This window comes from Sturnira hondurensis, unplaced genomic scaffold (assembly GCF_014824575.4).
Source record: "Sturnira hondurensis isolate 20B ecotype Veracruz unplaced genomic scaffold, ASM1482457v3 Scaffold0025376, whole genome shotgun sequence".
Classification (NCBI taxonomy): Eukaryota; Metazoa; Chordata; class Mammalia; order Chiroptera; family Phyllostomidae; genus Sturnira; species Sturnira hondurensis.
Window position 1 is genome coordinate 125,983 of NW_028098007.1, and position 142,880 is coordinate 268,862.

The 142,880-nt window shown below is 43.8% G+C and overlaps 4 protein-coding genes across 13 annotated transcripts in view; 3 read left to right on the forward strand and 1 right to left on the reverse strand.

The window, feature by feature from the left end:
• Positions 1 to 9,772: 9,772 nt before the first annotated feature.
• Positions 9,773 to 45,780, forward strand: EFCAB14 (EF-hand calcium binding domain 14). Of its 4 annotated transcripts, XM_037039541.1 has the most exons (11): positions 9,773 to 10,903; positions 12,360 to 12,508; positions 18,428 to 18,573; positions 26,307 to 26,405; positions 31,909 to 32,019; positions 33,257 to 33,358; positions 34,388 to 34,579; positions 36,815 to 36,901; positions 39,064 to 39,175; positions 41,922 to 42,047; positions 43,970 to 45,780. In XM_037039541.1, exons 1-11 carry the CDS (start codon positions 10,722 to 10,724, stop codon positions 44,143 to 44,145), a joined length of 1,482 nt encoding a protein of 493 aa, XP_036895436.1. In that variant the 5' UTR covers positions 9,773 to 10,721; the 3' UTR covers positions 44,146 to 45,780. The 4 variants fall into 4 exon arrangements, with proteins under 4 accessions (XP_036895436.1, XP_036895438.1, XP_036895439.1 ...); XM_037039542.1 differs by lacking the exon at positions 34,388 to 34,579 and having other exon boundaries at positions 9,776 to 10,903; XM_037039543.1 differs by lacking the exons at positions 34,388 to 34,579; positions 36,815 to 36,901 and having other exon boundaries at positions 9,775 to 10,903.
• Positions 45,781 to 52,265: 6,485 nt separating this feature from the next.
• On the reverse strand, positions 52,266 to 53,508 carry TEX38 (testis expressed 38). The gene is made up of 2 exons (XM_037039531.1): positions 53,472 to 53,508; positions 52,266 to 52,867 (listed from the first exon to the last, which is right to left on the reverse strand). Exons 1-2 carry the CDS (start codon positions 53,506 to 53,508, stop codon positions 52,266 to 52,268), a joined length of 639 nt encoding a protein of 212 aa, XP_036895426.1.
• A 4,071-nt stretch (positions 53,509 to 57,579) lies between these two features.
• On the forward strand, positions 57,580 to 84,058 carry ATPAF1 (ATP synthase mitochondrial F1 complex assembly factor 1). The gene is made up of 9 exons (XM_037039476.1): positions 57,580 to 57,977; positions 59,905 to 60,013; positions 64,163 to 64,213; positions 64,794 to 64,856; positions 69,516 to 69,566; positions 70,873 to 70,920; positions 73,236 to 73,331; positions 75,370 to 75,477; positions 81,187 to 84,058. The coding sequence occupies exons 1-9, from the start codon at positions 57,646 to 57,648 to the stop codon at positions 81,379 to 81,381; spliced, it is 1,053 nt and encodes a 350-aa protein (XP_036895371.1). The 5' UTR covers positions 57,580 to 57,645; the 3' UTR covers positions 81,382 to 84,058.
• Positions 84,059 to 99,520: 15,462 nt separating this feature from the next.
• The window catches only part of MOB3C (MOB kinase activator 3C), a 57,589-nt gene continuing 14,229 nt past the window's right edge, over positions 99,521 to 142,880 (forward strand). For 3 of the 7 annotated variants that reach the window (XM_037039546.1, XM_037039547.1, XM_037039549.1), the window contains exons 1-8: positions 99,521 to 99,786; positions 103,100 to 103,568; positions 129,569 to 129,670; positions 132,384 to 132,481; positions 135,224 to 135,303; positions 136,860 to 136,933; positions 139,187 to 139,291; positions 142,688 to 142,743. In XM_037039546.1, the coding sequence (XP_036895441.1) occupies positions 103,151 to 103,568; positions 129,569 to 129,670; positions 132,384 to 132,481; positions 135,224 to 135,303; positions 136,860 to 136,933; positions 139,187 to 139,291; positions 142,688 to 142,743 (933 nt within the window). In that variant the 5' untranslated portion in view covers positions 99,521 to 99,786; positions 103,100 to 103,150. Of the gene's footprint in view, positions 99,787 to 103,099; positions 103,569 to 105,651; positions 105,855 to 106,179; positions 108,200 to 129,568; positions 129,671 to 132,383; positions 132,482 to 135,223; positions 135,304 to 136,859; positions 136,934 to 139,186; positions 139,292 to 142,687; positions 142,744 to 142,880 lie in introns of those variants that run through there. The other 4 variants (XM_037039548.1, XM_037039550.1, XM_037039551.1 and 1 more) reach the window with 3 other exon arrangements.

Below are 142,880 nucleotides of genomic sequence, written 5' to 3' on the forward strand. Positions count from 1 at the left end.
GGAGGGTGAGAATAGTGGGGGAAATATAGAATCCAAAGAACTTGAGACACGTGGTTATAAACTAAGGGGGGGGGAGAATGGTGGGGGAGGGAGGGTGCGGGTGGAGGGGGATGAAGGGGGAGAATAGAACAACTGTAGTGGTATAATCAATAAAATATATTTAAAAAATATATATATATATGTCGTGTGTGTGAGAGTGTGTTTGAGGAGACACAGGAGGCATATACAAGAATATTTTTAACAGTACTGTTTATAATAGAAAAATAATGGAAATAACTCTAACGCCATTGACAGGAAAATGGATAAAGAAATTGTGACATATTTGCACAAAAATTATTTTATGTATAGCAGCAAAACTGAACTACAGCCCATGTTACAATTTGGATAAAACTTGGTAACACTGATATTGAATGAATTAAGCAAATAAATCAGAAGATTGCATACGGCATGATACTCTTTATAAATTTCAAAAGTGTTCAACCACGATATATGTGTGTGTCAAAAATCAAAGAAATAACAAATACAAATTTCAAGATGGTGTTTACTGAGGATGGAAAAGGGAGTGGATACTTCGAAGTATCCAGTTTGTTGTCCTGGCTGGTGTGGCTCAGTGGATTGAGCACCGGCCTGAGAACCAAAGGATCACTGGCACAATTCCCAGTCTAGGGCACATGCCTGGGTTGTGTACTAGGTCCCCATTAGAAGATGTACAAGAGGCAACCACACACTGATGTTTTGCTCCCTCTCTTTCTCCCTTTTTTCTCCCTCTGTCCAAAAATAAATTAATTAAAAATCTTTTTTAAAAAAGTAATTTTTGTTGAAGTTACTTCTTGGGTTAGGTTGCAAGTTTGTGTGTGTGTGTGTGAGAGAGAGAGAGAGAGAGAAGGAAGAGAGGGAGGGAGACAGGGAGGAAGGAAGAAGGGAGGGAAGAAGGAAGGAGAAGGGAGAAGGAGAGAGAGCAAAAGAAGATTGTGTAAGGACTAATGATGACAGTGCCATGAGCCAAGATTACAGATAATCCAATTTTGTGCAACTAGTGTTAATTAAGAAGAGGAAGAGGAGGAGGAAGAGCCACCTAAGCAACACAGGAGAGATAAGGGAAGGCTTTCCAGAATCAAGGACACCTAAGCTGAGCATTGAAGAGCACCCAGGATTTATCCAGGTAAAAGAGGCATAAAAGGGCTTTTCAGAAAAAGTCAAAATCAAGGCCAGAAAGTTTGGGCATACAGGTTGTGAGGGTAACCACTGAGCAGAAAGGGAACTGGGTCATTATGAGAAATACGACTAAGGAAATATGCAGATCCTGAGCCACATTCAACAGCCCAACCATGGGGTAGGGTGGGGAATAGGAAAGTGGCTAGGGCAGGTTCTCCCATTTCTCATTCTGTCTGGAGAGCAAGACTCCATTGGAGCAACTACGACATCGTGGATCTGAACAAAAGTGGAACAAGACATACTGTCTAAACCATCCTTTATCAGAACCCCAAGGTCTCTGATTCAAGATATAGAAAAAATGCTCTGGTAGACTGTGGGGACCACATGGAGTTTAGGGACAGGTGAGTCCCTAAGACCAGGGAGGAGGTGAAAGCAATCATATGGTCATCCTCTCCAGCTACATCAGGGCTGATAGTCTCCTGATCTTCAGGTTCCCTGTCCTTCGGTTCCTGAAGCCTGGAGTGTCAAAGTCTTGTTCTTCAGGGATTTGTCTGCCAAAAATTCCAAATGAGTCTTCCTGTCTTGGCCTGAACCCTGAGGAGAAATGAATTAATGAGGCCTCTGTCCATGGTGCTGCTTTGTAGGTCCCTCCCTCCTCCTCTGGAAGGTGCACCAGCACTCTCATCTCGGCTCTCAGGACCGGCCACGTCAACAAGCCCAACATCATTCCACATGTGGGCATGCACAAGTGGGGACTGTATTGGGTGTTGTAGTTTGTGAAAGTTCCACTGCGGACAGTTTAAATTTTGTGTCCTTTCTTAAAGAATAGTGAAGTTTGTTTTGTTCAGACAGGCAGTTAAGTTACTTATGGTTCAGTGTTATCCATTTTTAAGCTTTATGAAGGTAGCTTTAGAGTAGCCTTTACTCTAAGGCTACTTTAGCCCCACTACTATGACCCCTTTGAGGTCTCTATGAATACCCCAGGTACTAAACAAGTCCTCTCACTCTAGCCAGTTGGAGCATGAATATGAATGTTTGCCAGCAAGGTCTAAGCTCTGGAAATTATAGCTCCCTGGTAGTAATTATTCACCCATGTTCATAGAGTTTTACCATGCACATACACAATTTAGTATTTCTTTTCTTTAATAAATCTTTATTTATTGATTTGAGAGAGAAATCGACTTGTTGTTCCACCTATTTATGCATTCATTGGTTGCTTCTTGTACATGCCCTGACTGGGGATCAAACCCTGAACGTTGGTGCCTCGGAACAATGCTACCAACAAACTGAGCTACAAACTGGGTGCTCTTCAATGCTCAGCTTAAGGGCAGCTTAAGAGGTAAAAGAGGCATATAAGAGGCAGAGCCACAACTTAATACTTGGACAAAGACTCAAGGGAGACCCCCATACAGATTTATGGAGCTCTTTTCTCAGTGGCTCCTTCCTCTCTGGTGCTCTTCCTTGCAAATTCTATGTGGCAGCCTTTTCAAATTTCAATATCTCTCTCCTCAACACAAAAATACCCCTGTTCTCTTGAATTTCTCCTCTCTGCCCTTCCAGAAAGTGCCTTCAGGCCTAAACCCAGGGTAATCATCAGGTTCCCCTTGTCTTCCTTCTCTCAGGAATCACAGTCCTATGTTAACTGTTGCCCAATGTCTGAACAGCTGTGTCATCTATTTGTCCAGTTTTCTAGTTATTTATGTAGGAAAAGAATTCCAGTACAACTCAGTAATGTCCAGAATCTGAAGTTCCTCTCCCTTGGGTCTGTACTCAAATGTCCCTTCAGAAATTGCGATCACTCAAACAACACTGTCTCCTTTCCTGCCTCAGTTTTCTCCTTAGCACTCACCATCCAACACTGTATATAGTTACCCATCTTATTTATGAATTGTCCCTTTATTAGAATGTAAGCTCCATGCAAGCGGGGATTTTGTGTATTTTTTTTCCCTGTTATAGCTCTAGCACAAAGATTAGGGCTTGGATTACATCAAGTACCCAATAAACATATGATAAAAGGATAGATGTATAAAGAGATGGATTGATGGGAGGAAACTTACCTCCTGTCAAAAACTTTTCCTGATGCCATTTCCAACCCCTTTTGCATCTTGTATCTTGTACCATAGTGCTGATTACATCTTTATTGTTTATGTGTTTTCTCTCTCTCTCTCTCTCTCTCTCTCTCTCACACACACACACACACACACACACACACACACCAGAAGCTCTTAAACAGCAGGAATATGGGAATATGATCTTGTCTATCTATGTGTCCCCACTTCCCAACACAGGGCTGGACGCAAGAGACCTTGTTTGTGTGAATAGAAATTATTCCTATCTAAGATGTGCAGTTGTCCAGGAAACCAGCAGAGGGCAGCACAAGTTCATATATATTTTTATTCCTCCCCTAGTGCAATTTCTCAGAAAAGTAGGGACTGGTATCAGATGGAGCTGGAGCTACAGTCCTAGGCTAATTTAAACACTCAAAGACAGTTTCCTCAGAAAGAACTCAGGAGGTCCAGGCAGCCTCCTCTATTCCTGCTCAACCGCCAAGGCCTTGCTGACTCATCATCTCCCACCATTTACTCTATCCCCAAACACCCAGCCATGATGGAGGAAGCAGACACACACACACAAACACACATACAGAGTCCTTCTTCAGTTAAAAGAGACTTCCCCTCACGATGCCATCAGCCTTCTTTCCCAGCCTGTGCTGTTTAAGTTGCTGGCTCAAATAAGAGGTGTGTCCTGGCTAACCTACCTAACCCAGTGCACTTAACAATTTCGTTAAAGCGCTCTAATGCCCACCATTCAAATGTAATCCTTGCCACAAGCAGTGCCAGGAGGTGGGCATTGTTAGTTCCAGTTTGCAGAAGAGGAAACAGGATCCGAGAGGAAAAGGAACTTGTCTAAGGCCACACAGTTAGTAGGTGGAAAGACTGAGACCTGAACCCAGATGTGCTGGTCGTGGGGCTTCTTCTATGGCCAGTCCCAGCTCTGCCTCCAGCTCAGGCCCCAAGAGAAGAAGGTAGGTGGACTGAAGGCCGTGATTCAGGTTCTTTCCTCCCAGGAACTCCAGACTTGTTTTCTTATTTCTTCCAGCATAAACCTATTCTGTGGCCCTGACTGGGGTGGCTCCGTGAGTTGGGCATTATTCCGCAGACCACAAGCTTGCCAATTTGATTCCCCATTGGGGCACATGCCCAGGTCCCCAGATGGGGGCCTACAAGAGGCAACCAATTGATGTTTCTCTCACACATTGATGTTTCTCTCCTCTCTTTCTCCCTCTCTTCCCCTCTCTAAAAATAAATAAATAAAACCTTTTAAACCTATCTCACGACAGTTACTCCCAGGGACCATTGTCTGATTCCTGGGAGTTCTTGCAGGGCAGAGCCTGGATATTATTAGTGTGTCCCATGGCCTCACATGCAGTAGGGGCTCTCTCGGGGCAGGAACATTGTTGGGTGGGTGGGTAGGTGGGTGGGTGGGTGGAGAGATGGAAGAACAGAGTCCCCAAGATGAAGAACAATGCCTGGGAACTCTTCAGAGTTTTCTCTACTATTTATTTCTATAAGATAATTCAGCAAAGAGTCCCTGAGGTCCCCCCAGCACTGAGCCCTGTTCTGAGTGCTAATAGGTGGAAAAACTGAAGCTACTACAACACAGCTGAGGCACAAAAGCTTACAGCAACTCAGAGGAGGCTGTGCCTGGAGAATCCCAGCAGGCTGGCCCTGGCCCCTGCCCACAATAATGCTGGGAACCAGTTGCTACTTCCGGCTGCCTGGGACCCACCGGGGAAGAAACCATTGTTTAGCTTGGAGCTTGGCCTTTTCCTACCACCCAATCCTTCCCCTTCTCATTGTCCTTGTCCTCTCATCACGGTACAGGATGCAGCTGCCAGCACAACAGCAAAAAGGATGGGGAAGGGGCCAGGGGAAGCAGATGAGGCCATCTCAGGAGAAGGAAGACGCTTCAGCTGCAGACAAAGGCACAAACAGCCGGCACCATGTCAGAATGGTGTGGAGCACTGGGTGCAGAACTCAGGCTTCAGAGGCAGACAAATCCCGATTCAAGCTCCAGCATCTGCCACTGATGTCCTCTGTGATCCCTGGGCATCAACTTCCTTCTCAGTTCAGCAGAGATGAAACACTTGCCTAGGGAGAACTAGCTTATTGAGGTATTAACACCAAAATACCTGATACCTAAGTATTTTTAAATGTTCATTTCTGTTCTCCTCCCCCTTTTAACCATAGCAAAACACCAGGAAACATTATTGCAAAGAGCGTTCTTAGAGTAGGTGGAAGAAGAATTTTCTATTAGGTAAATAATGATACATCATCAAAATCACATTTAATAAGTCTGTAACAACCCTCCTTTAATGATTAATCACATTAACGGAACAGCTGACATGTATTGCGCACTTACTATGAGTCAGGCACACTACTTCTTCACAGCTACTCTGAGCTGGGTGCCATCAGGGCCAGCTTCTCGGGTGTGTGACCAGTGCAGCTGCACAGAGCCTCCTTCTCAGAAGGGTGCCCCCACTTGGGGTTTAATGTTCTGTGGTTGCCATCTTGAAATTGTTAATAATTTTATTTTTGAATTTGTGTTTTTTAAAAGAAGTCTGATGAACATCGGAGCCCTGCAGCCTCAGCTCACATGTAGTCCTACCTCTCATCACCTCCCCGCCATCCCTTCCCACAAATGGGTTCTCAGCTGCCTATTACCCTGACCTTCCTCTGTCCTGGGCAGGGGCCTGGGTGCAGGGAAGGTTAACCTGGGGATTCGTGCCACATCAGAGGCAGAGTCCTATGGCCCTGTGTTCAGCCCCATGCCCAAGGGAGCACAACATTCAACAGTAATGAACAGCATGACAAGCTGAGCAAGAAATAACAAAAGAAAGAAAACAATTTTTTCCTGCTTTTTAACAAAAGGACTTGCATGTTCACCTGCTTTGGGCCCCACAAATCAGGTAGCTAGTCCTGGGTACTATTAAGAGCCCTGGAACTAATTTCTAACTATGAGCCTGAACAGGTCTGCCCCCACTCCGTGCCTTGGTTGTCTGTGGAGTCTTCCAAACTAGCACAGGCTCTCAAGATTTGGCTTTGCCACTTACCCAGGATGGCATTTTACACACAGGGGAGCCACCTTTGCTCATTTTCCCCATAGAGCTGCTAGGAGGATGCAGCAGGCATCACTCCCCATCCTGCCGCAAGTCACTTTGTGGCATATAAAGCATTATCATGTCATTTCCTCCCCCAAAAAGCTCTGAAAAGAAGGCTGGGCAAGGAATATTCTTATTCCCATTTTACAGACAGGAAAGTTAAGCTCTGGAACTACAAAGTGACCTACCCAAGCTCACACTGCACCTCAGCCAAGCAGGGCTCCACAGACACAGGGTCATATAATGAACATCCCCAAATGAAAAGATGGATCACATCCTTGGGGAGTCCTGGTGTAAGAGGGCACTGGGGCTTTTCAGTGCACGAGCCCTCACCCTGAGAGGGTTGGCTTTACCTCTGGTCTTTCGGGTTCCAGGTCTGAGGGAGGAGACCATAGAGGTGCCAAGAGCCTCTGAAAGAAGAAAAACACCTGGCCAGCAGCTTTCAAAGGGTGACTCATTATCCTATGGGATGTTTACCTAGCACAGGAGGGGTGTTATATATAGGTCCATAGACAAACAGGCAGACAGACAAACCAAACAAAAGATCCAGCAGAAGCATCCCCTTAGCTCTCTACTCCTCCAGTCTCCCCACCCATGACCAGCCCACTCACCAGTCCTGGGGGAGGTCTCCACCCACAGAGAGGGCACAGCCTGGCTGACCAGAAGCCATTGCAATTGGGTGATACATCTGTGACCTTACCTCACTCCTGTGGGTTGCTCAGCCCATGGTTCCCCTGTTGTGGCTAGTAAGAGAGAGGAATTAATTTAAAGTTTTTATTTAATGTTGATTAAGTTAAATGTATTAAACTGTCATACATTGCTAGTGGCTACTGGGCTCCATGGCCCCAGAAACAAAATAAGACAATAAAAGCAATAACTTGGCACTATAATTTGGGGCTTCAAAAGCACTTTCACAGGCATCTTCTCATTTGTCTGTCCTCATTTTTCAGAGGAGAAAACTGGAGCTCAGAGAATTTAAATGGCTTCCATGCTAACAAAGATAGTAAGGATTAGAACCGTGATTTTATCTCAGATCTCTTGATTCCAAAACTCCACTCCTATTATCTCTGTCCACTTATGTAAGCATCATAGATTTATCGGATAGTTGTTATTAGGTGCCTGCCTCTGAGCTAGACAGGGAAAGACAAACAAGACAGGCCCCGGCTTTGGGTGTGTCTCCCTGACCAAAGACAGCACAATTGCCACAGTAAGAATGACAATGTAATTGCCCCAATACAAATTAAGTGACTTTCTTCCATGTAGCTCAAAGCACTCTGTTTTAAACGCCATGTATATGTGATAACTCTCATGTTTATTTTTTTTCTAATTTAAAGGCAAAGTTTATTTATTTGTTTTTAAAATTATTTTATTGTTCTTTAATTACAGCTGTCTGCATTTCCTCCCACCACTCCCCCTCACCCCAGCCAAACCCATTTCCCTCCCTTGCTTTCATCTCCCCTCTGGGTTTTGTCCACGTGTCCTTTATAGTTATTCCTGAAAAACCTTTCCCCCGTTATCCCTTCCCACCTCCCCTCTGGTTACTGTCAGATTGTTCTTAATTTCAATGTCTCTGGTTATTTAAATAGATTTAAAAAACAAAATTATATGCTCTCTACAAGAGGTGCACTTTAAAGATATAACTTGGCTGAAAGTAAATGGGTGGACAAAGATATGTCATTCAGCCACTAGTTGTGAGAAGGCTGGATTCGCTCTATCATGAGGAAAAGTGGACTTTAAGATAAATTGATAATGAGGGGCATTTCATAATGATAAAGGAATTTATTAGGAAGACATAATAATAAATGTATATGACTAGTAATAACAGATCTTCAAAATACAAAAAGCAAAAAATATTTTTGAAATAAATACCAAGGAGTATGGTTGCTGGGTCATATGGTAAATATATGTTTAGCTCTTTAAGAAACTGACAAACTTTTTCTGGACTGACTGTAGCATTTTACATTCTTATTAGTAATTTATGAGAGATCCAATTCATCTCTACCTTCATCAGCATTTGATAGTTTCATTATTTTTATTTTAGCTATTCTAATAGATGTGTAGTGATATCTTATTATGGGTTTTTTTCCAATTTTTTTATTTAATTATTTTTCAAGTACAGTTTTCTATTACTCCCATCTCATCCCACCCCCGTGCTCCCCCCTCCCTCCCATTTCCACCCTTCTCAGTTGTTGTCCATGTATCCTTTATATATGTTCCTCTGATAACTCTCATGTTTATATCTCAGGTCCCTATCTCTGCCCAAAACTCCAAATGGAGGTACCAAACAGCCATTTAAATACTGAATTGGCTTCTCAAGCTTGCCCCACACCTTCTCCCCACCATCTCAGTAACTGGCAATTCCCTTCTTCCAGTTGCTCCACCCCAAATCTCTGGAGTCCTCCATTACCCCTTCTTCTTTCATACCCTTCATCTAATCTGTCAGTAAATATCATTAGCTCTACCTTCAAGCGCATCCAGAATGCTCACCATCTCCATTACTGCCACCCTAGTCTATCATCATCTCTATCTGGACTGGTTTCCTGGTTTCCTTTGTCCCTCTCTTCCTTCCAATTCTCTTTTCCACACAGTAGCCAGAGTGATCTTTTTTAAAATTTAAGCCAGAGTATGCCTCCTCTTAGCTTAAAGCACTAATGGTTTCCCAAAGACTTCACCACCGTCCATAAGGCCCCTCACACTCTGGCCCCTGATGATTGTCTGATCTTATTTCCCGCCTGTCTCCTCTTCGCTCTTCAGGCCCAGCCACGCCAGGTCTTCTAACACAGTCCTTCCTGATGACCATTGCACAACTCGCTCCCTCTCTTCCTCCCAGTCTCTAACCAAATGACCCCCATCACAGAAGCACTGCCCATCCCCTCATGTTTCAATGTTTTCATAACACTTATCACCTCCTGACATTTAATGTATGTGTCTGTTGTTGCTCTCCTCCCCCTAGAATGTTAGCTTGGTGGATAAAATACAGGACACCAGTTAAATTTAAATTTCAGATTTAAAAAAAACACACCAATTTTTCAGTATGAAGATGTCCCAGAAGCTGCCTAGGATATAAGGGTACTTACACTAACGAGCTATTCGTTTTACTGAGTGTCCCGTATTTATTTTTATTTGCTAAATCTTGTATCCCTACCCATGAAGGTAGGGGCAAGTAGTTATTTTATTCATTGCCGTATCTCCAGCGCCAGAACTGCTACTAACACATAGTAAGCTCTCACATATTTATGGAATGAATAACTGTTCAACCGGCTCAGGAATCTTCAACACGCCTAAACTTTTTAATAAACAGCCTGCGAGTCAGATGGGGCGGAGCCTCTAGGCCCAGCCCCCGACACGGCCCAGGGCCCTTTAACGCCCCTCCCACAGTCACCGTGAGCACCCCGGGTGTGGCGTCACCAGGCAGGTGGCCAATGGAAACGCGGCTTACTGGCAGGCGGTGCCGGGCGGTTGCTGCCAAAGAGGAAGTGAGCTGGGGCGGTAGCGATGGCCCGGGGCTGGAACTCCGGGCCACCTCCGCCTCCGCCAGCGCGTCGGGAGCAGCCGCGGCCGCGGCCGCAGCCGAAGAGGGGGCTGGAGTCGCGGCTGGAGTGGAGGAGGTGCAAGTGAGTTGCCGAGAGTCACCGGTGCCGGAACACCTCAAACTCTGGGCGGGAGTTCAGGTGGACTGATCCCGCTGTCGCTACTCCGCACCGGCGCTCCCTCCCAGGCCTAGACAGCAGGGCTGGGGTCTCCCCGGGCGCTGGACTGGCTCCTCTCAGCCGAGCCCTCCACGCCTGTCTTGGACTTTCTGCAAACTCAGGACGGAAGCTGGAGGACAGTGAGCACCCCCGATCCGGGCATTTTCTTGTCGCCCAGGCTGTGTCCTAGTTGTAGGAACTGGGTGCCTCCTGCTGCCACCTCTCCAGTTAGGAAGGCACTAGCGCCTTCCCCCTGTCTTGTTCTGCGCCCCTCCCTTTCCTCCCATTCGAGAACAAATTTGCTTTCTCTCTCCATTGGGAATACTGTCTCGGAAGTCTAAAGCACCTGTCATTAGCAGAGCTGAGAATCAGTCGTTCTTGACTTGGCTTTTTATCCCTTTTGGGAGATAAAAGTTGTCTCCTTAACACCCTCGTAACTGACACTTCACACCCAGGGCCTTATTCATTTGGATCACCAGCTGTCTGGCCATATCTGTGTGACTTCCCCCCACCTATCTGAATTCCAGTTTCCCCTGGGCTCCAATCTCCAGCTTCCAGTAGATCTGGTCAGTCCCACCCCTGGGTGGGAGTGACCAGGGGGCTCTGGCCCAGGATCCTCCACCCTGGAAGGCGGCTCCAAGGTAGCAAGAGAATTAGGCGTCGGGTACGAACCTGGCAGCTCAGGGGTGGGTGCCCCACTCACCCCACACAAGAAGATGAAAAAGCGAAAAGAGCTCAATGCATTGATTGGCTTATCTGGAGATGGCCGGAGAAAGAAGCCCAAGAAAGGCTCAGGCCACCGCCTGCTTCGCACTGAGCCTCCTGACTCTGATTCTGAGTCCAGCTCGGAGGAGGAAGAGGAATTCGGTATCATTGGAAATCGCTCTCACTTTGGAAAGTGAGTGATGCAGTGGTGAGGGTTGGGATGGGAAAAGACATCTTGCACTACCAATGAGGCAAATGGAAGAGAAGAAGGGAGTTCTTACAAACAAAAAAGGGTATAGTCCTTGGAAGGCAAAGAGGGAAAAAAGTTTTTAGGGAGGAGATGAGCTCAGGTCCTGAATGAAGGATAAGTTAGAAATCTAAGTGTACAAAAAAAAAAAAGAGTTCTGAGTCTACAGTAGAAGTGTGAACATGGGGAATATGCCAAGAACCCAGAGAGACCAAGTTGGGAGTAGCTAAGAATAGGAGCAGAGAAGCTTTTAGAACTAGCCTTTTTTTCTTAATTGAAGGAGAGGCAAGGACCTTAAGAGTGCACGTTATTTATTTGTTGCACTCTTGATGAGTCTGAATCTTAGTGGTGAGAGAATATGGTGAGGGACATACTGTAGAAGCTATGATACTTGAGAGTAATTGAGCTTGGAAGACAAAAAGAAGAGATGACTCTTCCAAACCACGTTTAGATGCCACTATACAAATCCAGTAGTGATCATTGGGAATTAGAACCCAGGGTTGGGAAGAGGCTGGAGGGAACCTTGACGATGCCTTGCACCCTCTCAGGAAGTACATTAAAAGAAGAGTATTCTACTGAAGATGTGGAAGCAAGGCACAGGCAGAAGGTTGTGGTGCTAAAAGAGATTTGTTTGTTTGTTTCTTTAGAGAGTCTTTGTCCTTTTGTTAAAGGAAAGATTTGGCTTCTAATGAGCTTTGCCAGATTATATAGTTAAGGACAAAATCCTAGGTTTGGGTTGTAAAGATCTGATGAAGCGAAATAGTACAACTAGAATAGTTATCCTGTCGGGTTAGTTTAGATCTTCAGTGTTGGTTGAAGTCTGGTGTGAAATCTACTCCCTTTCCATGCTTCCTTTCTTCTGAGCCAATAAGCTAGAGTGTACCAGGTATCTACTTAAACCTACAGTTCCTATTTCTTTCATTCCCTTCACAGTAAAACTTGCTCAAAAGTTTATGAAGTTTTAATAAACTGAAGCAGGATCCCCAGAAGTGAGCATATATTTGACAGAGACAGATAGGTAAATTACTCTGCAGTGATGAAGTTGCAGAGAAGCTCTGGTCATCACACCTTCCTAACCTGAGGTTGTTCCAAAGACCTGAATCAGTGGTAATGGCAGTGAGCTGCAGTTCCCATAGGTGCTTCCTCTGGCCACAGGAAGTCCGTCTATTTCATGTGAAGTTTGAAACTTTTGAACTGAATAGATGAATTCTTCATAGGTCCTATTATTTAGTTATTTTCAACTTGCCATTCAGATATAAATGTATTACCCTATATTTCCTGGGATATCAACTGGTTACTCATTTAAAAAGACAGTTGCCAAGCAACACACATATGCTATTTCTAATAAAGCTGTGCTCATAATCACTTTTGTACTCCTGGTTGAATTTGTTCTTGTGATCAGGGGAGACTATTTACGATGCTGCAAGATCTGTTATCCCCTCTGTGCTTTTGTCATCCTTGCCGCCTGTGTCGTGGCCTGCGTTGGCTTGGTGTGGATGCAAGTTGCTCTGAAGGAGGATCTGGATGCCCTCAAGGAAAAATTTAGAACAAGTAAGTGGTCACATATTTCAGAGTATAATCTTCCATTCTTTTTCAGGGTCTAGGACAAAGTGGACTATATTGAATTAAGAGTTTTGCCTAGTGGTGAACGTACATTTTTTCAGCATTTTAAAATACTCTTTCTTGGCTGTCAGCTTGAATACAGTAATAGTTATTTGTTTTAAGCACAAACAAAAAAAGAAAAAATGCTTATGCACCATCAGGACAAATAGTATTTGAAAAATGGCATTATAGTCAACACTTAGGGTAGTCAACCCAGAAGGGAAGTGCTAAGGTCCAGGAGTCGAACCTTGGTTAACCTCTACCTCTTTCCACTTTATACTTCCTCAAGTACAAAGTGACAGCAGTAACACTGGGCTACTTCCTTTTGCCTCACAGGGCCATTTGAGAAAGAACATGGGAATCTCCTAAAATTTTTCTCCTTAAAAACTGTATAGGAACATAGGAATGGGCAGTAATAATAATAATAATAATAGCCAGCATTTATGAAGTGCTTACTGTGTGCCAAGTCACAAAAAATGTCTTATGAGTGAGTTTTAAAGTTTAAGTTAATGAGTTTTATATGTTCTAAATTGTAAAGTTGTACTTTGCACATCCAAAGTACTTGTTCTAAAAGGTGTGTTTTCGTGATAGTTTCTACCAGGTTTAACCGAAACATCTTCCTTTAGCAACACTGCGATCTTCGGTTCTAGGTGTCAAGAGTTAATTTTCTAAGCTAAGGAACCAGTTCCAAGCAAATCACAAGTACCCTAACCTTGGCGGCATGAGCACACCAGGAAACTAACCACCAGGTTTTCTCCAGGTCATAAGGAAACCTGTCCCCAGAACTGAAATTAGAATTGTTCTCTTCCCATCGTAAGCCTTGGAAGATCACAACATCCTAGCTTTCCTTCAGTCCAGATTTTCTTTGCTGCCTGCAGTTATTCAAGTTCTGAACGTAATCCAGGGACAGCTAATCCTTAGTGTGTTGATGACATTTCTAGTGATGTTGCTTGGGAGAAAAAATGTTGAAATATTAACTTTGATTTTCTTGAGTTCCTGATTCAGGGAATGGACTTGGTAAGTCCTAATTCTCTGCCAGAATCATCCTGACCTATATGTTTTATCAACTGGTAGAATCAGAGTAAGAAAGAATGAGATCTGTATTCTAGTTATTGTCCCTTCTTAATGTTTGTCCTTAGTAGTATTGCAAGGTGTTTCAAGGCCAGTGTTTTCTTTGCAGGTAGTGATCATAACTTGGAAGAGAGGTTCTCAGAAACAACGTTTAAGTGTAAATAACCACGGAAGACACCTGCCTATGCCATCATCTCTCCTACACTGGCTTCCTGGGTTAGGCTAGAGCTTGTTTTGATCACATACAGCAATTATTTATTTATACATTTCAAAACATTGCTCAATTCTGCCTCTCAGATTCCTTTCTGTGACTCCTGTGTGTTTACAGGACACCCATGTAGTTTAACCTTAGCTTTTCAGCGAATTTCTTTGTCTAGAAATATATATTTTAAATGTATACATGTAGTAGACCAGGCAAATGAGTCAACACACATTTATTGAACACTTGTTAATACCTATTCCTAGAAATGCCATATTCAAGACATTCCAGGCATTGTACCTGGAGCTATGAAACCTGCATTCCCCTTTGACCAGTCAGCCAGCTGAGTGAAGCACATTTAGAAAGGTCAGTTCAGCTGCTTTGTTGGCTTTGGTTCGCTGCAGCAGAGATGCCAGCACCTGTGGTGGCTAAAGCAGTACGCCCTGAGGGGTTTGGAGTGCGGCCTGACACATGTTGTCAGTCCATGGGCTGAACCAGTGTGGACCACATGCCCAAGAGTTTTCCGTGAAAACCATTACCTTGACTAAATGAGGTCAATCTTGTAAAGCTTAAATAATCTTTCTTTGAATTATGCTTCTGCTTTAAATATATTTCAACAAGTTAATTTTTACTTCTTGTTTTTCAAGTCAGTGGAAGTCACTGACTCAAATAAGACCATCTGCTGATCTAGCTTTAATACTTTTTTGAAAAATTCAGAGCCCATTGTTCTTTATTTCAGTAAATTTTCTAAGACACTTGTGAGGAAAGGAGGTAGGGCTGCTGAAGGAGGTGAAGCAGAAAGCAAAAGCAGATAGGCTTGTATTTTTGCCTTGTGTTCAGGGAGTAACTTGATCCTTAAGCTAAAAGTACTGGCTGGCCTTGAAACGTAGCTCAGTATTCTTTTCCAGAACCAGGTACTTCAAAAGACCTCCGTGGTTATTCTAAGTACGATTCTATTCTCCACCCTCCCACTTTTTCACTCAGCTATGAAACAGTGGTGTGACAGAAAAGTTGAAAAAGAAGAAAAGTATGAATAAATTAAGCATCTCTTTTATGGTCATACAGGCTGAGTAGCAGTTAGGTCATACAGTACAGAACTTAAAAATGGTCTTGTACTAATGAGGGTATTAGGATGCCAGTGTTTCTGATAGCTGGAGTGTGCCAGGAAGAGCACTGGTCCTAGGAGCAAAAGGTTTGACTGTTGAAGCCCGGCTTACTCATTACTAGCTGGGAAACTTGGACAGGTCGCTTATTCTTTCTCAGCCTTCACTTTCCCATCCATAAAACATAAAGATGTGTTTGTGCTTCCAAAGCACTTTGGGCATTTCTCCATCATGGTGTCTATCACACTGTATAGTAACTCTGCAACAGTGCCTTGCTCCCTGCTCAATGGAGAGCTTCAGGGTCTTTTTATGAACTAGTGCTCAGTGCAAAGCTGGGCACATGGTAAGGGACTCAATAACAAGTTTAATAGTTACATAAAAGTTTATTGCAAACTATAAAGACACAAAATATTGCTTTTGGCTCTATATGTTCTATATGAAGGGTTTATGCAGAAATCTTCATTTCCTGATCTTGAAGATCAAGAAAAGAGCTAAGTTTGAGTATTAATATATTAAATTTTTTAAAAAGATTTTATTCATTTATATTCATTATTTCACTGGATAGGCTTTAGAGGGGAAGGGAAGGAGAGAAGGAGAGAAATATCAATGTATGGTTGCTTCTCACGTGTCCCCCACTGGAAACTGGCCTGCAACCAAGGCATGTGCCCTGACTGGGAATCGAACTGCGATCCCTTAGCTCGCAGGCCCGCGCTCAATCCACTAGCCAGGGCTTAATATACTAAATTTTAAATGAGTTGCTTTCCATGTTGAAAGAACATGTGTAAGTCATCATAAGTTGTTGGTTTGCTACATTTCCTCTCATTTATGTAGTTGGAGTCCCCTCACTTGGCTTGTCTCTCCAGAAAGGCCCCAAATCAGATAGTGAATATGATCCCTTCTTCGCTCAGATAGTCCTCAGGATCCTGAGTGTTTTCAGGGATTGTTAGCTTTATAAGTTTATTAGTTAATAATCATAACCCAAATTGTTTATGGGTTTCCTCTTCCATTTCTACCTTCTGCTTAATTTGTATGCCCTGCCAGAAAGAGAGAGACTTCCTGCCCCTCCCTTCACACACATGCACACAATCAATATCTATCTATCTATCTATCTATCTATCTATCTATCTCTCTCTCTCTCTCTCTCTCTCGGGATGTTTGACCACCTGGGAGTGGCAGACCTGTAGGATGAGTTTCTTTGCAATCTGAAATTGTAAAAGAAATTCACTGAAATACTAAGTGTTTCATGAATTTGGAATGGTAAAATGTTCTTATTGTATGAGGTGGATGTAGTCCTACAAACTAGGTATAAATCAAATGTTATGTTAAAGGTACTTAGGGAAGCCCTGGCCAGGTGGCTCAGTTGGTAGGAGCATTGTCCTGTGCATCAAAACTTTGTGGGTTCCATCCCTGGTCAGGTTCAATTCCCTGGTCAGTGTATGGGAGGCTACCAATGGATGTTTCTCATCCATTGAAATATTGGCATCAATATTTCTTCTCCTCCTCTTCTCTCTCTCTAAAATCAATAAACATGCCCTAGCTGGTGTGGCTCAATGGATTAAGTGCAGGCCTACAAACCAAAGGGTCATCAGTTCGATCCCCAGGTAGGGCACATGCCTGGGTTGCAGGCCAGGTCCTGCTCAGGGGGTGCTCAAGAGGCAACCACACACTGATGTTTCTTTCCCTCTCATTCTCCTTCCCTCCCCCTCTCAAAAAATAAATAAAATCTTTTAAAAAATTAAGAAACATATCCTCAAGTGAGGGGTTTTTTAGAAGTACTGTGTTTATAAAGAAATTCTTCGGTGTTTATTTTTGAGAAATGGATAAAAACAATTTCTTTTAATAACTCTGAATTTTCAGATAATGGGCTCTGTTGTAGTAGCAATACCACCATATCACTTGCCTCCTACTCCCCCAATTTTTCTCTCCTTGTTGGTCATCCTTTATGATTTTAATTGAGGTTATTGAGTTTTCTTTGTTTAACTTAATAGGCTAACATTATCTCCATTTCATATCCTACCATTATTTCACTGGATAGGCTTTTGAGTTCTCCTGGATACCTGGCACTGTGGTGGGCCCTGGGATGCGTAACAGATAAGATTTGTCCTCTATCATCTTGTAGCTGTCAGTCTGGTGGAGGACACAGACAAGTACATAGTTACAACACAGTATGTTGAGTGCTTGGTCAAGTTAGGAGTAGTAGAGAAGTGGCAGTGGTCCAAGGTGGAGATCCAGCTATTTGTGCTGAATCTTGAAATGATTTAACTAGGGTGGCAGAAATGAAGAAGGGGTAAGCTAAGGGCATCTAGGCAGAAAAGATAGAGCATACAGGGTCACCAAGGCTTAAAGAGGTGGATGTGCCAGGAAAATGTGCTTGGCTAGAAAGTGGATTGAAGAGGCAGGTAAAGTGATGAGAAATGTGGTTAAGAGGTAAGCAAAGGCCAGAGTTATTCAGTCAATAATGCTGAGTGCCTACCATGTGCAAGGTGTATTCTAAGTGCTGACCATGCAGAAATGAACAAAAACGTCTTGGCGCTTAGATTTTAGTAAATTGTCTTGACATCTGTCCTGTGTGCCAGTTTTTGGTTTTAAAGAAAGTGTATAATAACTAATCTAGCACTATTTTAAAAAATGGCGTAGGACCAGCCATTATTACTTTCCATGAAAAGGGAAATCAGTTTTTAATGTAAGAAGAGAAAGCACTGTTTCAGGCCTCTTGCCTTCTGGCTAGCAAATCTCTAAACCATTCAGATCTGTTTCCCGAAGGAAAGCCAAATATCATCTTCTACTTAACCTAACATGTTTCTTTATCTTCTTTTACTTTGAGCTTTTGGGTTGATTTAAGAAAACACTCTGCTGTTTATGAAAAAGGTTTAAAATCTTAGTCCTTGTAACAGTCCTTGAAAGCAGGTAAGAACCCATCTTGCATTTGTCCAATCCAAGGTGGAGAAAAGTAGACTTATGCACTTAGAGATAGAACTTATGATGTCACCTGGGGCATTAACAGTAAGGCTTATAAATACTCATTGACTACTCAAAAGCTCCTTTATTGAGCTGGTCAATACTTAACATGTATGTATCACTTACTATATACCATTCTTTCACTTCTAAAATCCTGTAGAGTATATTTTATCTCTGTATTACAGATGAGGAAACCGAACTCAAAAAAGTTGAGTAATTTTCTCAAGATCACAATAAGTTACAGAGTTGGGATTCAAGTCCAACTCTTACTGCTGATGTTCATCGTTATCATTTTTAACCACCTGACTTTTAAAGTTGTCTTGCCAGTAATGAAATAGCCCCAGTTAACAGGGAGCTTTAGTGTTAACGATACACATTTACGTAAAGGAAAGAACATGTAATTGATAGATATAAATTTAGTCATTATCCCCCCTGAGTTAATGTTTGTTACTTTCCTACTGTATAATCATTTTTTTCTTCTTGGAGCCATGAGGGAATGTTATGGCTATTTATGATTGTTCTTATTTTTGCTTTTAGTGGAATCTAATCAGAAAAGTTCATTCCAAGAAATTCCCAAACTTAATGAAGAACTACTCAGCAAACAAAAACAACTTGAGAAGATCGAATCCGGAGAGCTGGGCTTGAACAAAGTCTGGATAAACATCACAGACATGAACAAGCAGGTAACAAATGTGCGATTTTTATTTCCATGTAAGCTATGAATATTTAGTTTTGTTTATTTGGACTGAATTTGTAGATATAGGGAACTCCAAATTGTTTTACTTTTTGCAATGGTTTTTCCATATTGTGATTCCAACACATTAAATTCAAGTAAAATAGGTAATAGTTATGCATTTACCAAATAATTAGAATGTTAAACCTTTCTGCAAAGAATAGTTTTACAAAGTAGAGCAGTTTAGAGGGAGTTGGAAATTCTTCTTGAGTCAGCTGTCCTAAGAAGCAGTATAGTATCAAATTTTTTTTAAAAATGCCATCTAACCACCAGTAAAGAAAAGGGTAGCCTATTGGTTGAGATAATGAGAGCTTATTTTGTTTAGTAGAGGTTGCAGACTTACACAGTTTTGAAGTATGGTGCCATACACTATACTACCAATCTGGAACCCACCCACAGCTAGTGATACTGGTTCTGGCATAGCATAGGAGGACGTGGCAGAGCTGGTTAAATCCCTTGGCGGAGCAAGCAAGCCTCAGGGAAACACTTTTCCAGTCCTTAAAAGGATTTTGATCAAGCATCTTGCAGGTATATAAGTTGCCACTAGATTACTAATTCCCCTGTCCTCAGTTTTTGCAGTTTAATTAGGCAAGATGTGCATTGAAAGGAAAACTCCAGGACCAAATGAATGGTACACCAATGAAGAGCTTCAAAATGGATATGCCATCCTTGTTGGGTCTAAGAGAATATTCTGTTCTTCAGAATGAAGTCACAAAGTTCAGAATCAGCCAGTGGCAAGGAGCACTGCACTGGGATAAAGGGCCTATGGGTATTTCTGAAGCTGCCCACCTTTTAGCAGTGGTGCAGGAGTGGGGCAACTCATCACAGAATGCCAGAGAGCTATGGCTAGGGGCTGCGGTTTTACCACTTTTGCCTGGAACCCACATAGGAAATGTTTTACATCATTCTGCAATAAATAAATACATACATATATGTAACTGAAATGAGTTTCTGAAAACATTAGCTTATCCTTAAAATTATGATGCCTTGTGATATTTTATTTTTCTCTTCAGTTCTATTTCATTGTTAAAAATTATTTGTGAAGTAATCCATCAGTTATAGTATTTAATCATTACCATTTATCTTTGGACTCTCGGGACTTAAGAAAAAGCAAGTACTCAACTCCTTTTTTTTTTTGCAAAAAGAATAGGATAAACTGTGGCATTGTATTCACAGAGCAAATGAGCAGTTTGGCCACAGATTACATCAAGTGAAAATCGACCATGGTGAAGCTCTGAGAGATGATTAGCATCTCTCACTGGGGCAAATGGGAGATTCCATTTAGGGGGTCGTGGAGTTTACAGTTCTGAGCGAGAATGAGATCTTTAGGGTGAGGAACAAGCAATGTCAGCTATTTCCCATCTTGTAGGTCAGCACACGAGAAGAGTCAAAGGGGAAGACTGTACTTGATGTGTGAGGACACAAGGGCTTCCAAACCTTTTCTACATTTTTTTGGTTTCTCAGTTCTCTTTAATTCAGAATCTAGAAACGAAATGATCATTTCATTCCTGTCCTGGCTGTTATTTTCAGTGCAAAAAGTACCTGGGAAGGAAGGTACACAGTAAAGTCTGCTTCAGTCCTAGGGCTTCATGTACAAACTAGGAGGGGTTGAACTGAAACCCTTTCCATCTTAGCTTCAGTAGCTCTTCAGAGATGAAGAGACTGACTGATGAAACCCACCTGAGGCAGAGAAATTCTCTGCCAGCCTGGGCGCAGAAGGGCAGTTGGTGGTGACAGAGCTTTACGATAGTCCAAAGGGAGCGTATCATTGTCTGAGTGATTTTCTAAAATTGTTACACATCCCTGGTGGAGAGGCATTTGTCCCAAACCAGAAGAGGTGTAAAAGCAAAATTAATATAACTATATTTCTGTATCTAAGGGTAATTCTGTCAATTAAGATACTTTTAGTTGGCAACATTTTTTAAAGCAAAGTGGCTTAAACAACAACACAAAAAAATTTATTAAATCACTTTACAAGGACTGCCCTTATCACAATATGAGTTGAAGTTAATGCAGCCTTGAATAAAAGAAGACTTTAGTCTAAAATAAGTTAAAATCAGTTTTTACATTGAAAAATCTTTGAACTAGTGTTAAAATCCCATTTGCTTTCCTGTTTTAATTTATGAAAACTCTGATTTTATACCCATGCCCATTCTCAGACAGTTTCGGTAGTCTCCTCTCCCTTTTTTGAAGACTGTTAATCAACAAATGTTTAATGATCTGCTTTTATGGAGTCAGGCCTTGGATTCCCATGCTCAAGGCTCTTGAGCAGTCAAATGGGGGAGAAAGGAAAGGAAATAGTTGTAAAACAGCCTGATAAGCAATAAGAAGCCAGTCTACAGAAGCCGGTGGGGGCATTTTTTAGGTATGTGTCTAACCCAGACTGGCTGGGATAAAGCGAGGCTTCTCAGATATCTTGAGCTGAGTGCTGAAGGGCAAATAGGAGTTGGCCAAATGAATTCTGCAGAAAGAGAGAGGGTATCTTCATTAACGTGCTTGATCCGCGTCATTTGCAGATTCCATATTTGCAAATTCACCTACTAGCTAAAATTTGTTTGTAGCCCCCAAATTTGTACTTGTAGTGCTTTCAGTGACAGACATACAGTGGGGGAAAATTTGAGTCATCCGATGGGAACATTTTTAGTTGAGGTCAAACAAGGCCATACTCTGCTCATACTGTAAACAAGTTTTTTTTTCATGATATATTTAGTGCCATGGTTTTTTCACTTTCGTACTTTTTTTTGGTGAGTCCACTGTGTAAAATGCACACCTACCATAGTGTTGAAGTCTGTCTAGTATTGCCAAGTGCAAGAAAGTGTGTTATCCCTTACAGTGAAAATACATGTGCTAGATAAGCTTCATTTGGGCACAAGTTCAACAATATACACCAAATAAGATGTCTTTAAAAAGAAACACACATAAAACAAAGTTATGTATCACACTGATCAGTTGACAAAAATGTTGTGACCTGGGGCTCTCAGGACCTTAACTCTGTACTTACCTTAGGAGCAGTGGTCAGTAATCATTGATTCAGTGTTTGCTGTGAATTTCTAGAATGCTGATTTTCAACCATTTTCATCTCAAATTCTGCGACACACCAAAATATATATATTTTCTGCCAATCTGACAAAAGAAACAGGTATAATTTTTATTATTCACACCAGGTGGCCATTGTTGTGTTGGCTGTTGTCATTTACTTACTTGACAATCTAAGGGATGGAGGTCAGTGCCCCTGACTAAATAGTCAGGTGTTGCGTGTTTTAAAAATTCTTGCAGAGCACCAATTGAATATCGCTGTTCTAGAACGTAACTACTGTGACTAATGAGAATTGACTATATGTGTAGAAATACAGATGAATGAAAAACATAATGTGTTCGGGGAATTTTCATATGTCATTATAGTGTAGTTTAGTGGAAAGAGGCCAGAGGTAAGGATATGTCAGCAGGAGTCATCAAGGACCTCAAGTATGTCATCTTCTCTAGTATGCTATATATCATTCTTTCTTTCTTTCTTTCTTTCTTTCTTTCTTTTTTTTTTTTGACAGTTGGTCCAGATACCTTATTGTGTGATACAGTAGCCCCACCCCTTATCCAAGGGGGAGTATGTGCCAAGGCCTCCAGTGGATGCCTGAAACCGCAGATAATGCAAAACATATATACACTATGTCTGTACAAATGTGTCCATGATAAAATTTCATTTATAAATTAGGCATAGAAAGAGATTAACAACAATAACAATAAAATAGAACAATTATAACAATATACTGTAATAAAAGTTATATGACTGTAGTGTCTCTCTCTCTCTTCAGTCGTTTTTATATTTTTCAGTTCATACCTATTCCTGAATCTGTATAACCATCTCTTACTTGCAGGAAATGGCTGGGGGTCACTCCTTTTGGGGAAATCTTATTGAAGGCTTCGCACAGGCTCCATGCTTTCTGGCGCACCACATTGCTATCAGTCAGGACGTGTTTTCTGTTCATGTCTTTCACCCACAAACTTAATGCCTTGTTCATCCTAACTAAGTACTAACCACGCACTTTGGCCGTGGCTTTTTCAGTTTGAGGTGTGAGAGCAAAATGAGCACAAATTTTCTTTCTCTTTCAGCATTTCAAAGATAGAAGATTCGTTCTTACTATAGCAGTCTCAGCATGTGATTTGTTTTCTTTCTTTATTAAGTGGAAAACATTTACCTTTTCACTTAAAGGAAGCACTTATAGCTTCTCTTTGGCATATCTAAATTGCCAGCATCACTGCACTTGGAGTTTGGGGCCATTATTAAGTACAATAAATGTTGCTTGAACACAAGCACTGTGGTACCATGGCAGTCATCTGATAACAGGGACAGCTGCTAAGTGACTAGTGGGTGGGCGTCATATACCTCATGGATTCACCAGACGAAAGGGTGACTCATGTCTTGACAGGATGGATTGGAATAGCAGGAGATTCTATTACACTGCTCAGAAGGGTGCTCAATTTAAAACTTACTTCTGGAATTTTTCGTTTAATATTTTTGGACCACAGTTGACCACAGGTAACTGAAACCACAGAGGGTGAAATAGTATAATGGAAGACTACTGTATTTGTATACGCATCTAATTACACTATGAGGCGGTACTCGGTACTCTGTGCTTTAAGCATGATGATAATGATGGCAATTAAGATGATAACTGCCATTCATTAAATGCCATCTTTGTGCAGGCCCCTTTTATAGACACTACATATGAGACCTCCCGTTTGCATTTATAGACCTATGAAATAGGAGGTGGCATCTCCATTTTACTGATAAGGAAACTGAGATTCAAAGAGGTTAAGTAGTTTGCCCAAGGTGACACGGCTGTGTAAGTCCCAGGAGCCTGTTTTCCCCCAGTTTTTCTTCCTGCCTTTGTCTCTGTTTCCTCTGTGAAATGCAAGTCGGTGCTCAGTAGGTGAGGTGGAAAGGACGCGATGTCAAGTCCCTACTAGAATCCATAGTGATTGAGCATTGGTGGTTGTCTGTTTCAGTAACTTTTTTGCTTACTATTTAAAGAACACTCAATATTAACCCCAAAGCAAAAAAAAAAAAAGCAGCATTTCAGATTTCATAGTATAAAATGGTCTGCAGGAGATATTTTTAATTTTGCTCATGAAAAGTCATGTAATATGCATAAAAGTCATGACTCATCTTCTGGCTGAAATATGGTGGGGTTTTTTAATGGATTCTACTTACTTAATTTGACTTTTAGACTCTGGATTATAGTGTGTGACTTTCAGAGATAAGTCCTATAATGCTTGAATCCAATCCGACATTCTAGAATGTGTCCATCAGTCCCAGAGGTAATTGGAAAGTGCCCCTGCTCTCTCCAATTCTAGTGGCACATGTGATTTTGCTACAGTTGTCCATAGATTTTTGGAATTATTCCACTCTTCAGAAAGGAATGCTGAGAGATGGAATCCAGCTATGCAGTTTATGGGAACGTAGCTAAGTCCTAGTGGCCAGTGTGTGATCCAAGTCTTGAACTGATGTTTGGTAATTAGAGAGTGGATGGTCAGCTCTCCAGAGCATACCTTCAGTGAGGCAGCTGACATCCAGGCCTAGGGAGTTAGGGGCGTGGGGAGAAGTGGAATGGCACCTCACCTTATCCTGCTGGCATTGGCTTTCAGCTGCTCCTCTGGTTGGGGGGGAAATGATAGCTGCCAGCGAGCCACACTAGTCATCTGTGAGGCATCACTATTCTTGAGGAACTTAATCAAATAATTGCACAAATAAATAACTCATCACTTTGAAATATGTCATGTAGAAAAAGTCTTCTGGGACCTATTCATGCTGTTGCTCCCTACCTATTACCAGATGCCATGCTCACCCTTATAACCTAGAAAGAATACCTGTTTCGTTTTTGTATATAAAACTCTTACCCATCTAATCTGAGTCCTACTTCAGCAAAGCCTGTGCAGTTCAGCCTGCACTGATATTCTTTCCTCAGAACTTTATTGTTTCTTTAGTGTTACCTCCCTACCTTTAGCCCTCTGCCCCCCGCCTCCATCTCCCCCTCCACTCCCCCTCCCCCTGCCTCACTCGCTATGTGCTCCTGCCACCAGCCTTCTTTGTGTTCTTCAGAGACGCCAAGCTCTTTTCTGCTCTGGGGCCTTTAACCCAGCAATTCCCTCTGCCTTCAAATGTATTTCATTCAGTTTTTTCTGATTAATACCTTCTTCTCATTTAGATCTGTTTAAATTTCATCTCTTTATAGAGGCTTTCTCTCACCATCCAATCCAAAATAGCTACCCAGTCACTCATCAGGTTACCTTATTATAATTTTCTTCTAACATCCCACTAGCTGATACTATATTAAACTGTCTTCTTGTACTAAAATGTAAATTCCACAAGATCACTGACACCTGTGTTCCATCCCTGATATAAAACAGGGCTCAATAAATATTTATTACAGTAATGAGTGAAAACTGTTTTGACACCAAACAGTTTTCTCTTCAAGGAAAAGAGGAAGAAGAGAACCCAAGTTCCCAGGCTCCTCACCAGACTCTTGTTCAGAACACACTGCTGCTTACTCCCAGAGCTCTGCTTAAATTTTTTGCATAGTACTTATTATCTGATACTTATTTTTCTCTCACCTTCTACTATAATATAAGCCCCCTGAAAGCAAAACCTCAAGGTCTTGTTTGCCAGCATCCCCACAGTGCCGGCAGCGGCACCCAGCATAGAGAAGATGCCAAACAATCTATCGAAGGAAAGAATAGGGGATCAGGTCTACTTTGTCTTATGTAACAAAAACCCAGAAACTTTAGTGATTGCCCTCTGAATATAATTTCTATTGGTTAGATCTATGTCTTCACACTAGCAAATGGGACAGGAGAGCAGTACAGAAGCAGGAATCTGTGGAGAATGTTTTGAGCCACATTGCAAGGCTCAAAATTTTTATCTCTATAGCCTGAAACTGACTATTACACAGATTCCCCTACCCCTCATCCAAGGGAAAAGTCCAGCAGTTTAGAATTCTATCCCGAAATAGCAGGAGAAAGACACATTTTATTTTGATTCAATTCCTATTTTAATATATTCAGTGCATCAGTCAGTGAGTCAGTGAGTATCGAGCCTCTTCAGGGTGCAGAGTAATGCTTTGATTGAGCTATTGAGTTTGAAATATTAATCCCATTGTTAAACCAAAACTCAAGCCCCCAAGTAGTGGGTTCAAATTGTAAGGGTACTGTTCCTGTAGACTGTATTTTGTGATGATGGGCTTTTATGTGCCCACTTGGGCAGGAACAAAAGTTCAGTAAATGACAGAGGTGTTATTTTTTACCACAATGAAATCCTTCAGCAGTCTTTGATCATTAGCTTTCTTTCTGTCCAGTTGTCGAATGATTGTTTTGTAATCACTGTGGTAATCATCTTTGGAGTAATTTAAGATTTTTGGATCTTGTAGCTGCCAGGAGTAGGGCAAAGAATACTAATTGCCCTTCCCTCGTTGGCACTAGTGTTTAAATTTGGGAAGGGGAAGAAGGGGCATTATTGCCGCCTCCCAGATCTGCAGTCTATTCAAGGTAGGAGCTGACCAGGGTATGTTGTCTGGGTCACAGAAACACATAAAATTCAAGGGTGCCTTCACATCAGCATCAAATGGAGCCTGTAAAAGAAACACAGTGCAAATTCTGTTGTCATTTTTTGTTACTCTTTTTTCCCCCTAGATTTCTCTGTTGAATTCTGCAGTAAACCACCTCAAAGCCAGTGTTAAGTCAGCGGCAGACTTAATTAGCCTGCCTGCCACTGTAGAAGGACTTCAGAAGGTAAGTGCTATGTGTGGACACTGAAATTAACCTACTGCTGTAATTCTGCCTTCTTAGAAGTCTTCTTTGAAAGCCTGGCATTTGAAATCACCTGCTCTGGGAGGGCGGTAATAGAGCCTATCACTGTGTTGCAAAGATTTCAGAACATCTCTGTTTTGGTCCCATTAGTAGGGCCTTTGCTTTGCAGCAGGTGACTCGCTCTGGCTTATGTGGTTTGCACCTTTTTATTTGGCTCTCCAGGTCCCAGGATCGCTCTGCTGGGACTCTTGTCAATATACGTGGGTTGGCTTTTCATCATTTGCCTTTTCAATTCATCGTCCACGTCTTCATGAAAGCAGACCAGTTATACATGAGAGTTGCTCTAAATTACTATTAATTTCTAAATTACTATTTATTTTATTTTTTAAAGAGGTAATTTGAAGAAATGCAAAAGTTTTTTTTTTAAGATGTTATTTATTTATCTTTAGAGGGGAAGGGAAGGAGAGAAGTATCAATGTATGGTTGCCTCTCATGAGTCCTCTTCTGGGAACTGGCCTACAACCCAGGCATGTGCCCTGACTGGGAATCGAACCACGATCATGTGGTTCGCAGGCCCACCCTCAATCCACTGAGCTACACCAGCCAGGGCTAGAAATGCAAAAGTTTTAAATTCAGGATATGATAAGGGTTGGCAAGGATGTGGAGCAAAGGAACTTTCTAACATTCCTGCTGGGAATATAAATTGGTAAAAAGCATTTTGGAAAATAATATGTATTATTTTGTGAAGATAAAGGTTCACGTCCTCTAAGCCGTTCACTCTAGCAGTACACCCTAGGCTCTAGAGCCCAGGCAAATGACAGTTTGGAATTTCTGCTTATTTGATCCTGGGATCCGGGCCTAGAGCAGGAGGCAGTGACCAAGCAGATGGATGGGTTACACATAGGGAGCTTTAGAGCTGCGTGGGGAGGGGGAGTAGAAAGAAGGAGGAGCCTACTTTGAACATAAGCAACACCACCCCCGGCAGCAGGAAATGGAAGAACGGATTCTGGAGCAAGGAAATCAAATCTAGAGTCCTTAACTTTTGAAAGTTAGTGCATGATAACTTTGATTTGGTTACATGCCAGGCTCCATAAATATGAATATAAATTATCCCCACAAAGGAGAACTTCCTAAGAACAGAAACAAAACTTTCTATTTTATAGACACACCACCTGTGTGCTCAGTCTTCATAGTTTGCTATTTGTCCAATATGGTCACCTCCTTATAATAACTTTATTTTTTAAGGAGGGGGATTATTTCATTTTGTTTTTGTTTTTTGTTATTAACAGGCTTAATTCACTTTACTTTTCTTGTCTAAAATTACATGGTGGCCCCAGCCAGAGCCTGTGTCTTCTGCACAGAAGCCCTGGTGTGGGTCTTTACAAGATGGTCAGTGAGTTCCTGATGGGGAGACTTAGTGAATGGTCTCTGTCCTGAGGTCAGGGTGAGAGAGCTGCAGGTCTTAGCAATGGCACCTTAGAGAGGTGGCCTTGGTGAAGTTGCCCAGGGTGGCAGTGTAGCCCCTGGCTGAGGTGTAGCAATCGTCCATACCAGCCATCAGCAGTGGCTTCTTGGGCATTGGGGCTGGGAAGGGAGTTGTTAAAACCACTTCAATAAGTAGTAGTTGTTTCATGTAAAGAATACCTGTTCATTATAGGAAAATTAGAAAATATAGGTAAATAGACTGATAAGCCTCCACATTACTACACAGAGATAACTAATAATAATTTTGAGGTGTATCTTCTTCAAGATTGTTTTCCCCATGATTATAACTTTAAATTAAAAAGTAGGGACAACTTTGATGGGGCCAAATGCTTCTTGCCACTATTCCCAAGTATTCAGTGGGGGAAAGGTGGGCCTCTGTCGGTGGTAGCCTTTAGCACAGAAGCAACTCTGGCAGTCCTGCATTAGTAAAGGAAACTGGTTTATTCTTGCATCCATTAATTCAATAAACATTTGTGGAGCTTCTTCCAGTGTGTGCCAGGCACTTTGCAGATGCTGAGAAAACCAAACAAGAGCTTACTATCTTTTTGCATTGTGATGGGATCATACATCCAGTCAGCCAGTGAGGATTCTCTAACAGGAAGTGTCTTTGAATGCCTGTAGCTTCTGTAGCAACAGAGCTTGCTTAGATAACATCCCAGCTTGGAAACCTCTACGCAGTGTGTTGCAAATCTGTGTATTTGTAATGTTGGACACTACTTGATTACAAATGGCTCAGTTTTGAGTGGTAGTCCATCTCAAATACCTAACCTTAGTACAGTCAGATAATTTTTTTTAAATGTTGAAAATATCATCTCTTGTTCTCTTGGATTCTTGGCTATCAGTGTAATATAAAAGTCCTTGGTTAAAAATACTAATGTGACATCACAAAATTTTCAGTCTATCTTAATGAAAGGCTAGCACCCCCTAAATAGTAGCATTCTTTTGGAGTTTCCTTAGGACAGGCCTTTTGACTTCTGAGTTATGTTCCCAAGTCCCCAGTCTACTTGGGCTCCTTAGGTGGGCCTAACGAAAGCAAAGTAAGCTAATATCTAATGCTCCTCAGTAATTACTGATGGGACACTGAAGGAGAAAAAAGAACAAATGCTGCCAGATGGATTTTTTTTCTTTGTCTCTGCGATGCTGGTTTTCCCTAAGCCAAAAGTGGTTCCATCCATTTTCACTCAAAAGCTATCATTCAGACTTCCACCAAGATGGAGGCATAGGTGGAAACACTGTGCCTTCTCCCACAACCAAGTTTGAATACAACAAAGGTTTGGAGAACAAAGACACACCCAAAGACCAGAAAATTGAATTATACGGAAGTCCGACAATGACGAACCATTCAACGGGGACGGTAAGAGGGGCGGAGCCAGCAGTGGAGCTGGGTCGGGCAGGACAGATCCCCCGACCTAGGTGTGCAAGTGGCCCGGGCCCAGTCAGGGTGTGGGGCAGACTGACCTCGGTCGCACATTCCTGCACAGTGAGACAGACCACGCAGGCCCCAGGGGGCGAGGGCTGATGGCGGTGGCACACTCGAGTGCAGTGGGACGAAACGCGTGGGCCCAGTGACAGTGGCAGCTGCGGCACCTGTGGCTGCAGCGGCAGGAGGCGGCAGACGGGACGCCATTGTTCCTCTTTGACCCCACCCCCACATACAGTGTCACAACCCAGGACTGAGTTGCCCTGCTCTGGTGAACACCTAGGGATCCAATCCTGCTACGTAACAGGCACGAACAGCCCGAAAGGTGGCACAAGAAGAACTCAAAGTCCCAGAGTCAATAACTCTCAGCGACCGAGAAATTGCCAGCCTCTCAGAAGCACAATTCAAGACACTGTTTATCAGGATGCTCACAGAACTGGTTGATTATAGTCACAAATTAGAGGAACATATGAAGGCTAAACTAATTGAAATGAAGGGAGATGTCCAGGAAACCAATAGCGATGGAAAGGAAACTGGGGCTCAAATCAATGGAATGGACCAGAAGGAAGAACGAAACATCCCATCAGAAAGGAATGAAGAAATGAGAATTCAAAAAAATGAGGAGAGGCTTAGGAACCTCCAGGACATCTTTAAACGTTCCAACATCCGGATTATAGGGGTACCAGAAGGGGGAAAGAAACAGCCACGAGTGGAAAACTTATTTGAACAAATAATAAAGGAGAACTTCCCCAGTCTGGCAAAGGAAATAGACTTCCAGGAAATCCAGGAAGCTCAGAGAGTCCCAAAGAAGTTGGACCCAAGAAGGAACACACCAAGGCACATCATAATTACATTAGCCAAGACTAAAATGAAGGAGAGAATCCTAGAAGCAGCAAGGGATAAGGGGACAGTCACCTACAAAGGAGTACCCATCAGACTGTCAGCGGATTTCTCAAAAGAGACCTTACAGGCAAGAAGGGGCTGGAAAGAAGTATTCCAAGTCATGAAATCCAAAGACCTACAGCCAAGATTGCTTTATCCAGCAAAACTTTCATTTAGAATGGAAGGACAGATAAAGTGCTTCTCAGATAAGGTCAAGTTCAAGGAGTTCATCATCACCAAGCCCTTATTATATGAAATGCTAAAGGGACTTATATAAGAAAAAGAAGATGAAAAATATTAACAGTGAAAGGACAGCAAACTCACAGTTATTAACAACCACACCTAAAACAAAAGCAAACCAAGAGGACAGCTAGATCAGGAGTGGAACCATAGAAATGAAGAACACATGGAGGGTTAGCAATAGGGGGGTGGGAGGAGGAGAAGGGGAGAAGGCACAGAAAATAGCATAGATGGTAGGTAGAAAATAGATAGTGGGAGGGCAAAAATAGTAGGGGAAATAGAGAATCTAAAGAACTTGAGACACGTGATTATAAACTAAGGGGGGGAGAATGGTGGGGGAGGGAGTGTGCGGGTAGAGGGGAATGAAGGGGGAGAATAGAACAACTGTAATGGTATAATCAATAAAATTTTTTTTTTAAAAAAAAAAGCTATCGTTCACTCCGAACCTCGTGGCGGTCTAGTGTCAGCTCTGGCTCACTGCCCACTTACAGCAGGACTTGGTAGAGACAGTTTGTGGGAGAACCTTATCTGTGTGGTTTTTCAGGAAAAATTTGGTTTTCCTCTAGGAAAAGTCCTTTAAATTGGGGAAATTGCTGATACATCTATTCTTGTATTCCTGTTAATTGTGTCAGTATAAGCTACTGAAGTTCACAGTGTGAAGATATTTGAAATGCTTAAAACCACTGATCTCCATTCACCAGTGTTTAATGTAAAATGAAATCAGTGATATATACACTCACACTAGAATGGCTAAAATTGAAAAGACTGTAGGTACTGGTATGAGGATATGGAGTAACTGGAATGCTTACACACTGCTAGTGGGAATATAAAATGGTATAATCATTTTAGAACACAGTTTGGCAGTTTTTTTTAAAGTTGAGCATATACCTACCGTATGATTCGCCATTCCGTTTCTAGGTATTGTGATGATAAGAAAGCACATGGCGAAGGAAAATGAAAGCATATGCCCACAAAAAGATGTGTGTGTGAATGTTTATTACAGCTTTATTTGTAGAAGTCAAATACTGAAAACTACCTAAATGCCCATCAACAGGTGAATAAACTGCAGTGTATCCAGACAATGGAATGATGTGGATAAATTTCAAAATAATTATACTGAATGAAAGAAACCATATAAACAAAAGTACATAGTCACTCACTGCTTCTGTTTGTATGAAATTCTAGAAAATGCAAACTGATACATAGTGACAGAAAGTGTGTCAGTGGTTGCCTGGGGACAGGGGTAGAAGAATCACAAAGGGACATAGGACACTTGGGTGTGATGGACGTGTAGTGTCTTGATTATTGTAATTGTTTCCCAGGTGTATATATGTCAAAACTTATAGAGGTATACATTTTGAACAGTGCATTTTGTTGTATATCGGTTATATCTTAATAAAGCTATTAAAGTTTTTTTAAAAGGAAAACACACTAACCTTACTACATGTTTCTGTTCAGAACGTAGCTTCCATTGGCAATACTTTAAACAGTGTCCATCTTGCCATGGAGGCAATGCAGAAAACTGTGGACGAACACAAGAAAGCCATGGAATTACTACAGAGTAATATGGTAAGGAAATCTACAAATGCTGCAGAAAGTCATCATGCTCCTGCCTACCCTTTTGTGTGTAATACTTGTGATGCCCACTTTCATTCTTCTAAACAGACCCTACTATGCACCTTTTTAAAAGATGAAATCAATTATTTTTGTTTGTTTGTTTTTTAAGATTTTATTTATTTTTAGAAGGGAAGGAAGGGAGAAAGAGAGAGAGAAACATCATTGTGTGGTTGCCTCTCACATGCCCTCTACTGGGGACCTGGCCTACAACCCAGGCATGTGCTCTGGGAATCGAACCAGCAGCCCTTTGCTTTGCAGGCATGCACTCAATCCACTGAGCCTCACCAGCCAGGGCTCAACAATGTTTATTGTTACTTTTAGAATCTGTAAAGCAAGCAGTTAAGGTGAATAGAATTAAGAGCTGAGTCTTTTGCAAATGACCCAGAGGAGATACAGAAATAAGGTACCTAAGGATAGAATGGGTAGGAAGAAAAATGGAAAAGAAAGAAAAGAAAGTGGGGAATTGTCTCAGTTGTTTATTGCTATATAACAAATTACCCCACAACTTAGTAGCTTAAAACAGTGCATTCATTTCTCACTGTTCTGTGGGTCCAGAATTTGGCAGGGCTCTTAGCCTCAGGAATGATGAGAGGCCAAGTGAAGGGGGCTCTAGAGGAAGAAAGATCATCTTGGTCAAGCTTCCAGTGGAATACGGCCATATGTGTGACCTCAGCTTACACTATGTGAAACAGAACACCCCCAACCCCACTGAGCCTCGTCAAGCCACTGAATCCTAAGAAATAATAAATCATTGTTGTTTTAAGTCACAAAGTTTGGGATAATTTGTTATGCAGTAACAGATAACTGAGACAGAAACAAATCCCTGCCATGCTCAGGGTTTGTTTTCAAATATCTCTCAATGCTGTACCGAGTAAGCTGTCTGCAGTCATTCAGAGCCCTGAATTCATCTCCTAGGGTACTTGGCTCCATTCCGGATTGATGGAGGGTGAAAAGAATAGCACAGCCTCTGCTGTCATGCTGGAGAGATGAGTTATATGTACTTGAAATTGGGACTATTCAAGATGTACAAAAGTTCCTTAGCTTGTCTTCTCATTCATAGATCTGCCCCCATGTTGATTCATCAGTGCATGCCCCTGTGAGAAGCTGGACTGTTCTGGGACCATCCCAGATGGTTAAGAGGACTTAGTAATTACTTATTGTCTATACTAACCTCCATTCCTGTTAACAGAATCAGCGCACCTTGGAGACCAGGGGAAGCAACCAGATTATTCCATCACCTTCAGCTCCATTAGAACTTGACAATAAAACCCACAGTGAGAATTTGAAACAGGTATTTTTTTGTCTCTGGCTTATCTCCCTGTGGCCATGATGGACTGGAGGCAGCCTGAAGTTTGTGCTTCGTGTCCTGTGCCTCATCGGGCGCCCTATGCACATATTCGCCTGCCTGAGAGCTGAGCAGAGTGAAATGTGTGATGCTGTCTTAGGGATCCAAGGTGCTCTCCTGTCTCTTGTTTGGCAACTTGCTCTTTTCCCTGCATGTTGCTCAGTGGAGTAAATTCCTTTTCACACCAGAGTATCTTGAAATTCTTGATGAAAAATAACAATCTGGGCAAGTCAAAGATGGATGGATAGCAGATTAATTCAGAGTGATGGCTGTTTTGAGCCACAGTAAATTCTAAGAATGTTAGAAAGCTTATCCTAGAAAATCAAGATTCTCTAAAGACTAAAGACAGGTAATAGGAGATTGAGTTCAAAAATCACATTGAAGAGAATAAAGGAATCTTCATGAAGAAGAATTCCTGTCCTTAGTTTAATGCCCTTTAAAACCTATAGTCATCATTTCTATTTAAGTAGTCATCAGTAAGTAAAGGATGCCGATAAAAATAATTGAATCCTCTACTAAATAATTCATTACTTGTTATGGTTTTGCTACATGAGCCAATTCAGTAATTGGCATTGTTCCTAAGGTAGTTTTGTTCTGACAAATTAGGTTAATAGACATTTCAGTTAGTAACCCAGCAAGCTTTCTTAGCCAGCAGGTAAGGTAAACATTGGGAAATCAATTCCCAAGCTCTCAGCTTCCTGGGACCAGACAGTGAATCATGTAGGCAGTCCTCTTCCCTCATCACCTCCCCCTCCCCCTGCCCCATCTAGCTGAGGACAGACAATTCCAGAGGGAGTAAACTGGGAGCGACGTGCAGTAGAGGGTCAAAGCAGAGACAGAGGATCAATGGTCTAAACCAAGAAAAGGAGTTTACTTCAGTAACTTGACATATTAATGGTTGTTCAGTGCTGCTGGTCTGCTTGTCTAGCATACATCTTTAGCTGGATTGTACAATTTGATTTATTTCCACTCTAGGATATCCTGTACCTTCACAACTCTTTAGAGGAGGTAAACAGTGCCCTGGTGGGGTACCAGAGACAGAATGATCTTAAACTCGAGGGCATGAATGAGACAGTCAGTAATCTTACCCAGAGAGTCAACTTGGTAGAAAGAGATCTGGTTGCTATGAGCAAGGTAGAAAAGCAAACAAACCTGTCCTTCAGCATGGTAAGCCTTTTCAGATCTTTTTTGATGTGTTCTGTGTTTCACAATGTCTTTTGTCTGTGCATGGATGGCATTCACCACCTTTTCAAATGGTCGTCTGGCATATTTGAGAGGCTACCAATTGTATTGTACTTAATCCTTGTCTGCTCTAACCCTTACCTAGTTCTTTGATATGAATGGCGCAGGTGGTGTTGGTCCTGATTTGGAAGGGAGATGGAGGAGAGGTTCAGTTGCTTGCCCAGGCCTCACCACAAGTCATTGGCAGACATGGCAAGCGCGCTATTATGTTACCAGTGACCCATCTGGTAGGGAAGCTCTGGCACATATTTCCAAGTGAGGTCTTGTTGATCTTTTCTGAGTTATTCAGGATGGGAACAATGACAATGACAATAAAGAATCTTTTGCTATTTCATTAAGCTAGAACTTGGCTTTCAGATTTGTCCTGCTTTGTCTATGTATTAAGAGGATACTTTTGCATATAAAGTAAGGAAAGCCATTTAAAACAGGTCAGATCTAACCAACTCCTCAACTTAAGAGATCATTGAGTCCAGCCTCTCATTTTGTATCTGAGGAAACTGAATGACTCTAAGTCACCAATGCTGGCAGATTGTGTGCTTTACTGGTTTTCATGTTATTTTATGTTTCTGTAATCACCTTTCTCATATACCTTGTGCTAGGATCCATGCGGATTTTTCTAAATTAATTATCAGAGAGAGAGGAAGGGAGGGAGTAAGAGGGAGAGAAACAACAATGTGAGAGAAAAACATCAATCAGTTACCTCTCCTGAACGCCCCAACCAGGGACTAAAGCCACAACCTAGGCATGGGGGATTTGCTTTGTGGGACAACACCCAACCGAGTGAGCCACACTGGTCAGGGCTGGATTATTTTTAATAGTTGCGAACCTCACTCTTAAAGATTTCAAGCAGTGCCCTGAATGGTGCTCAGCGGATTGAGCACTGGCCTGAGAATCAAAAGGTCACTAGTTCAATTCCTGGTCAGGGCACATGCTTGGGTTGCAGGCCAGGTCCCCAGTTGGGGACGTGTGAGAGACAACTAACTGATCATTGTTACCTCTCCACATTTTCCCCCTCTCTTTGTCACTCCCCCTCTCTCTAAAAGTAAATATTTTTTTAAAAAGATTTCATACAGCAAAGACAGACATACATTAAGAAATGGAAACAAGATACAGGAAATTATACTGTGAATTCAAGTAACCACCAGAGCTGGAAACAAGCCCACAAGTAAAGTCTAACTCTGGCATGTAGAAAGCACTGTCTGAACTGGCTCTGCTGCAGTGGAGCCTTGGCAAGTTGCCTTGACTTGGCTTTGAGGAAGGAGTAAGACCTGTTCCCTCTACTGCTTCACTGGAGTGTGTAATTGACTAGAAAGCTGAGAAGATTAAAGGAACTTACTTTAAAAACCCTGTTTGAACTCTGCTACACTAAGTAGGGGCCTGGAATTTTGGGTGATTTGATGAGTATTAGAGCTCAAAGGTTTTTGAGGCTTATTGTAAAAATCTACCATTCCAAACTTCCCCTCCTATTTCTCTCCTCCCCACTTAATTTTTCTCCAGAAGAGGAAATTGTTCATAGTATCATCTGTCTTACTATTTCTTCCATACCCAGCATGACTCTAAGTTAAAGTTCTCTCTCTTTTTATACTTCAAAGTTTTAACGTTTGTGAATGAAACAACTAGACTAAGCATCATTTTCACCTTTCTCTTATTTCTGTCTGATTTATTTCACTTAGCATAATACCTTTTAGGTCAGCAGTTTTCAACTTTTTTCATCTTATGGCACACATAAACTAATTACTAAAATTTGGCAGCACGCAAAAAATATTTTTGCCAATCTAACAAAAAATAGGTATAACTTTGATTGATTTACAAAAGAATAATAAAAATAACCCTTTTTGCTCCAAAGTGACATTTTAAAAAATCTAATGCCTATACTTTTTTAATTTTCATTGTATTTTCCCCTTATCATTTAGCCCTCATATACTCCCCTCCCCCAGCAGTCACCACACTGTCGTCCATGTCCATGAATGCTTTTCCCTTTGTGCCTTTCCTTAGGGGCCTTTCTCCCTCTCCTCTCTCATTCTCCTTCTGGTATTTCTGTTGAAAGTGCCCTGATAGCTTTTAAATAAGTTTGACCAAATGGCTTAAAAAGTGCTAGATGTTGTTTAAGTTTTAATGTTTGCCTTTAATCTTCTCTTGTGCTTTTTTTCACCCTTTAAGATACATGATAAAACTGCCACTCTGAAAAGAGAGTCTTTGCACCAGGTGACCAGCAGAACAGATACAGTAAAAACCCAAAGTATGAAGGTAAATAACAGGAAGCTTACTGTGAAGTAAAAATAAATGCTTCAGCATCCTGTGCTTTTTGAACTACTGCTTCTTTATCAAAAGGAGCACTGTGGTCTCATGTGCTAAAACATCAAGACAACGTAATTAGTAAATTAGTATATTGAATAAGTGAATACTTGATCAAGCACCTACCTGGTGCCCATACACTTTGCTAGGAGCTGGTGTGACCACAGTGAGCACGATAGACATGTGACCCCTATTCTGGTGGAGCTTTCAAAGTCCATCAGTGAGAAAATCATTAACATATGATTGAACACATAATTAATCAAGAGTGTGATAAATGCTAGAGAGGAAGAGTATAGAGTATGATAAGGGCATTAGCAGAGATCAGGAAGGCTTCCCTAAAGAAACAACTTTTAAACTAAGACAGGAAGTTATGTGTAGTAATGATGGGGAACAGTGGCTTAGATAATCTAAAAGTGGTGTCTAATCTAAAAAGTATTTTTTATTTTTAAATTTTAGTTTCAGAACTTATATAGTCCATTTAAGCCTCAGCCTATTCCCTCCACCTAGTACCCTTCTCTTTTGTTGTTCATCCCAGACATATTATCAGTGTAAGCAATCTGTGATATATACTCTGATATCCCAGGAGAGAAAGTTTGTTTGCAGCATTCTCTGCAATACTATAAGACCTGGGCTAAGCTAAAGGAAAATTCAGGAGGATGGTGCCTGAGTGGCTAAAGTACCATTTCAGATGCATATTACATTTGACAAATTCAGAGGATATGAGGTTCAGAGAAAATGAACTTAGAAATGAACCATAGTACAAGCAGTTTTCATTGTAATGCTTTCCACCTATATTTTTCTTTCTCAACCGTTTTTGTAAAATCACATATATTAAAATGTTAATGCTTTATATGCTAGACTTTTATTGTATTTTCTAACTGATGCAAAGAAAATTTTTTTAGAAAAACCTCAGAATGACAAGAAAAATTTAAGAGCCAGATGTAAGTGTTGAACACAAAAAGTACCTACTATTGGAAAAGCTACTATTGGAAAGTAGTAGTGATTTCAGTAACAGCTCAGTTTTTTTTACAGTAAATATCAGATTAAAATACAACTAGTACATGTTTTTGCCTGAATTTCTTGGCTTTACTTCCAGATACTTTGTGCTTTTTAATTGCCATCTCAGTGTATTAGTCCTTTTGTGCTGCCTAACCTAAGCATCCTTAACCAGATCTAATTTCTCCTTAGCATAAATTCTTCAAGCATTGAGGACCTAGTTTTATTTACATATGTCTATATATTAGGTCCCTAAGTAAACCAAGAGTGATCTATTATACAGTAACTATTAGGGTAGAAATAAAGACAGGAGAGAAATAAGTATGTATTGAATAAAAGAAACATGTAACGAGTTGATATTCTAATTAAACAAAGGATTAAGACCTTTCACTTTAGTCTAAGCAATTAGAAACTGGACTTACAGAAACCAGACTTCTCTCTTTTTATAATTAAGTGTATTTTTATATGTCACTCTAGGTCAGTCTGGGGATGAGGCAGACTATCAAGTATAAATCTTTTTTTAAAGGTGTCAGTAAGACTTTGAGATATTACAGCTTCTTCATGTTCCGAGCAGTTCCTGCCACCAGTTGAATCATCACCATGTGGGGAGAGAAGGAAGATCAGGGAATAATTGTGGTTTGGTTGTTTTGTCTTGTTTGTTAACATGTAAGAGTATAAAACTCTACCTAAAGTGGTCTAGTCACAAGGTGAAGTAAAATGTTCAGGAAAATTATTTCATTAGTGTGCAATTGTTCCTAGAAACCAATATCCTACTCATTTAGGAAATAGGTGTCACAGAGGCACCTGGGCAAGGGTACATTTCCTTTACTGCTGACACAGGCATGCCAGGCCCCATCAGCCAAATGTTCACAGTGAAGCAGATCATCTGTAGCATAATGTTTCCCTAATGGTCTAGGCTCAAATCCAGCTAGGTCCTCATCAGCACTGAGTACTGAAGATATCTCTATTATCTGTTGATTCATTCCTTCATTGCCTGTACTTATACAGAACGTATTGGAGGTCAAGCACTACATGCCAAATAGGCTCTGGGAATATAATAAAGAATCAGACGAAGACTTACTTCCACCTTAAACCTCTGTGATCTTTGTTTTGGGCAGAAAGAAGATAGTTCAGATTCTCAGGTATCCAAGCTAAGAGAAAAACTACAGCTGATCAGCGCTCTCACCAACAAACCTGAAAGCAACAGGCCTCCAGAGACCACCCATGAAGGTGAGATATTCAGGGCTGGCTTCTGAATATTTCACGCAGGCTTGAGCAGCTTGCCTCCCACATGGAGTGGAAAGGTGTTCCAGCAGGACTGATCGAACTGAGTGAATGATGCCTCAGCGCACCGAGATGAAGCTGATACACTTTGCTTTCATTTAGAAAAAGCCCATTTGGTACATGATTTGTACTTCAGTCTATTAAGGGAAGAAGGGGTAATGTTTAGCTGGAAATAGACTTCTCCATGCTGTCTGCATCCAATTATAGGCAGAAAAACATCACTGTCGTAGCTTGTATTAAACCAACTAAATGTTTACAGAAGTCTTTTCATTTATTTAAGTGCATAAAATTTACTTAAAAATAAATATTAGTCCTTCTGAAAAACCGTTAACAAATAATGCTTGGATCACTGGGTTGGAAAGGCCCTTGGCTTTAGGTAAGGACATACGTAGTTAATATTGACCAATATATTAACTTCCACTGGTTTAACCTCTAGGAGGATATAACAAAGGCATTGGACTGTGTTGGCTTTGACCCCTATCCCCCCAAAAAGTATTTTTTACTTTTGAGAAAGCAGTACAAACTCTCTTATTTTATCTTGGGTGGAAGACAGACTGCAGTGGGAGGCCTTGCCCTGATGCTGTGTTACACAGTTGGGGGGCATCACTCTTTTAACACCAGCTGGCGGGCGGCACCTACGCCAGGTCAGGCTTAAGCACAGTTCCTAGCACTGCTGTTAGCATCCAGCTTGAACTCTTAACATCTAAACATGCATAATGCTTACTGGTACTAGAAGATCTTCCAGTGGGACCGCAGCTTCAAACTTTATATCAAAAAAGAAAGCAAGAAACCAACCAACCAACTTTAATGTTATATAATACTGATTTATCTTCACTTAACGCATAGAACATACTAATCCATGCCTTTAACTTCATTTAGTCACTGTGCTACTTCGTTCTCATTTCCTTATTTTTCAATTACCGTTGACATTCAGTGTCATTTTATATTTGTTTCAAGTGTACAGCATAGTGGTTAGTCAGCCATATAATATACAAAGTGATCCCCCCCCAATATTTCCAGTACCTACCTGGCACTATACGTAGTTATTACAATATTACCCACTATATTCCCTATGCTGTACTTCACGTTCCTGGGACTATTTCGTGGCTACCAGTGTGTGCTTCTCAATCCCTTCACCTTTTTCACACAGCTCCCCTCTGGTAGCCATCATTTTGTTCTCTGTATCTATGAGTCTGTTTCTGTTTTGTTTGTTCATTAGATTCCACACGTAAGTAAAATAACATATATATATGTCTTTTTTTCTGTCTGATTTATTTCACTTAGCATAATACCCCTCAGGTCAGCAGTTTTCAACCTTTTTCATCTTACGGCACACAAACTAATTACTAAAATTTGGCAGCACGCAAAAAATATTTTTTGCCAGTCTGACAAAAAATAGGTATAATTTTGATTGATTTACAAAAGAAGAAGAATAATAATCTACTCTTTCTGCTCCAAAGTGACATTTTAAAAAATCTAATGCCTATACTTTTTTAATCTTTATTGTATTTTTCCCTTACTATTTAGTCCCCATATACTCCCCTCCCCCATCAATTACCACACTGTTGTCCATGTCCACAAATGGTTTTTCCTTTGTGCTCAATCCCTCTGTCCCCTAACCTCCCCCTATACTTGTATATAAGGATTTCTAGTACCAAGAATTAACCAATCAAATGCAACCTTGTTATGTCACATGACCACTAAGATGCGACTTTGCTATTTGACCCATATATTTATGGTTCAAGACAGGACATGCATAATGGACAGCTATTAAGTTGGCTGTTGCCATTTGTTTGCTTGACAGTCTAAGCAAAAAGAGGTTAATGCCCCCAACTAAGTAGTCAGGTATTGCATGTTTTAAAAATTCTTTGACACACTGGTTGAAAATTGCTGCTCTAGGTCCACTCATACTGTCTCAAATGGTAATGTTTTATTCTTTTTATGGCCTAGTAATATTCTAGTATATGTATACCACAGCTTTTTTATTCACTTGTCTATTGATGGGCACTTAGGTTGCTTTCGTATCTTGGCTATCATAAATAACACTGCAGTGAATATAGGGTTGTGTATATCTTTTAGAATTAATGTTTTGGGTTTCTTTTGAATATATGCCCAGAAGTGGAATTGCTGGGTCATAAGGTAGCTTTAATTTTTTGAGGAACCTCCATACTGCTTTCCACAGTGGCTGAGCCAATTTATATTCCCACCAACAGTGCACAGAGGCTTTCTTTTCTCCACATCCTCGCCACACTTGTTGTTTTGTTGATTTATTGATGATGGCCATTCTGACAGGTATGAAGTGGTATCTCATTGTGGGGTTTTTTTGCATTTATCTGATGATTATTGACATTGAACATCTTTTCACATGTCTGTTGGCCATCTGTATGTCCTCTTTGGAGAGGTGTCTATTCAGGTCCTCAGCCCATTTTTTTAATTGGCTAGTTAGTAGCGGGGGGGGGGGGTGTTTGTTTGGTTTTTTTGGTGTTAATTATAAATTTTGGATATTAACTCCTTATCAGTTGTATCATTGGCAAACCATTCAGTAGGTTATCTTTTCATTTTGCTGACAGTCTCCTTTGTCAGTGATTTCTCTTAAATTAAGTATATACACGATTGTCTTAAAAGGTGACCTTCAATACTGGTTTAATTTGGTGTCACATTTAATAATACTAAAACCGTATGTTTGTAACAGAGCAAGTACAAAGTGTCACGTCGAAGCCTTCAGCATTGCCAGAATTTCCACAGACTCTTGGAGACCACACTGAGAAAGCTGCCCAGCTAAGACCTGTCTCCCTACCAGGAATTTCTAGTATCAAAGGTAAATTTTTATGGAGTAATAAAGGAAATGTTCAATGTTACAACTTTTCAATTTGTTTCAATCATACAAAAAAGAATTATATCTAACATTGATTGAGCAACTCTCATGGACCAAGATTTGATATGTATTATATTGTCTAATCCTTATTAATCCTGGGAACATAAATATTTGGGTATGATACCCGTTTTACTGATAGGGAAACTACCTAAGTCCACACAGCAAATAATTAGTTGAGGCAAAATTCATACCAAGGCAGCCTGACACCAAAGTTTGTACTCGTAACATATACTGTAGTATCTCTCTACCAAGTGCACAGCACACGTTATAAACATGTGCTTTCTGTACACACACAATAAAATTCCTGGTGGCTGATGTTGAGAACAAGCATCCCACCTGCTTTTTTCTGGCCTTCAAGGAGCCTTTTAGACTTATTTGGCTGCTTTGCCAGGCTGTCTTAAGAGTGAAAGTAGGGCCGTATTCAGAAGCTTGTCTACAAAATTCCATGATGGACTAGACCTTGCGCTGCAACTGTCCCCACAGCCCACCCCCACCCCCCACCCCAACTTCAGACCAACTTCCTGTTCTTCCTAAGAACCAAACAGCAGGAGGCCTATTGAATCTAAATGTGAAGTTGAATAAATGAAGAAAGGAAAGGAATTTAGGAAGATTTTTAAAGAAACGTAAGCTTCATTGACTGTCTTCTGGTATTAGAGACCAAAGCTGCTAAGTCATTCAGTAAGGACACAATCAAGTCCTTCGTAAATGTTATGTAAATAATCAGCCCTCCTGAGTGTTCATTATGGGGTCCTTGAGAGAATACCAGAAGAAACGTTTGACAGAAATTCTGCAAGCTTGTTGGCTCAAGTAACACCTTAGAAATAAAAAAGAAGATGCAGATCAACTGGTAGCATTGCTTTACCTCTCTAATGCGGAACAGAGAAAGAGCACAAGGGAGCACAAGCACCAACCCTAGATACAGCATGTACAGTAGACACAGCTTTGAAGGGATGTATAGGGCAGGGGAAAGTAGGGTTTAAGTTGTGAGGATGCAAATTCTTGTATTATTATTTATACTAATTCTAGAACATGTTATCTCAGAAAGAAACCCTGAACCCATTAGTCATTCCCTATTCCCCTTCCCCCAGCCCCTGGCAACCTCTCATGTCTCAACCACTGTCTCTTGGGAATTGCCTATTATGTGTGTTTCATATAAATGGAATCATACAACATATGACCTTATATATGCTTCTTTCTTTCAGTATGTTCCTTTCATTAGCATAATGTCAAAGTCCATCCATGCAATAGAATGTAACAGAATTTTATTCTTTTTTATGGCTGAATAATATTTCATTGCATGGATACATTTTGTGTATCTATTCATCAATTGATAGACAGGGTTGTCTACTTTTTGGCTATTATAAATAATGCAGCTATGAACATTTGTATGAAGTTTTTATGTAGACATGTTTTCATTTCTCCTGAGTATAGAAATGTAATTGCTGGGTCATATGATAACTCTGTTTAACTGACAGTATGCCAATCTGTTTTACAAGCTCAACTCCTATCAGTTAGCTTTTTAAGCTTCTGCAGTCCTTTTCACCCCTTCAGCCTGAAAATAAAATCTGAAAAAATCTAAAAGGGATCCCTGGATGTAGGGAAAGCCAGTCTACTTACCCTCCTGTAATTACCTATCACTGCTTCTATTTTGGGAGTATAGTGCCATACAGTATTACTCTCATTCTTAAAGGACAAGAATTCATCTTTTTGATTTAGTGATATCCTAAACTTTACCTTTTAGAATCAGAGTATAGAAAGTAGCTTTCTTTTTAGAGCTTTAAATTCGGTTGAGGCTACTTTTTAAGCTGTTAACTAAAATTAGCTGTATGTATAGACATAAACACTTTTTGCATTTTTTTAAACAGATCTTCAGGATTTTTTCCACAAGACTGGCCGGAACATGGATGGGAAGCTGACCTACCAGGAAATTTGGAACTGCTTGGGTTCTGCTATGCCAGCACCAGAGAGTTTGAGAGAGTTTGATGCTGATGGAGATGGAAGATACTCGTTCCTAGAGCTAAGAGCAGCTTTAGGTGTCTAGCCTCTCGGGGCATATTTAGAAATGGATGTACACCCTGGGCTACCTAATATCTACTCACAACCCTTCTATTTACCTGCCAGTCCTCCAGTCCTCCAGTCCTCCAAACTGCTGTAGGAGACTCATTGCCACCTTTTAACTTGTTGGGGAAAGCTATATAAATGTTATTTTTTTAAAAAAGATCATTTTACTTATGATATTAGAAATCTATGATTTCCTGAAACCAGTAAGATCTTAATTCTAATATTGCCAGAATAAAAGTCAAGCCCTCTTTCTTTCTCTTTCCTTTTTTTTTGTAAGGGAAGGAGACCCTATCTTTTAGAACTGGAAAATGTGTATATAGTGAGAATAAGCCACCTTTTATATTTCACATAAATTTGCCTTAAATTAGCTGCACTTTATACAGGACAGGCTCAGAAAATGTCTTTTCTTTAAAAGACTTTTCTGTTTGTAAATATTTAAAATGAAAGAAAGGATTCTGCATATTTTATGAGAAGTAAGAGGAATGGTTTGAAACAAGATGTGAACAAAATGACTTGTTAGTAAAAATTGCTAATCTGATCTGGTAGCAGCTAAAACCAGGTCCATGTCTTCCTCCTCCAAGCATCTCCTTTAGGTGCTGCCATGGGATTTGGTCTGGTGGTGGGAGGAGTATATTTAGCGAATGGGTACTGTGGGAGCAGTGTAGACTCCAGGCTCAGGAAAGTAAGATCTGGCTTTTTGTTTCTGTCCCCTTAGCTAATCCCAACCTGTAAACCAGAGAAGTTTTGTTGGGGGGTTTTCTCATTTTCAATCCTATTTTGGGGTTTATGAGCATAAAAGTTATCCAGTGGCAAGCTACATTTCCTCCCTGCGTGAGCTAGAGTATCTTCCCCCACCTGCAAACTCCAATCCCCGCCAACACACACACACATACACACACACACACTCAAGTCTTTAAGCTATAGCTGACTTCCACTTCTGACACTATAACCATTCTCAATGGTGGGGCTGCAGTCCTTTGGCCACTGTCAGCCTGACTGCCCAGGAGTTTTAGAGGAGAGATATGCCTCTAATTCTGACCCAGGAAACTCCCTGAGATTTTACCTGGGGGCTAATCAAGAACCTAACTTGTTCCTATGGGGGCTAAGGCCAAAAAGGTTGTGACCCTATTAGGTTTCTTCATAATTATCAGGTCAGAAGTAGAAGCTTTATGTCCAGAGAATGCCAGAAAGAAATAGCAAACAGGCCTGGAGCATTGGGCTTCACATGATGGTAGCAAGAGTTTTCATATCTGAATACAAGCAAGTGCAATACTTTCCCCTGTAAAGGCTTCTGTAGGCCTGGTACTAAAAGACCCTGGACTGGAAGGGAGTGTATCTCCATGTCACCTGTGTGTGTGGTGCATTGTTCTCAGGAGCCTTTGGACAAAACAGAAGGAAAAAACTGCAAAACTTAACTGTGCTGTAAGCCAAGTCAGGGAGAAACCAGAGAAGCTTTCATGGCACCAGTTTCTTCAGTGAAGCTGATTTCCATTTTCACTTTGTCCTAGTTGCCCAGTTAGCCATGGATGCAGCCAGGCATCCTTAACTATTTAAGGGCTGTTTTATTTTTTCTTTATATGATATTCAGCTTGGTGTAGGCTAATCTTGACTTTTTTCTAGAAATACTAAAATTTAGTTAAAGCAAGATAGTCTTTTCCCATGAATGTATCTGCTTACCTCATACAGCTTGTGCTTCTCTCTTTAAAAAAGTTTGTTTTCCTTACTCATCCAAGCTATTTCACTTTCTTGAAAAGGTCAAAATATAGTATAAAAATAGCCTAGCACACCCTGGCCAGATAGCTCAGTTGTTTAGAGCATCGTCCCTATATGCCAGTGTTGTGGGTATGATCCTGGTCTGGGCACATACGAGAATCAACCAATGAATGCATAAATAAGTGGAAAAACAAACAGCTCGTTCTCTCTCTCTCTTTTCTCCTCCCCCTACTTCCTCCCTCTCTCTCCTCTCCCCTTTCTTTTTCAAATCAGTAAGTAAAAAAGTTTTTCAAAAATTTGCCTGGCACTTTAGGTAACTTGAAGATTACTCTTCCGGCTGCCTTCCATGCCCCCCCTTTTAATATATATATCCTGATGTATTTTATAACAACCAAATAGCATTCTAGCAATAAATTGAATTATTCTGCTATATTTGTATATACTACACCATAAATAGTATGTCTGCACCTGGAAAGTATTTTTTTGTGAACTGATTTATATGAAATATACTTGAGGGTAATGTAGCTTGTCCTTTTTAGTTTCAAATTCTTATTCATAGGCAGATACTTTGAAGACACCTTAACTCTTTGTTGTATGTACTTTTCTTTTGCATCAAATAGCTGTCCATGGAGGAGTCATTATCTGTTCTGACCTCAAGCTTGTCTGGCTAGCATCACCCCTGAGCCAGGTATATAGTACCATTCTCTCCCCCTACCCAATTTGGCAGAGGTGTTCCTGCTACGCTCTCAGACTTGTGAATACTCTTGTCACACTGCCTGGGAGAGTGCCCTGTCTCCCCGGCAGACCTAGGACATCTTGAACCCCTTCGTTCGAAGATGAGCAGATTCATTGGCTTAGGAAGAGCCTCAGAAACCTATTATTCAGTGTTAATTTGGGATTTTTATTTATCAACTGTCTTAACTTACCCAGTCTGTGACTTGTGTTTAGCTATAATCAAGGCTCACCTGCCAGAACTCAACTCTGAGAGGAAGGTTGAATAGTAGTGGTGAATTTGGTATTGGTTTTGGTTTCCAGTACTTTGACCTTTTCACACTGGCAGCTCCCACTGCTGCTTTCCTCGTGTACTCAAAGCACTGCTTCTTGGTCCTTTTTTTCTTTTGTCTCATACTCTCTGGTGTAATGTTTACTTAAAGGGCCTCTTTATAAATCAGAGAGGCAAACGGTTTTGTAGGAAGAAAACCAAAAGAAGAGAACCCCAGCTTAGCGGTGACTGTAGTGTTGTCTTAAGGGCCCCTAGGAGTGTCTGAAGCGGCAAAGCTGAAGAAGGGACACTCTTCACCTCCTAGCTGCTTTCCCTCCCATTTCAGCTCCTCACTTCACGTTGCTGGACAGAGCACTCTCAGCACCCCTGGTGCTTACGGTCACAGCTGAAGATTTTGACTGTGATGGGCTCCTACTCATAATGGCCAGCCGTTGAGTTATTTCTAGTGACAGCTTTTGTTTGCTGCACACCTCATTGGCTTGCTTACCAACAACACCAGCTAGATGCAGTCTCTTCTCTCATATACAAACCAGAATACATTTGGGTATTCCTAAGACTTTATAGAGCGTGTATTGTTTGCTATATGAACCTAACCTACCTTGTTGTTTTCTCACATTAACAAATGTTGATCTACTTGACGTTAGTGGAGCTATTTTGGTAATGTATAAGTAGTTTGGTTCTGTTGGGGGAGTGAATTCAAGATTTCCATGACTTGATTTGAACTTTGCTTATTCCATATTAGTAATACAGCCACTTTAATTTATCTGAATAAAAGATTTTCTTTCTCTCCTACTGTGTCTATGACTAAAGGGCCCCTTGCCCCTGATTACTAAGGAAAATATAAATAAATAAATATAAATAAATAAATATAAAATCTGGGGAAGGTCCAGCCATTGTTAATATAACAAGAATAGTTTGTGCAACATCCATGTAACCTGGCAGCCAAGGAGAGTGGACTGGAATGCACATGTTTGAACGATGATGCCCTCACTGTACTAGTCAGTGTGGGTGGTAGCAGCTGTTGAGTGAACATGTGTACTGTGATCCCCATTTTTATTGGTTCTTCCCTCCTCTTGAAAACAAAGACAGATTGCGGGCACAATGTTAAGTGGAAGAATCTACCTGATGAGCGCAGAATTTGGCCTGAAGCTGGCATCTGTAGGCTGGGGTCTGGCAGGGAGAAGGATAAGTGAGCCCCTGCACCTGTGTCAACCAGAGAAGTTTTACTTAGGGCTGTTTCATATGTTGAAATTCAGTGTAAGCATGTTTATACAAAATATTCCACTGTCTTTAAAAAGAACAGCCTTAAAATTCATTGCAAGAGAGTGGACTTCCAGTCAAATTAACAGCATACATAAATACAACTCACTTCCTTGCACAACCATATCAAAAATACAACAGAACTATAGAAAACCATCACTCAAAACTTTCAAATATTGAGTTGAATGGAAGTCTGACAACTACAGAATTAAAGAAACCACATCCCTCCAGACTGATGGGCAGGGATGTGGAATGGGCTGGTCCCACATCCACGGGTGGCAGATAAATACTCAGGAGGGATATATTGGGAGTGAGGAGTCCCAGCCCCACCCCAGGTCCCTCAGCCCAGGGTTCCAGTGCCAGGAAGGTAAGTCCCTGTAACTCCTGGCTGCAAAAAACAGTGGGGATTGAGTTGATGGAAGAAACTTCTAGAGTCCCAAGCAGTTCCTATTAAAGAACCCATGCACAGACTTACCCAGACACTGCCTGAGCTCCAGCACGCGGTAGCAGCTTGAAAGGCACCAGTGGCATATAGGGAAGAACTGAATTGTCTGGCATCAAGGCAAGAGCAGGGGACAGCTTTCTTCTAGACAGAAAGGTGGACAGAAGCCATTGTCCCTTTTCTGGATGCTCCTCTCACAGAGCTTGCAAGCTGGTGCCATATCTGAGACTCAGAGCTGGCAGACAGGAGCCATATCTGAGACTCCATCAACCTGGCTAACACTATTTGTCCCACCCTGGAGACCACCTGAGACTGTCCTACCCAATTTATGGGACCACCCAAGCTATTGATGGTGACTTTTCCATTTCAATGGCTGATCTTGGCTCATGTTTCACAACTTTCTAAATCTCAAACAAACAACAGCTGGCCTCAGTGAGACCCCCAGGCCCCATACCTCTTGCTAAGTGGCCCCAGGCCTGGCACCAGCAGCAACCAGCCTAGATTCACAGCTTGGCGTTGCCTGGGAATCTCCAAACCCAGCACAAATAGTAGGCATCTCAGATTGCTTTATAGCTCAGGCAAGGTGGCCCCAGGCAAAACAGGTGGGCACCAACATTGTCATGCACCTCCTGGGAAATCCCAGTGCTGGGCACCCAGTGGACAGCTACAGACCATGCCAGAGCACCACCATCCAGCCCCTGCACAGCTGATCCTCCATAGAGGGCAGAGGTTGGTGGTTAGTGCTCACAGCCAGTCCCTGCAGGTGGCCAGCCTGGGTAAATCCCTCCTATTGACCTGCCAACAGCAATCAAGTCTCAACTGCAAGGGGGGGGTGAACTCAGCCCACATGAAGGGTTCACCTTGAATACCCACCTTGGGTGATAGGGGAGGCTGTGCCACTGGTCCCTACAGGATACCTACTACATTAGGCCATGCTACCAACACAGGGAGTCTAAGAACTCTACCTAATACATAGAAACAAACACAGGAAGGCTGCCAAAATGAGGAGACAAAGAAACATGGCTCAAATAAAAGAACAGATCAAAACTCCAGAAAAGGAGCTAAACAAGATGGAGATAAGTAATCTATCAGATTTGGAGTTCAAAGCACTGGTTATAAGAATACTCAAGGAACTTAGTGAGTACCTCAACAGCACTAAAAAGGTCCATACAGAAATGGAGGACACACTAATTGGAATAAAGAATAATTTACAGGAAACAACAGTAGAGTGGATGAAGCCAAGAATCATAAAGAAAATAATGATTTGGAACATAAGGAAGCAAAAAACAACCAGTTAGGACAAGAAAAAAAAAGAATTCAAAAAAAGAGGCTCATGTAAGCAGCCTCTGAGACAACTTGAAGAGGTCCAACATTTGCATCATGGGGGTGCTAGAAAGAGAAGGGCAATAGCAAGAAATTGGAAATCTATTTGAAAAAAATAAAACTTCCCTAACTTGGTGAAGTAAATAGACACGTAAGTCCAGGAAGCACAGAGAGTCCCAAACAAGATGAGTGCAAAGAGGCCCACTCCAAGATGCATCATAATTGAAATGCCAAAGGTTAAAGATAAAGAGAGAGTCTTAAAAGCAGCAAGTGAAAAGCAGTTAGTTATCTACAGGGGAGTTCCCATAAGACTGTCAGTGGATTTCCCAAAAGAAACTTTGCAAACTAGAAGGGATCAGCAAGACATATTCCAAGTCATGAAAAGCAGGAACCTACAGCCAAGATTGCTCTATCCAGCAAAGATATCATTTAGAATTGGAGGACAGTTAAAGAGCTTCCCAGACAAGAAAAAACTAAAGGAGTTCATCATCACCAAACTGTTGTTATACGAAATGTTAAAGGACTTATTTAGAAAAAGAAGAGCAAAACTATGAACAATAAAATAGAAAAAAATACAAATCTGTCTTCAATTGAATCCAAAATAGAAACTAAGCAAACAAGAAGAACAGAGAGAATCATGGATACAGAGAATGTTTTGATGGCTGCCAATGTAGGGCAATGGGTGAAGGATGAGGGGATTAAGAAGTACAAATAGGTAGTTACAGAATAGATGTAAAGTACAGTATAGGAAGTGGAGTAGCCAAAGAACTTATACTCATGGCCCAGGAACATGAACAATGGTGTGGTGATTGCTCAAGGGAAAGGTATGTGCTATGTGGAGTGGGGGCAAAGGGGAAAATTGGGACAACTGTAATAGCGTAACAAAATATAATTAAAGCCAAAAAAATAAAATAATTTACAAAAAAGAGAGTCATCATAGAGGAGCTGGAGCTTTTTCACACAGGAAAATAAGAGAAAAATAAGCTCTACATAACTGCTAAATTCTGAGATTATACACACAGATTCTGAGGGGTCACTCTCAGGGAAAACTACATAAAACTTAGCTCATTTGAGCATCTTACCAAATATGGTAAGATAATTGTTTCCAAAGTGAAAGGAAAAAAATTATATCCTGGGACAAAACTGACCTTTCTTACCTTTAGTCTTGGACCAAACTGCCAGTATTATCTTTGTTTCTCTTTGTAGGATAGTTTCCAGAAGATACAAAAATTAATCTTCTGCCCTGGCTGGTTTGGCTCAGTGGATTGAGTGCAGGCCTGCAAACCAAAGCATTGCCAGTTTGATTCCCAGTAGGAGCACATGCCTGGGTTGCAGGCCATGTCCCCAGTAGGGGTGCACAAGAGGCAACCACACACTGATGTTTCACTCCCCACTTTCTCCCTCCCTTCCCCATCTCTAGAAATGAATACATGAAGTCTCTAAAAAAATTAATTTTCTCATATAGTGTATCTTGCTTTTTGGAGGAACCATAAATGCCTTTGAGAAAGATTATTTTTAACTGCATACATTTCTGTGTATAATTTTGGAGCCCTCACTAACCAGCCCTTTCCCCAAGCCAATCCATGGACCAAGTTAATTATACCTCACACACACATAGAAATCACTTGCCAAGTGTTCTCTAACCAGATACTTCATTCAGGAAGGGAAACCAGGGTGTATGGTTGGAAGATCAAGAAATTTGAAGCCAGGCAGATGTATATTTGATACCTTGCTCTGTAGCATAACATGGCGAATGCCCTTGGGAACTATCCTTCATATGTAAGAGGAGAATCATTGGTAGTGTTCTTATATTAGAAATAATGTAAAGACAACCACAACTCAATATACATACATGTTAACAATGTCATTGAGCCAGGGGTGCCATATGGCTCATGGATCTCAGTGACTGATCATGGTCACTGCGATGTGACCACCATATCTCACCCACCCTGCACAACTCTCACTCTTGTGGCAGCTGTGTTTAATGCCCCATAGAACATCAGTGCCTTTGGGTACCTATCCCAGGGTCGGTCTGGCCCACATTTTTGGTCTTAAATAAATACTGGGTAGAGGACTGTTGAGCCCATCAAAAGTACTGGTTCAGTGTGTCTTTCCACAGCCCATCCTCCACTTCCCACTCGTGTTGGTGATAACTCAGTTACCTTCAGATTGGTTCACAAATCGTCCCTATGAGACAAGGGAAGAACTTTGCCCTCCTAACAATAAATGTGACACAAGGAAGCCTGGGACTTTTTAAAGTCTTTTATTATGTGACATTCAGATGGGCCCTAGCCTATGTACTGCCTCCAAGGTTAGCTCTGCCCTAATACCTCCAGCTTCCACTCTCAGTGAAAAGAGGCTACAATTCTGAAGCTAAAGTCTTGACATTGAAGCAGTGGTCCCCATGGGCCAGTGTAGGGAGGGAATGGAAGTTGATGTTCCTTTCGGGACAGGTGGCCAAAGGGTAAGAGACTGAGTGGTTCCGCATTGGAGGTAGGTCACACAGGGAGAGGGCAAAGGGTGCCTCCTGAAAGATGGAAAGGGGGGAGCTGGCCTGGGGCCGAGGCATGGGGGCAGGTAGGGGCAGCTGTGGGAGCAGCTGCAATGCAGGTTGCAGGGGGACAGAAGCCTCCACCTGGGGGCTGCTCTGTTGAGCAGTACAGCTCCTGCTCTCAGGGCTGTCCAGCTCCCACCGAGGATCTGAATTCGGGACCTCAGTCTCCGTCTTAGTGACTGTAGGGGAAGGGCCCATGTTGATAGCTGCATTCATGCCATAGTGCCTTCGCTTGTTAATCCAGTACAACAGTGGGCTGTAGGTGAATGCAGTGGCTCTCATCACCTCCACCCACTCCTGGGCACGTTCTTCCCGCCGCAAGTTCTTCCTCCGGTGCAGAAAGAGAATGCAGCCACCAGTAATCACTGAACACAGCCCCAGGAATCCAAAGTACAGCGAGACCCACACTAAGGCAATAAGAAAGAAAAAGAGGCAAGCTGGCTGATAGCTCCAACTTGGGGCCTAAGCTCTTTCTCATTCCTCTTTTCTAACATATTCATCTGTCATTAGATCTACTTAACCACTATCTTCATTTCTTCCCTCCCTCCTCATTGACTTCATCTTTCTCTAAGTCAAAGCTAGATTTTCAGAGAACTTCAGAGGCTGTCTTAGCCTTCTAAGGTATGGAAAGCTAGGTCGGAGAAGGGGCATGACCTGCCCTGGCTAAATCAAGCTTCTGGTTCCCAACCCTGGATCCATCTAATCCACTAGATTGAGAAACCTCACTAAAGGCGAGGCTCATGAAGAAAGTAAAAGTTTAACAGTTCACAGGGACACCAGTGTCCCATCCCATTCCACCCATTCCTCATTCAGTTGTGATGTTCTAGGGTATTCATAGTACCCCTCTGCCCTCAAGGAATCCTTAGTTTTCTAGAAGAAACCATATCCTAACTGCCTAGCACTCCTCCATGTGGGCAGCCATTACCCCATCCATGTGAAAGGTTTTCCCTGAGTGTCTTCCCAAGCTAAGGGCACAAAGCAAGGGTAGGTAATTAGAGGAGGGTCATTTACCACCAGGGAGGCTCAGGTCCTTCGGTTGGGAATCCATAAGGTAGATCTTTGGTACCTTCCAGACCTGATGGCTCTGGAGAGAAGGAGCTCACCTACCCATCTGTCCAGTCACTAGGAGTCCTTGGAAAGCCCAGACCCCATTGTTTTCCTAAAGATGAGGTCACTGGGTTCTGAGCATTGAGCATTCTGAGGGCAGTGCTTGTGAAGTTTTGGGTTAATGATAGCAACTCCATCTAATGGTGTCATAACACATGTCCACTGCTTCTATCAGGGACTGACCCAGCCACTAAATTGTCTGTCCCCTTCTCCTTATGGTGAATCCAGAGAGCAGCCCCAGGAAAGGACCCAGGTCCCTCAAGGCCTTAGGCATGCTCCTGGGCTTTCAGAAACCGTTGATGGAGACCTGTTCCCACTGGGAAGTGGGGCAGGGAGCACACACAGCTTTGGGCAGCCCTGCCTTCAAGGTGTCTGTGACCTGGTTGTCAGGAGAAAACCTGCTCAAGGGAACTAAGCAATTTATGTCTCCTTTCTTGGCTCATATAATCTCATCTTTGTTTCATTACCTTCCCTCAATAAGTGTCATTTACTGGGCACCAGGTCCTGTGGGAGCTCCCCACTTTCTGGCCCTACATCCTTTCCAGCATCACCTTCCTCCCCATCCTTCACATACCTTTCCCTTCTGATCAGGCCATACTCCTTAACCCAGCCTGCTTATTCACATATCTGGAGTTTCACTCATACTGCCTCCACCCATAAGTGCCTCTCCCCACTCTTGCCCCCACTGAACACCTGCTTACCTTCAAGGTTCAGCTCAACCTTGACAAACAGTTGTTTCAGTTGGCTTCCCAGAATCCCATCATCTCCAGTTTGAGAGGACTTTGAGGGTAGTCTAAAACAAAACCCATCAGATGTTGAGCCCTCTAGATCTCCCCTACCCAGCAACTCATCCCTGGAACTTGCTTTGGTCCAGGACTTACTTGCTCACACTTCTTGTGACACCTTGATCTGTTAATGGACTGCCCAGTTAGAAAGCCTTTTCCTAATTAAACCAAAATCAGCCTCCCTGTACTACCTCTGGGCCTAGCTCAGCTTCTTGGCACCATTTAACTACTTCCCTCTGTGGCCCCTCTGCCAGTGTGCTGCTTGGTCACTACCTAGCATAGATTTCTCTCCAGGTTCCACTTCCTTCAGCTCTTCTCCTACCTCACTGGCTCCTGCTTTGCAGTCTCCTTGGCTGGTTTCTCCTCTTTTCCCTGTTCACTAAATGTTAGTATTCCCTAAGGCTCAGTCCTTAGCCCTTTATCAACATTCACTCCCTCAGTGACCTCATTCAGACTTATAGCTTTAAATATCATTTATATACCTATATACACCAATAACTTCGTCTCTCCAGCCCAGACCACTCCTCAGAACTTCAGGCTCATAACAGCCCAGCTGAGGTCCCCACTTGCCAGTCTATTAAGTAATCTCAGACTAGCATGTCCAAAGCCAAACTCCTGATCATCCACCCTCTAAAACCTACTCCCGTCTGGTTGGGATAAATGAAGGAGGTGGGGGGAGAGGACCTGCTCCAGCCTTTCTCCTCGCTGCAAATGGCAACTCTGTCCTTCCAGTTGTCCAAGGCAAAGCTTGTAAGTCATCCTCAGCTCCCTTCATTTTCTCACACCCAAACTCACTCCATTAGCAAAACCTTTAGGCTTTGCCTTCCAAATTATTTTCCCATCCGTATCACCTCATTCTAAATACCACCATCTCTCACTTGGATTATCACTCTCCCTGTAGGGTGACCATTCATCCTAGTTTTCCTGGGACTGAGGAGGTTTCCAGGACATAGGACTTTCAAGGCTAAAACCAGGAAAGTCCCAAGTAAACCATGACAGACTGGTCACCAGTGGGAGAGCTTCCATCCTTGCCCACCATGCCCTATACTCCAGCAGCAGCCAGAATGATCCTTTAAAAAAAAATAGATCATGTTACTTCTCTGCTCAAAACCTACAGTGACTTCCCATTTCACTCAGATTAAAAACCAAAGTCCTTAACCAAGGCCTCCAAAGTGCTGAGCGATCTAACTACCCTTGCCCATACTTCCCTCACACGATAACCTCCTTGACGTCTATGAGCAGGGCAAGCGTGCTCCGGCACTGGGGCCTTTGCACTCACCAGTTCTTCTACCTGGAAGGCTCTTCACCTAGATATCCATTCAGATTGTTACCTCACTTCCTTCAGGTCTCTGCTCAAATACCCCATATCTTTATTCTTAGTCTGCTTTTCTTTCCCCACAAATAGCATGTGTCATCACCTAACATGATATATTTATTCATTGTGTCTCACCTCAATAGAACACAAGCTCCCTGAAATAATGTAAATGAGGAAATAAAATATCTAAGAATTTCAGATAATCATAACTGCTATGGAGACAATGAGAAGAATATAGAGAATGGAGGAGTTGGATATAAAAAAAAAAAAACCCTTTGCAAGAAGGAGCTAGAAAGTATTCCAAGTCATGAAATCCAAAGACCTACAACCAAGATTGCTCTATCCAGCAAAGCTTTCATTTAGAATGGAAGGACAGATAAAGTGCTTCTCAGATAAGATCAAATTCAAGCAGTTCATCATCACCAAGCCCTTATTATATGAAATGTTAAAGGGACTTATCTAAGAAAAAGAAGATAAAAATAGGAACAGTGAAAGGACAGCAAACTCACAGTTATTAACAACCACACCTAAAACAAAAGCAAACTAAGAGCACAGCTACATCAGGAGCGGAACCATAGAAATGAAGATCACATAGAGGGTTAGTAACAGGGGAGTGGGAGGAAGAGAAGGGGGGAGAAGGTACAGAAAATAAGTAGCATAGACGGTAGGTAGAAAATAGACAGGGGGAGGGCAAGAATAGTAGGGGAGATATAGAATCTAAAGAACTTGAGACATGTGGGCATGAACTAAAGGGGGGAATGGTGGGGGAGGGGTGTGCAGAGTGGAGGGAAATGAAGGGGGGAATTAGAACAACTAATGGTATAATCAATAAGATATATTTTAAAAATAAAAAAAATTTTTTAAAGCCCCTTTGAAGTAGGTACTGACTTGTGAATGGAGCACTAAATGATGAGGCAGCCACATGCAAATGCAAATAGAGGGATCAGCCAGTGCAAGGATCCTGAGGCATGTACAAGCTGGCACAATTGAAGGATTTTCTGAGTCCAGCATTAGTCCCAGCCCAGAGCCAATTTCCATGAGTATAGGTAGGACTACTGAGCAGAGTTGAAGGCTCTGTCCCTGCCCCTCCAAGGTCCATCGTTCAGGAAGTATTTCTATCAGGTAACACCCAGACGGACAGCACTTCCATGGAGGTAAACTGGTCAGTGCCATCACAGAGAGCCTACTGCAGACCTGGCCCTGTGCTGGGAGCAGGAGAGACACAAAGATGTTGCTGTCATGGTCCCTGACCTCAGGAGCTTACACTATGCTTAGAGGGATAAAGAAGATTGTGGCAGTGGGTGAAGAGAGAGGAAGAAGAAAAGCATTTCAGGGATCAAAAACAGCCTAAATAAAGACTTGTCAGGACAAGTCCAGGTGTCTTTTGGGAAGGAGAGTCGTTCAGATTGTCTGGAGTTCAAGACAGATGGCAGGAAGTGGGAAACTGGGCTTTGGAGGTTGCTGGAGTTTTGAAACGAATTCAGGCCTCGGCAGAACTTGAATGAGTTGCTTAATGACTCTCAGCCTGTTTCCTCATCTGTAAAATAAGGGGGAAAAACTGCTTCACAGGGTGTGAAGTAGACAGTGTTCTGCATATAGAAATACTCAGTAAAGAGAAAATGATCTTGTGGTTACAACTGATGAAAGGACCTTCGACCCTGAAGGACTACTACAAGCACCTGCCAAGAAAATTTAAAAGGGAGCAAGCTCTGTCCTCCGGACCAGCAGATCTGAGCGGCTTTCAAGAGGAGACTGGGAAAGCAGCAGCAGCTGCTGCTAAGGACACGGAGGGCGTAAATCCGGGCAGGTTCCGGCGAGGAGGCGCGCGGTGACTAAGGAAGTGCAGAGGTCGCGGACCGGAGGGAGCGTTAAGACCCTTTCTCCCCGCCCCGCCCCCGCTTCGCTCGGCCCGGCTCCCGGAACCTTGAGCGCGCGGAACCTCGAGGTCGGATCGCCGGAGCGGCGCACCCGGAGCGCGATGGAGAGGGCGCGCGGGCCCCGGGCCGAGGCCAATGGGCCTGAGGACTTGGAGGAGGAGGAGGTGGGGGAGGCCATGGCTGCCGTGGGAGCAGCGGCAGGTGGCGCGGGTCCGGCTGTCCTGCAGTTAGCTGGTCTCTATCGGGGCCTGTGCGCGGTGCGCAGCCGCGCCCCGGGCCTGGGGCTCGTGGCACCCGCGCAGTTGCGCGTGTTTCCGGTGCGCTGCGGTTCTCGTCTGCCCACGGGGGGCGCCGACGGCCACAGTATCGGGGACGAGCTCGAGGCCAACCCTTTCTATGACCGCTACCGAGACAAGATCCAGCAGCTGCGCAGGTGCGGGCCCCGGCCGGCCGGCCGGCCGGCCGGCCGGCGGCGGGCAGGGAGGAGGGGCGGTGCTTGGCCTGCCCTTCTGGTGGGCCTGATGCTTTAGGTTACTTAAAACACCCCTGCGAGGTGGGCACTACTACTGTCCCCACTCGTCAGATGATATATCTAGGCTCAGAGAGGTAAGATCGCTTGCCTCAAGTCACACAGCTAGTGTCAGAGCTGATAGTCTCCGAAAAACCCTTGCTATTTCTGCTGTTTGCCTTTGTTCTTTAGTTCTGAAAGATTTAACAGCCCTTATGAAGCAGGCAGCTCAAAGGTGTCTGCCCTATAGAAATGGGAAGATGGAGCCTTCCAGAGAAGGGGCTTAACCTGCTCAAGGTCATATATTGAGTCAGCTGTCTGGCCTGGAACTGATGTTCCCAAGCTCCTAGCTAGAGCCCTGACTGCAAGGAAAGAAGATGGGAGGTGGGAGCAGGGTATCAAAGACTAGCGGTGCCACAGTTGAATCATCTATTGAACCCTCTCATTAAGACTAGAAAACCGAGGATCAGAGAAAGTAGGAGACCTGCCCAAGAATACACAGCCGGATAGGATTTATCTGACTTGGCATCCAGGGTTCCTAACATTACCCGCTCAGCTTCCAGGTGGAAGGACCTGGAGATTAGAGGAGGTTGAGATGGGTGTATATGAAAAGGGGCCATAAAAACAAAAAAAAAAACCAAGAAATTTCACCTAGAGAAGAGACATTTAAGGAGTGACATAATAGTAATTTTCAAGTACTCATATGAAAGGAATTAGATGTTTCTCTTATTTCTGAAGGTGAAAGATACACAGATAAATTTAGGCTCAGAACATTTGAATAATAAAAGACATGCAAGGCAGGAGTGCACAGACTCCACTGCCTAAGTTGCTCCTCAGTCTCTCTTCATTCATCGTGGGTGGCCTAGGTGTGGCTGTTGGCACTGGAAGCCCTGACCCTGGTTCTGGCACTGGCAGCCCAGGCCAGGGACTTGCCACACACCACTGGGCAGGGCCTCTGGAACTACATGATACACGAGAAGCTGATGCAAAGGGAAGGAGGATGTACTCACATACATGGCAGTGATGTTTAATATCACCTCTGGAAAGGAGTTTTATGGAAGAGGGCCTCCCTACAGTGCCTTGACCAGCCAGGTCAAGAGAGGAGCAAGATGTGCTTGGATCTTGTAGATATCACCCATGACACCAGGTCTCATGGCCGAGAACCTAGAGTCTTCACCAAAGTGTACAAAGCTAAATATCACATTGGCTACAGAGCCTAAAGAATTCTCAACAAGGACGACGGCATCAACCTGGACTTCAGGCCTGAAGACCAGCCCCACTTTGACATAAAAGTTCTGATGTTCCATCTGCAGGCAGTTTTTTGGAAAGGGTCAAAGAGATACTCAGGTGCTAAATCTTGTGTAAAATGCGCTGCCTGAAGCCTTTGAACCACCTGCATCTGAATAAACAGATGTTAAACCTAGAGAGAAGATGTCCAAGAACTAGGTGTGTTCAAATAAAAGCATGACACTGGGTGTGAATGCTATTGGATTCCTGCCTGAAGAGGTGACCCAGCAAGATGATCTCATAGTCCCCTTCCCGTCTTGAGGATTTGAATTCCATGTACCCAGAGTGTAAGTACCTGAGGGACCAAGCTCTCTGTCACCTTAGGAAAGAGTCTGCAGAAGAAAAATGTTACAGAGTCCTCTTGAGGATTAACAGTAGTTAAAAGCTAGACTTCTTTTTCTACTTTTTGATTTTTAGCCCTGTGCTCAGGCCTGACTAACTAAAGGCAAATCCTTCAGCCTCTGACTCCCTGTGTCCCCTCTCTGTAGAAGTGGAACATGATGTTTTGTTCTTTCCAAATCTGAAAAGACCCCACTGGTTTGACTTGTGGTTTACCTTTGATCAGGTCTGACCCAGCTGCTTTTGAGTCCCGACTAGAGAAACGCAGTGAGTTTCGGAAGCAGCCAGTGGGGCACTCCAGGCAAGGTGACTTTATCAAATGTGTGGAAGAGAAGGTAAGACCTGCCCCTTTTAGTGTTGTTGGCTCACCAGTACTCTATACCCTCAACCCCAACCCCAACCCCAGTCCTGGAAATGGACTCATTAATGGTTCAGCTGGATGAACTGAACTTAGCCTCTCTCTGCTCAGCTTGGTCTCCATCCATAAATGGTATCCTACGTTTCTGGCAAACTACTGTGGTCATGTGGAGATATGGAGGGATGGGAAGGGTAGCCACTGCTCCCAGGGGAGGAGTCGTGTGATCAAGGTAAGGCACACATGGCAGTGGGCTATAGAGATTGGGGGGGCAAAAAAGGGCTTAGTAGCAATTACCTTTAAATAAGAATCAAAGCTGGGGGAAAGCTTGTTGAAGCTGTGCGTAGGAAAGTAATCTAATGCAATACTTTTCAAACTTTTTGACCATGACCCCCAGTAAGAAATGTATTTTACATTGTAATTTAGTATACAAGTATATGATTATAACTGAAAAAAATGTATATAACAATGCTTTTGCTACATTCTATTTACTCTAATTACTTATTTTATCTTTTTAAAAGCTTTGGCCACAATCCACTAAATTGATTTCAGTCTATTATTTATCTAGGATGGTGCACAGAATTAATTGGAGTGGGAGAGGCCAAAACCAGGGGAAATGTACAATAACCCAAGTGTGGGCTGGGTGCATCTTAAATAAAGTAGTCATGGTAGAAAATTGGGATTCCACTTTGTATTTAAAATGAGAGGTGTTTCTTTTGCTTGGAGAATAACTTTTTTAGCTTTGGGTAGCCTAAGTTTTATGCTAATACACTCAGCCTTTTAACATGTGGTTCATTAAAACCACAGGGTCAGTGGGTTAGTAGTTATAGGGTTGGGAGTAAATCCAATCTCCTGTGACACACATAGTTTACAACCCTGTGTGAGCAAACAACTGTACTACAAGTGTTTTAACAAATGCAATTTTCTTTTTTTCCTCTTTTTTTAAAGATTTTATTTATTTATCTTTAGAGAGGAAGGGAAGGAGAGAAGGAGAGAAATATCAATGTATGGTTGCCTCTCGTGAGTCCCCTGCTGGGAACTGGCCTGCAACCCAGGCATGTGCCCTGACTGGGAATCTAACCACAATTGTGTGGTTTGCAGGCCTGCGCTCAATCCACTGAGCTATACCAGCCAGGGTCAAATGCAATTTTCTATAATAAATTTATAGTGCCAATAATAATTCTTCACTGTGTTGTAAACTTTCAATATTAATATGGGAAAGCTCTGTGTCCCTTTCTGTAGGCCGACTTAGAAACTCAACTTTATGATAAGATGCGAATTAAGTAAAGATTTCATTTAAATTATAGCAACTCTTGGGTAAATATTTACTTACTGTCTTTCTTTCCTAGCTGTACAGAAAAAGGCTAATAGCTAGTGGCTCAATTTCAAAAGCCTCTTCTTTACTTTGAGTCATTGGTTCCTATCACACAAGACCCAGCATCCCCTTTTTGCAATAATTTTTTGTAAAGTCTCCCTTTCCTACCCTGAAATAAAATGTAGACAGTATAGCCCTGGCTGGTGTGACTCAGTGGATTAAACACCAGCCTGTGAACCAAAGGGTCACTGGTTCAATTCCCAGTCAGGGCACATGACTGGGTTGCAGACCAGGTCCCCAATGAGGATGCATCCACATATTGATGTTTTTCTCCCTCTCTTTCCCTCTCTCTAAAAATAAATAAATATAATATTTTTTAAAAATGTAGATAATATAAGCCACCTACACACATAATTTCAGGGAGTATAATGCCCTAACTTTAATATAAAGGAAAATATTTTTAATGAGATACATATTTTAATAAGTGAGTTTTTGAGCACAGTGATTCTCTGAGACCTAATGCAGATGAAGTATCACAGTGAAAGTACCGTGAATATATAAGCAACAAAACCTGACTGGTGCAGGGGTGCTGTGTTGGTAATTGTAAAAACTCTCAGACCACGAGCAATGTTGTAATCAGTGACCATCATGAGATTCCACAATATAGTCTCCTCTCACGTTACATAGTAGTTGCTTCTGAAAAATGTAGTGTTTATTAAAGCCATGGTTTTAAAAAATCAAGAGAAGGAGTGGGGGAAGGAAAGAGGAACAGAAGGGAGGGAGGGAGGAAGAAAGAAAAAGAAAGAAAAGCAACACAGAGTTAGATTCTAGGCCCAGGTAATTATAAAATGGTTTTTCACTTAAAAGGATGTCTGGCTAGAGATTGAGAAGTTGTACAGGATAAGGGAAAATCTTCATTGTGTATAGAACTCATCTGTAAAACTGCAGCTCATTCAGCTTCCCTGTCCCTCCCATTAAAGGCAGGTGTCACCGTCCAGTCCCTTGTGATGGCAAAAAGAGTTGTCCGCACAGATCTCAAAAGGATCTGAGGGGGAGTAGTAGTGTGCTCAGTGCTCTTGAGACTCTGGCTCGCAGTTTCAGTTTCCTTTTCACTTGATTTCACTGATTCTCGAGTTCACTTTTTATTCCCCCATTTTGACATCTCTAAAATTGTCTTAAAATTGATAATGAAATGTAGCTGTTGTGCTGTTTAATTGGCACCATTTTCTGATACATAAAATAATGGTGCATCTTAAGATCAGTGGTATCTTAGTGACCAGAGGGGATTGGGGAGGGAATTTCAGGGGAAATAAGGGAGGGATTTAGAGGAACCTATATAAAGGATACATGGACAACAACTGAGAAGGGTGGAAATGGGAGGGAGGGGGGAGGATGGGGGGTGGGATGGGATGGGAGTAATAGACAGAAAACTGTACTTGAAAAATAATTAAATAAAAAATTGAAAAAAAAAGATCAGTGGTATCTTAGATTAGTTAAAATGCAATAAGCTTAAATATTTTATTTTTATAAGCAAAAATGGAAATGAATGATGAACTGGAGGGATATTGTGGTGAAAGAATATACAAGGCTTGGTGATAAAAAGGTCCAGGCAATTGTGCAGATAGATGGTTTTGTTTGTTTTGTTTTCACAATACTCCTAAAGGTGAGTGGGAAGAAAATGAAATCACCTTCAGGAACGACTATAAAGGACACATGGACAAAACCAAGAGGGAGGGTAGAAGCAAGGGAGGGGGGAGGTTTGGCTGGGGTGAGAGGGAATGGTAGGGGGAAAATGCAGACAACTGTAATTGAACAACAATAAAGTAATGAACTCAACTATCTATTTTTTGGATAGTTTGTGTATGAAGGAAAAACTGCATTAAGATGCTGTCAATATGTAGGAGTATAACTAGAAGGGCCAGGGTGCATCAAATAGATTTTTCTACACCAGACTTTTGTCTGATTTGTGGGTACAAGTTCTGTGGGCATAATTTATGAAAGGTTTGGATTTGTGAAATCACAGAGTAATGAAAGGCAGGGTTTTATGCAGAAAGCGCTTTTCAGCTTCAGAATCCCAGATGTAGCTTGTACTCCTTTCCCCTGAGAAGGCATGGTCTTGAACTAAGTTGTGTGGAAGTCTCAGAACAGGTTGTCCCCACACTCAGAAACGACTCAAAGTAAGGTTTCCTGACTGTGTCCTTTATCAGAGATACTGGATTGAGAGAATATAATCACCTTCAGTTGTTCTTGGCCTTTTTTGAGGAGTACAAGGAATAGGTAAATTCAGGCAAAGCATAAATATATACTTTGAGGCAAAGTATAATTTGATGGAAGGAATGTTAATATTGCGTAGTATAAAAACTCCATAGTCTGCTGAGTATGTCTGCCATCAAAAGTGCTGTTACAGGTAAGAAGCAGCCTTGGGAAAGACGTCTTTCCATTTCTCACCTCCTCTGTGGTCACTGTGGAGCAGATCAGAGGGCAGAGCACAGGAAACCCAAGCAGCCCTCAATCTGGGAAGGGGTCCCTTATATCCATAGTGGCAGGTGTAGGATGCACTCTCAGTCTTAGCAGATGCTTTTAACTAAGGAAGGGATCTTCTCATCTCTGTATCTCAGAAGCTGAGTCAAAGGAAAGGGGTTTCACAAACAATAGCTCTAAGAACAGTATGTGCAGTTACTTACTATATGGAGTGGAGAAAAGTAGTTCTTAGGTGCAAAAGTACTGGATGAGACACTGGCACCTCACCTCACTTGGTGGTCTTTTCCTTCTGAGAGAAGTGTGGATGAATACCCTGTCTATCATATATTTCAGACAAACACTTTGGGGAAACAGCCTATGAGCAGAGGATTCACTAAAGACAAGGTAGGTGTCAAATGGATTATCCAGGTTTGAAGCCACATGCAACAGCTGCAAATTGGAACATACTTATGGTGGTTCACTGGTTTAGTGATATATCCACTGTGGTTATGAGAAATATTTCTGTGAATTGTTGTGTCCTTGTTGTAACCCTAGCATAGTGTGGGTCCTGGGGGTGCTAGAGGAAATAGAGTGGTACCTTTTTTTCTAGAGGAATTTGTTTTTAAAAATCAAATAAAAACATATTTACCCTGTTATTTAATTTGCAAATAAGAAGCCACTCCTGGCAAAATAGCTGTTAAAGATAATCAGAATTTTTCCTCCTAGCAGTTGCAAAGCACCGCAGTGCTCATTGTGAGGGTGAAGGATTAGGACACACCTCTAGATACTCCCCGGAACAGCACTGCCAAGCCTGCCGGGCTGAGGGGCCCGCTTCCCTGGCATATGGCTTTCTCACACGGGTTCTGTCTTTCCTGAAGATCTGATTCACTGCCCTGACAGGTTGCTTCCTGCAGGCTTACAGGTAAAGTTAAGCTGTTTTATTTTTTAAATGTGGATACTAACTGCTTTTTATTTTCTCTTTCAGACTCTTAGTTCAATCTTTAACATTGAGATGGTGAAAGACAAAACTGGAGATGAAATAAGACAGGTAATGAATGAAGATGGGTTGACGTACTTTAAGAAAATGTGTTCTCTATGAACCAAATCTGAAAGTAGAAAGGAGCATACATTTCCTGATACCTCTTTATAGCCATAGATAACAGGAGTGATGAATTATATGAAAAATGGTGTCATAAGAAAACTTGTCTTTCTTGGTCTCACTCCCACATATCTCACTTTTGTATTTCCCCTTTTTTTTTCATTCCTATTACCCACATCTTATTTAAAATCATCACTACTCTATACCTGGATTATTATACTGTCTTTCTAAATAGGTCTCCCTGCTCTTCTTTTTCCCACTCCCCCATCATATCCTCACCAGTTGAATCCTTTTAAAGTTCTGCTTTCATTACGGAGAAGACTGATGTGCTGGTTGAGAACACAGACTCAAGAACCAAGCTGCCTGTTTAAAGTCCTAGCTCTGCCCACTTACTAGTTGAATGACTTTGATGAGTTAGTTAACCCCTCAGAGCCTTAGTTTCCCTGTCTATAAAGTGAAAATAACAATAATACTTACCTCCTAGAGTTATTTGGGGAATTAAATGAGTTAATATTTGTAAAGCACTTAAAACAGTTCCTAGCACAGAGTAAGTGCTGTACTTGTGTTTTTATTTTTTATAATATATTTTATTGATTATGCCATTACAGTTGTCCCATTTCTGCCCCTTCATTCCCCTCCACCCTGCACACCCCCTCCCACCCACATTCCTGCCCTTTAGTTCATGTCCATGTGTCGTAAGTTCTTTAGCTTCTACATTTCCTGCACTACTCTTGCCCTCCCACTGTCTGTGCTACTTATTCTCTGTACCTTTTCCCCGCCTCTCCTCCTCCCACTTCCCTGTTGCTAACCCTCCACGTGATCTCCATTTCTGTGGCTCTGCTCCTGTTTTAGCTGTCCGCTTAGTTTGCTTTTGTTTTAGTGTGGTTGGTTGTTAGTAACTGAGTTTGCTGTCCTTTCACTGTTCATATTTTTTATCTTCTTTTTTTTAGATAAGTCCCTTTAACATTTCATATAGTAAGGGCTTGGTGATGATGAACTCCTTGAACTTGACCTTATCTGAGAAGCACTTTATCTGTCCTTCCATTCTAAATGAAAGCTTTGCTGGATAAAGCAATCTTGGATGTAGGTCCTTGCCTTTCATGACTTGGAATACTTGTTTCCAGCCACTTCTTGCCTACAAGGTCTCTTTGGAGAAATCAGCTGACATTCTGATGGGAACTCCTTTGTAGGTGACTGTCCCCTTATCTCTTGCTGCTTCTAGAATTCTTTCCTTCATTTTAATCTTGGCTAATGTAATTATGATGTGCCTTGGTGTGTTCCTTCTTGGGTCCAACTTCTTTGGGACTCTCGGAGCTTCCTGGACTTCCTGGAAGTCTATTTTCTTTGCCAGACTGGGGAAGTTCTCCTTTATTATTTGTTCAAATAAGTTTTTTACTTATTGCTCTTCCTCTTCCCCTCTGGTACCCCAATAATTTGGATGTTGGAACATTTAAAGATGTCCTGGAGGTTCCTAAGCCTCTCCTCATCTTTTTGGATTCTTGTTTCTTCATTCTTTTCTGTTTGGTTGTTTCTTTCTTCCTTCTGGTCTACTCCATTGATTTGAGTCCCAGTTTTCTTTCCTATACTTGTGCTTTTAAATGAATGAATAAAAATATTAGTTAGTAACCTGCTCACAAATGTTCAATGACTTACCACATTCCTTTGCTTGGCATTCTGGGTCCTTCATTATTATAGGACCTTCTGCAGGAAGTTTCCTGGACACCTGCCTTCAAAGCACTCTTGATCTGTCCTGCCAGTTTGGTAATTCCAATACTTCGATTCACATTTCTATTTAAATTTTCATGTCTATGATGTTTTTCTCTAATTAGACTATAATATGCTATTTGTTGACATTTCTTATGGTCCTATGAATTATATTTTAGGTATATTGAGAGAATCGAAATAATAAAAGCAGTGTACTCTGTGTCCGGTACTTTATTTAGTGCCTCATATGCACTATTTCATTCAGTTCTCATAACTGCTGTGTAAAGTAGATGCTGCTATTCCTGATTTACCACTGAGGAAGCCGTAACTTAAAGAATTGAGTGACTTAGTATGTGGCAGAGCCAGGACGCATGCTCATGTCTGTTCAACTCTGCATCACATTCCCTTGTGGGAAGTTGTGTGAATTGCCATGGTTTTCCTTTGCGGGCTGTATCATTCATTTCAGCAGGCATTTATTGAATACCTATTAAATCTCAGGCTCTGGGCCAGCCAGGGAGATAAATGGGAGAATCCCCTACTCTCAAGGAGCTTGATGGAGCTTTTGTGTCTGTCCTTCCACCATTTGCCTGGTGGAAGGACAGACACGAAAATAAAGACAGCACAGGGTTTCAACCTCTGTCAATAGAGACTTATGCAAAGTTTCGAGGAGACCTCAAACTGCCTTTGGGAAGAAGTGCCAATGGAAAGTGGACTCCAAGCATGTTCTTTAGGCTTTTCTAAGCCAGGCCCAGAAGTCTTGATCATATGACAAATATCATTACACCTATAATTTTAGATACAAATTTGTTTGTTAAAATGATTTTGAGTAACCAAGGTCAGCTATGTTAGGAAACATCTATCAGTCTCATACATTTTAGTGTTTATTCATAAACTGCTAATAATACAAAGTCTGTCCAGAAGGTATCCAGCCACATAATAAGAAAAATAGAGACATTTATTGAAGAAGATACAAGATAAAAGAAACATTGTACGTAGGACAATGACACCTCAGTCCCCTTCAAAGTAGGCACCTTGGAACCTCACACAGTTCTCCCAGTTGCCATCAGCTGCCCTGTCATATTTTCTTGAATCTCATCAATGGTCTAAAGTCTCTTCCCTTTCAAAAGTGATTTTAGTTTGGGGACAAGCCAGAAGTCACGGTGCTATAGGGGCGCTGACTCACCTGGGTGATTTGATGTTTTGCAAAAAAAACTGCATGAGATTCAATGCATGAGTAGAGCGTTGTTGCAGTGAAGCTGCCAATTACCAATTGCCCATAGCTGTGTCCTTCTGAGTCATCTGAATAGTTTCTGCAGAGGAATGTTCAAGCTTAATGCAAAATTTGATGCAGGTTCATTGCTGTACTCACTCAGTCATTTTGAATGTGACAGCCACACAGTGCACATGCTCACTCAAGGCTGGAGGGAAGGAATGCAGCAGGCAGAAAACTTGGAAAGAAAAGAGCTGTGATCTCTTCCACCGAGAACTACTTTTTTCTAAAGAACCACAGTTGTGTGGATGTGGGTAGACATTTTTCACTGGGACAAGTTATTCCAGCATTTTTACCTGCACGTTCCGAGTCATTTGGGCTCATCAGTCCTTTCAACAGAACCTGCCTTAGGCACTTAACCTTTCGTGGCTCAGGTGCACCAACACATGCTCACTCAATGGCATCTACTGTCTCCACTGACTACAGTGAAGTCATCATTGTTCACACATGTACATTCCAGTCCACTCTCCTTGGCTGCCAGGTTACATCAGTGTTGTGCAAACTATTCTTGTTACATTAACAATGGCTGGCCTTTTTCTGGACAGACCTCATAAATAAAAATAAGCAGGATATGCTATCCTTAAAATGAGAAGGCAGTGTTCTGACATGGAAAAAAAAAAAAGCAAAGCAACCTTAGGCTGCACTGATAGAGTGGTTTGCCCACATCCTAGGAATCCACAGTCCTTCTGTGCTTTGCGTTGGTTGGATTACACTGTGATTAGTATCTTCAGTTGGTCCCCCATTTAATGGGAATGTTAATAAAGCAGAGCAACTTTAAAGGATAGTGACCTATTCTTCAACACCATCTCAGGTGTCACCTTGGCTCTGCTGTCTTCCCCTACTTCTGTGCCTTCGCTAATATTGTCATTCTCTGCTAGAATGTTCTCTTATCTTCTACTCTACCTGTTTGTCTTTTCAGACTCCCTATTCACCTAGCTGACTCCTGATCACTTTTCAAGATACACTTTAAGTGTCCCCCTTTTGGCACTCATTCCCTAACTTGGGTTAATGCCTCTTTGTCACTTTCCAGAGCACCTTGGCTCTGGTTTGCATTACAGTTCTTTTGTGCTAAGCACAAACTTGCGTTATTTCAGCTCATCTTGACAACAGTCCTGTGAGGTTACACTATTTCTATTTTATTCATGGTTATATGGATATTATTTAGTTATTGTTCAGTAATTTGCCCAAAATAACACAGCTGTGAAATGACTGGAGCTGGGATTTGTATCCAGTCTGTCTGATTCCAGACCCTGGGTTCTGAGTGACTAATGTCCTGCTCTCTGAGAAAACCCACGGTTGCTAGGGAGTTCAGGTTTCAGAAAGGACAAGAGGAGATATGAAAAAAAGAGCTTGTCTATTACGCACAAGGCATGTCCTGAGAAAAATTATTAAGAAGGTCATAGTATCCATTTCTGTGACAGGAATTTATTAGTAAGAGTTACAGTTAAATCACCTAGAAGAGTAGATGCTATTAAATCTTTTTGTAATATTGAACTAGTAATAAAGGCATTGTGTTAGATTTTCCTCTCTGTTGTCAAATAGCGTGTTACTGTGAGCAGTGAAAGCTGTCATCGTTCTTGGTGCAGGTTGAAAAGATTAGCTGCATGTCACAGACATACTCTGTTTTTCTACAGATTTGGCAGCAGTACTTCGCAGCAAAAGATACAGTCTACGCAGTTATTCCTGTAAGTAGTTTGGAGGGGAAATGAGAGTGTTATAGCATGAAGGTCATGTCTCTAACCTTAGCAGGCAGTCGCCTTTACTTTTCCTATGTTTATTGCCTCTTGAGAACTTACGTTTATAGCTCTCAGGGTTTTTATTATACCCTGAGTACCAAAGATTGGAAGCTCCATATGGTATATTTATGGCTCTTGTTTTCCCTCTTTCTGGTTTAGAAATGTCCCTTTAAGTCAAGTCTCTGACAAGGGAGCATGGTGTAAGTTCATGTTGCTGAGCAATTTCCAAGTCTTTTATTCCTTTTTGGTGTTTTCCAAGCTATTGAAATTTAATACAAGGCCTCTAACATAGGTTTCTTCCTTTCTTTTTTTTTTTAATTGATTTTAGAAAGAAAGAGTAAGAGAGCAAAAGAGAGGCAGACATCAGTTTGTTTCTCCACTTATTTATGCATTCATTGGCTGATTCTTGTATGTGCCCTGACCAGGGATCAAACCCACAACCCGGGCATATTGGGACAACTCTCTAAGCAACTGAGCTATCCAGCTGGGGCCAGTTTCTTCCCTTCTTGTCTATGAGTGAGCTGATTTAGAGCCTCCTCTTAATTTTTTTCTGGCATTTCCCCTGAGCAAGTGGCATTTTCTCATGAGGTTTCCCCCCTTCTTGAAATTACTATCTTGAAGATAGTCACCAGCCACTGCTTGACCATTGAGATCAGCATTTGATGTACGAGGCTGTCAGTTAGTTCTTTATGCTCTTCCTCTTCCCTGAAGAGGAAGTAGCCTGGGGTAAGTTTATATCAAGAGCATGAATATTATACCAAGCTTACATGTCTAAGTATAAGATTAAGAATAAAAACTTATAGGCATAAAAATAAAGCCAGTCCTTTTGGTTGCTGTGATAGTATTGCTAGTTTTTTCTGCCTCTTATACATATGTACCCTTCCCCTTCATAAGTTTAACAGCCAAAGGATCTGTACTTCTGTAATGTTTTAGATCTCTAATACTGGCTCACTGTTTGAATGGGCCTTGTTAGGCTTCCTTCAGACAGACTTAGTGACCTGATAGCTCATGCACTTGGCAGAGTCCCCTGGAGAGTTTGGGCATTTGGAGTACACACCCCTCACACACAGTTCTGACGCTGAACAGCAAAGAAGGCGTCTGGTCTTTCCTCTCTGTCACAAGAGGGATTTGTAGATGATGAAACAGATTATGTTCATTTTATTTTAGTTCTAGAGTTTAGTCTTGGTGAATTTAAATGTGACTGTGGCCTTTTCTGGTTTTTTGTTTGTAAATTTTATTCCTTTCTAACCTACAGGAAGAGAAGTTTGATTTGATCTGGACCCGGGCTCAGTCCTGTCCAACAGTAAGTTTCTGGATTGCTTGTCGGTGCTGCCAACAAGGATGCTTTGTGCCCGATCTCTTGATGTTCCATACTGTCTCCTGTTATGGCGCTGTTTGTTTAACAGAGACGCTCATCTGTTGGTTGTACTAAGAAGTGACATTTTTAGCCTTATGAAATCATGTGAGCTTGGCCCAGTAAGTCTCTGACTCTATAGATATCTCACCCCTTTCTCATCTGGATCTTAATCCATCACGATAAGTGAATGTTGGAGCAGCACCGGAGACCGTATTTTCAACTTCCTGTGACAGTCTGTTCTATTAGCAGTTTTTTCAGTTTTAGCCATGCCATCCCAATTGTATGTACCTAAAAGGAACCATGAGATTGTTCCTGGAGTAATGAGCTACCAGAATAGGTAACGTAGGCCAGCTGTCTGGGTGTTGGTAATAATTTCTAGGATTATCAAAAAAAATTGCCAAACATTACTGAGAGAAAAAACATCTAAGTAAATGGAAAGACATACCATGTACATGGATTAGATGACTTCATATTGTCATTTCTCCCCAAATTGATATCTAGAATATAATCCCAATCAAAAGCCCAATAGGCTTATTTTTAAAGAAGTTGATGAGCTGATTTAAAAAATTTATTTGGATAGCCAAAGGACCTAGAATAACAAAACTATTTTGCAAAACAACAAAGTTAGAGGACTTACATTATCTGATTTCAAGAATTAATATAAAGCTACGTAATGAAGATGGTATTGGCATAAAAGGAGACATGTAGATAAGTGGAACAGAGTAGAGAATCCAGAAATAGACCAACATATATGTGGTCAGTTATTTTTCAGCAAAGGGGCCAAGGTAATTAAATGGAAGAAAGGATCATTTTACTTTACTTTTTTTTAAATTAATCCTCACCTGAGGATATGTTTATTGATGTTAAAGAGAGAAGAAGGGGAAAAGAGAGATCAAGAAATAATAATGTGAGAGAGAATCGTTGATTGGTTGCTCCCTGTACTCACCCTGACCAGGATCAAACCCACAGCCTTTTGGTGTACGGAATGGTGCTTCAGCCAACTGAACCGCCCAGTCAAGACAGGACCATCTTACTCCTGCCTCGTACTGTATCCAATAGTTAGGTCGAAATAGATCATAGAATCTTAGTGATTGGTAGTGACAGAAACCAAATCAGGAGTTGCTTAGGGAGAGTTGGGGAGAGAAAATTATGAATTAAAAAGGGACTTTTTGGAGAAGATGTCCACTATGTTTATTGTGGTAATGGTTTCACAGTATACATATATCAAACTCATCTAATTGTGCACTTTTAATATGTGTAATTTACTGCTTCGAGTAGACCTCAATAAAATCTCTAAAAAAAAAAATGTTTTCCCCAACAAGGGGCCAGCAGTTAAATAGGCACCAAGATTATTCCATCTAGTAAAACAAAACTGAGCCTGGGTGGTTGGCAGTGAGGAGACAGCCCCATGACTTGCGCGTGTTGGATCGCTCGCCCTTTGTGGTGTGGCGTCCTTCTCTCCTCCATCACTCATCCCCGAGTCTGGACATCTCGAGCATAAAACTAATCACTTCTCAGAATATCCAAGTATCAGCCTCAGATGATAAAGCATGAAGTGATTATACTTATTGGAACAAAAGTTAATTCAGCAGCATTAGGAAATTTGGAAATTGAAAAAGACCCAAATGTTCTCCAGTGGAAGACTAGATAAACTGTGGTGAATTTATATGGTAGAAATCCATACAACTGTGGTGAATTTATATGGTAGAAATCCATCAGTGAAAAGTTAATGAATTAAAATTATAGTTTCAACATGAATAAATCTCAGAAGTATAATGTGGAGTGAAAAAAGTGAGTCACAAAAGTATACATGATAAATAAGATTTATGTTTTTAAACATGCAAACGGTACTGTTTCTTGTTTATGGATATATGCATACACATGAAAAGTATAAAAACCTGAAAGGGAATGGCAGTCAGCAAACGCAGGATAGATGTGAACTCTGCATTGGGATCGGAATGGGTTACACAGAGAGCTTCATTAAATTGGATGTCTAATGCTTTCTTTCTCAGGTGGGTTGGGAAATGTATATATGTTTGTTATATTACCATGTATGAATTTCATAACTTTAAAAAATGTTTTAAACCAAAAGCTGAACAAAATGAGTGAAAATTCCAACCATTGTTCTCATCAGATCTGAAGTAAAAAAAGAAATGTTTTAAACCAAACATTGAAGAAATTGGGTGAATGTTATAGGGGGTTGGCTGTAGAAGAAATGATTTTATTTATTCATCTACCTCCTTGTTTATTGTTTCCCACAGTTTCTGTGTGCACTACCAAGAAGGGAAGGCTATGAGTTCTTTGTGGGACAATGGTCAGGCACTGAACTCCACTTCACTGCACTTATAAATATTCAGGTAGGTGGCTTGTGCTCATCCCCTAGAGGAAAGAGGCCTGCCCCTTTGTGGGACCATGAACCTTGCTGAGGCTCGAGGACACATGCTACGTACTAACTCCCCACAGTATTTGTCGTAGTATTGATGAATTGTCATACTTGGTATGTTGGGCTGGCTTTCTAGGCCCTATTCAATACCTCAGAATTGGAAAAGCCCCAAAATGTGTTCTCTGACTACTTAGGGCTCTTTCCTGTCTCTTCCTCCAGCCTCTAAAACATTTACTGCATGAGCCTCACTGAACAGACATGGGTGAGTTATAACAGTTAGAACCTTAAGGTTTTTAACCTTAAGGAAGGCTCCATGTTTTACGTCAGTTTTATTAATCAGGTCAGCACTTTCTAATGTGCTAGATGCATAGTTTTCCATTCCATAGATGCTGTTTTGTTTGCTTCCCTCCTTTGTTTTGTTTTATCCACAAATACTAGATTAAGTTCAATTTAAAGCATTTGAAGCTTTTAAAATAAAAGTCAGTATTTTACATCAGGTCATAATGAAGATTGGCATTCTATATTTGGAGGCCAAATCTGGCAAAAAAAAAAAAAAAAAAACCTAGCATGTATTATATTGACCTTGAAGTTGGGATAAAGAGAGTGCAAAATAGAATGAGGGAGCAGCTTGCAGTTATTTTTTAATTCTACTGACAATCATTTATTGGGCCCATACTGTAATAATCAACATTTTATATACTTACTATGTGCCAGATTTTTCTGGCACATGTATTATTGTTTAGTCCTCACAAATAACCCATGAGATAGTTACTATTATTTCTATTGACAGAGAAGGAAGTAGGCTCAAAGAAGCTAGTTCACGTAGCTAATAGTGGCAGAGCTGGGTTTGATTGACTTCAGGTCATTGACTCCAAAGTCTGTGAACTTAAACATTTTGCTGTCATGTTGGAAGCCATGCTAAGACCTACATACCTTTAAGCCAAAGTCCTGCCCTCAGGAAGCTCATGTACAGGTATAAGAAAAAGATCCAGAAAACGTAATTATGATGAAAATGATCAGTATAGAAGTATGTTCAGGAGAAGTGAGAGGCAGAACTATTAAAAGTACCCTAGCAATACTGAGAAATTGATAATAAAAGGACTTGCTGAATGTTTAGAGATGAAACCCAGAGATTTTTTTAAGGTTTTATTTATTTATTTTTAGAGAGGGAAAGGGAAGTAGAAAGAAAGGGAAAGAAACATCAACATGTGGTTGTCTCTTGTGTGCCCCCTACTGGGGACCCGGCCTGGGGTTCTGCCTAACCCAGGCATGTTGCCCTGACTGAGAATTGAACCTATGACCCTTTGGTTCACAGGCCAGCACTCAATCCACTGAGCCACACCAGTCAGGGCCAGAGATTTTTTTTTAATGTATAGTTGTTTCCTCCTACACTGTATGAGGGCTTTAGCTTTGAACCCAGTCTCTCTTCCTAGTCTGTATTGAGATCTAGTAACTACTGCCCTGTCCATTCTTTATGAAATTATGATGTTCTTATTCTTCTTTTCCCCCTACCTCCCACCCAGATTGTATTTTAAAACTGCACATTATAAATCTGGCCCATGTGCAAACTCTCCAGCTGTTTGCTACAGCTTAAAAGAGCTCAGTCTTCAGAGCCAGCCAAGGGGAGTAGATTTCAACTGTGAAATGCACTAGTCCATAAAAGTGGCAATTACACAAGCATATTGCTTTCTTTAGAACTTGATTTGGTGGCTGCTTGTGCTGTTTTGTTTTTAAATATATAGCCATGATGAAGGATTCACTGCCTCCTGTAAACATTTTCTGGGAAAAGAGCCAAACCTTTTTCAATTGAAGACACAAATAACACTGTGCAAACTGTCACTTTCACCCTGCCTTGGCAGGCCTAACCATCCCCCACATGCCAGTCCTCGACTCACTAGACACCCAAGGGGCTGGTAAGAGCAAGAATTTCCTCCAGACTCTCTATTGCTCTGAAATTGCAGTTTTGTTGTGGTAGTACCTCATTGAGCCTTGATGAGTGTTCCTCCCTACAGACCCGAGGGGAAGCTGCAGCCAGCCAGCTGATTTTATATCACTACCCTGAACTTAAGGAAGAAAAGGGCATAGTACTGATGACAGCAGAAATGGATTCTACATTTCTGGTAAGAATCAACTGTTACCTCTTTGGATTTACCTAGTAGCCCTGAGGGTATTATTTTTCTTCAAAAGCTCAGGAGAGGTAAAATTCACGAGAGCTATATCAATTTGTTTCTCACTTAAAGTTGCAATAATTAGGTCTTGCTTTAGCTCTTCCAAGACTTGAAGTTAGTACAGATTCTCAGTCACTTCACAGTTTTGAAGTCCAAACACTCCGAATACACGCTACCTCTATTGCCTTTCTAAAATTCAAAAATTCTGACTTCAGCAAAACATATCTGGCAGTAGGAGTTTTAGGTAAGAGACCATGGACAAGTAAATGGCTGCTTAAGTGTAAAGAAGAGTTCAAAGTCTAGAATAGTTTTCAATCTTTTATCTTCCATACTGTTCACATGTACAACATTCCTCATACACAGCGACTTCCTTTGCCCCTCTTCCCTTCCCTGGGATAGAGCATCAACCACATGCCCGTAGATAATGATATCCATTGTGTTTGTTCTGTCTGCATATCTAGAGATAGGAGCAGTTTCGTGATTATGTACAACCTATTTCTCTGATCTTGCTCGTTTTAGGCTCATCTATCTGGCAACATTTAAGTTCAGGGTGTCCTCAAGATGCTGGCCACTTTCATGCCTCTTTTCCCTGAGACTTTTTTAAATATATATATTTATTTATATACTTTTTAATATTTTATTTATCTTTAGAGGGGAAGGGAAGGAGAGAGGAAGAGAAACATCAATGTATGGTTGCTTCTTGTGCATCCCCTGCTAGGACAGTTCCCTGCAACTCAGGCATGTGCCCTGACTGGGAATTGAACCATGATTGTCTGGTTCACAGGCCCGTGCTCAATCCACTGAGCTACACCAGCCAGGGCTTCCCTGAGACTTTTTATTACAAAACCCACTTATTTTTCCTCTCTGTCCTTACCAGCTGCATACAGGGAAGGAAAAAGTGATGGCCTTCAGCTAGTAGTTCACAGTAGCTCTAAGTCACAAGTCTTGGGCACAATTGGGGCTCTGCTTCCCTGTCTGTTATTCCTGAAACTGTCAGTCCTATTTCTCCTATTCTTCCTTCCACCCATCACACTCAACTGGAAGTTACCCAAAATCCTATCCAGAAGAATCAAGTTGCCATTAACTGAGATAGACAAGATTGTGGGAAGAAAAGCTTTGGAAGGAAAATCAGTAGCTCACTTGTGGGCACATTAAATCTGAGATGCCTATTAGATTTCCAAGTAGTAGGCAGTTAGATATAAGAGCCTGGAATTCGGAGGAGAAATCCAGGCTGGAGATATAAATGTGGGAGTTATCAGCAACAGATCGTTATTTAAATCCATGAGACTGAATGAAATCACCAAGAAAGTAAATGGAGATAAAAGAGAGAAGAGGTCTAAGAACTGAGCCCAGTGAAGATGCTGAAGCATCAGCAAAGAAGATTTAAAAAGAACAATGACATAGGCAGAAAACTAAGATGGTAGAATGCCCTGGAATCTGAGATGAAATGGTTCAAGGAGTAGGGAGTGTACAACTGGTCATATCTCACTTGCTGGTAGGGACAATGACATGAGGACTGGGAACTTACTACATTTTACAACATGGAAGTCACAGCGGTCCTTTACAAGGGACGTTTCAAATGAGCAGTAGGGTTGACACTTAATTGGAGTGCATTTAAGAGAGAGTGGAAAGAGAAATTAGAGTCAGCATAAACAAATTTTTGGAAGGATTTTTTTCTGAGGGGAAGGAGAGAATGGGGTGTGAGCTGGAGGGGAGAAGTGGGAATGAGAATGCTTTTGTTTTATTTATGGGAGAATAATATTTGTTTGCTGATGGAAAGACCCAGAAGAGAGGGAAATGTTGGTAGTGAGGAGAAAGGGGAGAGTTGTTGAAGTGATATTTTCAAGTGGATAAGTCTGGGAATGAGGGGAATAGAACAATAGAAGCGAAGCCAGGAAAGAAGGACACACATGCAGTTAGATGGATAGCGGAGTCGGTAGCCTGTAAAAATTCTCTCTGGTTGGCTTAGTGAAAAGAAGGGAAGGTCTAAGAGTGAGGATGGAAGAGTAGAGGTATTGAATGTTAGCATGGAAGAGAAAGTCTGGAATCATTATCTGGGACAGGGGTCACCCAACTACACATAGCCTGTAGACCAGATCCACTCCACTGTGTTTTCAGAAGGCCTGTGAGTTGAGAATTTGTTCTCCTTCTTTAAATGGTTGCAGGGGGAAGGTGGGTTAAAGAAGAATAATATTTCACGACCTAAGAAAAGTATATGAAATTGAAATTTCGGTGTCTGTAGAAAGAGTTTTATTGGAACACAACCATGGTTGTCATTTACATATTGTCCCTGACTGTTTTACCTCAACAAGAGTCGAGTAGTTGCAACAAAGACTCTAGGGCCCATAAAGCTTAATACATTAACCGTCTGTCCCTTTACAGAAAGCGTGTGCCTGCCTGTGGTCTAGAAAAATCAGAGAGAGAAGGGCTGTGCGGTATAGGCACAGGAAGAGAGGGCTGAGAGTTGGATGTAATGAGGGTTATGGGTTAGCCAACTAGTACAATGAAGTAAAATAGGAACCAGGAGGTTAAAGCACAGGAGTGACTATAATTGTTGACTATAGAATGCAAGCTGGATAAAGAAGGCAGTGAAAACATAAGAGAGGTTAGAGACAGAATTGTGAGTTCTAGTGGAATAAAAAGATTTTTGAAGCTGGGGTGAACTTAAAAGACAGGAAATTTATTTTTTAAAAAGGTAGGAAATGGTAGACAAAGTATGGGTGTTGCAAATTGAGATTTGGGGGGATATGGTTACCAATAAGGTTTGATAAGGTTTGAGATTTGACACGAGGAGCGAGTGACCTGGAGAGTGCACTTTACTTTCTGGTCTTCAGCGCGGGACGGCCTCCAGTGTGTGCACTCTCGGGATCGGAGGAGAGAGCCTCTTACCTTGGTGTTTTGACAACCTCTCTTTGTTGGTCTCAAACTGTGCACAGTTCCCATCGTCATTAAAATTCGCTTCCTTGTCTTATAACATTCAACAGCACACCAGGAAATACATACAGGGTGGGGCAAAAGTAGCTTTACAGTTGTTCCTATGGAAAATAATACAATAATTATTAAGTAATAATACAAGAATAAACTCTGTGTTGTGCATACTCACAACTATGAACCTACTTTTGCCCCACCCTATGGTTTGCCTTGTATAAGTCAACTTGACTTTGAATGTCTAGTATAGTAAAGTAACTCCTCTTATTATGTTGTCGATAGGTTCTTGGAACTGCAGCAAAATGACATAGAACAAAACCATTTCCACCATAGGCTAATTGATGTGCACAACAGTTAAGCTCCTACAGCATCTCATCAATATTACAACAAAACATCATTGAATGAAATGTTATTCAAGGAGCTTCTGTTCAGAGCTGGACGTGTTAGAAGTTACTGTGGTGGGAAACCTAAAAGTGTAATATGAAAGAGGAGAAATGATGTTTGTTATTATACCTCCTTATTGAGCAACACAGGGAGTTAATATGTTTATCTTCTTGGGTCTTGGAAAGAGAGGAGACAATTGCTTTACATGGAGAGCAAAAGGCAGGGGGTGAATAAGGAGCTGGATGCTTTCTATAACCCTCAAGAGGTAGCTGCCCACAGCTCCCTTAGTCTACCCCTCTGCCTACCATGCTATTGGTCTTCTAACTATGGGAGGAACGCTTTATCCAAACAAAATCTATGTAAAACCTAGGATAGAACAGCTGAAACAGAGGTGAAGCGACTTCAGACACCTCCACAGAGCCCCTGAGGCTCTACTGTTGGAACAGCTTTGTTCTAGAGTGAGCACAGCTGAGATAACCCCTGTCTCCACCATCCTAATCCTCAAGTGAAAACTGATTGTCAGAGGCCCTGCTGTTCATGGGCGCAGAGAATGGTGCTACCTGCCTTGGATTATGGCAATGTACTTGCTTTAGAAATAGTTTCCTCTTGGGGTGTGTTTGAGTATAATAAGGTAGAATTGATGAAGCAGAGTTAATTATCTTAATTATCTTGCCCCACGTGAAACAGTATCAGGCTGAAGTAGAGGGAGTACCAGCCTGGAGTCCAGAAGTCTGATCGTGACTCTGCCACTTGCTACCCACATGACCTTGGGCCCATCCCTGTACCTCATTTGCTTTGGTTTCCTGGTTTATTAAATGAGGACTGGGTGGTCTCTGAGGCCCCTTCCAGCTCTGAAATTCTATTAATTTGAAATAGCCAGCATTTTGGAAAAGGGCTTTCAGTTGAAGAGCTAGTCTCAGAGATTAGTGCCTGCTTGTGAGAAAATGAGCTGAGAGCCCCACAGGAGAGAATGGAGTTAAAGCGGCCTAGGGTATTTATAAACCCATCTTCCTCATTCTGTAGCTAGACGTAGCACACTTTTGACGGTCAGTTTTAGTGGGAATTTTTCATTATCCTTTGGGGTTGAGTTTTGGCCATATGAACACAGTGAGTAAGTACCTCTGACTAGCTAGAACTGGAGAAGGTACAGGGAGCAAAAGCAGGAGTTGCTTGAAGTCGCTCTTATGTAAGGTTTCAAGAGTGTAACATATGTCCTCCTCTCTTTTACATGGAGGAACCCCACCTCTGTCACATAGAGTGGTCTGGTGACCATTTCCCTGCCTCTGAGCTTTTAAGAAAGTCGCCCCTTTTCTTCCCAGGGACTTTGCTGGTGTATCAGTTAAAAATGGCTGCACAGCAGATTGCTCCAAACTTAGTGGCTTAAAGCAAAAATGTATTACCTCCTAGTTTCTGTGGGTCAGAAATTCAGGAGCAGCACAGCTGGGGGTTCTGGCCCCGTCTGTCATGAAGCTGCTGTCAAGATGTTGGCGAGGGCTGCAGTCATCCGAAGGGCAGTTGGGCTGGAGAACCCACCCCTGACCCCACTCTCATGGCTATTGATAGGAGGCCTCATTTCCCTGCCATGTTGGACTATTTAAATGTCCTCATGACATGGCAACTGACTTTCCCAGAGCAAGCGATTGAAGAGAGATAGCAGAATGGAAGCTACGATGTCTTTAGTGACTTAATAGCAAAAGTTATTCTGTCATTCCACGGCAGTGTGTTTGTTTGAAGCAAGTCAGTAAATACAGCCTGCACACAAGGAAAGGGAAAGTGGCCTCCCTCAAAGGCTGGTGTCATGGAATCTGTGGGCAGGATGTAAACTGTCACAGCTGGTTTGGCACTAGATTTGTCACTGAGCTGATATCGGGAACAGGTTTTATTTGAGTCATGCCTGGTTAATCAAGAACTTAGTGCTCACAAACTTGTTCTTAGAGCTGGGTAACTTGTTCTTTTCTTCCCCCTTTAAATAACAGTGATAAAGGAACTGAATGAAGAGGGAAATTTTGAGCATATGCATTAATTTATTCAAACATTCACCAAATGCCACTATGTGCAGGGATGTAAAACAAGCACACATACTTTGAGGAATTCATGCTAGGAAAGACAGAAAGGGGAAGGGAAAAAGGACAAATACAATACAGTGTGGTAAATGCTATGACAGAGGTAAGCATGGCGTGATTTGGGTACACAGAGAAGGAGCACCTAAGACTTGGAGTTCAAGGAGTTGGGGACGCTTCCTAAAGCAGTGACTCCTGGCTGAGGGTCCACTTGCCACAGGACTCAGATACAGAGCTTTGCGGTCCCGTGCAGGGAAGGACCTCACTGTTCTTTTTACCTTGCTTACAGAATGTTGCTGAGGCACAGTGCATTGCCAACCAAGTTCAACTCTTCTATGCCACTGATCGCAAGGAGACCTACAGGCTAGTGGAGACCTTTAACTTCAGACCGAATGAGTTCAAATATATGTCTGTCATTGCTGAATTGGAGCAAAGTGGACTTGGAACGGAACTGAAATGTGCCCAGAACCAGGATAAGACTTAGAGTTGTAAGGGTTGGCTCCTTACAGAGCCTGCTCAGCCCTGGGGTAGCCTAGAGCACACCCACCCCTTGAACACTCAGAAGTTTGCCTCTGTAATGAGCAGTCTCAAAGGAGTTGTGCTGTGTGCTTATTCAGGAAGAAACCGTAGAGGTGAGCGCTAATACTTGATATTCAGGAACGAAGATACCCAAACATTCTGATAATTATATCTCAGCATACTTGAGTTTTCCTTTATAAGTGTTTGAGGTCATAATCAGAGACAGCTGAGGGTCCCAAGGATCCCGCAGGATGGATGACTTGATTTTACACATTGTAACATTTTGTTACAAGTGCATTTGCATTCTGGGCATTGTGACAGCACAGTTCCCAATTGCACATAGTTCTTCATCTTTATAAACTTGTGACAGGATAAGTTTGAAGACCTGCCATATAGTTAGATAGGGGCTTTACATACTCTTTCCATGTGCCAGCTGGCTGGCCAAAAGCATCACCCAAATACCCTGTTTAGACTCTAGAACAACCAGGTATTGCAGAAAGGATTAAGACTTCATCTAGATGCCCCTGAGTTGCCTTTAGTGTAGCTAGTCTGGAGTGTCAGTAGATTTCAGGTACACTGAAACACACAGGTACAGTGCCTGCATGTGTTTAAACCGTGATTTGTTTAAACCTGCTCCTCTAATTCTGACTTTTAGAAGCTGTGTATTTGGAGGGGGTGAATCAGTGCAGTGTAAATAAATCAAGTTTTTTGTAAGAAAGGATCCATCCAGATTTTCATGTTTCTGTGTATTTTTTTCTGTGTATTGCTCTATCTTCTCCCCACTCAACCTACACTGGGTGGGGAGAAGATAGAGCGATAAAATAAAATCTGGCTCACAGTCTTTGTTACAGTCAGCAGTGACTTACAAGCTACGTGCTGTCCGTAGAGTCAGTGCTATGAGCTGATTTGACCAGAACTCATCTTTGGACTCAGTAGTTGCTTGAAACACCAAAAATGAGAAAGGAGCTCTCCAGCAGTGGAAACTCCCTTGTGGTTTGAAGTGTCAGTGTTGTGGCTCCGAGCTCCGTGACAGAGGAGAGGGGCATGGTTACACACTAGCTTCCTGAACCTGAGGTGTCCCCCCACCCCCATTGTTGTCCACTGCCTTTACTGTGCCTTTCCCTTTCTTACTCTAACGTGCTCCACTCTGCTGCTGCCTGAGATCTGGTTGTATGAGATCTGAATATGGTGAGTGGGAATATAACCAGTGCTTACCCTCTCTGTGTATGTTTGTTTTCTTCATTAGAGGTTGGGCCTGTCCCCAAGTTCTGTAAATGGAGTTGAACTTCCCACCAAGTTCCTTAAATGGGGTTGGACTTTCCATTATTTTCTGAGCCGTGTCCATTTTGTTGTACCTCTGAGAGTGTATATAGAAAGAGACAAGTAGTGTTTGTTTAACCTGGAAAAGCTGCTAGTCTTTCACCATTTCTCTAAAGACCAAGCTGTTTCCTAATGCAAATTCTGGACCTACATCTGGTCCTGACAGTTCATTTTTTGAGAAACTTGAGTCTGGGTGTTTTAAGTCCCAGGAATCTTCAGCATCAAGTGGAGCTGCTTTCATGGGTGTCCATTTATGTTTGCTTTTCTGTCCAGATGGACCCGGTTCCGAGCCTTAGTACATTTTCATAACACCTCCACCGGAGGGTGAGAAAACGATGGGAAAAGAAGTAAGAACTGGCTGCTCATGTTATTGTTCCTCCCAGCTTTTCCCTAAGTCCCCACTTGCTAAGTTACATTGGACATGACCAAAGCAACATCTAGCTGTTCTTTGTATTTACCTAGCAAGATCTGGCAAAGACCTAAAAGAAAATTGTGACATTAATCAGTAAATTTTTCCCCTGGTGCAACACAGTGTTATAGGAAGTGGACAGGCTTTAGAGGTAAATGAATCTGGGTTCAGATGTCGGTGTTGCAATTTATTAGCTCTATAATATTGAACAAATTATTAAAACTCTCTAATTCTATTTATCTGTAAGATGGGGATAATAATAATATCTATACCTCATAGAATTTTGTGAGGATTAAATTAATTTACAGACTATAGTAGAGCTTAACAAATGTCAGCTCCTTTCCTCTTCTCTGCTCCCCCTGCCTGTCACTAAAGACCAGCACAAATGAACCTTTCGGATGTGCAGATCATTCTTCATACCAGCCACGTGAGCCAGCCTTATCTCACAAGCTCCCAGACTTGAAGTTGATGTGAAGTACGTTGAGCACTTCAAAATGCAGATTCCCAAGTCCCAAGCTGCAGCCTGCTGAATCATTCATTATCTTTGCAGAAAGTGCTGGGAATCTGCATTTTAATGTGTGCTCCAGATGATTCAGATGTAGGTAATTCACCAGCCACACTTTGAGAACCATTGCCTTCTGTGTTCTTCACACACAGACACACACACACACACACACAGGTCTTCTTTTCCTATGGACATTAACCATAGAATCGATTCCTCTGCCCCTTGCATCCCTCAGTGGTCCCCTTTGCACACTCTACGCTGTGCTTATTTATGTGTATTTTGCCCCCACTAGACTGTGAGCTCCTTGAGGGCCAGGGCTTATCTCCATTCCCAGTGCCAAGAGCATGGCCTGGAACATAGAAGATACTCATTTGTTGAATAAAGTGGCATGGGTTTTAGCCAAAACATCCTGCGTGTGTGCCTATGTTTAAAGACTCTGAATCTGAGAGAATCTCTACAGTGATCCCCAACATTTTTGGCACCAGGGGCCAGTTTCATGGAAGACAATTTTTCACAGACCAGGGTGAGGGGATGGTTTCAGGATGATTCCATTCAAGTTCACCTACTGTACAACCCCAGTTCTTAACAGGCCTGGACTGGTGCCAATGCCAGTCTGTAGCACAGAAGTTGGGGACTCCTGTCTTAACACACATAGATTGAGAACATACTGAGTAGGTATATTTGTAAACCAAGCTATCAAATTATGTACAAAGTGTCCAAGTCACCGATCTGCTAGGTTGAGCGCTCAAAGCTATTCAGTGGTCACTCCCAGAGCACCTACTCCCACCACTGTGTTAGGTCCTGACACAGGGAGATGAGTAGGAAAAGCCCTGATCTCAAGCTCTGTTCCAGCCACTGCCTGTGCCTCTCTGCCTCTGATGCTGTGACTCACATCTAGCAGCTGGTCATAGTTTACCTTGTCTTCCCCTCAGGAGGTTTATGCTGCTATGTTTTTCTTCTCCAAAGTTTGGAGGCAGTAGTCACATGGGTTGTGGGGTTTTTTTGGGGGGAGGTGTGTTTTGTTTTTGTTTTTGTCTTTTTTTGCAGTCTCCATAATATTGACCTTTTGTCAGCCTTGGAGAAAAGATACAAACGCCCATTTTCCCAGTCATTTGATTTAGCACTGAGCCAGCTAAAAATTTAGTAGGCACCTAGTACATGTGAAGCACAGGTGTAGGAAGCTGGGAAATAAAGCAATGAGCAGGACAAATAAAGCCCCCTGTTGTCATGGACTTTATATGCTTGTAGAGAAGATGAGTAACACAATGAGATTATTTCAAATACTGGTAATGCTATGAAAATAAAGAATAATGTGATTGAATGTGGAGTAGAAGCAATGACTCACTGGTCAGGAGAGGGGTGACAGCCAATACTTGAGTTCAGGAAAAGTGCCAGGTAAAGAGAACAGCGAGTGCTGAGGCCTTGAAGCAGGGCCGAGCTCAGAATACTTGTTTCTGGGCCCAGAAGTAAAGGTTCTTGCCCTTGAGGAGCTCACAGTTCAGCAAGTGAGACACTGACATGCATAATGACGCTACGAGACAAACTGACCAGTGACATCTCAGAAGAGGCACAAGGAGAGTTCAAGAACACTGCTGGGTACTGTGGGGAATGGAAATCTTGCCAGACCATCACACCTGGCATGAAGTGCTTGGGCTTCATAGGGAATAACAGGTAGACAATATTAAAGTCTCAAAGGATATGTGTTCCACGCGAGGAGGCCCTGTGAGTTCAGAGCTGGCCTCAATATATACTCATTAACCACTAGCATTTACTACTGGGACGTACCACCTGCCAGGCACTGTGCTAAACCCTTTACATGGATTATCTCAGTCCTTCCAAGAACCCTATGAGGTGGGCAGGAACCTGCTGGTTGGTGAGATGTGCTATTGCTACCCTCATGCCCCACTCCCCGTTCTTCCCCACCTCCAGCTCAGAGAAAGAGGGCAACCTCTCAATTACCCCAATCCCAGCTCCAGCAGCCAAATCAGGCCTTAAGAGGCCTCGGGTGACTCCCGAGCCATCCCCCACTCCAAGAATGTGTGTCAGTTTTCCTGCTGTCAGCTACAGAACAGCTGCACGCATCGCACATTTCTCATTCCCCCAAACTCTACTTCAGAAGGCGCTGTGTTCTAATTAAGGAGGACTTTTTTGTGCTCTTCTTTGCTACATGGGGCATTTCGGTCTTGGTAGTTCTCCTAATGTGACAAGTTGGTGGCAGTATTTCTATCTCTATTTTGCTGAGGAAGGGACTGGGTGCACAAAGAGGAAAGAGGTGACTCGAAGGTTGCTGCCTGCATCGGGAGCAAAGGTGGAAATGGAAAGTGACTGTCCATGCTCCAGATTCAATGAGGTCATTTGTAACGTCCACTGAGCAGGCTCAGCCCTCACATTCACAGAGCTAATTCTGAGCTCTTCGAACCTCAGGAACAGGAAGAGTTACAAGAAAAATTGGTTCAAACCAATTTTGAATCATCCCAAGCTCCCCAGAGTTTTCAGAAGAAAGTCCCTTTGAATCAGCTCACTGGAGTTTCAGGATCTGGTCCATGGTGACTTCTCCAGGCTCATATTGTGCTAGGCTCCCACCCACTCCCTTCGCTCCAGTCATTCTGGATGACTGGCAGTTCCTGAATGCACTGTGTCCTTCTTGCCTCTTCTTATCTTTTCAAATACTTTTTGCCTACCTCAAATGTCCTTTCCCCCTTCATTAGGTTAATTCTTACTCGTCTTCTAAAATTCCACTGAAACATCTCTACCAGAGCCTGCCTGACATCTACCCTCTCCATGCTGTCCTTGCCCTGTCAGGTGCTCCCCCGTGCTTCCTCAGCATTTTGTGCTCCTTTAAAACACTGTTTCTCCCATAGACTGGACACTTCTCAGAGATAGGGATCCTATCTTACTGGACATGATATGCCCAGTGTCCAGCACGAAGCCTGACATAGAGAGATAAGGTAGCAGCAGATGTTGAAAAAGCTTCTCATGGGTGACTGCTCAACTCACACCATCTGTGTCTACAAGCATCTCTTGCCCAAAGAGCTCCAGCCCTAGCTAACACCTTGTGATCATGTCCCAGCCCTAGGAGCGACCATTTTATTATGTTCTCATTGCAGAGGTTACAGGTGGAAAACAAAACCCAGGGGCCATCAGAGGAGGCATCCAGGTCCAGGGTTTATAAGCAGAAAGAACTAGGAGACAATGAACAAACTTTTGGAGCAAGACCATTATTTTAAAGTAGCAGCCTCACATGTTCAAGCTCTCATCTTGGTTTACCAAGTCTTAACACTAAAAAGGACCTTAGAAGCCCTGGCTGGTATAGTTCAGTGGATTGAGCACAGGCCTGCGAACCAAAGGATCGAGGTTTGATTCCCAGTCAGGGCACATGCCTGGCTTGCAGGCCAGTTCCCAGCAGGGGACACACGAGAGCCACCATCCATTGATATTTCTCTCCCTCTCTCCTTCCCTTCCCCTCTAAAGATAAATAAATAAAATATTTTCTTTTTAAAAAAGGACCTTAGAGACTGTCCAGTCACCAGCTTTCAACTGTGTCTGCAGAGATCCCAACAGTTCCTTAGAGGTAGGGACCCTGGGAGTGTGGTCCTTACCCCCAACTCAACAAGAGAAACAGTGTTTTATTTACTGGACCTCCCACAAGCTGTAATTTGAAGAAACAGCTTTCAAAAAAAACTGAAAAATCCCTGGCCTACCTGGTTTAACCTCCCACCCGTCTCGTCAGCCCTGTAAAGCATCCCAAGCCACTGATCAGCTGTTTGAAAACTTCCAACATCTGGGAGCTCTCTATTCTGCCAGCTGACAGCTCTGAGGAGTAGCACTGAGCGACCCTGCACTGAGATCCAGCCACCTCTCACTCCCCTCTCTGGGCTTCATTCTGCCCACCGTAGCTGAATCCCCCTGCTTTTCTGCCTCACAGCTTCTCCTACTGATATATAAAGATAGTTCTCAAGTTGCTTTGGAGTCTCTTCAGCAGATTAAACAACCTTTTATTTTCCCTCTATATGACCTGAAGCCCCAGCCCCTACTGCTGGACAGGCTAACTTGCCAATGTCTGCCTCACAGTTGGGGACTGGATCTGAGCCCAAGATAGCCTTGTGGGTGACCAGAGTGTATTTAGGATTGCAGTCCTTTGAGAGTGGGTATGGTCCACCACCCAGCAGTCATCTTTGTACATTGCCACTCGCTAAGTCACCTTACTGACTCCTCCACTTTGTCCTTTCTTCACTGTGATTCCCACTCTGACCCTGACCTGTCTTCCCATGATCCACTGTCAAACACAGGTTTTCCTACCTGGAACTCTTGACTGGGGCCTCTACACGTATCCCTATTTCATTTCATCTGGCTGGCTTCAGCCCAGTCTTCCCATTACATCTTGATGTGAATCTTGATTCTGCCGCCCAGAACCTGTGTCCTTCCCAAAAGATGTGATATTGGGTTGGCCAAAGAGTCCATATGATTTTTTCCTTAAAACATGACACAGTTTTCATTTTCACCAATAACTTTATTGATTTGGATCTTTTGAGTGTGTCAGCTATCTCTCACATGGTATAATGTTCATTACTCTGTCTCTCGATCTGATCACTGTCAACTTCAGCTGGTCTACCTGATCATGGAGCATCATCCAACAAGAAATATCCAGCACAAAACTTCGCAAACCACTTTTGACACATTCAATCAGTCATAGCACCTTCTCCATACACTGCACAAATCTTTTTTATTTATTTTTGCATTTCAGTTTTTACCTTTTTTGAACTAATAAAGCATAATATGCCAAATATATTGCTTATTTTCTACCATCTTCAGTATTAAAATGGCTACACAACAAATCCCCAATTTTGATGTTTTTTTCAAATGCATGGTGATACGACAGCTGTCACAATGCAATTTAACAAAATTGTTTTGAATGAAGTTAAAGACAACTAGGAGCTGCTAGAGCCATCTTATGCAAAAAAAAAAAAACTAATGAACTTTTTGGCTAACCCAATACTTTTCTCGGTGGGCTTCTATACCTGCCATGATGGTAACCAGAGGTAGATGGTATCCCATCAAGCATTTCATTTGTCCCACCCCCAAAATCCTTGCCTTGATTTGAAATATCACTCTTTCTGGGTCACTGTGATCCACAGATCACTTTTGTTGTTTTTGTTCCTACCTTTATGATTTGGCACGAATCGTCACCTTGCATTCTTATTTCTTCAGCCCACATTTGTTCTCCCATTTTGGCCTTGCCTCTAATCAGATGGGAAGTAGCTGACAGATCTGATATTTTGACACTGATTTTGCAAGGAAAGGGAGGGAACAGAGAAGTGTTTTGCTGAGCCTCACTTGGTGCATGACTACCAACGGATTGCTTCCACCATCTCAGTTTCTTCCATTTGATCTTTTCCAAGACGACTATGAGAATAACATTACTCCCATTTTACAAAGGAGAATACTGAGGAGACAGTATCATAGATGTTAAGAATGAGATCTAAATTAGAATCCCAGCTCTGCCTTTGGATAAGTTGCTCAGCATCTCTAAGCCTTTGTGTTCTCTTCTGCAAATAAAAATAATAATAATAGTCCTATCTCAAAAGCAAAGAAAAGGATCAAATTACATAGTTACGTAGAGTACCCAGCATTATGCATCACACATAATAAAAGTGCAAAATAGTAGCTGTCAGATTTACCTTTTTTCCTTTTTGCGTGTATTGTTAAGGTTTTTATTGAAAAGGAAAAAAAACGCTTACACATTATCAAGATATCCCAGAGGAAGTGATTTCAATTTATACAGTTCCATCAATAGTGAATAAAAGCACCAATCTTTCTGAATCTTTGTTATAGATTTACCTTTTCAAGGCATGCACCTCCTAAACGGAGGAAGTAGGACCTTCTGCTTGTACAACAAAGACCTTCTACTTTGTAGAACACAAGTTTCTATTCTGTTATTTTTCCTGTATTATATCACGAACATCAGAAACTCTCTTCCAAGAATTTAAAGAGGGTTGAGCTATATAAGTCATCATTCCAGAGTATGGCACTAGGAACTTGGGAATCTCAAGGCTGGATTCACAAACTAGTGGGTAGGAACAAGGAGGGGAAGGCTGACTTAAACCCAGACCACAGAATACAAGTTGGAGTGCTCTCTCGCTCTCTCTCTCTCTCCCTCTCTCTTTCTCTCTCTCCCTCCCTGTCCTTAACCTCCAGCTGGGTAGACCCAGTGCCCATACCTGGGCAAGGAGAGGGAGGAGTGAGGGCAGACAACTGGGGAGACCCAGACCTCGGGAACCGACATCTGGGTCAGGAGCCACGTGATACTTGCCAAGTTCCAGGCCAAGGTGCAGGGCCTGCCTGATTATTTGTGGATGGTTTATCTGACACCAAGTTACTCCTGATTATAGACCTCTTCTTATTTAATTCCTTGTCACCTCATTAAACAGTTTATACCTTTAAAAAAAACAAATATAGCCCTGGATGGTGTGGCCCAACAGAATGAGCACCGTACTGCAAAGCAAAGGGTAGCTAGTTTGATTCCCAGTCAGGGCACATGCCTGGGTTGCAGGCCAGGTCCCCAGTAGGGGGCGCATGAGAGGCAGCCACACATTGATCTTTCTCTGCTCTTTCTCCCTTCCCTCCCCTCTCTCTAAAAATAAATAAATAAAATATTTTTTAAAGACCAAATATAGTTTTCCTACTTGGCAGGACATCACACCTGAAGAACTTGTGAAAGATGTCAATTCTTGGGCCCCGCCATTGAAATATAGATTCTTTTGGTCTAGGGTGGGGCCTGGGAACTTTTTTTTTTTAGTTCTGCAGTTAATTTTGAGATTCAGCCTCATCTGGGAGCCCCTGCAATAAGTTAGTGATTTTGCAACTGAGAACAAAGGCCCCAGACCTAGCAAGATGACCCCACAATGTCACACAGGGCATTGGCAGCAGTGTTTCTTCTATTTCTTTGTTGCAAGTTTTCTCTGCATTTTGGTCCCAGGCAACCCAGCTGGAAGATATCTGAAAAACAAGGATTTGATTAGTGTCTGCTTCTAGGGGAGATTTCTTTGAGGAGACTAGCTATTCCTACCATGTCTTGGGAGAGGACCTGGAGGGACAAGAGAGGAAAGCAGCGGCCTTCCCAAACGCGTGGAGTCCAGATGTCTTCCATGTTTGATTGCAAGAGCTGAGAATTCCCCAGGCTCATGATCCCTGGAGCCAAATGCTGGATCACCCATTGCCCAGGATTATCTGTGCCTGGCCCCACAGCTGCATGGAGAACTGTGTGTTGCCGTTGTAGCTGAAGCTCTCCACCCATCCTGTGTGTGTTTGCTCTTGCCCATGGTGAGGAGGAGAGGGGGCTGATGTATGAGAGCAGGGCAGGCAGCAGGTGAAGGGACGAATGACAACTTAGCTACAGAGCTAGGCTGGGAGACACATTCCATTAGAGCTGGAATTGGTTGGCTGGAACTTCCTCACCCAACTCAGTTTGTCTTAGAGCCAACAGCCTGCACCACGTCCTCCAGATGCCCCTGTGGAGAGGGAGTTGCTGTCAAGGTTAGGGAAGCTCTGGGTATCTCAGTGGAGGTCTACCTGTGCCTTCTTCCCAGAGTGACCACTCTATAAACCAAATGACCCTATAATACCCTTCGGTTTCCTGAACCCTTTCTCCTCTGTGTACTTGGTCTCCTTCCCATCTCTTTCTCCTTTTCTCCCCTCAGCTCACACTAAATGACTTTCTGTCTTGGGTGCTATCTGTAGACTGTGTGGACTATGACCTGCCCCAGAAGATTGCTCAAGGGTATAGAAAGAGGGAGCAAGAAATCTAAGGTGGTGTCAGTTTACTGAGGGTGGTCAGAGAACTTAATGCTGTTAATTGCTTTAGCATGGATCCAGGCACAAATGTCTGCATTATCACCCACTTTCCCAGGAGAACATTTTTAGAAATGTCTCTAGCCCCACTTCAAACTGATTTGTTCTCCTTTCCCTAACTTATTGGGTGGATCATATGAGATAGCCCTCAAACAGAACATCTGCTAAGTACTCAAGCAGTGTCGGGCAGGGGTGGACCTGTGACTGGAGTGAAGAGGCCTGGATTTGAGTCCCAACTGTGCTTCAGTATCAGGCTATGCCTCTTGGCCGAGTCATTGCACAGTTTGAAGTCAGGGCTCACTTCCCAGGGTCGTTGAAGGGCTCAAAAATGACAGAAGTGGTGAAAGCATTTTATAAACAAGAAAGTTCCTACAACTGTCAGATGTTGCTACAGTGTCCCGTGGGAGACAGTAAAATAAACAAGAGCCACTTTTCAGGGTTTATAGTCCAAAGGAAAGGCAGAGTCTCAAGGGCTCAACCAAGGAGCATAGCTGAAAAGCAGTTAAGAACTGTCTATGTCAAGCACTTTTCCTCGAGGAGGGTTGGTTCCAGGCAGCTGGTGTAGGGCAGGAAGACTTCCTGGAAGAGAAGAGCGCACCCTTAGTTCCCTTAGCCTTGGGCAAAGCTGTGCTCCTAGAGGAACTTCTTGAAAAAGTTCCAAATGCAATCCCATTGAAACCAGAAAAGTCAGCATTTGTGCTGCCTGCCACTCCCAGAACCAATAAGTAGAGACAAGGATCAAATCTTTAGGGCACTTTATTCAGATGCCAGAGATCTGAGAAGACAGCAGGTTGTGCACCCTCAAAAACCATCTTAACATTTCATCTCAAGCCAACATTTTTATTAGGAGAAGAAAGGGTAGGTAAGGGGTTTGGGAAAAAGGTTAACTGGGTAAGTGTTGCATTTGGGTGGCAATTTTCTAGTACTTCTGTATCTGTTGATCAACAACTCTTTATCTGCCTCACAGACATTCCCTCCCTGGGACACAACAGCTCAGATACCATCTGCATCACTTGCAGACCCTCTGGGGCACAAAGTTGAATTGCTTGTTCACCTCCTGGAGTCAGTAGGTCATGTATTCCAGTTCCTGAAATAATAGCTTTCCACCAGCATGAATCACTTAAGCCTATCAACTCGGGCTGAAACTAAAATCTTTAACTCTTGAATTCCCCTATCACTCTGATAAGCTGGATAACAAGTTTCAGAAGTTATATTTTGTATTTACTGTGGAATCCAGACTCCTGGCATACAGTATGAATCTTCAAGAAGTGAACCCCATCCACACCTGAATTGCTGCTTCCTGGTTGTGCGGGTCACAATTTTTCTGCCAACAGGAAACGAAGCCAAGAAGGGACCTAGGGGTTCTCCCAGAAGAACTGCCTGGCAGAGTTTAGGGAGTCACCCTAACATATCCAGCATCTTCTTCCCCCTGAAGGGAACTGTCTCTCTTTCCTGACCCTCCATCCCTCCTTCTGGAGGGAAGGACAACTTTAACATCTCTAAAAAGACAAACTCCCCCCTCCTAGGGTTGATAAGAAGAAATGAGAAAATATGCCTCAAGCAAAGATATATAGAAGGATTTATACCTTCTATGAATGGTTTTTATTATTATTATTTATCTTTGGGCCAATCCCTTTCACTCCCTGTGCTTGTTTTCCCACATATTCTGAGGAGATTAGACTGTGATAGCCAAGGACCCTTCCCCTTTAAAAGTCACCCCTCCCTGACCTCCCAGGGCTCTTTAATGATCATCTACACCCTCAGTCTGTATGCGCTATAAAGTGGGACACCTGGACTCGGGGAAAGTTTCTCAAAAGGCTGAGACCGTTGTCATCACTCACAAAGCAAGGTCAAAGTCTGCACCTAGCCCAAATACAGTGCCTGACATCTAATGAGTTCTCAGTAAATGCTCATGGAAGAATGAATGAATGAATGAATGAAATGGATGTGCTGTTTCCACCCCACCATGCTGTCTCTCTAAGATATTAAAACTATAGTTATTTACTGCTACTATTAGTAAGAGACATCAGCCCATTCTTCTGAGAGATCCCCCATTTTTGCCTCACCCCACAAGTAATATGGGGACCAGGAAGAGCTTGCCTTAGTCTAGTTGGGTGTTATAACAGCATACCATCAACGGGGTGATTTGTAAACAACAGAAACTTATTTTGCACAGTTCTGGAGGCTGTGAAGTCCAACATCAAGGCACCCAGAGGTTCAGTGTCTGGTGAGGACCTTCCTCCTGATTCGTAGAGAGTCCTCTCCCAGCTCTGTTCTCAGGTGGTAGAAAGGGAACGGAGCTCTCTGAGGTCTCTGTTATAAGAGTGCTAATCCCATCACCTCCCAAAGGCCCCACCTCCAAATACCATTGCATTGGGAATTAGGTGTCAACCTAGGAATTTAGGAGGACACACATACTCAGCCTACTGCACAGGCTGTCAAACCTTAGTCTTCTGTATAAATATCACTGGAGACCTTTGCTGAACAGCAGCTTCCTGCGTCCACCCCAAAGGTACTGAAATAAAATCTCTAGAAGACAGGCCCTGCCTTTTGTGGATTTCCTTCTTGAAATTTTCAAATGTGTGCTAGAGTAGAGCCAATAGTGTAATGAACCCCAAGCCCCTATCACCCAATACAAAATATTTTCAACACACAAAGACACTCTGATTTCATTTAGACCCCCACCCACGGTCCCTCCAAATTCTGCACAGCATGTTGTTTCATCCATACATACCTCTGCTTACATTTCTAAAGGGCAAGTACTTTAAAAAATTCCTAAATTAATTAACAATAATTCCTTGATATTATCAAATGCATAGTTGTATTCAAATTTTCCCAACTGCCCCATAACATTCATTTTTTTCAGGTGATTTGTTTAAATCAGGATCCAAACAAGGTCTTCACCTTGCAACTAGATTTGTCCAAGTCAGTTTTTTAACCTTTATTTTTAAATAATTTTAGGCATACATAGAGGTTGCAAAAATAATACAGTTCCCTTAACATCTTATATAACCATGGTATAATTATCAAAACCATGAAATTGACATGAGTACAATACAACTCAAACAACAGAATTTATTTGGATTTCACCAGTTTTTTCTAAGGTTTTTTTAAATTTATTTTTTAGAGTGAGGGGGAGAGAGAAAGACATGGAGAGAAACATCAGTGCATGGTTGCCTCTCGTTTATTTATTTTTTAGAGGGAGAAGAAGGAAGGGAGAAAGGGAGGGAGAGAAACATCAATGTGGAGAGAAACAACAACTGGTGGCCCCTCACAGGCCCTCAGTTGGGGACCTGGCCCACAACCCAGGCATGTGCCCTGACTGGGAATCGAACCAGCAACCTTTCAGTTCACAGGCCTGCACTCAACCCACTGAGCCACACCAGCCAGGGCAATTGTTACAAGTCTTAATAGCTGGTTTGTTTTATTGCTGAATAGTATTCCATATTAAGTCACTTTTAACTCACAGGTTTTGCCTCATCTCTTTTGTTTTCTTACGTTTATGTGTTAAAAATCTGCCTCTAGAATTTTTATCATTCTGGATTTTGCTGATTTCATGCCCATAGTGTCATTCACTTGTTCCTCTAGTCCCAGGGCTTCCTGTAATGGTCAGATCCCCAGGCTTGCTCAGACTCAGATGGTCCTCTGTAAGGAACATCCCTACTGAGGACTCAAAGGCAGGTGTTACTGCAAACCCTTGGAGAAAGGATGCTATAGGGGAAGGGGGTGCCCTGGGGACTGGGGTGGTCTGAAGAGGCTTCCTTAGGAGGAGGGTTTGAACTGGGGTCATGCTTCAGGCAGGCAGCCCCAGAGGCTGAAAGCAAGGCACCAAGGTGGCAGAGGAGGTGAGGTTGGACAGAACTTCCTGTTGAGGCTTCATGGTGGGCTGTATGGAAGGCTGAGCCTGGGACACTGGTAAAACTGCTGCTGCCCCTCACCCCTTACTCCCCACCACCAACTCTCACACCTCCATTCCTGGGATACCTCGGAGCTAGGAACTAAACCAAGTGGTTGGAGGGCATGCAATGCCCACTGGGCTATGTTGTAGGACAGGTCAGGTTGCACCCCTTCATAACCCCAGGATATGAACTATCCTGTGAACCACATGCACAGCAGGCTTCTGCCATAGCCTCCAGAGGCTCTCTTCCCAAGATAGAAGTCCTGAAACCTGGAGACGTGAGGGCTGTTTCTCCAATTCATGGCATGGGCAGGGAGCTGGGAGGGAAAGTGACCTTAGAGCAGAGAACACTTGAGTCCTAGGTCAGAGTCAAGAGGGCCCTTCTGCTCTTCAGGGGGGCTGAAGCCCTCTGAAGCCCATCTCAAGGTGGGGCTAGGCCACCTTTGCTTTCACATTTACCCCACCCCTAGCCCTCAAAGTCAGTGCAACCATCCAGGCTAAGTGGTTAGATGGCCCTGCTGTGCCCCGTGTCCCCTCATGTTGCCCTAGGTCTCTGCCCCCTATCTTCCAGAACCACAGGGACAGTGCAATACCCCTCCTATATATATATATATATATATATAAAAGCCTGCTGGATTTTGGAGGCAGCACCCTCAAAAAGACGGACCATAGCCTTTTGCTGATCCTCATGGCTCCTCCATGGAGCATGTATTGTTGTTGTTTCCATTTTACAAAAGGGGAAATAGGCTCAGAGAGAACAAATGCCTTGTCCAAGGTCACACAATTTTAATGCACATTCTTTTCAACATTGTCTTTCAAACTAAAGGAAGTCTAACCTCAATTCCTCTTATTGCAATGAGGGTATTCTTTGTTTTTTCCTAAACAGGCCAGAATGAAAGATACTGCCTTCTGGGCAGGAAAAGGCAAAAGCTGAAATAGAAACTTTTTCTTGGGAGATTAAGGAGATGGTGGGCCCCATCAGGCTACAGGGGTTTCCAGAAGCTTGGCGGGGTGGTCTGGGGCTGCTGTAGCTCATTCTGAGAGAAGTGTGGGGATGGGGGAATTTTTGTGGCCTAGGAGAAGCTGGGAAGTCCCCAAGGAGAGGCTATGCTGTATCAGTGGAGTCACTGAGTACAGGCCACAGAAGCAAGGGCAGGAAGCTGGTCCTACTAAGGCACTCAGTGTGGTTTGGCTGGAAGATGCTTTTGTGCTGCAGATGGGGAAAGTTGAGGATCAAAGGAGGGCAGAGGCTTTCCTAGAGACACACAGCAGGACCACTTGGAGCTCTCATGGAAGAATCACGTTCCTGGACTGTGCAGGAGCCAGGTTCTCAATAGCTTCCACCAAGCTTCAGAGACAGGGCCTTATCTGAGCCGCTTGTCATACTCAGGACACAGTGGCAAGGAACAGTGCCCATCCTGTATAGCTTGCGGTGCTGCATGGTCACAGTGTGCTATCAGGGAGGACAGGAGGAACTCAAGGTCACACGACTAATACATGGGAAAGCCAGGACCTTGTTCTCAAAGGTCTGGATCTTCTCAGCCCCAGCAGAGCTTCTTGTAAAAACATGGTAACTCTAGCCTAGCCAGAGAGCCACAGGAAGGGGGTACAGGTTTTTAAGAGATCTGGGCTATCTCTGGCTTCTCCCAACCTTTCAACCTGTCAGCTAATAATGGGCAAACACCACAGCTCTGTAGGGGAGCTGGCAACCTCTGAAGTTCTTTCTAAATGGATCAGCCATATTTCCCACAATGTAAGATCCTGTACTTTTCACTCTTTACCAGACAAATTCCTGCCCATCCTATAAACCCAGCTGGAGGTACAGCAAATAACCATGTACAAAGCCACAGGAGTCACATCGCATTCCAAAGAATCTGACAGACCATGATCTCCAACCACAATGCAATATAATTAGAAGTCAGCTCAAGAAACATAAACCTCCCATAGGATAAGAAACTAAAAAGCACGCTTCTAAATCATCCATGAGTTAAAGAGGAAATGACAATGAAATTATGAAACATTTAGAACTGAACAAGAAAAGCACAAAGCAGTTTCTGTTTCCTCTGTGAGTAAAAGTCCCTGAGTTCATGTGCTAAGTACCTTCCATTGCCCCCAGATACACTCTCCACCCTCCTCCACCTGGCTCTCGGCCCCATGAGGCTGACTTCTGTGGGCAAATCAACAGATTCCCTGTCCTTGGCTTCAAGAGTAGGAGTTGGCCGATGGGGGACACCTGGCCGGAAATCAGAGGAAAGGAGGTGGGAAGGTCCATTTAGACTCCCAGTCATTTGTAGTATGAGTGCTGTGGGCTGGATATGCCCCTCGAGCTTAGGCCACAGCTCCAGTCAGGAGCCTCCTCCTGACATCTCCCATTTTGGCACTCCCTCCCAGCACCCCTTCAGTGAGTGACAGCTTCAGCCTAGAGTGAACACTGAAGGGCCAGCCCCGTGGTGGTGCCCTGTCTGTGTGGTTTCCATGTACCCCGACTACACCTCTAAAGAGTGCCTTCTTTAAATTCTCCTCAAAGTGCTCGGCTTGGGTATTCCCTGTGTTTCCTGCAGTTAACCCACTCTCACAAAGTGCTCCCCATCATTTTCTCACTTCTGGATGACTGACCTCTGACCTTGTGTTATCTCAGTGTGTTGTCCTCCTTGCTGACCTGTTGTCAGCTGAGGTCAGCAACCGGGGCAGCGTCATCACCTGATGCCCGGCTCTCAGTGTACAGAGTCATGCTTAATAAAGGTGATTGATTAAGGTATCAAACAAAAGAAAGACTAGATTTGAACCTCTTCTTCATATACTAGAGCACACATGTGTTTATATAGGGGTTTGAGGTAGAGTTAAGGACCCATACAGCAGGAAACCCAGCAGGAGATAGAGCAAATAAACTTTAGGTCTAGGCAAAAATACAGAATCTTAGGTTCTGTGAGCTGGGGTTCTTCAGGATGCAGCATGTTCTCATGCNGCGTCATCACCTGATGCCCGGCTCTCAGTGTACAGAGTCATGCTTAATAAAGGTGATTGATTAAGGTATCAAACAAAAGAAAGACTAGATTTGAACCTCTTCTTCATATACTAGAGCACACATGTGTTTATATAGGGGTTTGAGGTAGAGTTAAGGACCCCTACAGCAGGAAACCCAGCAGGAGATAGAGCAAATAAACTTTAGGTCTAGGCAAAAATAAAGAATCTTAGGTTCTGTGAGCTGGGGTTCTTCAGGATGCAGCATGTTCTCATGCCATAGAGCAAGCAGAAGATCCAGACACAAGAGGTGGAAGCCCAGTAAGCATCTGTGCCACAGTAAAGGCCTTCCTCCGGCACAAGCTCTCGCCTGTTCCCGCCTGCTCATCTCCTGCACCCCACCAGGGTGACTTCAGCAGCCAATCAGTTGCCTTTGGTCCTCCCATTCTAGAAGGCCTCCAACCTTCTCTCCCAGCCCATGACAGCCACCTGGGCCTGGGTCCCACAGTGTGATCCTGCTGGTGTCAGATATCTGTCTGCCCTCAGGGGAGGAACCTGGGTAGAAAAGTGGGAAAAGCAGATCAGGTCTTGAAGGATTTGGATTCAGTTGAAAGGAAGAAGGGAAAGAAGACATTCCAAATGGCAACAGCTGGAAATGGGGTGACTTCAGGTAAGGAGGGAGGGGAATCAGTCCTATCTGAGCAAGGAGCCCAGCCCTTGTGGGGGAGGTGACAGTCTGTGATCTGATCATTCTCCAGGATCAGTCCTTTCAGTACTGGGGTGAGGGACTCCCTCATGAGTCCGAAGGCGTTCATTCATTATTCAACAAGTGGCTATTAAGTGCCTGCTGTGAGTCAAGCACTACACCAAGAGCCGAGGATATGGAAATGTATAGGGCAGAATTGGTCCCTTACTGAGCTCAGGCACAAGTGAAAACGGGCGTGATTCTGTGAGAGCAAGAAAACCACCCTGATCTAGCCGTGCTTTTGTTTCTGCTCAAGACAGGCTGAACTTGTCCCCATTTTACAGCAGGAAAAGCCGAGGCTGCCTCCATGGCAGAAGGCCAAGCAGACACTGAAAGGGCCAGCAAGTCCTTTGCCCAATGGGAAGTTAGGAGCGCGATATGGACTTTCCGGAAAGGCGACGACTGCGAGTGTGTGTGTGCATGGGGTGGGGGATCGCCCACTCCCCGCCCCTTCCCCGCCCCTCGGCCACAGCGTGGCGGGGCCGGGAGGGCCGGGGCGGAGCTGGCGTCGCTTCGGGGGCGATAGGGCGACCGCGGCCCGGCAGGGCAGGCGGACGGACTGTCGAACTGTCGAGAGAACCGGCAGAGACGGAGGACCAGCAAAAGGAGGCGACCCAGCCCGTTGGGAATGTGACCCACGGCCAGACAAGGGACTACTCGCACTAACCCACCTCGGCGGATCCCGTGAGTGAGCTCCGCGCCCAGAGCGTCCCCCTCCCCACCCCAGCAAACACGACCCAGGCTTGCTTCCACTTTCATTTCTCCGGCTGTCCTGGCGTGGCGCCCTGGGGCCACCTCTGCCCGGAGGCAGGTTGGCTATAGACCTCGGTCTGGGGTCCGAGGCTCCAAACAGCGAAAGTCAGGGTTGGGGTGCCTGTGTTTAAAGGGGGCGTGTCTTCGGGAGCGGAAATGTCAGGTTTTCACCTCTGGGTCCTATGACCCGTCTGTCCTGGCAGCTGGGCTGGAGAGGGGTGGTGGAAAACGACCGCTGAAAGGTGGGATTGGGTGGCCAAGTGTTGCGGGCATGGCGCAGACTCAGGGCAGAGTACAGAATCCTCACCTCTACTTTACTCTTGGATTTCTGCCCTGCTGGGATCCGCCCCCTCTTCCACCCTCACACACACGTTGCACAGCTCTAGGCTGGAGTTTAGGATCACACTGGAGCCAGCCTGAGGATTTGCAGGTGTGGCCCTGGCAGGGGGCTAAGTGTGAGAAACAAGAAGGGCCATTCTGTGGACTTCATTTGGGAAGCCCAGCTGCGCAGTCAGGGTGTGAGCCATCACTGACCACTTTAGGGGTAAAAGGACGCCCAGAGTTAGGAGCTAAGAGGGGCAATAGCCTTATTTCAGGGAGGGAGCAAAGGTCCTCTGAGGGGCAGAAACTCAGGAAGGGCATGGGAGTGGGCAGTGAAGAGAAACAAGTGGCATGAATAGAAGGGCACCTGTCCATCCCCCCCCACCCCCCCACACACACACAGACTCACATTTTCCTGGGAAAAAGACCTAGGTCTTGAAATTCTGCAGCAGGAAGGTGAGACTCTAGCTCACTGGTCAGGACACCCAAGTTGCTGTGGGGGCAGTGGGGGAGGCTCAGCATGTTGGAACAGGAATTAGGTTGGTCTAATTGGTGGGAAGACTCTTCCCCTCTCCCTCCACTCCTCTCCTTTCCCCTTATCTCCACCAGCCCAAGGACCAGTTGGTGCAGCCAATGCAAGAAAATTGTCTTTTATTCTTGTCTTTGGCTGAGCCCTACCTTATTTCGCTTCCCAGTTCTGCCAATAACTTGTTATATGTATAAGAAGTGGATTGGCCAGTTGATTTCTGAGGGCTATTTCATTCCTAAGATTCTCTATTGTAAGCTTTCCTTAAAACCTAAGCATTGACTATGTGCCTGGCCCTGACCTAGGCTGGGGGAATCAGGGGGCGGAGAGGGTGTAGAGACTGCAGTGGTAGCCTCCACTCAAGGAAAAAGAGATCTGGGTTTAGTAGAGGGGGTTGTGGGAGGTGGTAGCATTCAACCTGACCGTGTGTAGCTAAGCAAAGAGTCCAGTATAAGAAAACTCAGGGGCAGGAGTACGGTGGGAGAGTGGCATGTTCAGGGGTCGTCAAGAGACCCAAGGTGGTTGATATAGGGAAGTAGGGGAGGAAAGGTAGGGTAAGGTGTTGAATGCCAGGGTGAGGGTCTATTGATAACTGTCAGTAGACAGGGCTGGGGGAAGGTGAAGAGCCCAGGAACCCCACTCATTGCAATGTGAGAGATTTTGGGAGGACCAGCCCCCAGCAGAGTTTAGAATGCAGGTGTCAAGTGAAGTATGGAAGTCACCTCCTCTTGGGTCAGGAAGCTCAGGTTCTACACTGGGGACTTCTTTGCCAGAGAGGGCAAGGGGCAGGAGATGGATGAGATGACCTGCCATATCTTTGAGGGTTTTCTTTTTCAAGAAGACAAGATCCTGCTGGGAGACCTACCCCTACTCTCCAAGTTCCTCTCATTTTACTTGACTGTCCCCCTCCTAGCCCACTTACTGTGGGTACAATGAAGACCCCCCGGTTCCGAACTTCTCCACTAGCATGACTTACTGCCTGATATGACATCTCCCCCCCACCCATATGTACAGTGCCTTTGATTACAACTAATTGTCACCTTGTTCCCATCCCCCTTCCCCAATCCTGTTCCAGTATTTTACTAGAGACATGAGAAAGGAAAATGCTTCAATGTCAGCTCTGAGATCAAGGCCAGGATTTGTTTGTGACTATATTCAAGCCTCAGTATAGGGCTAGAGCTAGCACTCTCATTAACCAGGGTCAAGGCCAGGTCAGAGTTCACCCTGGAGCCAGAGCTCAGTACTTGTTATACACTCAGAGCTCAGTCTGGGGGTCAGGGTCAGTGCTCAATTTCTGGCTAATTGAGCACTCAGTAGGTACCTGGGTCTGCATTTCCCCAGAGCTCACACACTCACAGGGGAGATGAGCCTACTCCGAGAGTCCCAGAATCCTGGTCTGTATCAGAGTGACCCAGGAGGTTACAGGGACCAAGTGAATGCCTCCTTCAGCCATGGTAGTGCTGGGTCTGGAACCTAGGGATTCTGCCTCTAAGCTTGGGGCTGATTGCTGTCTCCAAAGCCTACTCTGAGTCTGGGACCCTTCAATTCTAAAAGGCAAAGCAAATTCATTAGAATTCTAGATGGGCCCAGCTGGGTGGATCTGACTGCATTCCTACCTCCCTATTCCGGGCACATAGTAGGTGTTCCAGGAATGCCTAATAAGTGTCAGGTGCAGAGGAAGTGCCAGTGGCTTATTAGGGTGTCTAGCCTGGAGGAGGCTGGCTTGTGGAAAGCATCTCCAGCCACTGTTGGAGGAAGTGGTGTCCTTCTAGACCTGCCACCTCCCTCTCTCCTTCAATGCCTGCAGCCACACTCACAGGCCACCCAGATGGCCATATGAGGTCCCTTTCCTCTTTCAGGGTAATGAAAGGAAAGGACATTTTTGGTAGAAAAGTCCCTCCTGCTCCCTGGGAATTCCCGGTGGCCGGATGGACGAGATATCCCAGAGGAAGCTGAAGGCGGGCCCGCCCCCTACCACCTCACAATGCAGCCAGGCTCTCCCACGCTGCACCAGCTGGCCTGTGGGGCCTCCAGAGGTCATCTTGTCCAGGCCCCTGCCTGCTAGTAAGCCTTCAGGAAGCCCCCACCACCCTCTACCAGTCAACAGCAGGTCTGAGGAGCATCTCTTCGGAGCTAAGTCCCAGTCCTATTTGAGATGCAGTGAATGCGGAGAGGAAACAATAAGATGGCGGGGCTGTGGTTCTTGACAGGGGGAGTGAGGGAAACCTGGAAATAGGGCAGGGGTGCTGGGTGGAGGGGACGAAAGGATTTAGAGGATCAGAGGCTGCAGGGGTGGGCCAAAAGCTGAGAGGTGAGAGGGAAGTGGTGTGTTGGGAAGTCAAAGCACATTTGGTAGGTGCCTGACCACCATGCTCTCCCATGCCCTTGGCCCTGCAGGTCATTCTCAGGTCCTTCCCCTGGACGCCTGTCCCTTGGCCCAGTCTGGCCATGGCGCTGTGCCTGAAGCAGGTGTTCGCCAAAGACAAAACATTCCGGCCGCGGAAGCGCTTTGAGCCGGGCACACAGCGCTTTGAGCTGTATAAGAAGGCACAGGCATCTCTCAAGTCCGGCCTGGACCTGCGCAGTGTGGTGAGGCTGCCGCCAGGAGAGAACATTGATGACTGGATCGCCGTGCACGTGGTGGACTTCTTCAACCGCATTAACCTCATCTATGGCACCATGGCTGAGCGCTGCAATGAGACCAGCTGCCCGGTGATGGCCGGTGGGCCCCGTTACGAGTACCGCTGGCAGGACGAGCGCCAGTACCGGAGGCCAGCCAAGCTCTCTGCACCGCGTTACATGGCTTTGCTCATGGACTGGATCGAGGGTCTCATCAATGATGAGGACGTCTTTCCCACTCGTGTTGGTGAGTGCCACCTGGCAGGCGAGTCACGGAGGGAGAGAGTCACCGGAGCCCATTTCACAGATAAGCCATTTGATTTGATATGGCAATTGGACACGGGGGGGGGGGGGGGGGGGGGGGGGGGGGGGGGGGGGGGGGGGGGGGGGGGGGAGCGGGTGAGGCGGGGATAGTGTAATTTCCATCCCATTCTGTGGAGGAGGAAACAGGCTCAGGGAATCTCATCTCTGGTCAAAAATCAGGCATCGTGAGCTCGGACTCCCTGACTCCCAGTTCGGGAGTCTTCTTACCTACAGCTTGAGTGCCCCTCCAGGGAAGACCACTGTGATTCTCAGAACCTTCCAGAAGAGATGCCTCAAGGTGCTCCTTGCAGGTGACCCTGCTTGGGCTGATCTGACTCGAAGCCTTCTGAGAGTTCCTGACCCCGGAAAGGGAAGAGGGTGGGGATTGGGTGTGCCTGCTGGTATCTCCACCTCAGGGGCCTCCGAGGGCAGAATTTTCCCTTGTCAGACTCAAAGCTTGGAGCCTTTTCTTATCTCAGCTGGGCAGCCTGGGCGGGTGAGGGTGGGCAGAGGAGAGGAGTTATATCTCCCTGGCCCTGCTTCCCCACCCAGGGGCATCAAGGGTGTTGGTTCGGCACTGTTCCTCCCAGTGGCCCCACCCCCACCTGGCCTCTTGTTCATCCGCGTCAAAGCACTGAGAATCACAGGTGGGTGGGGCCAGGCGGGCAAGCCCAGAGGGGAGAAGTCTGAATGCTGAGGGAGCTGAGCACTGAGTCACAATTCAATGCTTGAGGTCCCTTGGCGGCCAGTGGCCTATCGTGCCCAGCAATGGGTATCTCTGTTTCACACAGGAGGACCCTGAGGCTAAGAGAGGGACAGTGCACTGAATCAGGAGGGATTCAGAACTGCAGCTCAGGTCTCTTGGGGCCTGGGCCCCAAGTCTAGATGGGCAGGACAAGTCTGGGGGACCTGGGCTGGGCCTGGAAGGGCTGATGGAGAAGCAGGGCTCAGCCCTTCCTGAGTGCAGTGTGGAAGGGGAAGAAATCTATAGAGTGGGGTGGGCCAACGTGGGCCTGTGTCTGGGCTCTTATTCCCTTCTAGCCTTAACCCCAAGGCCTGTGAGAACCCCAGACACCTGTGCCTTACCCCTGGGATGGCAGAGAAGAGGGCCTGGTCACCAAGCTCTCCGCCCAGAGCATAGGGGAAGCTGTGTGAAACTGTCTTTCTCACAGGTCCGGTATCTTTTCTCGAGCAGGGTCTGTGGCATTTATCTCAGAGGGGTGCTGCAGCGGGGTGCAGAGAGGGTCTGACTCCTGCCTCCAGTCGGTACTATTAATAGTAAAGTGATCTTGGGCAAGGGGCTCCACCTTTAGGCACCTCCATTTTACCAGGTCTAGAGTGGCTATCATAGCAGGCGAAAGGTACAACGAGCCCAGCACAGGGCCTGGCTCACAGATGAATATTTGAAGGAGTAAGAGATACCTGAACTGGTTCTTGAAGACTTAATATTTCTCAGGATTAGGATTCTGGGGACTGAATTGTGAAGGTTGCCAAGCGGAAGGAGTTGGGGTGAAGCTGGAGAGAGAGGGGCCAGGATGCCAAAAGGCTTGAGCAGGCACCATGTTGAGAAGTTAGGACTTAATCACCGAGGCCCAGGTTTTTAAAAATGGAGCCCAGATGTTGATGGACTCCCCTTAGAACTGTATCCAAGGCTGTTATGTAAGGGCACCTACAGATGCATGTTTCTGGGGAAAATTTGGGCACTTCTTGCCTTCATGATACTCTAAGAAGGGTTGGTCAGTGACCCCCAACCAGTTGGCAGAGTTCTGCTTAGAGGCATGGAAAAAAGGGGAAGAGGGTTTGTATTTCAGCAGAAAACAGGCAAAATCAGATTTGTGCTTTATTAAAAAGGGAAGTATTAGGGGGAAGCAAATCACGATCTCTCTCTGTCTTCCACAGGGAAATGTGCTGGGGAAGAGGCCCTCCTAGGCAAAGTCTGCCTGTATGTGGGAGGGCAGGGCTGGGCAGGGTTTCATACCAGGATCCTGATCTCTCCCCCGCACTTCTACCCATCACTGGCCCCGTAGGTGTTCCCTTTCCCAAGAACTTCCAGCAGGTCTGCACCAAGATCCTGACCCGCCTCTTCCGCGTCTTTGTCCACGTCTACATCCACCACTTCGACAGCATCCTCAATATGGGGGCTGAGGCGCACGTCAACACCTGCTACAAGCACTTCTACTACTTCATCCGCGAGTTCAGCCTGGTGGACCAGAGGGAGCTGGAGCCGCTGGTGAGGCCAATCCCCTACAATCTGCCCTCCCCCACCAGGGCTGGCCTCTGCGTTTTGGGATCCAAAGGCTCCCTGTTTTAAGAAAATGCAGTATCCAGGTGGATAAATTAGGGAAAGGCAATTCATTTAAAGGTGACTTTGTACCTTAATAGAGAATTCATTCAACCGTCAATTTACAAACCCAGATCTGCCTCCTGGAGTTGGGGTGGGGGGGACAGGAAGGGCCAGGTTTGGGCAGAAGATCCCTATAGTTTGGGAAGGGGCTGCTGGCAGGTTAAGCTCTGACTGACACTTCCCCCACCCCCCTAACTTTGTGTCTCTACAGAAGGAGATGACAGAGCGGATCTGTCACTGAGCCTAGGCCCGGACATTGTTGCTTGTCAGATGATCATCTGAACGTAGAGTGGCTAGGGGAGGGGACCCTCAGGAGTCTGGTGGCAGAGGAACCTGAAGGCCTGGGACCCCTCCACACACTCCAAGCCTCTGGACTTCTGGTTCTCTGGAGTGCACCCACATGTCCCTTTGACTGCTTGTGAGTGGAGAAGGGGAGAATTTAAAGGTGGGCAGACAGAAGGAAAGGAAGAGCTAAATCTCTGACCAAGTCTGGGGGTGGGGTGGGGTGGAGGGTTTCCGCTCTGATACTTGACCCTTCCGTGGTGGTACCCAAGCCTATCTGGGCAACGTAGACGTGGCTGAGGTGATGGCAAGAAAGATATGAGAGAGAGCAGCCTGTGTGTGAGTGAGCACAGGTGACTATGTGTGTGAATGTGTGTGATTTTGACTGTGGGCTGTGTCTGTGAGAGTTAGCCACCTTAGACCCTACCCGGCACATAGGGAGACCTCATAAATGTTAGGCAAATGGATGGACTGGTGAAAGGAACAAAGGAACAAGGACGGGAGGGAGGAGGGCTTGGAACCATCAGGCCACTGAAGGAGTAATGACAGTTCGCTGTCCCCAATCGTTGTGTCCCACAGTGTCTGCAAGTGTGCAAATTGTGGTTCCAGATAGATACAGCTCCATGTTTGAACCTTCTAAGCTGCCTTCTCCCATCAGCATGAATTCTGGGGAGTTGTAGGGAAGTGGGAAGGGGGACCTCGCTCTGGGTACTGAAATCCCTGGCCCACCACAGGCACAGGTTCTGATAGCTCACCTAGAGATGTTTGTCAGCTGTCATTTCACTCATTCCCCTGCCTCCAAAAAGGTCAGATTATAGACAGTCTCCTGGAGGTTGGGGGTGAACTCTCACATCCACAATGGTCCTCTGGTCCTTAAATTGGGAATCATATGCTCCAGCCTATCTCCTAGGATTTGTATAGACCTGGCTCCCAGGATCTGAAGCCTATCACAATATAACCATCCAACCCAAGGATTTAATGGAACTTGAACTGGGAAACTCTGGAGTCTTGTCTCCCATCCTGTCACATTAAGGACCATGTGAATAGTGAATGGACTCTTCCAGGCTTGGAGAGCCCCCATCCTACAAGTACTTGCCTTCTTCCCAACCATCTCAAGACATTGAAGCTGGTTGTCTCTCAGAGCATAGCTGTTCACAGAGAAACTGGGACGTTCATTCAGTACTCCATTACTCGGCACCTCAATGCCCACACCCACAGGTGAGGAAATTGAGGCAGGGACAAAGCCCTTCCTCCCAGAGACTCCGTGCTGGGAGGCCAGGATGGAGAGCCAGAAAAGACGTGAGGATCATCCATCCAGGCTCACAGACTCCTCCACATACATAAGAGGAAACTGAAGCCAGGAGGGAAGGGGGGAGAAACTATCCTAGGCTTCACTTCAAGGCTTTGTGGAGCTTGAGTAGAAACCAGGTTCCCCCATGGCCTGTGGATCGCTACAGAGGGAAATGAGAAGCACATGGATAGATGGCTTGACAGCCCCTCTCCAGGACACGATTGTTCCTGCTTTGAGCAAGGATTTTTAGCCTGATGCCAACATGCCCCACTTTTCCTCAGGTCTGCTAGGGTTATCTGTTGAGCCCAGCCTCCAAAGTCAAACCCCTCTCCGTGGCCCAGCAGCTGCCTGATCTCTAGGGAAACAGATGAAGCTCCCGGAGCCAGCCAGCTGGACCTGGGGACTGCTGCCTCCAGAGAAGTTCCCAAGAGAACCACACTGGCCCAGGAGTTTTGCCAAAGGCTCTGGAGTAAGGGTGTCAAAGATCCCCCCCAGGAAGGACTATGAATTGGAAAAACGAATTCTAAGCTGTGGCCAGTGCTGATTGCAGAAGGGGGTGAAGGGGTGGGGAGGGAGGGGGGAAATCTATTTTTGTGAAACAGAGGGAAGACTTTATTGTTGTTATTTTTGGTAAAATAAAGGAGGCAAACTAAAGCAGCACTGGTGGGAAGCTGTGGTCTGTGTGCCACATGGCTCCTGGGCAGGCTGTGGAAGGAGCTGGGCCAGAATGGGGCAGGGAGGGCTTTTTGTCCCGGGCCATATGGGGTGCTGGCTGGTATGGTCACATCTGGCCCAGCTCCCCAGGGTGGAGACACCGAGATTTTCCCAGGGCTCTGGGAATTCTGGACCAAGAATTCCTGGCAAGGATAAGACCTTAGGAGTGGGAAGGACTGGCCTTTGCCTTCGGGGAACTTAGTCTCTTGGAAGAGTCCTTATTTCAGCTCAGATTGCCTGGCATGGACTGTTTTCACCCCCTTAATCTGGTGGTTTATTGGAGCTAATGGTTGAAGGAACAGGGCAGAAACAGAGTTCTAACCCCAGACATAGCAGAGGAAGCTCTTCTCAAAAAAGGCTGTTTGTTGGGGGTAGCAGGACATGGGACTGACTCCAGAGCTTATTCCCAGGAGACACTCGAGTCTTTTCACTTAGGTCTAGCTTTCATTCCACTGCCCCTTACCCTCAACTGCCCAGATGAGTTAAAAAACAGCTTGGTTCTTTTTTTAAAAGATTTTATTTATTTATCTTTAGAGAGGAAGGGAAAGAGAGAAGGAGAGAAATATCAATGTATGGTTGCCTCTCGTGAATCCCCTGCTGGGAACTGGCCTGCAACCCAGGCATGTGCCCTGACTGGGAATCGAACCATGATCGCCTGGTTCGCAGGCCCGCGTTCAATCCACTGAGCTACACCAGTTAGGGCCAGCTTGGTTCCTAAGAGTCAGCAAAGATCCACTTACAGCTCTCCCCTCAACCTAAGAGGGAAAGAGCCTGGCTTTGTACAACAGGTCTCCTTGGAGGCAGAGGCTGGGGTTCTACTCCCAGCCCAGCCCCTGACTATGGCAGGCTTCTCCATATCTCAATTTCTCCCATCTATTTCATGACCAGGAGTGGGAGCAAGAAAATGGTTAATTCTAAGCTCCTTCATTATTAACAGTCTGTGAATCGTTCACAATAGTAACAGTAATAGCTAATACTATAATAGCTTGTTGAATCAAGTTTGTCTTTGGCTAGCTGCTTAGCTCCCTTCTTGGTGCTCAGTATCTCTCCTTTCATTGCTCTAGGATTTGTTAGGCCCTCCACTCTGCTGCCCCTTCTTCTTGCTCTCCAGAGCAGGCCCCAGTCCAGCATTCTAAGAGGTGGCTCTGCTCACACACCTCCTATGACAGGTCACTCACTGCTTACTCAATTACTGGATAGCTGGGACTCTTAGAAAGGTCAGGCTCTGGGATCATAGGTATTTTTAAATACACCAAGGCAACAAGGATAGAATAACCTCAGGACTGTGTGGCCAAGGCCTGGACCTTATAAGCCATCACAAAACTGCTTTGAGAAACTCAGAGAGGGATGGTCAGAGAAGACCAAAGGTAGAGAGGAAGGAGGAGACAAAAGAGAGAAAAGAGCACCCCCACCCCATTCATAGGGCAAAACCTGGGAGGAGAGGGTCCTGGGAGAGGCAATTTATTGGAGGTAGAGGGACAATTCGGTTGGGCAGCCGGGTGGTGGAAGGCTTTGTTTTCCTGGATCCATAAAACTACTTGGAGCAGGGAAAAAGAAAGCAAGCCATTCTCCCCACCTTGAAAGAGAGCATCCACCTATTGAGAAAAGGCTGCCCCTTCATAAACACTGCAGGCTCTTCTTTGGGGTCTCCTGCCACCACTTGCACTTCCCTGGAGTTGTATGCAGTGCCTTGTGAAGGGAACCCCAAGCATAGCTGGAACTTCACCTGATTTGGGGGATCCATCCTTGAGCCCTTCCTCCCCTGAGTTCCCCAGAGCCTTCTTCTCTGATGTTAACTGAACTTGATTTCCATATGGGGGACATAGCAATTTTCAGAACCTGGATTAGAACAATCTATGTTCCAATGGCTCAGGAGCAGCTGGTTATTGAGACACTCAGGGGACAGAGAGGGGAACCCACCAGCATGGCATCAGAAGACATGAAGCTTGAATGGGCCCAGAAGGTGATGGTGGGAGAGGTCAGGATACCTGGAGCCCTTCAGGTTGAACTGCAGGATTCTGGAAGTGACTGAATGAATACAAAGGCTTTGGAGAGGAAGCCCCTCTCAGGCCTTTATCTAGACTGGAAATCTAGCAAAACTCTGAATGTTCTCAAATGTTCCAGAACTATTCCCATCACACAGATGTGAAGTCTGAGTCCAGAAGGGGCAAGGGAACAAGTGTTTTGTTAGATGGATGATAGGAAGGAAGTCCAAGAGGCTCTTTAACAAGCATTGCTCACCAGGCTCCCACAACAATACTAAGACAGACAGGGAAGGGGTATTTCCACTTCACAACAGAGGAAATACTCAAGAGTCAGGACCTGAACTAACCCCAAGTCAGCACTCTCATTACCTCATCACACTTGCATGCTGGGAGAGGACCTGGGCTGGTTGAAATACTAATTTATTTGCAGTTGGTTTTCTCTAAGAAATTAACTTTTAAGTCTTTTTATTTTGAACTACTGGGGAAGTTACCTAAGGAGAAGCTCCCACGGTGAAATTATAGGAACCCAAACCTTTTAAGACTGTTTATAGAATTAGCTCTCATTTTAGAAAAGACTGGCAGCATATATCCCCGTGTGTTAAAAGGCATTTTAAAAATGCCTTCCTGGCGTGCAGAAGCTCTCGGTAAATGTTAATTACACCTGTGGCTTCCTGGACTCCTCCCTGCTGGTGCTTCCCAGGCTTCCCCGGACCTTCACTCTGAAAAGACAGCAGCAACGGAGCTAAACCCAACCCACTTCCCAGCAATCTCCCCGCCCCTCCCTATGACGCCTGCGCAGTTGACTAAGCTTGCCCCCCACCCCTTTCCACCGTAGCCTTCCGAGATCAGGCGCAGATCCTCCCCCTCTGGGTGGCCCGCCCCCTTGGGTATAGTACCGCCTCTTCCGTGTTCCCCGCAGAGCTGGCTGCAAGTCAGGCAGCGCGCGACCGCTCCCGTGGCGAGTCACCTGAGGGAAAGACGAGACAGTGAGGTATCCCTGCAAGTGAGGTGGAACTTGGGGGAGGAGGGTGGTCTGTGAGTGAGTCTGCTTCGGAACGGTGAAATCGGGGCCTTCGGAACTGTTCGAGGGCACGATCTGATTCCGCTGCGGAGATCAGCCAAGGGATGATCTCCAGGGTCTCCCCAGGGTTCCGTCTGTGCAGAACTCAGAGCACAGCGTGTGTCCCCGGTCGGGGCTTGGGTTATGACAGGTGTCGTAGCTCGGAGCTCAGTCTGGGGCCAGTTTGAGGCTGAGTCCCTGCCAGGCTATATGGCTGGGTTCAAGGCTCAGGCAGTCCAACATCATGAGTAGTTTTTCACGTGAGGAATTCCTAATATCTTTGTACTACATTACTTTACAATTAACTCTTTTCATTGGAAAGCTCCTGACATGTGCGGGTGGCTGTACAGTGAGGAGATAGAATAGTGTCAAGTGCAATCTCTCTCCTTAGGGAGGGAGTTTCCTAGCTACCTACCTGTCAGATGGTAGGCAGCGGGGCCAGAATGCAGACAGGAATGAAGCGTTAGAACTGTTCGGGTCAGGGGTGAGATCTCACCTCTGCCGCTTCCTATCGTGTGTCCTCCAGAAGTCATTGCCTCTCTCAGAGCTTTAGTGTCTGCTGTACAAAAAGGGCAAAGTAGGGTCATGTGAAAGTTGAATAGAGTTACATGTCATGTGCTATGGCAATTAACTAGGTCTTTTTGGACTAGGGTACTTCAGAGAGGCCCTGGGGGGAGAGTTGAGGTGACTTAGGTCCTGAAGCCTCAGTGGGATTTACAGGTGGAACTGACCTTGCAGAATGGGAAGGGAACTAATGCTTATTAACCATTGCCCATGCGCCAAGTGCCATGCTGGGCAGTTGGTGTATATTGCCTCACTGGCTCCTCAGCCATTGGCCAGGTGCTTTCAGCCCAATACCCTCAGCTTCAGCCCCTCTAAAGAGGGTTGGGCTGGAAGTGATGTAAAGAAGAGAACCAGCGCTTTTTCATATGAAGCTGGGCCAGCTGGAGACTTCGGTGCCCCATTTTCCCAACTTAGTCCACATCAGCTCTTCCCTTACTGTGATCCAGAAGGATAATTGGGTTTCAACTGATTGGGAGGCCTGTTACTCTAGTGCTCTAGATTTTGTTGGTAGAGCACCTGGCAAGCGAGCACCTCTTTAAGTCAGATTGCATGGAGTTGGACGGTGGCAGAGAGAAGCTCTGCGAACAGGAGCTGTTGGATTCCTGCACATGCTTCCGTGGTGCATGCAGTTTCCTGTGGTGGGGTCCCATAATAATCAAATAACTTGATTCCTTTTGCATCTTCTTTATGGGTGCCCATAGGACCTTCTCGAGACACTGTTCTCATAATTTATATCTCTCTTGAAAAACTGTGCAGCTTCACTGCCTACTGGGTTCGGACTCCTCAGCCCCATGGGCACATAACCTATGCCCAGACTCTCTCCTGTCCTGCTTCCCTTTGTCCTCCCAAACCTGCACCCTGTGACCCAGTCAAAACAAACTACTTCTTATTACTCAAACACTCCCTGCATGTTCCTTTTGCCTGTATTCCCTCTGCCTGGAGTTTCCTCCTCCACATCTTTCAAGGCCCATGTCTAGTGTGACCCGTCAGCGAAGCTCCTCTGATCCCCCTGCTGGATTAGTTGCTCCCGTTCCATCCTTTCCATCCTCCGTAGCAGAGGCCACAGCTCAAATGCACCTCTGTTCACTGTCTGCCTTGGGGTATTTCGCCTTATGTGTACTCTGAGTACATTGGTGGCATGGGACGGTGCTTGCTTCATCTCACCTCTGCCTGGCACATAGTAGGCCTCTGCAGTGTTTGTAGTTGAATGAGTCAGTGAAAATTTTATTTACGGGCTTTGGTTTTTGTTTTATGAGCTTTCAGGTTTAGAATGGGCCTTTGCATTTTCCCTTCTCTTGGTGCCTAAGGAGAGCCCTGGTGTAGGCTGATCATGCCCTAATGACAGGCTTCAAAGGCAAGAAAGTGCAGGTATTCTGCACAAGAAAGGATTCTTCACTGCTGCTCTTGTTTTCAGGCCCTCATCTTGCCTTTGCTGTGAGTTTTATTGGAAGGGGGCCGGTGCTCTGTTCAGATACCTGCATTGAGTATAGTTCACAAAGGGGAAAGTGCACACAGGGTTTACTAATCGATAGTCCTGTCCTTGGCCCCTTCCATCTGGGAACCAGCAGTTACATTCACATTTTTCCTTGCCAACAGCTTTAGCATATGGAACAGAAGGCTTCTTGTTGTTCATAGAAAAAATACATTGTTGGAGGTAGAAGGAGCGTGGGTGGGAACCACCTGGTGCTACCTCTTTCCTTTTACAGATAGGGAAAGGCCCAGCGGGGAAAGGACTTGATCAAGATTGCACGAGGAATCAGTCAGTGGCAGAAGCAGTACTGGAAGTGAAAACTCCTGGCTTTTTATGTTTCCAGTCTACTGCATTGTTAATATACCTAACATTTATTGAGCATTTACTATGTGGCAGATACTGTTTTAAGTGCTTTATATGTAATATCTCAAAACTCTATTTTATAGATTTGGAAACTGAAGCTGGTAGAAATCATTCAGATCTACTTTAGGATTCCACAACTCTGGTTTCTAATATGGTTTTAGTGGCAATCATCTCCTAACCAGCGGGGTGGGGTGGGGGGAACAGTCCTCCACAGACCCTGTTTCCCAATCACCCTACCTCTGTGAATGGATGACAGCCCCTTGGCAGTGTCTACCGACATCCCGGAGGGATTCGTGAGAGGGATCCAGAGTGTGTTGGAAGAATGGTTAAAGGAATGAGCAAACTGACATGGATATTAGTGGAGCTTAGGTTAAGAACATTAGTATACTTTAAAAATTGCATGTTTATCAAGTCAGGCAGTAAATGTAGCATTTTAGAGTAAACTCAATCCAGGATCTTTCTGTAAAGATTCCCAGTCAAGGGGTAGCAAGATTCCATTCAATAAGCAAATATTGATGGAAGTCTTGTTGTATACAACAAGACCCTGGTAATGAGAAATACACAAAATTTCTCATTTCTTGTCCTCCTATGAGTAATTGTCTTCTTAGAGCCTTTTCCCTCCAGCATAGTTGCAAAGATACGTAAGTATGTAAATAACTGAAATCAGACTGACTGGTAAATGTAGTAAAGAATATAAACAAAGTAGGAGTTTGGGAGAAGAAATCAATCCCAATACAACTAAAGGAGCCCTAGAGAAGGATTCCTAAAGGTGGCAAATTTATTCTGGGCCTTGGAGAAAGTTAATCCCTGTGAGAAGGAGCAGCTTGAGCAGTGGCCTAGTGATAGAAATGAACAGGGGTGTGTGTGTGTGTGTGTGTGTGTGTGTGTGTGTGTGTGTGTTGGGAGAGAGGGATGGAGTTGGTAAGGAGTGGTAATAAGCTGAAATGGTGGTTTGTGCCCAAAATGTAGAGAAGAGAGTGGGGAGAAAAACACATTTATCGAGTGTCTGCTGTACTTTGTGGTGTGCAATATGTTAGATGCTTTACAAACTATAATTTAGTCAATCCTCACAATCCTGTAATAAGGGGATATTTATTCCTGACTTACAGATGAAGAAACCATACCTCAGAAAGATTAAAGTAATTTGCCCAAGGTCAGGGAGCAGATAAGTGGTAGAGCTTGGTCCAAATCTACAAGTATTACATTCAAAGACCCATGTTCTTTCTTCCATTGTGCTGCAAGGCTCTGTAGGCCATGGCTGGGCTGTTCACCATGGCTGCAGAATGGAGGCTAGACTGGAGCAAAGAAGGTCCCCGAATGGGGACATCAATGAGGAAGCTGTTGGAATAGTTCAGTTCAGGCTTGAACTGTAAACAACTGACCTGCAATGGAAAATGCCTGGTCTAGGGTTGCGTGATCAGTTTTATATGTGAGCATTGTAACAGCTCCTGTAGTATCATAAATCAGTGCATTGCCATCCTTAGCTAGTAGAACCTTAGAATCAATTTATAGAGGCTTCTGGCACCCTTGTAGTTCAGGCATAGGTTCTAATGTCAGATTTGCAGTTCATTACAAAAATGCCTAGGAAGGGACCCGTTTGACCCATACCCTTCCTTCATTTTCTCACCCTCATATTCAACAAGAATCTATAAAGAGGAAAGAGGACTACACTTGGGGGCAAGAGGCTGGTGTTCAAGTTCTGATTCTGCTCCTTATCATCTGTGAGTCAGTCTCAGCTTCTTTCTCTGCAATAGGGAGGTATTTTGGTTCACTTCTGAGATCTCTTCTCTTGCTAATTCCATACATAGCATTGCTCTTCCTGGCTTGGGGCAGTATGAGGATGAAGCTGAGACTGTGAAACTGGATTCAGAGAGACTAGGGTTTAAATTCTAACCTCTCATCCCTATAGAGAGACAGTAGTTAGGTGTGCAGACTCTTAGAGTTGAGCTGCCTGGGTTTTAGTCCTGGCTCTATCACTTGTTAGCTATGTGCTTTAGTCAAGTTATTTAACCTTCCTTGGTCTCAGTTTCTTCATCTGTAGAATGGGAATACAAATATTACCTATGTCATTGGGTTGCTATGAGGATTGAGATGGCTTATGTTAAGCACTTAGTGCAACTCCTGGCAGAGTAGAAAGTAGGTGTTCAATGAATGTTAGCTTTAATAGTAATAATATTAATTATTATCAATGTCCAGTTAGATATTGTTTTAATAGAAAGTAGATTAGTTATTTTCCCTCCCATCTTACTCTGACACTGTTGCCTTCTCTTTCTTTCAATTGCTCCATCAGGAAACTTTGAAATACTAGATTGTTCAATCGTAGGATTGCAAAGCATGACATGAAAGAAAATGCCTGTAGAAACGGGGTCAATAAAAAGTCTTTGGCTCATTAGAAAAGTCATACCTGACTTACGTTTTACCCACCTTGCTCCACAGTAAACAGGAACACAGTGGCATGTTTACTCCCTTTTGCACAGCCTTCAACAAAAGTACTAAGAAGACCCTCCAATTCACTAGCCAAAAAGTACAATAACAGGATCTCTGGAAAAATGGTACCTAATTTGGTTTTTCTTTCTCTCCTCCTTAAACCCCTCTGGCATTAACTTAAGCCATTTTTCTTGTTTCATTTTTCATGAATATGGAAAAGTCCCTTCTGATTATAGAGGAAGGATGAAGTTATGATTTTCTCATGAGAACCTTTTGTGTACTTAAAGCCAGAATCAAATTAGGCCTCATCTTCTCTTCCCCAGACTAAACAGCCTTGTTTTTTTTTTTTACCTAACTCTTACAACTGACTTTCCATTGCTTGGATCTCACAGTTGTGCTTCTTTTCTTTCTCTTTGGTTTTCCTATTGTACTTCTTGGCAACAACCCAGATTGTGCTTAGTCAGCTAATGAGTCTGACCAAAACAGTTTAAGGGAAGAATAACTTCAGGTGTTTCTATTCATTTATTCACATTGATTGTTGGCCTTGTGCCAGGCCCTGTGCTTGGTGTAGGGGACCCAGAAATGAAGCCTACATGGTCTCTGCCCTGTCCCTAGCTCACAAGGTAGGGGACCATGTGCAATAAAATGTTATAGGGGATTGAATTATACATAAGTGTGGGAAGTTGTAAATTGTTGAGGGCAATTCAGTAGAAACACTTCATTTCACCTGGCCATAGGTCAAGACTTCTGTCCAGGAGTAGTAAGACATAATGCAGGATGGATGGTCAAGTTTGTGGGGGCCCTGAGTGACATCACAGGAGCTTGGGGTTCCAAAGGCAGTGGACATCCATTGGAGGTTTTGGAGCAAAGAAGTGACAAGTTCAAATCTGGCTTTTTGGACCAAGGACAGAGATACCACAAGCCTTCGTCTTATCTGCCCACCACTGATGTTTTCTGTCTTGAAAGGGTTATGATGGATCCCTTGTTTGGTATACTTGGCTTTTTTTTTTCTCTAAAACTCCTATAGAAAAACTAGTTCTTCAGCTTGGGTGAAGTTTTATGCCCTGTGCAGCAGGCAATTTATGAAGAACTAAGAGAGAGTTGAGTGCCCAACCATGCAAGACCCAGTGGCAGGCCAGTCTGGGTTGGTTTGGTCTGGCCACGTTCACCCTTCCCCAGCCCCACACCAAGAAGAGGTACAAGAATGAGGAAAGGATTCCAGGGCTTAGCTGGGTATTTGGTAAGGAGCACTAAGAAGATGCAGGCAGACTGAGAGCCAGACATTCTTGCTGAGGAGGAAAGGAGGCTCAAAGGAATTTGGAATGTTGCTGGGAGGCATCAGGGCCAACGAAGCACTCAGAACCTGCGTCATGTATCTGAAAGCCTCCAGATTCTATCTCTTTGCTTTTGTACTTTGCTAACAGTTTATTCCCTCACGCTGCTCAGTTGTGGTTTACAGAGTACTTTCCAAGGCCACAGCTGATCTGGCAAGTCATATCCCAAGCTTGAATAATGGTTACTATTTATTGAGTACCTACTATATGCCTGGCATTATGCGATGAACTGGGTATATATTAGCTCATTTCATTCTCACAGCAACTCTGTGATGTAGATGTTATTGCCCCCATTTTATGGATGATGAGATTGAAGCACAGAGGGGTAATGAACATAAGTATTATGTTCAAGGCTTCCTCATTTGTGTATGGTAAAGCCAAAATCTGAATCTGGGCGCTTTGGCTGGAAAGCCCATGGGTTTTCTACCTTCCCAGTCCTAGGATGGCTCCAAACAGCAGAATAACACAAAGTTCATAAAGGAATGAACTTTCCGAGGGTTGTTTTTACTGTAGACCTCCTAGAGGTTGGATCAGGGTGTGTGAGAGTGTGTACAGAGAAATGGAGCTAGAAGGAGGGGAAATAAGCTGGGTTGGCCAACTTGCCCATAGGCCATTTCTGGCTCACTACCAGTTGTGATGTACACCACAAGGCAAGAATGTCTTTTACATTTTTAAGTGGTTGTGGGGGGGCGGATTATAAGAGGATTAACATTTTGTGGCATGAAAATTCAAGTTTCAGTTTCCATAAATATTTATTGAAACGTAGCCACAATCATTCATTTATGTGTTGTCTGTGCCTGTGTTTTCTCTCTACAAAGCCAAAATTCAATAGTTGCGACAACTGAGACCATCCAACACACAAAGCCTAAACTAGTTACTATCTGGCCTTTTTTTAGAACAAATCTGCCAACCCCTACAATAGGCAACACAAAGGAAGAGACCAAGGGGTTTAATACTGTGGCAAGACAAAAGGCAAAGAGTTGAAGTTCAAGGTTGTCTCTGGAAGTGTTGTGGCCATGAGGAGAGAGTATAATATGAGCTTCTTTGAGCCCTAGAAATTGTTTCATTGGGCCTCAGAGATTTGTTTAGGAATAAAACACAATAGGAAGGATTATTCTGTGTTAACACTCTCTATTGGGTAATAAGGAAATATTCTATACATGAAGTAATTCATTTAGATATTTACTAGAGCCCCCCCTTTTTTTTTTTTGGTGCCAGATGCTGTGTTAGATGCCAAAGATACATAGATGAGAAAGATACATTCCTGCCTCTGAGGGGCTTGTGCCCTAGTGCAGAGCTGCATATGCATGCTCTAAGTATTTTAGCCAGCCCTAAGTATTTTAATAGTGTACTGTGAGTTCAATTAAATGCTGGATGAAGTAGGGAAAAAAGAGAGTCAGGGACTGTTTCTGTAATTTATGGGATTACTTTCAGCAATTTGTGGCGGGCCTTGAAGAAAGAATAGGTGTTATTCTTTAAAAAGCTACAGAATAGGCGGAGGGAAAGCCTGACTGAGAGTATTTGGAGTTTATGAGACTGGAAGAGAAGGAGAGATCAGAATTGATTTAAAGGTTCTGTTGCTGGGTGACTGGCAGGAGGATACAATCTGATAGAGGAGAAGGGAAAGGAGGAGAGAGGCAGTGGATAGGGTTGGGGATGAGTTCAGTTGGGGACACGTGGTTTGAGGAATGGTGAAATACATCCGGCTTCCAGTTAGAAAACTATTTTAAGAAATTTTGGCACAAGGTCCCCGGAATTCAGATTTAAGCTGCATTTTTAGAGCTTTTCCATTGGGCAAAGGGGAAAGACTCATTCATATTTTAGAGAAATTCACAAATCTACTTTGACACATGGTAACTGCAGCCACAAGATTTAAAATAGCAACGGACAGAAAATGAATTCATCAGATAGAAAACTACCAATAAAGATGCATTTGGCATAAAACTTTGTTCCTGTGAATGCCACCTGCTGCTTTCAGCATCTGCTTTATTTTCCTGCCTCTATTGCCCCCCATCTGTGAGGCCCGGACAACAGGGAAGGGTGAGCCTCTACCTCCTGCCTGAGGTTCCTCAGCAAACAAAGGTCTTGCTGTCTGTCCTCCAGGTCAGTTATGTTTTTTGGGCTCTAGAATTCCATAGTGGAAACAGAATCTGAAAACTTTTACTCACTTATTAAATCGTTAAATGCTTAATGTGAACATTTTCAAATGCTCAAATGTCTGGTTTTAAAGACTGGGGAAATCTGTGATTGCCTTGTATGTACCCCCTTACTGGTATAGCACGTAGGTTTGGGGAACAGTTAGATTGATCTTTATCTTCTCTGGTTCTTTTAAAGAAGTCAGCACTTTGATATGCTTTCTATTTCCGCTCTTTGAAGACCCCTTTCATGCCAGACGTGATGAAGCAGAAGCTGACCTGAAGCAGAGGAGAGCTGAAGCGTGTCTGCCGCGTACAGAGACTGTTGACCCATTTCCTGTGGCCGGAAGACAGCAACCCTCTGTCCCGAGCATTATTTTATTTGGGATTTTAGAGAATTTTCTTTCCAAGAGTTGGGCAAACCTATAGGTAAGATTGGATATACAACTTTACTCAGACTTTTAGATTGCTTCAGGATGAAATGATCTACTTCTGGAGAAAGGAGTCGGTCAGAGATTTCAGTATTCGGCTGGGCGGCCAGGATCAGCTGGGCTGCCTGGCGTGCCTGAGACGGGGGCTTGAGAGGGAGGAGCACACTTGTACCAGAATAAAATGGGAGAGAGGCTCTTAAGGAAAACTGTGCAGTAAGTCAAACGTACTTCTTTACTTTTAGTTATAAAACAACTGTATCATAACAAAACAAAATGAAATAAAACAGAAGCATAAAAAGTAAAATTCTGCCCCACCCAATTTCATTCTCCCAAAGAAGCCATTGTTAAAATGGCTCGAGATGTTTCTTTTCAGGTATGTTTTTAAACTTATATGTGACGTATACAATGACATGTTGAAGTGTTTCGTATCACACTCTAACCTGAAGCTTTATCATGCCTGGCAGGTAGTAAATAATGCGTCATTTATAGACTGGGTCAGATGAGGGCTGGGTGAGAATGGTCTTAGCCCGGTTTGTGAGTTTTCGTGCTTTGCTGCGTGTTGGCGCCCTTCACCTGAAGCTTCCCAGTGGCTCTCTGTCTTCCATGGCGCCCCATCCCCGACAAGCTTCCCTTCCTGAATTCTCCCTTTCCTGGATGGTCCTACTGCTCTCGGGGTTATGTGACTTTGGTTAATAAGCATATATTGAGGTCCTCCTCTGCGCCTGGCTCCGCACTAGGCAGTGGGGTTAGAGAGATTAGACACAGAGGGAAGTAGGCTCCTATTCCATCTCCAGTCGTTGCGCAAGACCAGTTCTGCTTCTTCCCCTTCTTTTCTATCCCTGCCTTAGTTATAAGCCTCCCTTACCTTCCTCCAGGTTGTTGCAGCAGCCATACTCCACCCTCCAGTCCCTCTCCAGCCTCCAGTTTGTTCCGTACATCATGGCCAGTTCGATGGCCCTAAAGCACAATCTAGTTGTACACAGTCCCTCCCTGTTGTGAGGAACAGTGGTTCACAAGTGTGCTCTGCAAGGCTTGGGGACCCTAGAAATCCTTTTGGAGTATCTACAAGGTCAGAACTATTTCCATAATGGTACCAAGATGTTGTCTGTTGTTACAGAGCAACTGTGGGCAGCTCTGCTGGGCCTGAACGTGTATCAAGTCAGTGGCTCCAAACTATGCCAGCAGTCATTGTGTTCTTCCCTGCTACTCACTCAGAGTTTTTTTTTAATGCCATTTCACTTATAAATGTCCTTGACTAAGCAGTAAAATTATTAATTTTGTTGAGTCTGAACCCTTCAGTGTATATCTTTTTACTATTTTGTGTGCCAGAGTGGAAATGCTCAGAAAGCACTTCCGTTTCCCCTCACAGCGATCTCGAGGAAAAGCACGTGTGGGATGTTTGAACTGCAGGCTGAGCTACCCAGTATTTTCATTTTTACTCGAAAGAATTACTGACCATTAGTGCAGTTGGAAGACAAATTGTGCACAAATAGTGCAGTTGTTGGGGAGCCCTGTAGGCCACAGGCCTGGGTGATCAGACGGCAGCCTGCCTTTCTCAGCCTTTTACACTGTCCTTTACTACTGCTTATGTCATTTTTTTTTAACTAAGGTAAAATTGACATACGTTAATTTCAGGTGTACAACATAATGATTCAATATTTGTATATATTGTAAAATGGTCACAATAAGTTTAGCTAACATCTGTCACCATACAGTCACAGAATTATTTTTTCTTGTGATGAGCACTTTTAAGACCTACTCTCTTAGCAAGTTTCAGATACACGGCACAGCACTATTAACCTTGGGCTCCCAGCTGTGCATGGCATCCCACAACTTACTTATTTTATAACTGCACGTTTATACCTGTGGCTCCCTTCACCCATCTCATCCCCCCAATGCCCCACCTCTGGCAACCTCCAATCCGTCCTCTGTGCCTATGGGCTTAGTTTTTATTTTGTTTTTGTTTTTGATACCACATATAAGTGAGATTATATCATATTTGTCTTTCTCTGACTTGTTTCACTTAGCATAATGCCCTCAAGCTCCATCCATGTTGTCACAGATGGCAAGGTTTTATTCTTTTTATAGCTGAATGATGTTCCATTGTGTGTGTATGTGTATATACACACACATATATATACTCATATATATTACATTTTTTATTCATGCATTCATCAATGGACATTTAGGTTGTTTCCACATCTTGGCTATTATAAATAATGTGAGTATTGCACTGAACATGGGGGTGCACATGCCTGTTCAAGTTAGTGTTTTCATTTTCTCTGGATAAATACCCAGAAGTAGGATTGCTAGACCATACAGTAATTCTGTTTTTCAGCATGCTATTTTTTAAACACGTACTTTCTTTGCCCCTCTCGCCCTTTCTCTTGTCATTCCTCCCACCAGGAGATGCATTGACAGCTCTGAAGGCTGCTTGTGATCCCAGAATCAGAGCAGGGGAAGAAGATGGGCCTGAATCTAGACCTTTTGCCTCTGAGAATCTTACTACCCCTGCTCCGTTTGAGGCCTGTTGTGAATCACCGCCCCGCTGCACCTTAGTGGGCCTCAGATTTCTTTTACTGTGGTTGAGTGAGACCTGCGATCTGCATAATGCTACCCAGCCTTACTACACACAGGGCTCTTGGGGAAACCCGCGGAATGCCTTGGCCCCTGAAACCACACTTACAGACTGTCCTTTGAGTGAGCTGATTTCACAGGTAGCTCCTCTCACCCATTGTGCATTAAATTTGACTAGCTTCTGTTTGAAAGTACCCTTTCCTTGACCTTGTCCCCTACTTAGTAATGACATCATCAGAAACCAAATCGGCCAGCTAATAGGTCTGGCAGAAAAAGAATATATCCTTGTACCTGATACAAGAACTGCCATGAAATAATGTGGTTGGACTGGTTTGTAGCTGTCCTACATTCTATTCCAAAACACAAAATACAAAGCTATCTTAGAACAAGAAGAAATTTCTGATGGATTAGGTGTCAGATTAATATAATAATAATAAAGTAGCATAATGCCCTTGCACGTATGTAAGCTAGTGCAGAGCTGACCAACCTTCTTGACATCACAGCACACAGAAAATGATATTATTCACCCTGACGAGAGGATCAATCTCTCGCTCACGGCACATCACTAGGGAATCTCTGTGTTAAGGTTTCTAACTAAAAGCATTCTCGTTGGTGTCTGGCTAACTCAGACTGGCTGCCCGCTTCTGCTGTCAGTATTAATGTTTAAATGCAGTGTAATAGTTTAAAGTTGCAGTTCTGAGCCAGACTATGTAGATTTAAGTCTTAGCTCCGCCACTCACTAGCTATGTGACCATGGGCAAATTACTTAATCCCTTTGTCCCTCAGTTTCTTCATTCATGAAATGTGAAAATGATACTTACCTCATAGAGTTGGGAAGATTATGTGAGTTAGCACATGTAAATTGTGGTATTTGTAAAGTGCTTAGAACATTGCCTAGCATATGGTAAGTGCCTATAAGCATGTGCATACTATTACTGCTTGTAGTAGTAGTGTTCACTTTGACTGCTGGTACATGGCTTCAGAGAAGTAAATGTGGGCTCAGTCTCCCCCGATGCCTCCTGAGACCTCCTCCTCTGCCTCACATCTCTTAGTCTGGGCCTGTTCCTTAAGAGCGTCCATCCCCTTTCCTTTCATTGCCTCTGTTTCCTTTCATCTTCTCAGTTTCCATTTGTTTGGGGGCCTTCAGTCAGGTGATGAAGGAGTAAAGAGCTGAATTGATCGTCGTACTCACTAGCTTGCTCTTACCTGCTCTTGCTCCTGTGACTGAGGGGAAGAAGTCTTAGAGAGTGGGAAGAGGAGCAAGTCATAGACCTTAAAAAGAACTCTAGAGTGGTTGGAAGAGGAACGTGAACTGACATGGCCAAACCGTTAGCCCACAAAGTCCGTTCTTAGCCCACACAGTGGGACAGTGATCGTCTGACACCACAGGCTGATGTAGGAGCTGGTTGGTTCTCTGTCGGCTCTACCAAAATATGGAGAACAGAGCTGGTGGCTTTGGAGCACTGTAGCTCATAAGACTCCCTGGAGAAATGACACAGTTCTTTCAGAAGATGGACTTTGGAGTTAGCAGTGAGGGGACATCAGCACGTGCGTGTCGTGAATACCTCTTGCCTTCAGAGTCCTGCTGGGGAGACTCCTCGTCTGCTCTGTGAGTTCTCTGGGCCCTCTCCCCTTGCAGGAGCGGGTTGGTTGTTGTATCTGCATCTTTAACAGCTACTACACGAACAGTACAACTAACACTTATTGACCAACAGATTTTACAAGAAAGGAAAACATACATTCCTACTCTTATTTTAATGGAGGAAATCAAGGTCAATTTAGGCGTAGGACTAGAAACATGTATTACGATTGATGATGATTATGATCATACCCTGATGGTGAGACTGCATATGCTCTGCCTCTGCTCACCCCTTCGGCTGATTTGCCATCACTCCCCCACATATTCTCTGCTCCAGCAAGCCTGAACAATCTACAGGGGCACTAACTGGCCATTCTGCCTCACCTAGCACATGCTCTTTCTCTGCCTCTCCCTGGCCTCCACCCTGGCCAGTTCCCACTCATCCTTCAGGTTCCAGCTTAGCTGTCCTTTCCTATAGTTACCAGACTGAGTTAATGACTCTCTCCTGCTCCACAGCACCTGGTACTCCCCTGGCACAGTACTTGTCCCACTGTATTGAAATTGTTTTACATGTCAGTGGATTTTAGTTCCATAAGGACATAAACAATATCTTCTCTTGTATACTCACTGTCTAGTACTGGACAGTTGGGTGTTCAGTAAATATAGCATGTGCATAATGAATAAGTCAGGAGTGCTTTCACTTCTAGGTTCTTTTTTAATACAACAGCCTTATGATACAAGCAGCCCAGGCCTTACCGTGACCTCATTTTGTATATGAAGACGCTGATACTCAGTGAAGCTAAGCAGCTTGCCGAAGCTCATGCAGACAGCCAGGATTTAAACTGGTGTCTCTCAGATTTGACTGTTCAATGCATTTTTTTGTTTTTACAGTTTTCCTTTTTAAAAATAGCATTTAAAAAGACAAAAATTAAAATAGAATATTTTGGGCCCTGGCTGGTGTAGCTCAGTGGATTGAGCACAAGCCTGAGAACCAGAGGATCACGGTTTGATTCCCAGTCAGAGCACATGCCTGGGTTGCAGGCTAATTCCCTGCAGGCCAGTTCTCAGCAGGGGATGCACGAAAGGCAACCATACATTGATGTTTCTCTCCCTCTCTCCTTCCCCTCTAAAGATAAATAAATAAATAATAAAATCTTTTTTAAAAAATAGAATATTTTGTTTTCAGGATTATAAAAAATATCTTCAAGGCACTGATATTCCTGAAACATTTTTCTTTCATCAAAGGTTGAATTTCAATCTAGAGATGATTTTTAAAAATGTATAATCAGATTCTAAATTCCAATGTGCATTGGAGAAAAATTATTATGTATTTTATTGGAAAATAAAACATGACAGTACAAGTGTAAGAAGTACTACATTTTATTGTACAATTTGGAGAATATTGAAAAAATATGAGGAAGAAAATAAAAATCACCCCAGCATGCAGGGAAAACTACTACGGATTAGAAATGGCCTGGCCTCGGAAGGCAGCATGGAGTTTGAAACCACTAACTAGATGTTCGGCATTTGGTAGATAATTCAGCTTCTGAGCCTCAGTTTTCTCACTTGAAATATGGTGAAATATTTACTTTTTAGGATCATTGTAAGAATTAGAGATGTCTATAAATGCCTGGCACATAGTAGGCACTCTTTCAAATTAGAGTAGTATTAATATATTTGTGTGTTTTTTTAACTAAACATTTTTAATTGGTTGATTGATTTTGAGAGAGAGAGAGAAACATTGATCTGTTGTTCCACCTATTTATGCATTCATTGGTCAATTCTTGCATACTCCCTGACCAGGGATCAAACCCACAGCCTTGGCGTATTGGGACAATGCTCTAACCAGCTCAACTACCCAACCAGAGCTGTATATTTCTATATAGTTTTTCTTATCTGTTGTGTGTGCATACACATGTTTTGGTTTGTTTTGGTATGTTTTTTTGAAGCATATTTATAGTAAGTATATCATTGAGTCTTCACAAGATTGCTGAAAAAGGTGGGTATTATTTTCAAACCATTCTGTAGATGAGAAAACAGACCTCTAAGACATAAAATAATTTGGTCTTGGCGCTATGCCTGATACTGTCTGCACCAGGACTCTCAGTTTGGTCTCCTGATGCCAAGCCCATGTGCCTTCCCTATCAGCAGTGTGCTTCCTTTCCAGCTCGACCTCCACCAATACACAAGAGGGGGGCCTGGAACCCTGCCCAAGACAGAGGCAAGGGGGGCAGGCAATGGAAGTGCTGGGAGCCTCCACATCGCCTAGGTTCAGCCTGAAAACAGAAAAGAAGTACCCGCTTCCTTCTCTGAAGTAATAGACGTATTGCCCAATCCTGTAGCATGGACCAGGCTTCTTCCTAGAAAGTTAAAAACCGTTTGGGTCACAGTGTTCTTTCTGAGAGGAAACTTATCAGGGAATTCATAAAACTGAGAAGCTTTACTCTGTTGTCTCCAGGGCAAAGATGTACCCAAATTTCTTTCAGTATGTATAGCACTCAGTACTTAAAGGGCCTGGGTGACACGCACTGTACCTAACACCTCCTATGTGCATCATTTTATACCATTTTCACTTCGGTGCATGTTTTCTGATGGCTAATTTATGTCTGACTGATAGGAGGTACACAGAAAAACAGGTGACACTTGTGGTCTTTAGGAACGCTGGGGAGATCTCAAGGCCACAAAAGTCAGTGCTCTGATTCAGTTTCCAGCAGGGTGTTTGGGAGCAGAGGATGGAGCCCTGACCTCTAGTTCTGTGCACTGATAGCATCTATTCGCATGGTGCCTACCAGTGTTTGCACAAATCTTAACTCGGAGGGAAGGAGACGTTTGAGATGGTTTCAATGGCTGAGAAGACTTCTTAGGCCAAGGGAAGAAGGTGAGCCAAAGACCCGCTCGATTATGGAACCTCGCCTTCTAAAGACTCTTATCAAATGATTGCATGAATAATAAATTAAGGCCCCACAGTCCCTGCAAGTGAACTCTCTGTGATAAAATAGACTGTGTGGACAGGCTCCAGAGAAGAAACTGTCAACCCTTTGGTAAGATTATGGCATCTCTCCCTTCCCCCTCCCTCAGTGTAAATAGGGAAGTTAGGCATGTTTTTTCACTTTACTGTCTTCTTGCATTTTTTTCTTCCTAGTTTCAAAAACAACCCTTCTTCAACAAGTTCTGTTTCCAAGGAAAGTCTTAACCACTTGTCCCTTCTGGCGTACCCTCTTCCAATGAAATCCATGCAGAATAGACCAGGTACTCTGTCTTTTTGTGTGTGAAACCATAAAATCTAATACTGAGTGTGCAGCAGTGCTCAGAGGTATGCTGCTTCCACAAGAGGCTCTGTCAGCCCTATTGTGGTAAAAACCAAGTATAAATTGTGGCTAACCGGGTTTTCTAGCTAGAGTTGTAAGTATTTCTGAGCATCCCCTGTGAATTATAAAGCCGCCAGCCCTCTTGCTGCTCCTGCACTGCCTGCCGGTTGGCTGTTTTTCTTGTCCCTTAGACCTTCCATCAGAGTGTGGAAAGAGAAGTGAATCCAAAATCTGTCCACTCTGCACTTGGCTTGCAGTGCTGGCAAGAAAATAGATGGGGACAAGGGTTGACACTGAATTGCACACAGAGGCAGAGCCAAAGGGACAATGGTCCCTCCTCAGCCTGCTGTCCAGTGGTCGGTGCCCCCAAGCTCCTGAAAATGAGTGACCCTGTGTTTTATTGCTGTAGCGTTTCTCACTGCTGAGCAGCTTTTTCTCTTTTAATATACCTTGGAGAGGGTGGATACTGGGGTGCTGATATTTTCTTTTAATTTTTTGAATTCATAGCGTGTTGCACAAGGTATATCTTGTGCTTGAAGCTGTTGGCTGGAGTAATATTTTGAGATTCTCTGTGGATTCCTTTCGTCCATGTGTTTATCTGTCCTGTAAAGTATAATTGAAAATCTGCTGTCATTAGATCCTAAAAATGGAAGGAAGAATGCACCCAAATTGAGCTGTCAGACACTTGGCTGCCTAACCATGCTTTCTGGATTGTGATGTTGAAAAGGGCCATCATTCTGTGCGCTTTCTCTTAATGGCTGTCGTGTGCTTGCTCCCGAGAACAGCAGAGAAGCCGTTGCATCGACTCTAATCAATCTTCCTGAGCAGACTTGCCATTTCTCTGATCGTGTTCAGCTGGGGTCCTCTGAGAAGAGAGTGGGCCTTTTCCCTCAGTGGGCAAAGAGCCAGCTTCCATTTCAAAATCTCTCAGAAAAAAAAAAATCCAACAACCCAGAGCCTGTGTTTATGGAAGGTTGGTCTACAAGTCTTTCACACTGCATGCCCCATCAGCACTTCAGTGCCTCTATTTTAGAAGGATGTAAAGGTTTAATCACCCTGGTGGGGATTTAGACCCAGAAACTTCAGAGAAATCTTATTATTTCTAACTGCAGGCAAAGAGTATTAAGGCTCCACTCTGGATCAGGGGCATGACATGTTCTATAAGTAATTTATCTTTACCAGGGGAAGGCCCTACTAGAGTGTCATAGAAACAGTGCAGTGATTGGTACTGGCTCCTTATTCCTCCTTTTCTCTTTCCCCTTCTCAATCTCCTGCTTATTCTTATTCTGTCCCTACTTTTTCCTGCCCAACCTGTCCAGGATTCGAATATCTGCCTCCCAAATCTTCCCTTTAACAAGGGGTACCAGCGGCTTGCCCATGAGAGAAAATAATGCTTTTGTGATGAATGACCGCATCCAGAAGCCTGGTGTAGACCTATCAACCGCAGACTCCTAAATAAACCCTACCTGCATCCTCTCAAATAAGAAACAGAGGAGGGAAGAGTATGCTGTGGCTCCAAAGGCACTGTCTGTGCCCTTAGACAGGAAGTAATCTAACCCTCAAGCCCATCCCCTGCTCTATTGCACCTTCCCCGAGGCAGTCTCCACTGAAGGCCTTTTGAGTCCCTGTGCCCAACCGCACATGACTGTTACTAACCATGATTTCATTTGCATGGACCCCGCCCAACCTCACCCTCCTTCCTGTCTTTCTCGGGCTGAAGCTGAAGGATGTTACAGGTGGGATTCTGCTTATGGATTCATTGTTCTGTTTGGGGACTGTAGTTTGGTTGGTGGCAGATCTAAATCCATGTGCTAATGAACATGGTGAAAGCAGGCTTCTGCTGTCCTTTTTTAATCTAGCCTGTCTGTCTGAGTTTCTTCCGTGGTTAATGATCTCCTATGATGCTTTTGCCGTTTGTTTTGCCCCCTGGGTCAAAACAAATCAATAGTCCTCACAGATGTTTAAAAACCATCAGTGTAAAGCTCCTGGGTCTCCCCACACCCCTTTTTTTCCTTCTGGGTAAACTTACAGCTTGATCAGTACAGTGATATCTCCCTTCCATCTCCTCTTTCCTCCCAGAGATGGGCAGCAGTGACCCCCTTCCTATTGCAGAAGGGGACACGAGGAAGAAGAAGAAACGGAAGGCCCGGGCCGCTGACTTTTTGCCTGGAAAGTTTGAAGGTTGGTGACTCTACTCTCTTCGATCAGGCCTGTGGCTCTCCAATCATGGGAGGAGCCACCTGAAGCCTCAGGGTCTAGAGCATGGGATCTGTGTCATCATAGAGTCACCTCATGGTTATGTGTGTGATAGGGATGCAAGTGTCTGCACAAAGGAGTGACAGAGAGAGCAGAGATGGGAAAAGCCCCAGTTGGTCAGAGCTGTACACAGAGTGAGATGGTCCGGTGTGTTCCAGCCCCTTTCAGATGTGATCTTTCCTTTGGCTATTCCTGGAAGGGCTGCCGAGACGTAGAACAAGCATGTGAGAGGAAGAGAGGGCCAGGGCAGCAAATGAAACTGCAGTCCTCTGTACGCAGAGAACTTGACTCCAAGAGATTGCAGCTACTTGTGCTGGATGAGTTCGACACTGTTTTAAGAGTGAACACTGCGTTCAGGGGACACAGCGTTTGTCATCAAACGTTTTGAGCATGGTGTGCGGCACCAGGCGCGGTGCCAGTCCTGTCCTCACCGGGCATGTGATGGGGTGAAGTGGGTCACTGGTCACTTCTGCCAAGGACTGAAAGGATCAGTAGCACTCCTAGGCGTGACCTGCCCCTCCATCTACTTTGTTTCTTTTGTGAAACTTGAAAGCTTCCCCTCATGGTCCCTCTTTCCAACATTGCAGATACACTAATGAATTAACTGTTTTGTAGAGCAGTTCTAGTCACAAGCCCTTTATACACGTGAGGAATATTGTACTTCCAACCACCAACCCATTCTGACGTGTGTCAAAGGCTAATGCTAAAGTGCCCATTGCGAGTAAAGCGTGTTATTTAAAATACTTACAAACAAAAATATGTATTCTTTTGTTTCTTTTTTAAAAATTTATTGAATTTATTCGGGTGACATTAGTTAATAAAATTGTATAGATTTCAACTGTACAATTCTATTATATATTATCTGTATGCCGTATTGTGTGTTCACATCCAAAATGAAATCTCTTTCTGTTACCAGTTATTCCCCTTTACCCTCTTCTACCTCCACCCACCCTGGAATCCCTCTGATAATCACCACACTGTTGTCTGTGTCTGTGAAGGTTTGGATCGTTGGGGGTTTTTTTGCTTAATCACTTCACCTTTTTAACCCAGCCCCCTAACCCTCTTCCCTCTGACAGCTATCATTCTGTTTTCTGTATCTATGAGTCTCTTTCTATTTTGTTTTTTCATTTTGTTCACAAAGTTCTACATATTAGTGAAATCATACAATATTTGACTTTCTCTGACTGGCTTATTTCACTTAGCATAATACTCTCCAGGTCCATCCATGCTATTGCAAAGCGTAGGGTTTCCTTATTTTTCACAGCTGAGTAGTATTCCGTTGTGTAGATGTACCACAGCTTTTTTATCCACTCATCTACTGATGAGCACTTAGGCTGCTTCTATATCTTGGCCATTGTAAATAACGCAGAGAACACAGCAATGCAACAGTGTGTATTCTTAAACAGCTGCCAAGACCAAACCGTAATGAAACCAAGAACGTACGTAGTGTGGGGTTTTGTCTGTTTGTTTGTCTTTAACTCACACAGTTGATGTGTGTATATGGATGGGTTGGAGGGGATAAGGAGAGAAGGCATGGACAAAAGTCCCAAGGTTTTTAAAATAGCTTCCAAATCAACAGGTCTTACTCTTTCAATGAAGAGCAATGATAAGAGTATTTCCTGTTATTCAGGGGTGGCTTGTGCAATTATAGGGCTCCTCATGACTCAGAGTGATAAAATCTAATTTCATGGTTAAAAAGTATTCTGCTCAGTCTGTGGGTGTAAGTGCTCAGCTGCCTCAGCGGGGAAAGCTGAGGAATGGAGGTCATGGGAGAAGGAGGTCAGCTCAGCAGAGGCTGTGGGGGAGCTGTGGCTGCCTTTCAAAGGGGCTTGGTGAGCTTGTGCTATTTGTGAGCTTGCGCAGGTCACCTGAAAGTTCTTTCAACCCAGGCCTATCACTCTGTTACAACCACTCTGACTCAGGACCCTAAAAACCTCGTGGCATCCGTCTACAGTTATGTCTGTCTCCTGTTTCCTATGGGTGGCTCCTGGAAACTTCTCAGAAATATCCAATGAGTTTCTTTGTGTGTGGTATAAAATAAAACAGTGCTTTATTCCTCTTTGTGTCACCAATGCCTAGCGCAGAGCTGGGCACATAGGCACTCAGCAAATGAGTAAATGGATGCATGATGTCCATTCAAATTGTACCCCTCCTATAGGGATCCCCCAGATTCCCTCAACAGATACATATAACCTTTTCCTTCTCTGGCCCATTTTTACTGTCTTGTCTCTCTATGATGGTATTTCCCACTGTCTGGTTTACTCTGGTGTCACTTGTGTACACATCTGCCTCTCCCCAAAGGGCAGGGACTATATTTTATTCCTTCCTCTATTCCTATTATGAGTCTAATATGCTATCTGACACATAGTAGGTGCTCAGGAAGTAGGTGTGTCAAATTGAAACCCTCCCACTGACCTCACTTCTAAAATGAGGAACAGCATGCCTTCGGTGTGGCCTGGTTGTTGAGAAGCTGAGTTCTGAGACGGTGGGAGAGCTTATGGTCATCCTCGTCCCTTTGCTGTGGAGCCATCATGTGCCTTGTCAGGCCAAGGAAGCTGAGTGGCAGAAGCTCTTCTTCCCGTCCTAACTTGCAGAGGGTAACTCATCTTGTTATTCCCCTCGTCCATTTCATCTCCAGATACGTACAGGCTGACCTCTGAATTGCTTGGAGAGGGAGCCTATGCCAAAGTTCAAGGTGCTGTGAACCTGCAGAATGGCAAAGAATATGCTGTCAAAGTGAGTATCTCATCTGGGTGCCAGGCTTTACTTTACCAACAGTCCTTCCTAGACCAAATAAATGTCGTATTCCCCAATACGGTGGCTCAGTAAGAATCCAGGTTCCAAAGCTGTATCTGCTGGATTCAAATGTTGATTTCTCTGCTTGCTGTGTAACATTAGGAATGTTACTTAATCTTTTGTCTATCAGTTTCCTCATCTGTAAAATGGATGTAATCACAGAACCTACATGGTATTGCTGTGAGAATTAAATAAGTTAACATGTGTGAAGTGCTTTAGAGCAGCACCTAGCTCAGAGTAAGCTGCTTCTTAAACTGGCAAATGAAATTAGCTTCAGGGAGTAGACGGACAGATTTGGAATTAGATAATCTACCTGAATTTCTGTTTTCACGAACTGCTATTTGACTTTGGGGAAGTCACTGAACTTCCTTGAACCTCAGTTCCCAGATCTCTAAAGTGTAGATAATAATGCTTGCCCTTCCTGTCTCATGGATTGGTTATGAAGATGAAAATAAAAATAAACTGGTATTAGTAGAAAGATTTTGCACATTAAAAATGCTTTAAAGTGACGTATCATGATAATGAGGGCAGAGCTCTCAGCTGCGAGGCTTCTAGGAGAGGTGGCTTCTAGCTATGTGACCTTGGAGTAGCTTACTTCTCCCCTCAGTGCTCCCACTTACCCACTTCCCATGGAGGAAGGGGTGGATCTAGAGCAGTGGTTCTCCACGTGTGGTCTCTACCCCAGGGCCTATCTATTTTCACCAAGTTTCCAAGTGATTCTCTTACCCACCAAAGTTTGAGAACCACTGATCTAGAAACAAGGTCTTATTACACCCAAGGGGGCAATTCAAACTTACTTCAAATCATCAACCTGAGCCACCAGATCCAATCACTGCCTCATATGGGCAAACTCAGCCAAACTGACCGCTGAAAGAGGTGGTGTTTTGTTTTTTTTAACTAACTGGCCATAGTCCCAGCTGTGGGTTTGTAAAGTAGAACACTTCTGCTAAGCCACGGTCCTTTTTGCCTGGAGTATTGCTGTATATGGTAACAAAAGCACTACTTCATTTCCTTTTTGGAGACCAGTCAGTATAAATTACAAGTAATTTTTTTAAGTATGCCCTAAACATGGTAAAAACTACAAATGTCCATTGACTTTCAAAGGTCTGACTACATTTATGGATGATAGACCTATTTCTTCAAAGTTGGATCACAAGAGGAAAACCAGGCCCTTTCTCCATGTTCCCTGGTGTCTTTGGGCAAAGATGGACCCAGGCTTGGCAATTCTTGGGTTTAGCAGTTCTGCTGTGTCTCATGTTTCTCCTGCTCTTTGAAAGTTCCCTAGAGATGGGCTGCTTCTCCCAGCGTGGCTCCACAATACTCAGTCTTCTTTGGGCTTTCCCTACCAGCATCCAGCTGATAAATGCTAGAGTCTCAGGGTAGGAATGGAATTTCAAGATAACCTAGTCCTGAATTTCCTCTGCAACTCCTCAAATAGTTGGACCATGTTCCACTCCCCCATTACCTCCTCAGAGAAAATTATGCCATTGCCGGATAGCTTGCCTGCTAGAAAGTCCTTCCTGACTTTGACCTGAAGTGTTTGGTGAATGAATAAATTGCCTAGCTTCTGTGCCCCAGCACTGCACCTCTTTGTGCAGAAAATGGGTCCAGAGGTGTACTAACAGACATAGACTTATTTAGAAAATTACATTAGTCATGAATGTTTGTGCTGCAACATATTGGAGAAGTTTGAGGTACTCTACCCAGCATTCATGGGATGAAGGAACTGGATGTCATCATCTGCTGCCCATTCGTTCCATGGGGCTGTAATGCAGAGCCAGCTCCACAGAACACTTACCCACAGACTCTACCTGACTCAGTTGGAGCTCTGGATGGGTCCGTAGAGACGTTCCGAGTCAGCCAGCCAGCCCCTGTGTAAACCACCTGCTCATCTGCTGGCTCACCCATTCCTTTAGTTGGTACTTGCCAAGCATCTCCAAGTAGGGTTAGCACCACACTGTATCATAGGAGAAACCCACTGTGTCACAGGAGAGACAGACCTGTAGGTTCTCTGAGAGAAGCGGTATAAAATAAACACAGGTTCAGGATAGCAAGGGCTTCAGAGGCAGCTCTGGGCTTGAATTCCTGCCCTGGTACCTATCAGAGCTGTGGGCACAATGCTTTGCCTCTTCCTATCTTTGGGGATTGTGTTGTGAGGGTTAAGAGATTATGTACTTAAATGACCTAATGCAGTGCCTGCCAAAGAGTAAATTCTCAGAACTGCAGAGGTGGCATCTGAGCTGGGCCCCAGAGCTGGTTCCTGTCCACAGTGCCCTTCATGCCCCTTGCTCTTCCTCCAGCACTAGGAGATCCCTCAGTAGAGCTTGTAAATTCTTACCCAAAGGGCAGAAAGAGAGGCCCTTGGAGTAAGAGCTGGGTAGAGAGAGCTCTTTGTCTTGCTGCTGCCTCAGTCTCCCCTAGGCAGCTTGGAACTGCCCTCAGAGGCATCCACAGTGTTGTGCTTGGCCAGAGTCGAACAGGCCCAGCCAGGCTGGGAAGCCCTCTGACCAGACTGCTGCTTTGCTGACAGAGCCACAATGCCTGTGTCACCAAGACCTACTCCAGACACGTGCTTAAAACTGATTTGGGCCAAATTTGGTATTTCGTTCTGCCATAGGTTTCCTACGGAGGGGTGTTTTGAAGTCAGGTGGGTGTATTTGACAGATGTTATTCTTCCCACAGATCATCGAGAAACAAGCTGGGCATAGTCGGAGTAGGGTATTTCGAGAGGTGGAGACGCTCTATCAGTGTCAAGGAAATGAGTGAGTATAGTGTTGGGTCACTTGCTCCTTCTCTGGGGGGGACACATGGCTGCAAAAAAGGAGGTTACTGCCATCTCCTGCCCCCAATTCTCACTCCTTCCTCCACAACTGATTGTAACTCTTTCCATCTTTCAATGCTTTAAAAAAAAGGAGAAATAACAGCAGCCATCTCCTGTTTAAGCTGATACACTATAAATATCGGCAATTCAGGTAGATTAGAAGAGTGAGAAACCTGAGTGAGTGCCTGGTACACAAATGGGGTTTTATGTCTTTCAAGTGCCTGTTGAAACTAGGCTGAGTGTTGCCTGGTGGAAACCTTTAGGAACCCGCTTTGACTATAGATGAGGGTGATGAGAACTGTCAGGAGTACATGCCGCTGTCTTCTGTTTCTAGGATAGTCACATACGTGCAGCTCCCACCGAGGGTTCCTGAGGCCTGGCCTTACCCTCTGTGGTTGATACCTGGGCCAAGGTGCTCTCTAGCCCCGTCTTAGTCTGCTCACCACCAGCTCCAAATGAGTAGCTCTCCCACTGTGGCCTTAAATCAGGGTCACCTCTAAGACTCCGCTTCCCCCTCTCTTTCGTTCCCTGGCAGGGTCAGCAGGGAGCCAGTGGCCCGGTATTGATGGCTTTGTCATTAAGCTTGGAGGATGGGGGCTGCTGTTGATTTAACTCCAGGCACTGCCTCTACAATCTTCTTTCAAATTAGGCCATTTTGGCCATCTTATTTGGACGCCTTCACACTAGTAAAAGCCTGGTGTCTCCCAAAGTGGTCAGCATTTTTTTATGAGGGACAGATTTTTATTTTCAGCCTGCAGCTTCTGAGTTCAGCATTAGAGACTCTACTTGGTTTATTTCGTTCTTTAAAAGAAAAAAAGCCCCCAACACCTCCAATATCCAGGCTGGTGGCTTCCCTACTGAGTTACAAGACGACCTTGTTGGCAGAGCACGGTAATGCTCAGGCAGACAGAGAGTGCTCACCGGGGAAGGCCACAAGTGCTATGGTGGCCGGGAACACGGCCGTTTCATTAAGCAGCGCTTAGCAGTTAGGGTCTAGCGGTGCCCACGTTAGGCCCCAAGTCTATTTGACAGATGTTTCCATTTTCTCCAGGCAATGTAAATACTGCCCCGTGATTTATGGGCAAGAGGGAGGGCAAGTAATTATTTGCTGCTTGCCTCCAGGACACACACCTACTATTCAGCGTTATTAGCCGCAATTGCTTCCAGTCGGCTGCAGATTTTATTCAGTTTAATGTGACCGGGACTTTTTTATAACTCTACCTAGTGGGTTTTAGGGTTGGGGTTTGACAGCACAGACTTGGCGAAAACACCAGAGACTAAACATTATGGAAAGATAAGGTGACCTGAATCTTGCTAACACCATTGGCTACTTCTCAAACATGGGTCTTTAATAAGCATTCTGATTTCAAGTTGATTTCTGCCCTGTTACAGGCTGTTGTATATTTTTTCATTGTATATTTGTAAATGGGTTTTAATATATAATACCATTTCTCCTTTTTTTTTTTTTGCTTTTCTTCCTATTTTTCCCTATTTAAGGAACATTTTGGAGCTGATTGAGTTCTTTGAAGATGACACAAGGTTTTACTTGGTCTTTGAGAAATTACAAGGAGGTACTTAACTGTTGAGTATGTGTTTGGACTTCTGATTAAGACGCAAGGTAGTGATCATTCATCATGAATCCCAGAGACGTCTAAAACGAGTCAAGCTAATAAAAAGGATGAAGGACTTAAAACTGCCCTTGATTTGGGAGAAGGGAGGCCGGAGGGAAGGATGATAATTAGCATTTTGCAGAGCTTAGAATGTCACCTGTGTGGGCATTTTGTAGATGCCTCCTCATTGTAATAGGGCTCATGTATAGATACATGTAGTCGCCAATTTATCAATCCAGGTTTTGACATGTTCTCTATTTAACTGAATTAATTGTGGGTGGAAGCTCTTCCATACACTGTGAAGTCCAGAAAGGCTCACCAGGGGAGAGGAAGGTCCTATTGTTTAGGACACAGACCCAGGATAGAGAGAAGCCTGAGAATGTGCCGTCCTTCCCAGAGAAAGTTGCCATTTCTGGCCATCACCACTACTGCCATCACCCACGCACAATATCACTGGGATGTGTGTTGACGTTGCTTTTCTGAAAAAGAGCAGGAGATAGAGAAGCCCTTGTCCTCCCCGTCACTCACCAAGCCCCAGGACGCATTTGCAAGGTGAACATTAGGGAGGGTGTCTGGAGCTGAGAGGAGGGCTACACGGAGAGGCTTGTGGTTAAGAGACAGTGCTTTAGAAACCAGCACGGCTAAGTTTAAGTCTAGCTCCATCACTTGCTAGCTGTGTGACCTTGGGCAAGTCACTTATCCTTTCCGAACATATTCTCTCATCTGTAAAATGGGAATAACGAGAGCACCCACCTCCTCGGGATGCTGTTAAGGTAAACGATGGAATTCATGTGAAATGTTTAGCTCAGTACCTGGTAGGCAATAAGGGTCCAATAATTGTCAGTGGTTAATATTATTAAAACAATTGGGCATGGTGGGGGCTAGCTGTACATAGAATGTTGCATTCCACCTTCCTTTTTAACAAATTTGGAAACAAGAGACTACTGTAAAGCAAACCTGAGACCTAACCGAGAGCTGGTCTTCTCGAAATGTTTCCTAGCATGTTGGGATCCCTTGATTGTTTAATCTGGCAAGTGAAAGATCTTTCATCTCCTGTGCATGCCCAAAACCAGAGGTAACAAAGTGAACATGTACCATTTGTAGGTCACAGGGATGACACCTTCAGTCCAGAAATACAGGCTTCCGGTAGTGAGCATAGATCACATAGAGCCAAGCCATATGTTCATGCCTGTGCCTGCCCTGCCCCGCCCAGCAACACTGAAGCTGTGAGTTATGTGTTTGAAATGCTAGATGCAGCTGAAACCATATCACTCAGAATACAGCTCTACTAAGGTCAGACCCAGTAGGTGAAGAGAGTGTGTTTGGCCCAGGGCAGCCCATCCCCCAGCGTCCCGGCCACAGATCCTCCTGCGGGAAGGTCTGCGCAGGTTCTGAGGCCAGCCTTACTGGGCTTAAGTCCTGATTCCACCACTTACTGGTATGCAATCTTGAGCAAGTTGCTTAATCATTCTAGGCTCTGGGTTCCCCATCTATAAAATGTATTTGTACATTTCGTAAAATTGCAATGAAGCTAGTCTAGATAATCTATTGAAAGTGTATTACACAGTGCTTGGCACACAGTAACTTCTCAATAGTTGTTAGCCAACAAAATTTACTTGGTTTTTGAGAAATTGCAAGGAGATACTTACTGTTGAGTATATGTTTGGACTTCTGATTATGGCCTGGGGCAATGATCATTCATCATGAATCCCAGAGACTTCTCAAAGAAGTTGCCAACAAAATAATAATAATAATAATAGAGAAAGTTCAAGGAGGAGCAGTTTTTTTCTCTTGTTCTAGACCTTTACTATCCAGTTTGGTGAAGATGTGTCATTTTTGTTTGTAGGCATTTCTTGTGTGGATCTGAGATCAGATGCAAGGGAGGAAAAGTTTCTAGACAGAGGCCCCCCAACCCCAGATCGATTCACTTTTAGTTCTTTTTGATTCCAGAAGCCAATTGGCATTTCTGTCTTTTGGTCACTTAAATAGTTGTTCTATACTCATCATAGCCAGGTACAGAAGATAGCAGTTCAGTTCTGCTCAGTACAGCTTTGTGCTGGTACCTCCTCTGGGCCAGGAACCACACTTGGTGCTGGACATTCAGTAACGAATAAGCCTATGTTCCCACTCCAAACTTGTGGAAAATTGGCCTCTGAGAAGTTGTACTTAGCAGAGCCTGAATAGGCATGCTCCTGTGTCCCCTCTGCTCCCCAGGCTCCATCCTGGCCCACATTCAGAAGCGGAAGCACTTCAATGAGCGAGAAGCCAGCCGAGTGGTACGAGATGTTGCTGCTGCCCTTGACTTCCTACACACCAAAGGTGAGCTGGGAAACCAGGGTGGCTCCCAGACTTCTGATGTGGGTGGTGGATAGATGTGGAGCTATTAAGAATTGATAAGAATTACAGAAGAAAGGTCGGGGAAGAAAATAAATTTCATCTTGAACAAAGTATATGTGGGTGTGTGGATCTGAATGATTTTCCTTTCCTAACAAAGATGCAAAACATGCATCATACAACCATCCTAGTGTAAGTACTTGGGTGCTATCCTTTCTAGTCTTAAAATACATCACGTATAGCCCTCATTAGTGTGGCTCAATTGGGCATCATTCTGCAAAGCAAAAGGCCACCCACTGGTTGAATTCCCAGGCTGGGCACATGCCTGGGTTGTGGGTTTGGTCCCCAAACAGGGCTCATATGATGTTGCTGTCTCACATTGATGTTTCTCTCCCTCTCTTTCTCCTTCCCTTCCCCTCTCTCTAAAAATATATAAACTCTTTGAAAAATACATATCACCTATATTAGCAGGATAGTGTACATGTAGTTTTGTATCTTGTTGACAATAAATGGAAAATGCAATTTTCTACTAGCATGGTAAGTTCAAAGTATCTATTGAACTTCACAGTGGGAAAGGGCAGGGTTGCTATTGTTTGGATTACACTTCAGTTTATAGTCTTTATTTAAGAGTGATTATGTAGTTAAGAACTTTGGTAGTGTCCTGACTGGTGTGGCTCAGTGGGTTGGGCATCATCCCAGGGACCAAAGGGTTGCCAGTCTGATTCCTGGTCAGGGCATGTGCCTGGGTTGCAGGCCGGGTACCTGGTTGGGGGTGTGCAAGAGGTGGCTGATCAGTGTTACTCTCCCTCTCTTTCTCCCTTCCTTCCCTTCTCTCTAAAAACAAATAAATAAATCCTTTTTATTAAAAAGAACTTTATAGTAAATTAAATATTTTTGCAATTGGGTATTTTTGCATTCCATAAATATGTTTATTGCATACATTTTTTAAATTTGCCGAAAAACAATGCCATGGGGAAAAAAGAAGTCTGGCTTTCCCTCTTTACCAGCTGTGTGCTCCCTCAGTAACAATGCTCACCCTATAGAGTTACGGTGAGAATGAGGGAAGAGTTATATCACCAGCAGCAGTTAACACTGAGATAGCACTTGTTATGTGCTGGGCACTACTAAGCCTTTCATCGGTACTTACTGGCTTAGGTAATTGTGTGTGTCCTACGTGTGTATTGTATATGCCTAACATGGGTGGAACATAGTGCCTGGCACGTAGTACATAGTTCTTCAATAATGCTATTTCCTGCTGCCTTATCCCCCTCACCAGGCAGAACGCATTTTTATTCCTAATATTAATTCTCTCAAAGCATCCTGCCTGGTGGGGGACAGAGCAAATAATTTGTGACTTAGCTCTGCTCCCTTCCCTCTTGTGGATACAGGCCAGCCAACCCTGGCTGTGAGTGCTCAGGACCACTTGTAGACATCCTGTCCACACACCCCACCTGGCACCAGCAGCGCTGTGCAAACTGCTGTGGCCTGGGTGCGGGAGGTTCAGGTTCATTGATTCTACCTCGTTTCCTCCAGTGGTTGGAGAGAGAGCTGCAGACTGACAGTGCCCAAGTTGGGGGCCTGACTGGTGCATGGGGTGAAAATTCCTAGAAGGGGGTGTCTGTACTTTCCACAGCATGATGAATAGCAGTGGTTCTGTTTCTGAAAGCTGGGATGCGTGTAGGTAACACCTGCCTGACAAAGATTTACAACTGCTCCCCAAGCTGCCTCCGTAGATTGCAAAACTGGGTCACGCTTTTTACAAGACCCATACCTTAGAGGGGGGGGTAAAGGCGGTTTTATTTTTTATTTATTTATTTTTTTTTACGAGAATGCACCAAAGGGAACAGAGGCGGGTAATGTCTGAGGAGTTCTGAAGTGCTTGTTAACATCTAGCTGGCCAGCTGCCCATGTGCCTAGAAGTTGGTGGGGATGAAAAACGATTTCCAACTGAACTTGGCTGTTTTCTAAATAACTTCACACTGGGAAGATGAATTGGGCAAGAATGGGTCAGCCCGGAAACAAGCTCCATACTTTTAAATATTGGACACACTGCAGCTTAACCTCTGGGAAATGAACCAGAGCTGCTCGATGGCTGGTGTGCTCACAGAGGCAGGCCTATTATTACACATGGCTCTCAGTTCCAGGCTGGGGGACAACTGGGCCATCAGCACCTATTTGGAGAGCAAGGCTCCGTGTGTGGCTCATGATCCTTCTGTGGGAGTACTTGCTGTAATGGAAAATATCTTTCACTTTTAGTGCGGCAGGCTGTAGCCCGACTCAATTTGTGCAGCCTGGACTGAGTTGCTCTGGGTTCTCATTCAATTAGGTGACTGATGAAGTCACTGAGCCTGCCGGAGCCCAGGTTTCTCCTCCAGTGAAGGGCCTCCAGTGGGCTGGGCCTCCGTCACCTACTAGGGAGTCGGGGCCGCCCGAGAAATTGACCATCCAGGGAGTTTTAGTAAAGCAGACTCTGTCCTGTTACCCGAGAATCCTCTGCTGCTTTCCGGTACTTCCAAGTAACTGTTCAGCTTTTGCTCAGCCTTGCAGCCCTTCTGTCTCTGCATCATACATTCTGCTGGAGGAGAGAGGAATGAGAGGTTTCTGGGTCCACAGCTAAGACTCCATGGCCCTGTGAGTTGGTTATTTGCCCCCATCTTTGGTTAGAAGGTGGTTTTCCCGCAGGTGCCCTCTGGTCCTGGTCAGCAGCTTTTAATCAGCCCCGCATTGGCTCAGCTGCTATCTTCAATGTTCTTCAGAAGTGCTGGCCAAAATGCAGGGGGGAAGGGGTACTATCTTAAAAACAGCACCCCGTGGGCCCAAGCAGCCTTCGCTGTGCCTCTGGAAGGACTGTCCTGGATATGCGGAGCAGGAGAGAAGGGAATTGGATGAGCTTTGGGAGATATGTTCACTAACACTTGATCCCCTGAACATTAAGGAAGTCTCACTGAAGGAATCTTTTTTTTTTCAATCGGCCACACAAGAAGAAATGGGGTAGAGCAGTCTCAGTCCCCAGAGATGTTCTTAAACAAGGCACTCGTTATTTCTGCATTGCCGTTCTAACAGGGCTGTCCGCAGAGCTCTTTGCTCTGCTTCCTATTAGGCCTCTTGTTCTTCATAGTCCCTGCAGTGCTGAGCGGTAGCCTGGCCAGGACTCATTTAGCCCTTCTTATCCCTGCCAGACTTCTAAAAGAACTTACATATTCAACTGTGCTTTGGGTTTGTCTCTGGTTACGTCTGCCTCCTGCAGCTCGTTGGCTTTTTAATGTACCATAATTGGGAATTAATCTGCAAACAACAGCATTTGGAAAAAATTAATTGTGCGTGGAATGTTTGATAATTATATGCACATGTTAACCATTTCTTTGCTCTTTGTCATTTCAGGCATTGCGCACCGCGATCTGAAGCCAGAAAATATATTGTGTGAATCTTCAGAAAAGGTACCTAGGGCCTGACTTGGGATGTTACAGATTTTATACTGATGCAGGGAAGCCACCTGGCTTTCCGTATAGGTGGTTAGCAGCCCTCTCAGCCTCTGGTACTAAATTGAACTGATTAATATGGACATGTGAGAATG

Excerpts from the sequence above, each read along its gene's own strand:
- EFCAB14 (XM_037039541.1), top strand. The coding sequence starts at position 10,722 with ATGAAAAAGCGAAAAGAGCTCAATGCATTGATTGGCTTATCTGGAGAT. Across the intron at positions 10,904-12,359 it reads AATCGCTCTCACTTTGGAAA|GGGAGACTATTTACGATGCT; the intron begins GTGAGTGATGCA and ends TCTTGTGATCAG. Across the intron at positions 26,406-31,908 it reads CTGTAGAAGGACTTCAGAAG|AACGTAGCTTCCATTGGCAA; the intron begins GTAAGTGCTATG and ends GTTTCTGTTCAG.
- TEX38 (XM_037039531.1), bottom strand. The coding sequence starts at position 53,508 with ATGGATTCCCAACCGAAGGACCTGAGCCTCCCTGGTG. Across the intron at positions 52,868-53,471 it reads GGACCTGAGCCTCCCTGGTG|TGTGGGTCTCGCTGTACTTT; the intron begins GTAAATGACCCT and ends TTATTGCCTTAG.
- ATPAF1 (XM_037039476.1), top strand. The coding sequence starts at position 57,646 with ATGGAGAGGGCGCGCGGGCCCCGGGCCGAGGCCAATGGGCCTGAGGAC. Across the intron at positions 57,978-59,904 it reads AAGATCCAGCAGCTGCGCAG|GTCTGACCCAGCTGCTTTTG; the intron begins GTGCGGGCCCCG and ends ACCTTTGATCAG. Across the intron at positions 60,014-64,162 it reads TCAAATGTGTGGAAGAGAAG|ACAAACACTTTGGGGAAACA; the intron begins GTAAGACCTGCC and ends CATATATTTCAG.